At 41.0% G+C, this 144179-nt stretch overlaps 1 protein-coding gene across 2 annotated transcripts; it reads left to right on the top strand.

Annotated features, from left to right (window-relative positions):
* The first annotated feature begins 29005 nt into the window (after window positions 1–29005).
* NEK7 (NIMA related kinase 7) lies at window positions 29006–135225 on the top strand. 2 transcript variants are annotated; one of them, XM_033099615.1, is made up of 11 exons: window positions 29006–29286; window positions 37326–37491; window positions 63417–63500; window positions 75625–75765; window positions 85143–85205; window positions 86719–86829; window positions 100543–100651; window positions 101546–101653; window positions 116093–116187; window positions 120295–120408; window positions 133608–135225. In XM_033099615.1, exons 2-11 carry the CDS (start codon window positions 37465–37467, stop codon window positions 133716–133718), a joined length of 963 nt encoding a protein of 320 aa, XP_032955506.1. In that variant the 5' UTR covers window positions 29006–29286; window positions 37326–37464; the 3' UTR covers window positions 133719–135225. The 2 variants fall into 2 exon arrangements, with proteins under 2 accessions (XP_032955506.1, XP_032955507.1); XM_033099616.1 differs by lacking the exon at window positions 37326–37491.
* The last annotated feature ends 8954 nt before the right edge of the window (window positions 135226–144179 follow it).

Raw genomic sequence — 144179 nt, 5'->3', positions numbered from 1 at the left:
CTCAGCTCCTTCTTTTTTCCTTGTCCTTCATTTTCAAAGATAGAATGATATTAGAGATGGGAATGCAGTGGGATTATTTTTAGATGGTGGCTCTTTTGACTTTGTCTCTCCTTGGATATTCTGGGACCATCATCGCTGGCTGGGACCTGGTGGAAGCTTCGGAGAGCTCTTTGTGGTCAATCAGTCACCCAGTTGGCCCGAGGATGTGACACACACAGCACCAAAGACCCCAGCAGCACTTTGCTCCCTACCAGTCTTAGTGATCATCCCTCAAAATAGGCTTCGGTCTTCACCTCCGTTAGAACACACCTCTGCTTTTAATTTCAAAAAGACACACTTCCCTTTTAATCCTTGGGGACTAATCCATGGCAACTTTTGAACGAACTGACAGACTACACGAGAAACCATTCGAATGGCATGAGAAGAAATTAAGAGGAAATCAAGGAGAGCTGTAGATATTTAGAAGTCGTCCCATCCTCCAATCATCCCTGTCAGCTTCTGAAACCTTCCACAACCTGCTCTTGTGACTCTGCCACATACTGGATGGTCCCCAAATGAGTAAACAAAATGCTTCATCCCTGACCTGGATTTGGGAGTTAGGTTTTGCTTCAGGCCCTGGGACAAAACTGTCCAGGACACATTGACATCATTTCTATGGATCACTTAGGTAGTCGCAGTTGGTGTGGCTCTGCTTCTGGAATCAACTATTTTGGAACCTGAGTCCCTTTCTCCAAAGCGTGCCTCTAAACCTGAAAGCCTGCTGGGCCTCCTGACGAAGTTCTCTGATAGCAAACGCCCCCCTGTTTTCTGCATTGGACTACCAGTTACCATGGCACCCGTGTGTGGTGGGCAGAACAGTGGTCCCCAAAGATACCAAACCCTCAAACCTGTGACTATGCTGTTTCATGACAAAGGAGATTAAAGTTACAGATGGAGTTAAGGTTGACAATCACTTGACCTTCAAATAGGGAAATTATCCTGGGTTATCCAGACAAGCCCAGTGTAATTGCAAGAATCCTTAATTGTGGAAGAAGAAAGCAGAAATGTCATTGTCAGAGTAATATCAGAGTGACAAAGACGTGACTGGCCTCTGCTGGCTTTGAAGAGGGGGGAAGGAGGTTATGAGTTAAGGAATTCAGGCAGCCTCTAATGGGTGGCAAAGGCCAGGAAACAGATTCTTTCCTAAAGACTCCAGAAGGAACACACATCACGTTTCAGTTCAGTTAGACCCATTTTTGACTTTTGGTCTCTGGAAACGTAAGATAATAAATCTGTCTTGTTTTAAGCCACCAAATTTGTGATGACTTGTTATAGCAGCACTGCAAAACTGATAGATCTTGTATGCCCTTCCATCTCTCCAATTTGTTTACCCCCAGTGAACTGGTGATGTTGCTGAATCTTATTGATCTATTATTTGTTACTGTTATTGAAATGATGTCTGTGAGTAAATCTGGGTCACAGAAGTTTTCTCTGTCCTTTTAAGATTGACCTTTTCATGCCCATGCCACAATAGTGGGTCCTCAGAAGTCCAGCAAATGGAGCCTAAGAGTCAAGAACCCTAAGGGAATATAATCCTAAGGAAATACAATCAATAGAATTGGAATAACTCTGTATGCTGACAGATGGTGACCAGGCTTGTTGTGGTGATCATTTCATAAGCTATATAAATATCGGATCACTGTGATGTATACCTGAAACTAATATATTATATGTCAACTTCTTGAATAAAACAATAAAGACGCCTAGTCTGTGGATACACCCCTTGTCTAGGAACCTCATACCAATCCACTACAGGCGTGTCTCCTCAATAGGCGTCGGTAAGTGGAAAAATAATGCATTGAACACGCATTAGCATGGCAGGCAATATTTACTTTAGAATATTACATGTATTTTCTGGTTCACTTCATCTCACCTAAGTCTTCATGTTATAAGCCCATTTTCCCAGAGGTTTATGATCCTGAAGAAATTAATTATTAAATAAATTTAAGATGGAGTGAAGAATCAAATAAATCAATCATCCCGTGTCTTTGCCCAAACGTCATTTCTTCATGATGTATCCATCTTGCTCCTTTCTCCAGCACAATTCAGCACTATTTGGTTAAGAGACTGGTCAGGGATTCCAGATGACACTGGGACCGGGTGACACAGACAGAGCCTACGTGTGTGTCATGTGACAAAGGCTTGAGGGGATGTGAGGATTCAGCTGTCAACCTAAAGTGCTTCATAGAAATGAGGAGCCTTGTAGCCCCGCCCAACATCAGGGATTAATCATGAGAACCCCTCTTCTGGGCCCCAGAGGGAGTTGTGTTGTAAGAATGGGAACTGTGATTTCCTGGCTCAGGTCTGAGGTGTGTGAACCCTTCATTTATGGGGAGGAGAAAGTAGGCAGAGAAAATGTGCAGCGTAACTTCCCCTGGGACCTCGAGGCTGTGGTTCCCGACCAGTGTGCTGAGCTGGCGTCATGAAAGCCAGCCCACTGGTGGCTAGGAAAACTCGAATCTCTTTTGATACGTTCCAAGATGAAAATCCTATGTATATACCTTAAAGGAGCCCATAAAACAGTGTCCTTATTTTGGCCTTATAATTAAGTAATAATAGACGGGCTGCACTGTTTTACAAGGCAATATCCTAGTTCCTAAGTGGGTAAGAGACACAGACGCTTGCCAAAAATTGTAATTTATTCTGACAAGTACCCGCTCCCCCTACTCCCACCCCATTCTTGATGAGAGAAGCAGGTCTAGGCAGGCTCGGAAAGGGTTAAAACAAAGATACTTAAGCTCATATGGGGTTAAAAAAAGAAAAAGGAGCCGCATGGGCTGTTGACTAGAGCAAAGTTAAGCTGGAGTTGCCAGGAAGGCAGGCATGCATTCTGATGATTTTGAAGAGGATTTCAGGGCTAGGAAATGAAGGTTTTCTGGCTGTTGTCTCTTCCTGTGTGTACGAGACCAAGCAGAAGTTGTGGGATCCAGTCCTGGCAAACTGTGGGAGTCGTGGGAAGGTGCACCGTCTCACATACGGAAAAGTGAAATGTGTTTTCATTTTTTCCCCCATAAAAATAATTTTTAAAGTACGGTTAGGTTTCCAGACAGTTTTAAGAGCTAAAAGGCTTGGGGGCAGGAGCGGGGAGAGTCAGGAATGGTAGTAACATTTAAATGTGCAAAAAATTACCTTAATTTGGGTGACTTTCAGCAGTGGTATGTTTGATATCAATTTCTTTTCAGATCCATGGTTGAATTCTTAAAATATTAGTATTCTGCAGAGTCTGGATACAACTAAATGATAAAAGTAGATGTTTGAAAAGCATTTGTTTCCAGAAAATAGAGTCCCAAAGGCCCCCATTTTAGTAAACTTGACTTTAGAAGACCTGCCCTAGGCAATTAAACTATGTGACTTAACAGAACCCAGGAGTGGAGTGAGGCTGCCTTTTGCTGCACCATGAGAAAAAAGGCTTCCTGAACAGCTTGCTTTCTCTTATTCTAGTCTTGAAACTTATTCTTTGAGTATTATTCTGCATTAGAGATATGTGAAGTAAACTGATTCTCAAATGAGCTCAAATGCATGTAAAAGATAATGAACTCGCTGTTATTTACATCCTGGAAGGAGGGAAAAGGTCACACAAAAATGGAAGATATAGTGATCAGCTGGATTCATTCCTCGGCCCTTCAGAAAAGATGTCCATTTCCCAACAGCCTTTTCACTGCCAAAAAACCACAATCTGAAGTCATACACATTTTTCCCATTTCGGAAAAAAAAAAAAGTACATAACTGAAATGTTTCCAAAAGCAAAATATTGGATTGCACCTTTGAAAGTGGCTTTCGGAAAAGAGCATTGCTTCTAAGGCACCAATGATACGGAGAAAGAATCTAAAAATGTCACCTTATTTATGGTCTTCCAAATACCTGAAATGTCCCATTAGACTAAGGAAATGATGGACAGCTTATCAGATACCCAGACATCTCCCTAGAGTTCTTTATCAGTTTACCTACTGCGCATGACAAACACCCCCAAATATAGTCACTTAAAAGAGTAACCCTAGTTTCTCACAATGCTGTCGGTTAGCTGGTTTCGCCTGGACTCATTCATTCTACTCCATCCATTTTCAGTTCTCAGCTGCCATACTTGGGCCTCTTTTCCGGAGTTGTCTCTTGTCTTGGAAATCTCTAAGCCATGGCAGCCTACAGGAGCATGCCAGGAGGCTCAAGGCGGAAACCGCAAGGCCTTTTAAGATCTAGACTCTGGAATTTGGCAACATCCCTTCAGCCACATTCTATTGGTCATAGCAAGTCACAGATATAGCCCAGATTCAAGGGGGTGGAGAGATAAACTCCACCCCTGGACAAGACAAAGTCACAGGGCAAGGGGATGAGTATACTGGGATGGGAGGAATTTGTGTTCACCAGGTCAGGCTGCTATAACAAAATACCACAGACTGGGTGGCTTATAACCATTTCTCTGCAGGCTGAAAAGTCTAAGATGCAGGCGCTGGCAGATTTGGTGGCGGGTGAAGGCTTGCCTCCTAGATGCTGTTTTCCTGCTGTGTCCTCACATGCAGGCAGGGACAAGGGAACTTTCTCAGGCCTCTTTTCTTTTTTTCCTTTTTATAACATTTTTTTATTAGTTTCAGGTGCACAAAACAATGTAATAGTGAGACATTTATCATTCATGTCCCTCACACAGGGACAACCCCCCTCCCCCCATCCACTACCCTTCTGACATCACATACAGCCGTGACATTTCCACTGTCTCTATTCTTACTGCTGTACTCCACTTCTTGTAATTTATATATATATATATATATATATATATATATATATATATATATATAAATTTGTAGTTGACATTCATTATTGTTCAGCTTCAGCTTCAGGTGTACAGTGCAGTGATCAGGCTTCTACATCACCCTGAAGTGGTCTCCCTAACGGGACACGTGTCCATGGATATCCTACAAAATCTTTACAACATTATTGATTACATTCCCCCACATTGTCAGGCCTCTTTTGTAAGGGAACTAATCCCATTCATGAAGGCTCTGTCCTCATCACCTAATTATCTGCACAAGGCCCACCTCCCGGCATCACATTGGACATCCGAGTTTCAACACGTGAATTTTGGGGGGTGTCACAGACAGTAAGCTTATAGCAACCATGTACCACAGGTGATTCATAAGATTTGGCACTAAGGTCAGGCGTGCTGAGTGGACATCTTTTTTGACTCGACAGTGCTAATGGACTAGAGAACACCTTCACTGGGATTTTCCCACCAGTGCCCACTGATCTCATGGTTTTCTCGAAGACACAGTGGGGTGACGTGGAACTGCTTCCACACGAGCACTCGGGTCTGGATCCCCTCTGTCCCATTTTCCTGTCATAGCACAATAAAAAATGGCCACTGTGGTGCATAATGGAAGCTGTCCCCTGCAGGTGTGAGTGTGGAGTGGGGCGCAGGGCTGTGGTAAGTCCTATTACCCGAGGGCTGTGGGGTCCTGCTGCTCATGGTGCTTCTACTTGCAGAAAACCTGGGTTGAGAAGCTCCGAACTCCTGGATGTTGCTTGAGTCGCATCAGTATCTCAAGAGCAATAAGATTCAGACCAATGCCCTCCCCTGCATCCTCACGGGTTATCAGAAGCATAAAATAACACTAGGGAGAATTTGGCTGGGGTTGCCTTTTACCTCCCAAAGTCTAGAGCTGGGACCAGCACTGGTGGAATACCATGCCTTTTCTCTCAAATGACCAAAACTGTTTGTGGAAAGAAAATTGTCATCTCTCCATCTTACACCAAAATATTTACTATTTTGTGGTTTGTTACCTCAAGGTCCATCTGCAAGATTGCGGGGGCCTGATACAATAGATGGGTGTTCAACAATTACGGCCATGACCCCTGTGTTGCCTGGTACACACCCAACCCCAGAAAGAAGAAGCCAAGTACGTTGGAATGAAAGAGCAAAGAGTTGAGCATTATGAAGACATGTGGCCAACGCAGTGGAGTCCCAGTAATAATTTCTGTGAACTAAATGGTTACGTGCCGTGGCAAATAAAATCTCTTTTGCATGTTATTTTACCCATAGGACTTCTCTTTTCAGTTCCTATTTTAATACATTGTAAGAAGGTGGCCGGAAAAATATGTATGTTCACAGGTGAGTATGCCCTCCGAGAGAAGCTAAAGTTAGCCTGAGGAGCAATTCCAGAACCTTCCCTGTCATCCCAGGAATGCCATCCCCAGATGGCATTCCATGCTTTCACGTTCTTAGCACAACCTGGATTCTGCTGGCATTGACCCAGCTTGGAAACACAGTCCTTCACTAACACACATTGAAACAAAACAAAAACGACTCTTACTCATCATTTTTAAAGTTTAGAGATCTCACTAAAGTTGTGAAGATCTGGACATAAAAAAGAATGCAGTCTTTTCTTAGTCTGCTGTCTTCATTGTACTCTTTTCTTCTTTCTCATTTTCTTCCTCTACAAAAACCAAAAAGAAACAGACAAAACTATGCTCCTTGTCTTCTGTGGATCAGCTCCATGCACTTGGGAGACACCAGAGGTCTTAGAATCCCAAGTGATTTTATTAATCATTTTCCCAACAAAGATTTCTCACTGAAATAATACCCAGGTGGGCCAGTAAGCGAGTAATACCATCTCCATACTTAAGCATAATTTTATCCCAAGTTTCCACTGTATGAGCTGATGTCTGCGTTCTATTTTATTCATTGAGGTTTCTAATGGCCTTATATTAAAAGAAAATGATGCTAAAAATATTAAAATTGGGAATTATGTCCTGTTACAATGTAAAGTTATCATCCAACACGATGTGTGCGTGTGTTCAAACTCTGCCTTTCTTGCCCCGCTCCCCCAGCGAAACCTTCCTTCTCAGCCTCTGCACATGACCTGACTTCCGAAATCACAGATAAAACAGAGGTCAGGAAGCAGAAATTCCTAACCTTACTGCTCCTCCATCTAAAAACTTACTTATATTGGTACTCAATCTTCTGTCCAGCCTCAGAGGAAGGGGTGTCCTTACTCCTGCCCCCCTCTGTGGTTTGTTTCACCATTTCCCCCTCCTGACATTGTCAGCCTCTCTGTGTCAGCTGTCTCTTTTTCCTAACACTCATGCTTAACCCCACTCTGACCTTAGTTTTCTCTTTCTCTGGCCAAACTTCCTAGATGTCAGTTCATGGTCACTAATTACTGACTGCTGCTTTTGTGGCTGGCACCCCGTCTTCCTTCTTCTGATGATCAGTACCCGATTTTCCTCCCAAGAACCACTGCCTCCTGCCTCTTTGTGATTTAAGCCTATCTCACCAGTCCCTTGATGTCTGCAGGGAAATGCTGATGGAATCAGAGTTGGACATGTGACCCAAGTCAGGCCCATTAGGACCAATTAGACTCAACATTGGGCACGTTCGTCGAGTTACTGAGAAAGTAGGTTTTCTCTTCCAAGGGTTTGGAGCCTGGGAACACATTGCTGGAGCTACACAGGCTGTCTGCCAACACCAGGGGAGAGGCCACCAGGAGAAGGGAGCAAGCACGGAAGATGAGTGGAAAAATAGAGCGAAATAGCATCCTGGTGACATCATCTGCGCTGCTCAGTCCAGCGGTGACTAACGCCACAAAAACTCTTGGCTATTTGAATTACATGAGCCGATAGATAGCATTTTGCAGCAGTCATTTCAGTTGTATCATTTTGTCCATTATTTTCAAGCCCAAAAAAGTGTTTCGCGAGGCCCCTTACTGTTCGCAAGGTCTCACTTCTCACCCATTCCTCAGTTCGCTGTGATTGGCCTTCTAGCCTCTGCACGCCACTCAAGGCCTGTCACTAGGCACCCCTCCTCTTTGCCAGAAATTATGTCACTTGTCCTTTTTGGAGAATTTGAAAACATTGGCCAATCCCTCTTTTTTTTTTTTGGAAACTGCCTTATCCCTTGAATTTCTTCATTTTGCTCTTTATTGGTTTTCCTCCTGCCTCTCTGTATTTTCTTCTTCTTTCCTCAAATCTTAAATCTTATCACAACCAGAGTATCACCCTCTTCTTCCTCTCTAAGTCGACATCCTTTTCCTGTGTGATTTCATGAACAGTCAAGGTTTTAATTATCATTCATATTCCAATAGTTTCCAAGTTTTTGTGATTCTTAGACAAGGTAAACTTTGAGATCTACTGTGCTAATCTTGGTTCTCATAAATAAACAAACCATCCTACAATTTAATTGGATAACTGAGAAATCACATTGTCTAACCAGAATCTCCTGTCTTTCTGGGTAGTTTTCTCACTCATTCCCACTACAACTGATCTTGATATCATGAGGCCTCTCCCTTTGCATTCTTTCTCTTCGTGGGCTGTCTCCTGATTTCATTTCCCTCTCTGCATTTACTATACAGCAGGCCCTGTTCTAAGTCCTTTGCTATATTAACGCACTTAACCCCCTCACCACAACTTAATGAGCTCATTTTTTTTAAATTGCAGTATTTTGGGGTGACAACTGTTAGTAAAGTTACATAGGTTTCAGGTATACAATTTGGTAATACATCATCTATATAGCATATTGTGTGCTCACCACCCAGAGTCAGTTCTCCTTCCATCACCATATATTTGGATTCTCTTACCCTCATCTACCACCCTCCTCTCCACTTACCCTCTGGTAATCACTAAACTATTGTCTGTGTCTATGAATTTTTGTTTGTTTGTTTGTCTTGTTCCTTTGTTCTCAGTTTTCTATCCCACATATCAGTGAAATCATATGGTTCTCGACTTTTTCTGTCTGACTTATTTTCCTCACTTCTTTCCTGTTTCAGTTTAGAGTTCCTTTTTCCCCTGTGGACATTCTTTGCTTCCATCTGGCAATTCCCCCAACCCAGGATCCTCCCTCCAATGCTGTCATCCTGATCCATGATCACAGAGGAGGGATTAGTACACTGTGAGTTCACGGTCACCTGCCCTAATGGGCCCTGAACACCACGTTTCTGGAGTGGCATACGCTCTCTCATCTTCTAACGGGCTAGTTTAGACCCCAACCCCTTGCTTCCTGTCCGTGGAAAACTTGGACCTCCATGTTCCTATAAAATGGAAGCTCTCAGAAGAAGTCCACCTAAACCGCTCGCCACCAAATCTACAAAAACTTCTGCATCAGCACTCATGCTTCTTTCATTTACTCACATATGTAAAAAGTGTTTATACTCCTTACCAGGTGACCGGCTTCTGGTATACCGTTTCATGGAAGAGCTGGGTTCTACGCCTATGCCTAGTACACAATGTGAAAACTAACCGAGAAGTCACCAGGCTTCCCTGGTGACACATCTAGTTAGTGGTGGAGGCGCTAGCCAGACTCCGAGTCTGATCTCCTAACTGGTGGGTGGCCCCGCTGCCCCTCAGTGCCCCAGAAGCCCAGGGCAAAGGATGGGGACACCTGGCAGGTGAGATTCTGCCCAGAGCCCAGCCTCAATGAGAGCAGCTGCATTCTTATCTGTTTTATATATTGGATTGTGTCATAAGATTTCCTTCAAAGAGAAATAATAAAAGAAAAATATTTTATCTTCTTAACAAAGTGCGAGAAACCACTATCCCCCATTCCTCCTGGTCCCTTCATGAAAAGCCACATGCAGTCTGTTTCTCCTGACGACAGAGCTGAAGGTTAGAGACAGATGTGTAGACTCTGGCGAATCCATTTGCTTTCTTCTCTGGATGCTGAGAACCACATACCTGGTCACAGGAAACTTGCTTTGTCACTTTGGGAGCTTTGGACCAGATTCCAGCTCAGTAAGGATCTGATGGTGTATCGATCTGTATTCTTTCCTCTCTGGCCTTAACTACCCCTTCTATTTTTTCCTCTATATTGGTGCAGATGTTTTAATTTTGCATATGTTTTCAGTAAGTTGCTTTAGATCCTTTTTGGAGTTAGATTTGATGCAATCAGAGATGGTACATGTGAAACGTTTTAAAAACTATAACAGTTAATGTACAAACATAAGGAGATAAATACAAGACTTTTCGTCTTCTCAACAACTGCCTTACAGCCTTGCCATGTGTCTCAGATATGGTGAACTAAAGGTTTGGAGAATTAGACAGAATCCTGTAATTCCCCATCTGGACTTTTAGCAACACTCGAAGGCAGGACTTACAGGTAGGAAGGGGTTCAAGAAAAATTGACATTCCTCATTCTTTTAGGTGTTTAGGATGCTTGTTATTTTAAAAGCTTATTTACTACTCTCATATATAAAGAGCTTTATTTTGTGGATTGCCCTCCCCAAGCTTCATTTGATCTGCACACATAGTAAGTATTTCAGAGCAACCTGTACCTGTGTACAATTGACTACTTATAATTTTGGAAGGGCCATATACAGAATTATATGTTTACTTAAATCATACAGTCACACAGCTCCCTAAAAAAAAGTATGTAATAGTATTTTAGAAAACAACACACATGCACACACAAATTTAAAGAGGCATTCAATCAACTATCAAATATTTATTTGGTATAATAGGGTATTTAGTAATTTTGAACTAGGGACTAATGTGTCATCTTTAATTCTCTCTGCTGTATCTAATGGAGGATTGTCACCCAAAACTATATTCACATGGCTCAGTCTAGTTTCTTTTTTTTCTTTTTAAATAACAGTCAGTTGCTTTGAATGGCAAACAAACAAAAACCCTCCACATGATAATTTTACTAAAATGATGAAAATGATGGCTGATAGGTAGCCATGTTTATCAACCAACCAAAAGTATACGAAATAGTCACATCCAATGCCAATGACAGATGCTTCACATGTGAATGTCAAGTGTTTGTCTGCACAACAGGCACCAGTCTAGGCACTCAGGACCCAGTGATAATAAACACAGGTAAGGTTTCTATGACCCTATAAGCTGGGCTAGGATTTTGCTCAACCCCAAATGCAGTCCTGTTTTCGAAGGATGCATCCCATTTGAAAACGCGTACATATTTAAAGAATATATCCAGTCAGTATACCCGTGACAAGAAAATGCTGTTATTAAATATTAATAGTGTTATAGTATAACCCTTTCAATGACACGTGAGATACTTGAGTGATATTCATACTGAATAGTTCACTGCAGTGATCCACGTAGATCTTGAGAATTCCTTTGGTTATTCCTTTTTATTTGCACAAAGGCAGACTGGGTAGCTTATTGAAATCAATCTGTTTTAGAGAATAAATAAATTTTTAAAGAGAAAACACAGAAGGCTGTCTTTTTTTTTTTTTTTGACTGAAGCTTTCTTTTTAAATGATTTATAGCGATAAAGGAATATGTAGTCTTGTAAACTCTGGAGAGTTGAGGGATCAAGCAGGATATTAGTGCTATCACTATAAGCTAGCTGCAAAAAAAGGGAGGCATTGTTCCAAAAAATATTTTGGATGTCAGACGAGAGAGAGGGCATGTCCTTTAAATACAGGATAAAGAATGTAAGTATGAGTCAGCCACTTCTCTCTGAACAATAAGGTTTATTCCTTAGAAGTTTTGCTACTATACTTCATTTTCCTGATTTGACTTCATAGTCTATTCTCTTTTCAGTTTTTAGAACATATTCCCCAACAAAATAAATAATTAATCTAGAGATGAATTGTCAAAAGGGAATGTTATTTTAATGCAACATTAACATTTTGGTAATTAACATGGAAGTTAATGCATTTAGCAGATATAACAAGATTAGACTTGTAAATTTTAATTAAATTAATGGTTCATGATAGCTGTAGGAGCAGGCATTCTCTCTAGATTCTGAAAACATGTCTAATGTGATTACAAATACTAACTGGAGGAAAAAAGGATGGCACTGGCAATGGCTAGTCTTCATTTCTTAGAAAATCAGCTACTTGAAAGTCTTTTGAAATGAGGAAACTGGTAAGCAAATAGAAGTTTATAGAAAGGCTGAAACTAATATTCAAGGGACTGAATCAAAATGTACAAACTCTACTTGTAGGCTTCCCTGTCTCTAAGAAGCTACTTGAGATAATTCTAAGAAAAGCCATGAAGGTAGTTCACAATTTTAAACTAGGGACTAATGTGTCATCTTTAATACTCTTTGCTGTTTCTAATGGAGGGTTGTCACCAAAACAATACTCACATGACTCAGCCTAGTTTTTTTTTTTTTCTTTTTAAGACAAGAGTCAATTATTTTGAATGGCAAACAAACAAAAAAACCTCCACATAACAATTTTTCTGAAATGATGAAAATGGTGGCTGATAGTAGCCATGCTTATCAACCAACCAAAAGTATACATAATATTCACATCCAATGCCAACGATAGATGCTTCATATGTGGATGTCAAGAGTTTGTCTATTTATAAATGGAGGTCAAGATTCTTTTAATATTTTCCCAAGTGTCTTCATTTGCACTAAGGCCTAATTAAGGCTACTAATTCTAAACAATTCACTTAAGTACTGTACAGCTTCAATTTTAAGACATATCTTTTTTACTTACTAGAATGGAAGTTCCATAGCACTGGGCAAAAGTAGGAACACAATAAATGTTCCTTAAATGAAAGAATGCATTTCAGTTTAAATTAGAATATTACAAAATTTAATATTTTATAGAAATTTAAATTAGAAAAAAGTTGCAATTCATATCTACATTTAATGTTGATTATTACTTATATATTTTATACATTATATTCTACATACAATCAATATTGCCTTTTAGTTTCATTCCCCAAAGCTGTCTCAAAATCCATGGTGTCTTAGAGTAGGTGGTGGGCTGGAATGAAAACGTCGATAGTTAAATGTTTCCATCAAGTAGACATCCTGTTAAGAATTAACTGAGTCCTCCAAGTAGTAAATTACGGCTGCTATCCAAGCAGCTCTGAGTGAAAAATTTTCATGAATCTTCACCAAGAGTTCAAAATACAGAAGGCTCACTCGGGATAAGCTTTACATACCAGGGACTTTAGCTGCTGGCACTCCACCAAAGAAATCAGTCCCCATCAGAGCTCACTTGTCACTGTCACATTCCTCCGAGTGGAAGGCTTTGCGGTGCTAAAATCGTTCTCATCCTGTACTCAGAGCAGTGGTGTGGTCTGTGTGGCAGAAATTACAGATTAAACAGAGACCATTTTGCCTTCTTTTCACACTCACTTCTTGGCTGGGATTCCAGCCTCGGGGTAGACAGGCTAATTTGCAGAGCTAGTGAAAGACGGTAGCCCTGAGGTTTATTGTAGATTATAAATCTGATGGAATGCTGAGGATTAAAACTCGCTTTTCAATTGGTTACTCTAGTACTCTTTAAACTACTTTTTAAAAAAATGACGAGAACTACAAGCAGGACCGAGTCTGTTGGCAAGTGACCATTCAACTTCTCGCATTTCAACCCATAAAACATTGATTATGTAATATTTTCGTTATGAATTTTAAGCCACTTTCAATAATAAGTCACCCTTAGGTCAGGTCTTTTCTGGTAATTAGTCACTAACTAGGTCAGGAATCCAAATCTCATAAAATATTGTTAAGATGATTTTATGTTTTTATAATTTAGAAAGGTCAACCAGTGAAGTTAGGTAGGTCTCTGGTTTTTTTTTTTGTTTGTTTGTTTTTTGTTGTTTTTGTAATGGTGAATAAGAGTTTACATCTCAATATCACTTCTCATTTTACAAAACATAGACTCTTACTGTCATTAGGGGCAGAAAAATGCAATGACAAAGATTCACACATTTGAAAGCACAGTGAAGGTAAATAATACATTTACTGGTAAGCAGAATATTAAACCAAAACACAATCCATTGACCAAGTCCTTACAGACACAGTAATGTTTCCAGCCACCAATATTTAGGTCTCTTGTAATGTTAAAAGAGTGATAGCGATATATTAGTCTGGCAAATAGTTTTACCCTAGAGTTGCCAGATTTAGTAAATAAAATATGGATGCCTAGTTAAATTTAAATATTAGGTAAACAAAGAACAACTTTTTTTAGTGTAAGTATTGCATAAGACATACTTACACTAAAATATTATGTGCTGTTTTTCTGAAATTCAAATTTAACTGAGCATTCTGTATTTTTCTTGGCAACCTTACCTTCTTATCCAGATTTCGGCCTCTTCCCTCCCTACCTCCCAACATCTCCCACTTCCCCAAGGATTGTAGTTCAGGTGGAATGGCTGGTGGCAGGTGTGTGAGGTGTCCTCTGTGTGGAATCTCAACATCGCTCTCCCCAAACCTGGCCACACCACTGTTGACGCTTTACTGGGTTTGTCCCCTGTTACCATGGCTTTGAGGTCCTCTCTTCCCAGAGCTCCAGGAGTAAACCCCTCTGACACCCAGTTTCAGCATTTCAACCTCAGGGCAGAGGCAGTTCAGAGCCCCTCACCCCCAGGGGCGTTCCCCTCCCACCCATTCCTTCCTTTCTCCTTTATCTCCAGGTTCTGGCCCCTACTCTGAAGATCTCCATCATTTTTGTGGGTCAGTACATCCATCACCCCTCATCACTCACCTCACTCTGGGGCCTCATTGCCTTACTTTGAATTGGAAAACCTGGCTTATTCAGCTACTGTTTCTCACAGGACTTCAAAGATCTAGTTTAGCATTTGAAAAGCTGAATATTGAGATTTGCTTGTTGTTTTGTTGTCCCTTTTAATCTACCTTGAGGCAATGGTTGTCTAGTTGAATGGCTGGGAAAGTCACAAAGGGCAAAGAAAAGATAAAATTGACTATTGCACTTTTTCACTTTATTGTGTGGCCACTCTTAGCATGTCATTTTTGGGTAAACATGTTGCCCAAAACCTCTTCTGTAGTTTCAGATTGAACTCGTGGTCATATTTACAGGTTGTTCAATGAACTGAATGATCTTGTCATCCTTTCTAGTTCTCAGTTTTCTTCTTTATTTACAAAATAGAATATGTTGGGGGGAGAGTTTAATATTGTATACGGGGGCCATTATGTGTTAGGGAATGTGACGTTAATATCACATACGGTTCCTAATCTACAAAGAACGAAATGCAGGACAAGACATGCATTTGAAACACAATGAGGGAACGTAGGGTCTCCAAGGTCCTTTCTTATTATAAAGTGGGTGATTCTGTGTGCTGACGTGGTCACATTATGTTGGGAACAGATCACAGAATTTTGGAGTTTCAAGGACTCAGATTGCTTAGTTAGTCAAATCTCCTCCTTTCAAAACTGCACAGCTGTTATCCTCAATTAAGAGAGATGGTCAGGAAGTTTCAGAAATAGTTCCACGGTCCTTTACAAATGTGTAATTTTACACTTCGCACGCATCACACCATTTCACATTTATCTTGTCAGTGGAATTTGTTACCTTTTAGATGGGTAAGTCTAAGTCAAAGATATTCATTTATCTAAGATTGAATTTATCTCTCCTGAGGTTACTCACACTCACATAGATTTCCTTCTTAGCTCACAAAAATCTTATGTACCAATTTAAAACCCAAGACAGGAGCAGATGATTCTACGGTGAAAGTGTGTATCAATCATTGGTAAAGATGGAAAAAAATATGTACAATTTTATAAGTAATCAAAGAACTATAAATTAAGACAATAAGGTGATGCTTGTATTTGTTTTTTTCTTCCCACTGGCAAAGATGAAAACAACTAGGGTACTCCGCGTCGGTGGTAAATATGAGGGTGAATCAGAACAGCAAACCTTGCTCTAAAAATTGGCGCACTTCTCTGGTATTATCCTAATCCTGCTTCTCTTCTCCCCTCAGCAATAACATCCACCCTCCTGCTTCATTCATCATCTTTCCACCTATGTTTCAAAACTAACTACCATCTACATAATCAGACCTGTATAATCTACTGGCTGCTTGATACCACTTGAGTAATTCACAGTTACCTCCATCGTCAGAACACGTATATTCTACAATTTTCTTTTATACACCTTTTCTTCTGGGTGCTTTTTTTCCATGATGGTACATTTACAGCATTTACAAAACTATATCTCAATCTGTCCATTTTCTCTCTCCATTCCAATGCACGGTTACTGCCCTGGTCAGGCCATCGTCATAGATAGTAGGCTGGATTTTTGCACCCTTCCTTCCTGGTCTCCCTGTAGCCACGCTTGACCACTTTCAATCTATTTTTCCCTAATTAGCCAAAGTCATCTTTTAAAAATACGAAATTTAGCTCTTCCAAATATTAGCTCTATGACCTGAAGGGTCCATGGAAAGAAGTTTGAATTTTATTCCAAATGAAAAAAATATGTATAATTTTATAAGTAGTCCAAGAACTATGAATTAAGACAATAATAACTCGTGAGTCTCCTGCTTACAACCTTTCAGTGGCTTCTCTATGGCTGGAGTTCAAAATATGTACCTTGGCTGTTAAGTCACTCCACCCCTTGCCAGTGCCTTGTCTTCTGATGGCTGTCTCTGCAGCCATGTTGGATTTCTCAGTCACAGTGCTGGAGACTGTGATAGGCTCTCTCCTTGCAAGAGGGTCACACAGGTTTAAAACAGTGCTTATTTCCAGACTGTATGGTGTACGAGAAGCAGCCTGACATGGTGGGTGAGAAAGCAGGCTCAAGAGGCTGGATGCTGGGATTTGAAGTCTGGCTCTGTTCTTTTGTTTGCATGATCTTAGAAAGTTCTTATTGTCCCTTCTGTGAAATGGGGACAATAAGAATGCTTACCTCATATAGTTATTGTTGGGGGGGGGATGTCACATTCAAAAGAATGAGAATTACAAAGCATCAGACTAGAGATGCTAAAAAGGTCATCAAATAATGCCTTCAATATCTCAAAGGAAAATTATTTATAATCCATAGTCCTAAACCCAGAAATAAAATCAACTGACTATAAAGGCAAAATAAAAAACATCTTTTCAGACAGGCAAGGGTTTAGAAAATCACCTCCTATGTCACCTTTCTTAGGAATCCATTTGAGTATGTACTACTCAAAATGAGGAGATTAAACAAAAAGGGGAGGAGGATCGAAGAGACAGAGACTGTAAGAATTAGTGACTATAATAAAGGAAAGTAATGAAAGAAAGTCTGAAAACAGCTGTAGAGGAAGCTTAGACAGCAATTAATCTTGACTGGAGCAGATGGAGAACTTTGAGAAGTTCCTAAGGAAAAAATATAGAATCCAGAGATTTGATGGTATTCCTAGAATTAAGGTGTTGGACGATCTTAAGAATGAAATAAATGCTGACAATACAAGAAGGAAACAAAAGCACTGAGACCCTCCAGGATAAGTAAAAAAGGTATCAAGTAGAGTGATGCTCCACTAATTGGATTTGAAATCAACAAGACTTATGATTAAACCCTAAAGTTGAAGCTTCACTGATTTTTTTAACTTCTGGAATTAGTTGCAAACAAAGTGTATAAGATTTATTTAGGGTCATAGAACCCAATGTCAGCATTAAGCTTGATACTCTAAAAGTTCAAGTTTAGGTAGTTCAAGTTGGAAGGTAGAAGGTGGAGAGGAAAGCTTATGGGAAAGAGGAAGCCACCAGCATCCTCATCGTACAACATGAGGAATGAAAAGAGAACATCCCTGGTTGCTGGCCTTCATCAAGGGTGTTAGCTGCAAGCAATGGAAGGAAGATGACTTTGCAGAAAAGAGATCATTAAAATTGATTGGAAAGCTAATAATAAGAGTTTAGCTTCGGGAGAGCTAAAAAAAAAAAAAAACAAAATACAGTCTCAAGGCTGTTTCTGAGAGTAATTTTCAAAAGCAGTTTGCGGAACAGTCTGATGATAAATGTCCTCGGTGCTGTCCACTGAACTGCGTCTGCTGCCCAGCCAGTCACGGATCTGTGCCAGGAACTCGGTCATGCAATGCTGGGAATCCACTGCCACGGCCATTGTCACGGCCGTCAGCACACTCACACCAACGGGGGCTCCAGACGTGCCTGTTTCTTTTCCCTGCTGGGGAACGGGACCACAGGTTTGACCCTGGAGCTGCACCCGGCCAGTCGGAGGCTCTTCACCTCTCCCCTCTCCTTTGGAATGTGTGCTCCACCCACCTTCCCTGCTCCCAGAAACTGCCCCAAGGGTACAGCTCTGGGACAGCAATGTGTGTGAGACTGTCTGGACTGGGTACGTGACAGAGCCCAGGTCAGGCTTCCTGAGTATGTGACCGAATTCAGTTAAGATCTCTACGTAAACTTGTAATATTTGGAGTACCGAGATCTACTCATCTTGTGGACGCACAAGGCAAGCCTAGTAGGTAAGTGCCTTTGCATATTAGAACTGCCACCTACCAATCAGGAGTGGCCTACCTTTTGCTGTGGTCTCTGCCTGCCCTCCACGTACGGGGACCCATTTCAGATTATACCTGGGAAGCTCCCCAAGAGCATGCAACCCAACATTTCCTCTCATTGTTCATGTGTAACTTAGACTTTGAATAGGTACATCTAATTGGCAGAAACTAGGTCACATGATTTGATCGTAGATGCAAGGGAAATGGGACTTTGAGTTTGACTCTTACATTGGAGAGGAAGGAGTCCAACATTTTTTGTTTTTTCCCCCCAAATATGATATTCAAAATGCTGCTAAAGGTAGTGGCAGATGTCTACTATATCTATGGAACAATACATAAAAGTATATTATTTAAAGTTACGAGACTAATTTAAAGAGTCTAAATTTATTGCAGGATCATTTATGCATCTTTTTCTTACAGTCTGAATCCAGTTCACTAGAACATTCTGTTAGCTCTCCTTTCAAAATATATACAGAAAAGGACTCCTTCTTAATGCCTTTACTGCTTACATATTCCTCTATCCATGGCAGTGCCTGCTCTAAATCACAAAAATAGCTTCCCAGCTGGCCCCCTTGCTTCATTCTTTGTCCCTTTACAGAATATTTGAACTCAGCAGCCAGAGATTTCCTTTCAAGATGTAAGAAAGATCCTGTTATGTCCGTGCTCACAGCCCTGCAAAGACTTTGCAGATGGCTCAGAGTAGATGTCGAAGGCTTCCAAGAGCGTGCCAGCCCTTTCTGATCTGCAGCTCTCTCCCACCCCACTGTGACCTCATCTGCCGCTACTCTTGCCCTCACTGTTCTCACCACGGTGGTCGCTGGTCCTTCATGAAACTGGGGTGACCAGCTCCTTTGCACCTGATTTGGCCCTGAGCCTTGTTTTCCAGGCATCTGCATGGCCAACTCATACCTGACAGACCGCCCTGCCCTCAGGACTCCCAGCTCCACTCGCCCTTTCTGTTTTACCACTTCCCATGTTTTCTAGGGCTCTGATCACCTCTAACGTACTATTTTGTCACAAGAAAGGCAGGAATTTTGTTTCCTTGAGTAGCTGATCTATCCAGGCACCTAGAAAAGCTCCCTGGAATGGAAAAATAACATAAAATTAACTTCAATATTCCTTTGAGCAAAATACCTTGCCAAATTTACTTAATTTTATTATGACAACTTTAAGTAAAAAATGAATATGCATGTGCTCACCTCTTAGCTTTGTCTAATCCTATTCTGGTTTGCCTGCTGTGTGTCACAAATATGGCTGCAGATGACTCATGAGATGAGGGATTTGTCTTTGAAATATTGACAGATGATTCTACAAATGGCCCTTTCTCTGTGGGTGCACCCCTGGTGTCTCTCTTTGAGGGTCCAAATTTCCTCTTGTAAGGACTCCAGTCAGGTTGGATTGGCCCCACCCACACAGCCTTATTTTAACTTCATCACTCCTTTATAAAGGCCCTATCTCCAAACACAGTCACGTTCTGAGATGCTGGAAGGTAGAGCTTCGACATATGAAAGGGGGTCGGGGGAGGGTCACAATTCATCCCACAGCAGATGACACGCCAGTATTTCAGAATTTAAGGAACAGCTTTGCAAACAGCCTTCTCTACGCCCACCTCCCCACAAAACACCTACCCATCCCCTATTTATGCCACTTTAGTAGAAAAGAGTACCAATTGACCTTAGGAACTTGTATAGATAAACGTCTATAAACATTTCCAATGGTTAGCAGTGAGGTTTTCCTATGTGAATGAATGCCTTTCATCGATACTCAGATTTACAAAATAGATAATCCACCAGCACGTAGTTAGTCGGGCAAGAACTACTTTTCCACCCGATGGATGAAGAATTTCAGGAATGCTGACATAAATATTGGAGCTTTGGGACACACACAGGAGCTCAGGAGACCAGTGATGAAGACAGCTTGTTATCGCATTCCCTACCCAGGCTTTGGTGAGCTCGCTTGGCGGTCCTCCATTTAATGTCGTGAGACTTTTCAACGTGCCTTTTTAACAAAGAAAACTCAGGTAGAACGAGGTGCTGTCTTTCTTCGAAGCTAGATGAAGATGGTTATGGCCACTGATGGGAACTCTTTGGCATAAGGGAAAATTTTCCAATGTCAGGTTCAGTGGTCAACTTGATTAATTATCATAAATTCTGCTTATTCCAGTTCTCTTAGAGTTATACTTACACATTTCTCCGCCCTCCCCTCTTCCTTTTCCTCTCCCTCTTCCTCTCGCCTTTCCTTCTTTTGCCATTTTCTTGATAATTCAATAATTTAAAATCTAGTTATGGAATAGCGGAAGAAAACAGGAGAGCATGTTTTAAAAATTAAGTATTTTTTCCAATATTGATCTCTAAGTCCCAATCTGTCTCATTGAAAGACATCACAATAAATGTGTGAATCAGAGAGAATGCTCAGCAAGGAACTTTGAAATATATGAGAGCCTGAATTGTTTCAGTGCCCCCTTGGCACTCATTGATGGTGGCACAGTATTTCTGGCTATGACATAAAATGTAAAACAATCCTTTAATCACTTAAATATCTTCTGGTATTATTAAATTTTCATCACTTTACTTTGCTTTTTGGAGTCTCCCTCTTTAAAATACTAGCAGTATTATTCAGTTTTAAAAAAGAAAAAAATAATGAATAGAACTTTCTCAAGAGTTTTTATCCGGTGGGATCAGACCATTTCTGAACTTGAAATTCTCCTCCTGTGTTTCCCAGCACATCCAGCAGGATCTCTCCTAAAGGTGAAGTGACTAAGCTTCACCCCTGAAGGGTAAGGACAGGTGAGTGATGCTCCATCCACCTTCTAGTTCCTTAGCCACAAATGTCATCTTGCTGCTTTGTCTAAAGCTATTGCTCTGACAGCTTCAGATTGTCTAGTGCATCGCCGAGGAAGTTTCCTTGAATGATTGATAAATCTGCATAATTTGGGGGAAGCGGAAAGTGGTAATGTCGTAGAATTAATGGTTGTTCTAATTCTTTCTTCAGTGATACAGCATTTTACATGTGTTGCACAGAAGGAAGCTCTTATAACAAAATAGTTCATTTCGTAGGAGGTATATTTGTGTAGGAATACATGAAGCTTCGTATCATTCATCAGTGGTTGCCCTCAGTACTTTACAGTGAATTTTCAGTAAGTGTTGGTTGAATACATAGATGGAGTTAGATGGAAAGAAAGCCAGTTTAGGTATAGTTAGGAAAATCCAGGTTGTCAAGAGCGCTAATTCTCAGTTCTGGTGCTGCAATCAGACACATCGTGAACAGAGACTTCCAGATGTTCTAAGTCCATGGTACTCTTAGTGTAACAGTAATTTTTTATTATTTTTTTTTAACAGAGCCCCTTTTCAAAAACTGGAAAACAAAAACCTCCTAGCGGTTCAGTTCACCAAGCAGTCAAATCTCAACTACTTAGTATTTATGTCCTAACAACTTAGCCATTTGGGGAAAAAAAATTAACATGTATAATTAAAAAAAAATAAATGATATCTTGATTTATTTCATTCTCACATAATCCCCCTTATGCACTAATAGGCTGTGTCTGTCTGTTGGGCACCACAAGCTTCTCAATCCTCAGAGATAGGATGGACATACCAGTTTTCGGTTCTCCATTGATTTTTCTCATGATACTGCTTTCTAATGTCTGTAATCTCCCCAAACTCAGCTTCCCAAGGATATGGCGTCATCAAGGGGCTACCAGCCAATGTGATGCCCAAACGGTGAATGACCTCGAGCTAGGAGGTAGTTCTGACAAACGTTGAATATCACTGATTCCTTCAAATACTTAAAAGATTCCCATGAGTCCATGGTGGGGCTGTCACACACAGTGTGAGCAGCCATAGTTACAATACCGAGGGTGCCGATCATTTTCTTCAAAATAAGAGTGTATTCAACAGAAAAATATTAACAATTTTGTACCAATTACCACTCACTCATTGACTTGCTGCCACTTTGTTCTGTCGTTGGAAGGAAACGATGGATATAAGAACTGTCCATAGCCAACATACGATTAATCTACACCCCCTGTACCTGAGAAGGACAGCTACTGATGTATCATTAGTGCAGTTGCCAATTATGACTTAAGGCAGGTTTTGAATACAGGCAAAATTTATTTCACTATCTGGATATCATGTCTCTGCATGAAACCACTGAGTTGACATCTTTATAATGCCAGGTTTATGAGCTCCTGCATCCTTTCATGTGGAAGGGGGGAAAACAGATATAGCTGCACTAGGTGGGTCCTTTATATTCTTCAGATCCTACTTTAAGTGTCACCTCCTCCGAGAAGCCTTCCTGGACTACTTTCTTGTTATTACCTCTTAGAGTATCCTATCTCTAGTTCTCTTCAGACTGTCTGCTCATCCCCACAGAGTAGGCTTAATGTGTAACCCATTTACAAAAGCATATACGCTTTGACAGAGGTGTCAAGGATCAAAACACATGCAGGAACGAAGGGAATGAAAGCCTACTTATTCACTGCAAGATTCAGATTGAAAAATAAATGCAGTGACATGCACTAACGCTTATTAAGCTTACCACTCCAAAACTAAAAACTCATAGTTAATCCATGGTGGTGATTGAGAACAAAGCTCTGTGCCAAGGGAAATGAGAGTGTAGCAAGGACAAATTTGACTTCCACACTTTTCCGGAGCTGGACTACCAATTAGATAATAAATCAAGGTTACTGTCATTCATGTGAGCTGATAAGGTAAGCTGACGTGATTTTAGCTCATCTTCCTGCTTTGGGGCAGGTTGCATTGAAACCAGGCCGGAGAGATGAGCTAAATTCCATGTTAAAATTTGATTGGAGAAAGATATTTGATAGCCTGCCTTGCTAGGCTAGGAACGCTTTCTTAGAGTTAATTCTAGGCCACATGTTTTGTAAGTGTTTCATGTTTCATTTGAGGACACTTTATGACTATTTTTACCGGTCCATGAGCTGTGTCTCATCACAGGTGTGCAAATCTCTTCATATAACAGCTGGTGATCTCCATACATGCTAAGAAACAGATCAGGGGACTGTTTGGATTTTTGTATAGTTTATGTACACATGATTTTAACTAATCGTGAAACAGGAAAATATACACAATATCCACGAAAGGAATGAAAATATTAAATTCTGAAAATGATAAAAGTAAATGCCAGCCTTCTGGGCTTAAATCATCCACAGGAAAGATTCAGACAATGTGGTTTCTGACTGAATATAATCTTTCTGCATAATTAGGTTTCAAGACATAATAATCTCCTATAATACCACCTACCTAGATATTAGTAATAAAGATTTGGTTATCTACTAGCTACAGAAATGTATGTTAAAAATGTTATACAGGAAATTAAAACTAACCATCAACATGATTAATTTTCATGTTTATTTTTTCCAATCATCTCTAACTTATACTGTGATCTTTCTATTGTACATTTACAATTTCTATTGTATATTTACAATTCCTATTGTAAAATTCTAAACTATACTGAACTACTCAGAGAGGGGTTACAGAATGCAGACCTGATTAAACATTAATTTCACTTAGTTTAGAACATGAAGAAGTAATATTTTTATCATGGACTTGTCTTTAGAAAAAGGTGATTATTTTTATCTTTCAATTTGAGTCAGGAAAGGACAAATAAAAAACAAGACAGAATTTTAAGTAGTTATATACATTGGTTGCCCGAACTATACATATGTGTGTGTATATTTATATACTTTAAAATAATATTTCAAAGTTATTTACACTTAGATAACTGTAAAAATAATTTATATTTTAAAAATAGCAAGTATTTAATAATAATGGAAGTTATATAAAATAATGATATACTTATATAAATAATGTAAGAGTTCTGCAAATTAAATAAACCTGCTAGTTACATAGTGTTAAGTCACAATGATGTGACACCGTTGTCCAATTAGGACAGTTCCAGTTTCCGTGGGTGACATTTTACTGTTTGTCTTCTCCCATTCTTTCACAGAATGGCTTATCCCATAAGCCTACAGACAAATATTGACTTCCCTTCTCTAGAACTTGAATGGCTTATGAATTTAAAGGTTCCTGCCTGACTTTTAAGGATGGTCACTTCATCGAGTTTTTAGGCACACCTCTGATTTTTGTCCCCCAATTCTCAAGCTTTAGAAATGACACTGTTTTATTCCAGAAAGTGTGGCTGCAGATGCCCCGTACACTACATAATGCTACCTTTTGCACAGAAAAGCTGACATGACAGAGTGATTAAAGAAATACAGAGTCTCCATCATTTGAATTTTACCCAATGGTGAATTCAGTGGCAGAATTGTGGAGCACGCCCAGGCTGTCTGTGACTGACTAGGCTTCCTGTCATGAAGACAGAAGAGCCTGCCTTCAGTATTTCTTTGGGTTTGAGTGGTATGACTGCAAATCTGGTTTTACTCATCACATCCTGTATTTCCAAATAGGTTGAACATTAACAGTGCAATTGAACTGCTGAAGAAATAATTACAGAGGCATCTTAATGTGCACTTCTGCCAGTAAGTAGAATAGTGAGGAGAAAAAAAAAAGATTCTGAAGACTTGTATGTTTTAAGCACTCAAAACTTAAGTATGAGCAACGAGGGTTAGAAAGCTGAAAACAAAACTGAATGCAACTTTTCACCTCTCATGTTGACTGTCAGAGGTGTACTTTGGGATCTGCAGCCAAAGAGTAGAACCCTCTTTTAACTATGTGGAAATACTAAAAGCAAACAAACTTAGGCTTTTCCATTTTCTTTCCTACTTAGGAAAGAGATACTTGCTTCGGTTGCTCACACCTGAGTGGAGCTTGTGCACCCCAAGACTGAAGTGAGGAGCTCAGAAGAGAACTTGACAAATAAGGAGAGGTGGAGGGAGACAAAGTAGGAAGATCTCTAGGGAGTCGTCCCACTTGGTTTTGTGAGATCACAGGATCTTGGTAACAATATCCCCTTTTCAGAGTAGATGCATGCACACAGAATATTCCAGAGAAACCTGCACTTTTAAAAATTATCTTTGGAATTCGATTATTGTGTCATCACACTCTGTTAGGGTAAATAACTGAGAGGTGATCAGGAACCCACAGTGAAAATTCTACCATTGTTGAGGACAGTGTCTCCTGTGAAAAGGCCTCCCCATTTGGCTCCACATCAAGGATGGTGTGGACAAGTGTGCAAAGGGAAATAATTTCTGAGTATATTTCCTTCATTGCTTTGACTTACTGACCGTCATCACATAATGGCCCTCGGGCTTTTATACTGAGAGACAAAAAGCATAAATTCAGTTGGATTCTGTTCACCAAAGGAAATCATGATATAAACCTAAACTCCTAATTGTACTCTTTCTTTCCTGTGGTGCAACCAGTATAAAATATCGCATTTCCCTACATAAATATATATATAAAATATATATAAAATTAAAATGTCTCCCCAGTTTTATAACTGCTACAGAAATAGCCGGGGGACCATCAGGTTGCCACTATTTTTATCTGAGAACTGACTGTATTCTCAAAATACCATAATTAGATAACTGGGACATCGCAGAGTTATCTGTCTGTGATTTTGGATTCTAGGCATTTGGATGTAAGGATACAATTCAGGCTGATTTGACTGTTTTAATTAGAAGCTTACCTGCATGATGTCTTAACACAAGTAAAAAGTAGCTCTCTAATATTTTTCATGAGTGTTTTCAAAGCAAGAGAAAGAGTTCTTTCCTGAAGCTGCACAGTGACCACAGCCAGGGCCAGACGAAAGCGATCTCCCTTGAGTCATGTGCAGTCTGCACTTTCACTTCCTCCGTTTGGCCCAGTTTAGTCCAGACATTTCAACAGCTTGACTAACCCTCATCGTCATTTAGCTGCCAAAGTCTGTGGCCGCCAATATCACTGGTAGCTTTTGAAGTACACGTGTTGCCAGCACTATGTTTGAGTCAGGAAGGCGAGACCTTGCTGGTCTAACCCTCAGTGGCTAGGATCTTTTTCAAAGGAGAATTATTTTTAATATTACTTCATCATCCTGCATCAGGAAAAAAGTTTTCTGGCAAGCTTCTCTCTTTCCAGAGAAATTGCATTGACACTGAACCTGGTATGTAACATCTGGTCTGGGTTAGCCTGTGGATAAAAAACAGTATTGATAATCAGTACTACTTCTAATTTATATTTTTAATTGGATGGAGCCAGCAAACCTATATAAATAACAAAACACGATGACTTGGTGTAAACCGATAGTTTTTTAGCGTAATAACCATTTACAGCCGGGTTAATCTGATAGTGAATGGTAGGTATTGCATGGTAATTAGGTATGAACACTAAGTAGCTCATATAAGGGACTGTCATGAAGGTGTCTCGTGGAGCCAAACAAGCATTTTGGAGCAAGCTTGGTGGGGAGATGAAAAGCAAAGAGTTAAAGCTGGACTCTGCTCTAATGCTCCCTGGGACCAGAGGAGCCTGTTTTTCCATTAGCATTCGCTCCAGGCCAGGGGCCAGTGGCCAGGGACAGGACTCCCAATTTACCATATGGGTCAGTAACGAAGAGTCACAAAGAGAAAGTACAGTGGATTCTGTTCTGACAGTCTTCCCAACCTTTCAGGCAAGATAGTACTCTTTAGTTGTAACTTTGTGTCTTCCAAGGTGAAGAAATAGGACACATACAGGTGATTTCAACAGATTGGGCACCAGGGAGCCACTGGTAGGGTACTTCCTAGGCTGTCTGGGGTCACTAGGGGTTCTTGAGCTCATTTTGATCCATTTGCCTACCAGTCAGTGTTATAAATGATGTACGTTTTCCTTACACGTGAAATATCTGGTCCTCAGATGAATCTGAAGTTTATTCCAACTGGGCTGTTTTATCCATCATCTATCTACCTACATTTTCTAAAAGGTAGTGCAGTAGGACACCATGGCTTGTATATTAGGTTGAAATGTCTTCACCCTGGGAGTCCCTGGTGACTTTTCCTGCAAGGTGTGCCTGTGTCTGACTCAAGTGACATTGTTCTTATTTGACTGATGGCTTTTGATTTGCTGTGACTTGATAGAACGATTTAAATTGTTTAAATGCCAGCATCAATGGCTTCATCCTTGCCGCCTTTCTTATCCCACATCCAGTCCACCGGCAAATCTTGTTGGCTGTATCTTAGAAATATATCTGGAATCTGACCATGCATATCGCCTCCACTGTTAGCACAATGTCTAGTCATCAATATCTTTACCTGACCATTCGAATAGTCCCATGACTGTGCTAGGGTCTCCACAGTGCAGTGCATCCTCCCAACCTAAGTCTGATATGGTCACTACTCCAACGGCTTTCCATCTCATTCAGAATAAATGCGAAAAGTTACAAGGTTCTACGTTTACTCCTACCCGTACCCCCACCTCCTCTGCCAATGTCATCTGCCAGCACTTACCTATTGTTCACTGGATTTTAGCTACACTGACCTCTGACCTCTTGGCCATTCCTCAAAGAAGCCAAGCCCACCTCTGGTGGGGTCTTTGCATGTGCTGTAAATGCTCTACTCCTGGACACGTGGCTCATTTTCTCACTTCCTTCAGGTCTCTGTGCAAATGTCAGAGATGCTTTCCCAGATAAACATATTTCAAACAGCAGCCTCCCCGCCACGTCTCCCTGCCCTGCTTCATTTCTGTATGAGTCACCATCTGACATAGCATGTCTTTATAGGCTTATTATTTATTATTATTATCGCTTGTTCTAGTGCAATGGAAGCCCCAGGAGACTTTGTGTCTTGCTAACTTGTTGTACCTTCATGCATTGTGACTCACACATTGATTTAAAACTTCCTGAGCCACTGGAATCAACATCTCCTGAGATCTTGAATTATTTTTTTTCTAAGCATAAACTTCCCAAATCTTAGTTCCATAGCTTTAAAATTTTAAGTATTTGATCTATAATCTCCTCATTTTTGGCCGGAATCCCTTTGGTGTGGAGGTCAAACTAGTAAAAGACGTAGGAGTAGTAACTATTTAATGAGTACTTCTTACATGCCAGGCTCTTGTGCGGAAGCACTCTGCTTTATCTCATCTAATTCTAACCGCAGGCCTAAAGATAGGTATTTATTACTACTGTGTTCTCCTTTTATAAACAAAGATTCTGATACTTCGTAGAGGTGAAATAACTTGCGGCCAGGTCACAGAGTTAATAACCGTCGAGCTGAGATTAGAATCAAGGTGGGGTTGATTCCACACTGCCTCCTAGCTGTCTCCTGCAGTAATGCGTGTCCAGTTGAAGTAGGGAAGCGGTTAGAATCAAAGCATTCCCTTTACAGCGACTGTGCTAAGGTGCTGGGGTACGTTCGTATGTATTATAATATATGTAACCTCCTCCCTCTAGGATTCCAGGTACCAACCCAGAGGTTGTTCACCTTTCGGAAATGTCCCGAGAGCCACTGTTCCTCTAGGTTGGGACTCTTACTTTAAACGCAAGGTTCGCTCAGAGCCGAGGTGGTTTACCACCTAGGAAGAGAAGAATGGAGACGTCACCAATTCGGCGTACCGCTTGCAAGTGCGGGTATTGAAATATAAGGGAACAAAAAGCAAGTTCTCCAAAGGCGGCCGACCCCCGTCTCCGAGGGAAGTCGGCCCGAAGGAGGGGAATAGGGCTGGGGGGGCCAGAACGAAGCGCCCCGCGATGCTAGGCCGGATAGCAGGAAGCTACGTGCCGGGAGTTTCGGCCCCAGCGAGGGTCCCACCGCTCCGCAGGGAGCCGCGCGGACATCACCTGGGACCACCGAGGTGTCTGCCTGCCGCAGCTGCTGGACCGCCGCGCAAGGCTCGGGGGCGGTGAGGTGGGCGTGGCCGGCGGCGCGGAGGCGTGGCCGGCGGCCGCCCCGCCCTCTCCTCGGGGATGCCGGGATGTTTACACTCCTGACAGCCGCGTCCGCGAGAGGAGGAGCGGGAGCCTCGGGAGGATGGGCCGCCGCTAGCCTCGCACTCGGGACGCGCCCTCGCCGTGCGCAGGGTGGGTGGCCGCGCCTGCACCGTCCGCGGGGGCGGCGCGGCGCGAGGTTGGCGATCGGCTCCGGGCCTCGCAAGCCAGAGCCCCAGGCCCAGCGGGCCTTTCAGCGGCGATTCCTGGCCCGGCCGCCCGCCTGCCCCGGGCCCCTCGCGGGCAGGAGAACTGACAACTTCCAACTTCCCGGTGAGTCGCTGCGGGGTCGCGGCGCCGGGCCGAGCGGTGATCCTGCGGGAGCCGGGCGGGGGTGGGGATGCGTCGGGATCGCGCGGGCGGCCTCCGGGTCCCGCGGCCGGGGAGGTGGGGCGGGGCTCGCCGCGCTGGAGCCCGACGCTCCGGCCCTGGTCTTGGGCAGTGGCGGGAGCTTCACGCCTGGCACCGGCTCTGGCGGCGCCGGCCACGGTAACCAAGAAACTCCGCGGCCACGGCGCTGGCTGCAACAGGTCTTGGGTTTCAGGACCCGAGGAACTTGGGTGAAGTCCCGCCTCCCGCCGCTCGGCGGATGCTCATTGGCCGCGCGGGTTATTTATTGCTCACGGATTGGTTAGGCCCAGCTGTCGGCCGCCAGACTTGGAAGAGGAAAAGTTCAGTGGGAGAGAGTGGGTGGTGGGCAAGTGTCCAGTGGCTGGAGAAGTACCGGGAGGATGACCAGCCTGTTGGAGAACGAGCTTTAGTGGGACTCCGACAGGTTCAGGAAACGTCAGAGAGAGGGAGTGCAAGGCGAACACTGGTAGTGATGGTGGCCGTGGAAAAGAAAAACCGAAAACTGAGGCCGAAGCTAGAGAGACGGAGGGTAGCCCAGAGGAAAAAGGAGAAAATAGGGGGCCACGTTGCCCCGGGGCAGTGTCAGGAGATGAGCACGACGTAGAGGACGCTGCATCCAGGTCTCAAGGACTCCCGTTGCCTCTTCCCTTGTGCACTGGAGGCCTGGGACACGATGCATCCAACTGATGAATCGTGTTCTCGCAGAGCCGTCGTCCTCGTTAGGGGTCAAGACTAAACGCGCGCTTATGTCACAGTAAGATAAGCTCCCATCCTTGAGCAGTTCTGGTGACGGAACTGGAATTCAGACACGTGTTACAGGCACGAAATGATTTTCCTCCTGTGAGACTGGTGATCTGAAGGATGCCGCTGAACAGTCAGATGCCCCTAGCTGGCAGGCATGGCGTACTCCTCGTAATGAGAACCAGTGTTTCGAGGGCCTCTTCCGAGGAATTGTGAGTTTCCCAAAGTGTGCACACGCCCCGCAGGCGACAGCTGCGTGCCTTGTCAGGTTGCATTACAGAATCAAGTACAGAACGTGTGTGCAGTACGTCTGTTCAGAACAGGAGCTTGGGCGGCTGCAGGATCGGCCGAAGAGTGGCAGAGCACTTCCGCTCAGAGGGTTTTTAGGGTACTTCGGGGGCGACCGGACCAGCACTGAACTCGGTGACTCAGTGAAGGAGACATGCCGCTCGCTCACCATGTGGCAACTCTTGCTGAATGGACGCGCCGGAGTTTGGGTCATAACACTTGGTGATAGCACTTAAGACGGTTGACGTAAAACGTAGAGTCATTTCATTTTCCGAGGAAGTAGTCTTCCGCAGCCCTCGGGGAGATCCAGCCCACAGCTGGCTTCCCCCTAAGACCGCAGCATCCTCTGTTTGCCTCCTGGGATGGGAGTTCGCGGGGTGGGGGAGAGGAGATGGAGCTTAAAAACGTTTGCCTCTGGGAGGCGTCAAAGGGACAGAAACTGTAGGTGGGAGAAGAGCCGGTGAAATAAAAGGGCGAAGCCCCTCTGTGGAGGCAGGTTGTTTTCTCGCGGGCTGGGGAAGCGGGGGACCCGAGAGGTGCTGGCATGAGATTTCCGCTCCACCGGGGAGGCCCCGCCCTCGCAGCACTGACAGCCTCCGCAGCCAATGAGCGGCTAGGGTAGTGCGGTTCCCGCTTGGGAGGCGGTACTTCCGAGCCCCTCCGGGAGGCCGAGAGAGCTCCTGCTGGAGGCATGTCTGCGGGCGGTGGAGGAGGCTCCAGTTTCCTCTCACCCCTCGTGCTTGTCTCCTTTCATAGTTAAGCTGCACCTTCGACTCACGACTGCAACTGAAACTTTATAGTCGACAAGAAACGAAGTTGGTCAGCAAACTGAATACCACCTCTGTAACTGATCGGGATTTTGCGAAATGATCTGAAAACGGAAACCAAGAAATGTCAGAATCTAAATCGTTAAGCGTGTTCACAGTGACTTGGGAATCTTTCCGCAGTTAAAAATCTTTGTCAGCTTATAAAGACGGTAACTTGACAAATTCATTTTATGATCAGAATTCAGGTATAATTATTTTGATCATTTCTGTGGCACCCTCCATTCCCTTTCCCACTTGCACATTTTGCTGGTGGGACAATCTCAAGAGCTTTTCTCCGGCCCAGTAAAACAGCACTTACTCCGAGAATGAGGAAAGCACGTCTGGTATGATGGCTTCATACCAGTGGAGGAGCGGAGACTCGAGGCCAGTCTGATTAACATACCCGAGTAGTAAAAATCAGTGAATGTTTCAAATGACCAGAAGTGCAGTTATAGTTTTGTGCACAGGAAGTATTTAACCTACGCCCCTCCCGTCATCTTCTGGTGTTGTAATCGACAGTTTTGGGCTCTGATTTACTGCAAACATTTGTGTTCTTTTCAGCTACTGTGCATTTACAGAAATGTAGATTCTTTTTTTTTTTTTTTCCACTTAGGTATGTGGCCTGAAGTAGCATTAGAGACTTTTACAGGGTATCTAGAACCAAACACTATTTTCCTAGGAAGCAGATCTTATGTTTTAAAATGTGTCTCTAGTATTACTAATGTAGCCACCACTGAGGGCATCTGGACTGAGAGAATAGTGATTATCTAATGCGTTTTGGAAAAGAGGTTGCTTAATTAGATAAATAAGTTCCAAATTTCCTTTCAGGTTTTGCTTACTTTATTGTTTTAAAAATAGGTTTTGGTATTTTAAAAATGTACAGTGTAGCTTCAGCGGCACAAAGCATCACTGGTCCACATTCCTGGTTTCATTACAATGAAAATATTTGTCCTTTCAAGTATTTGCTCAAGAGTTAACGTGGGTAGGTATTTTAGTACATTATATATAAAACATGGTGGCAAACTTAGTGTAATACTTGAGGGTGTCTCGGAAATGACATGTATGATTAGTTTGCTCTGAATTACTTTCTCAGCAATGACTTTATCAGCATTTCTGTAAATATATAGCAAGAAATGTTTTTAAGAAACATAAGAAATGTTTTAAGAAACATTCTTTCATGATTTTGAATATTTCAATTTAATTCCTTCCTCATTTTTATAGGGGTATATGGGTGAATAACATTATATAATTGTAATCAAGTATATTTATTTGCAGGATATAATGGCAGTTGAGAATCTTCAAACATACATAAAACTAATGTAGAACCATTCACTCCAGGGTTATAAAACTTCTAAACTACTGATTCCTTTTTTTGGTGATTAATAGTTTGATTATCCCAGGGTATTACATATCTTCACAAAATATTTTGTTGGTCTAATGAAAAACACTTAGAAAATATATTTCATGGTTTTTAGTGAGCAGTGGAAACGAGAAGGACAGGTGGTGATAAAGCACTCCTTAATTTTTTTTTAGCAAGATAACTTCTTTTTTCAACCTTTGTCAAAGTAACAGCTCTGTCACACTATACATATTTTTTATAGTGAGCTTATACAATGAGCTATTTTGTAATAGCTATATAAAGAGTTAATTAGAACAGTGTATATGAATGGAACTTATTTAATTGGTCTATAAAATTTAGAAATATATGTTTTCTGTTATTTAATGGAAATAGATCTTGCCATTGGTCTTCAGTTGATAATCAGGACAAGTTAGTAGGTAAGGGCGACTTTTTCATTCCTGGTTGCTTTTGTATAGAAAAGGGGTTTGCACGCTTCTTTGTAAAGGGTCTTGTAGGAAAATATTAATACTTCGGGCCTTGTGAGCCACTGGTCTCTGCCAGAGCTGCTGCCACTGTAGCCATTCCCCACTCTCCATCCAACAGGTGGGTGTGGCTGTGTTCCAACGAAACTTTATTTATACACACAGGCTGGGGGCCCACCCCTGCTCTAGGAGATAATACCAAAAATCTAAATATGATCCTAGGCCATTGATGTTTGGGTTAATGAGGATTTTCCACATCAGTGTTTGATAGCCTGTTTTGGTCTTTAGACCCTGTTACAGTCCTCTGGTCTTTCCTGATCCCCTCAGAATAATGCCCAGTTAGTCATTCCCAAATTTTGTGTTTCATCTCATAGACTTCATAAATACATAAACCTCTTAGATTTGCCCTTTTGTAGATTTTGAGGGTTTCCCACTGGGGGATCCCACACCTGTCCTCTCTCCAGCTTCCTCCTTACTGAAACAACATGGAGTCTGATGTCAGTCATTTATCTTTGCTGATTGACTGATGATGACACTTTAATAGGAGCGCGTTTTGGTGTGTTTCTTTAGTAGTTTTCATTTTAAGCCAACTGCAGTGACGGCCTTTGTTAGGTTTAGAGGGAATTTCTGGCGTGAGCAAGAGGGTGGGCAAGATTTCTTTTCTTTTTCAGAAAAATTGACTTAGTGTTTTATAAAAGACTTTTTTTTCCAGTTAAAAAAAATACTACAAAGGGCCTGTGTTTATGGGGAGGGCCTCCAGTCAGGGCAGGCATACAAACCATCTTCTCTTCAGCTGCCCCTGCAGCTCCAGTATTACCATTTTCTGTTTACCATGGTGTGGGAAGACTAAGCCCCAGGTTTGTCTCCTGTTCGTGACTGTGCTGGAGTTACTTCACTTGTTCAGACCATGGTTGTCTCAGCTCCAGTAAGATTGCTTTGAGGAGTAAATGAAAACAATCTTTCTAAAAGTATGGCAGTAGGCCTCAGTAATTGTGAATTTCTGTCCACCTATTTTCTCTGTTCTTAGGACCTTTAGCGTGGGAAATGCATCCCCGTTCTGATGACTGGCCCCTTTGGCCACTCTGCTCTATCCAGCTTTGTCTGACAGGCTCCTACCAAGGTCTACAGCCACTTGAGTTCTCTGCTTCCCCTTTGCTGAGATTTCCATATGCAAATGTAATCGTTTCCACATTTGAGTTAGTGTTTTTCCTTTTGGGGCATTGCAGGCAGAGGCAGTAATCCTTAGTTCCTCAGGTAGGGAAACCCACAGAGGCTTGGGGGGCTATATTTTGGACAAGAAAACATCGGAGTTGCAAAAAGAGTCTTAAATATGGATTCCAAAATGCAAAATTAAAATATTCTTTCTAGTATGCTGTAATTCTGGCTTTTTATTATTTAAAATATTTCCTTATATACTCATGTTTACATGGCAAATTGTTCTAATTTTTGTTGTGGTTGTAACCATAACAAAGGCACATATCCTCTATTATGTTTGGGAAAATTGAATAAATATGTTTAATGAAAACTTGTTGTACTTCTAAAATGTGAGAAATTGCAAATCTTCCATTGCCCTTTATATCTAACTGCTGGACACTGTAGTAAAATAATGTGATATGTTTGCATACTGTCATAAAGACACCCAGAACTGTACAATAGATAATTTACATTAGGCAAATAGTATTTCTTTATTTCACAGATTATTTTTAGGCATGGCTTGTTATTCAACAAACACAGGTAAATTGAAAGATATGCAAGAATGATGCTTACTGATAGAATGATTTTACGGAAAGAAATTCATGTATTCTCAATTTCTCAACCTACAAATTCACTTCATTTGTTTTTTTCACAGTCTTTGGTATTAGAATGCACTTAAAATAGTATGGGGACAGGTGAGGTATTTGGTGAAAACTGACATTTTAAAAACATTTCCACCATCTAAAAATAACGTTTCAGTGTGGTTGGCAGGGAGTGTGGGCTTCCTGCAGTTTCCCAGTGCCAGGCCACAGAAGGAGAGCTGCCTCTTCGGTCCCTGATCAGAAAGCCTCCTGCCCCAACTGCGCAGCCACCGCCCTGGTCAGGACACAGCCATAGGAAGATGCCGTGTGGGGGACCCCACAGCCATGCCCTGAGTGCTCTGGACCCTGGCTTGTAATGCCTGTGTTACTCTCCTAGCGCTGCTCCAACACATGACTGCAAAGTGGGGGTCTTACAGCAACAGGAACATAATCTCTCACAGTTCTCGAAGGTCAGAAATCAGAAATCAAGTGTCCACAGGCCAACCGTGAAAGTTCTAGGGAGAATGTGTTCCGTGCCTTTCTCTTAGCTTCTGGGGTTGGCCATGGCCCTTGAGGTTCCTTCTCACTCTCATCTCTGCCTCTGTCACACGCTGTTCTTGCCGTGTGTCTGTCTGTGTCTCTCCTCCTCTTAGGAGGACATCAGTCATTCTGGATTAGGACCATCTAATGACCTCATATTTACCTCTGGTCACTCTTCCACTTAAAACTTCACAAGCAAATCTCTGCTTTTCCTTTCAGATCTTTACCATGCCACCGATTTTGGGATTTCTGATCTTTTTGTTCCGAACAGAACATTTTAAAGCTGTGCAGAGATTGTACCTAAGAGAGAAAGGCGCCCAAGTGACCCTGTGCACATGTCATCGCAGTGGGTCTGCTGTTGCTACCACAGAACAGCTGTTCCAAAGTCAACTTTTCCCTTCACCATTAGCTGGTGGTGTCCCTTCGGAGGCCTTAAGTGCATGATTCACTAAATCAGATACTTTCAGAATTGGAAAGAAACTCTGAACTGGCCTTTTCATTTTTTTGTGCGAATCAGCAGAAACCCAGGAAGTAAACTTGCTAACCCGCGTTCCCCTGGATTCCGAAACAGTCAGCATTGCCTGGCGTGCCACCTGTAACGTTCTTGCGAGCAGGCGCCGTGTTTTTGTCTCACTGCCCAGGAAGCAGCAGACCTTGTCTGTTCATGGTACACGCTCAGCTCAGCCCTGCTAGTAGAGTGATGGATGGCACTGTACCTCCTGCTTCCGTGCCAGGGCCGGGATTCAAGTTGGCAAATATGACACTTGAGTGCCCGATTGTGCAGGGGTGAAGCCTTCCTGTTGCCTCGAAAGGGAGGGTCGTTCCAGTGTGTTGCTGCCTCCTCACTATGAAACAAGATCAGGGAAGGAGCAGAAATTACCGTCATGGAGGTTCTCCTAGGAGGGAGGGCGGTGGGAGATAGGATAGTAGAGGCCAGAAAGTCATGCGTGGTCACAGGGTGGTCTGGGCAGGATTTCACAGGTACTACATGTGCCATTATGTTGCACACCGTGGTCCATAAGAGCCAGCTTTCATTGCGGTGTGTCACTCTGGTATGTTGAAAATAACTTACGTGCCCCCGTTACTTCCTGTGTATGTGCCTGAAATGTTCGGCGCCCCCACTGAGCAATTTCTCCCTCTGATTTCTTCTCTCAGTGATGCAGATATCTCAGTTGGCTCTGTTTCCTCTGCCTCTGTAGCCATGCCCCTCTGTTTGTGAAAATCATACCTTGCAAAGAGGAATGATTAGAAATGAATGGCACGAACCCTGAAGGACTTATTTCGTGATTCCTTGACATACTTATATCTACTTGTACGTTGACAATAATGTCCACAGATTTGTGTGGCTGTTCAAGACTATGTGATGACCTTTTTGCCTTCACCAGAGAGGCTGTGTTTTCACAGCATCTGTCCTGCTGTGGAGTTTCTCAAACTCCAGTCCTCAGAAAGCCTGTGTCAGATTCTGACTTGAAGGTATGAGCACTGGTACTTCAAAGCAAGCACCCCCGATGGTTTTTAGACACAGATTTGGGAAGCGACTGGTCTGTGATGGGAACCTGCCTTTGAAATGAGTAATACGGGTGATTCTAATACAGACGTCTCTCAGGCCACCTCGGGAAATGTCACAGGGTCTTTTAAACATACATTTTTTAATTTTAAAAATTACTGATTTATTTGTAAAGAGAATCCACTCCTACGGCTGCCATCATTGGTGCTTAGGAGTAGTTGAGGCCTGAGAATCAGCCTCTCTCAGCATTTGCAACCATGTGTCAGCTCAGATGCTGGCTAGGTGTTCTTGAAATCACTGTTACAAGTCCATTAAAAGAAATTAGATAAAGAAGTATAAGTATTTTATAAATAACGACTGAGTAATAACCAAAGAGAACGTCCCACTAGAACAAGTGAAAGAAAATAGCCCCTCTAAGTGTCACTCCTCACCCAGCAGTCTCGTTAGTGTGCCACGTATGTTGCATTTTTGGCTTTTCTGCAGTGTTTCTCTCAGCTGAATGTGAAAACTCACCACTCCCCTTCCCTCGATGGCTTGCAATCCCCTTGCCTGAGTTCTCCCGGCTGCTCTGTCGGCTCCCGGGCCTGGCTGCATCCAGCTTTTCCATCCTGTGTATCTGGCCATGTGGACCGTGTTCAAGACCATCATGGTGAGTAACCGGTTCCTTTTTCCATGACTGTCTGCTTTCCACTGATAACAGGTGCTGGTGCTCAGGTCCGCCCTGACTGCCCTCCTTAGATGCTGGCCTTTGCATCTAAGTTCCACTCTCTATTCCCAGAAGCCTACCTGCTCGTTTCAAAACTACTTTCTACCATGATTTCTTTTTTAAATTAACCTTTTTCTTAATTTGGAGTTTATCCATCACTCCAGGCTCTTGTTGTTTAACCATTCCTACCCCCACTTTTTTTTTTTTTTTAGTAAGAAGAGGCACTTGACAAAGGAGATTTTGAAGTCCTGGATGAAGTCCAGGTTCATTTTTGTATCTTTCAAATGCCAACCACGGGATCTGAGCTAAATTAATTAATTAATTCCATGGAACTCAGTGGAAGAGTTGTGTGTGTCCGGCCCAGAAGGGAGCATTGCTAGTGTGACGAGTGGTTCCAGGAATGACATGGTGGACAGAGGATGTGAGTTAGGAAACGCTGGGACCCTGTCCGGTGTGTGGTCCCTGACAGGGCAGTGTGGCCATTCCTGGGCTTTTTGTTGGCTTCTTGGGACACCATCCTCTGAATTTCAGTGTTTCCCTCGTAGGACACGAATGCCCATTTTCTTCCTTGTGAACTTTGTTGGGTATTTGCATACACCCTTCAAAGGACGATCCAGCTGATTGCACAGCATTTGAGGTTAAAGTTAGTTTCACGTCAAGGTCAGCTTCTCTGAACTTGGAAGGCATATTTGCCTGAAAGCAGAGGGACAGACCATTTGATCTCTGGAGATCTCCAGCAGCTGTAAGATGAATGGTTCTGTGAATCAATGTATTCACTTTACATTCCTTCTTTTTCCATTTGTTCCTTTGTTATTCTCCTCACTGTCCTACTGGATCCCACCAATTCACAGGTTAAAGAAAGAGAAATTTGGGGATTGAGGTAGGTAGCTGAAGGGCAGTAAAGAAATCATCTAAATAAGACGTAGCTTAATCTTTTAAAATATTTCAGTTTTTATGAATCGCAGAATATGGGAAGCACAGGAATGACCAAACCCAGACCGTATTGCCTGGCTCACCGTTGCTCGTGGCTCTGCTCTGGCCCCTTTGCTTTCAGCGGATCCCGACCTGCCTTCCTAGAGTCATGCTTTATACTCCCCTATAGTTCAGTCACCTCTGACCACTTACCAGTTTTTGGTAAATGCTGTTCCCTTCCTGGCTTCCCTGTTTTTATACTTTTCTGACTGCTTTTAATATCTGTTTTCTGCACTTCAACTCTTCAACCTCAGTGTATGGACATGGTCTCCATTCTTCAAGGCTCTGCTTAGATGTTATACAGAAAATGTAAGAGGTCTTTCCTTGGCTTCTTCAGGCCATTAGTACTTACCCTTCCTGTAGCTGTGCTTGTCTCAGCTTCCTTCCTGGAATATAAGCTTCTGGAAGGTGTGAATCATGTCCTGTACATCTTGGTGTTTCCTATGAGTCCATTCTTGTCAGAACTGGCCATTCAGGGAATGGCACATGACCGCATCCCAGCGACGCGACGCGGCAGGAGGTCTGGGCAGATCTCAGCAGTGAGAGAATGTCCAGGACAGTTGAGCAATGGGTTTCAGGCGAGTCTAGGATGCGTGCCAGGTGCAGGTCTCTGCAAGGCCCGTGGGAAGGACGTGCTGTGAGGGAGGTCGTGCATGTGACACAGGTGAAGGTCTGACATTCAGAGATCCAGTCTGAGAGTCTGCGGTTGGTAGCTGATGCCTGAATCTTACGTTCTGAAAGATCTTAGAGTGGGGGGGCGACGGGTATGCCCGGGGTACACCACACGTGAACTTGGGAATGGGGAGGAGGTGGAGTCAAGACAAGTTTGGTGATTAGGTGTAAATTCGAGGCTTGGGCAACAGGAACAGAGGGCTGAGTTCTTGGTTGGGACATGAGGTGAAAACAGGATGAGCAGTCTGATTAAATTGATTTGAAGCCGATTTATGAAACTGTTCGCTGACTATCCCTTATATTTTCCTTCCTGAGAGGCTGGCGCATTCCTAGTCCCTAGTTCAGTCAAGTGGTCTCGCTTTCTTTGCCCATAGAAGATGCTCACTATCCATTTGCCAAATTAATTCCATTTTGATGTTCTAATCCCTTCATGAAGAAAACATCACACTGAGTTACAAAAGGAAATGACTAGCTTAATCCTTGAAATTGTTCCCTTAACAATGACTAATTGTGAATTGATGGAAGATTTATCGTTTGTGGCCATTAAATGCTGACATAGAGAAAGGCTGTTCCACTTCAAAATAGATACATTTTATTTTGTATGTTTTCATTTTTGGATGTTTAAAAGAAGAATCCCAATGTCAATAATTTTCTTTTAAAACAATTAAAGTACTTGTAAAGGGCCTGTGCCAAATGGACCAAAGATAAAATGTATATTCATGAATTAATGAAGAAGCATATGGGAAATGAACCTGGAAAGGTACCAGAGATTGCATTTCGAAGGCCTTGAAGACTGTGCTGAGAAGACTGACCTGCTCTTCTCCTGTGAGATAACTGGGAAGAGTTCCTTGGACCTTGACGTTTTTCAATTTTGATTTTAATAACAATAAAAGCTGTAGTACTTTGACATCTCTTCATTTGTTTCTTAGTTAATGGCAGATCAGGAACCAGCATCAAAATAGAATCGAGATTATTATAAAGGGGACCTCAGGTAGATTTGTTAAAAAATGGATTAAGATAAACTTGGATTTATCTTAATCTTGTGATGAATGAAGAAAATCCAGACTTCAGTGATACTATAGTTTAAAATTACCAGAATCATCAATTATATCCTTCTGTTTTAGTGACCGTGAGACTATAGTCACTATTAACTAGATTCTCAACTTTTTGGGAATCCTTTTAAGTCTCGCATGTAAAGTTCTAGGCAGTGTCATCAGCATGTGACATTATGTTTGTCATTCCTGCTGTTAATTTAAAACAATAATCCTTGTTCTTTTAGTGTCTCCATAAAATTGTGGGTTCACATGGGAAGTGTGCCAGAGAACGCACATTTGTTTGCAGTATACCGTATATGTCTGTATGTGTTAAAAGATACCTGCACACAGCTTGGCGTGGTTTTTTGGTCTATGTGCAAAAAAACTCGAGAGGGGTGGCAAAGTGGTGAGTCGGGTTGAAATAATTTGGCGGGGTTTGGTGAGAAAGTTTGCTTAGCAGCTGCCTTGGTGAACTTTGCATAATCTATGCAAAGATCCAAGGACTAGCCCAGTTCTGTGATGTCAAGAATATAACAGCAATTGAATTTAGTTTCTCAGAGGTAAATTTAAAAAAATTAAATACAACCATGATTTACCTTGTAAGTAAGTGCACTGAAAAATCTTTTTATTAAAAGCTAGGCCCTTTTTGGGGTAACTATGAGTCGCTGGCTTTACATACTTGCTTTTTCCCTCCTTTCTTAAGTTTCTCTTAATTTTAATTTGCACTGGAAGTCTCTGCACAGTGGGAAGGAGATCAAGCCAAACCAGAGATCGGTTATTATTCCTCTTTCTTTTTCTGAGGGAAGGGAGTGGGCAGAAGGAGGGAGAAGGCAGAAGTAGTAACAGCAGGAAGGTGACTCATAGATGTGCTTTGTTAAGCGTTGATTAGGTCCTCCTAACCTCACCATTCACCCAGTGGACTCTGCTGTTCCCACTAACACGGGTCTCCAGAGTGTTGGGGGGGCCAGTGCAAAGCTCACCGGAAGGCTGGGCGCCGGAGGACTGGGTGGGAGTCCGTCACCACTGTGCTGGGCCTCCGTTTCCCTGCTGACTGCTTAGGAACAGCAAGATAAGGAATTGATAGGAAATCTTTTTAAACCGCTTCATGGTTTACTGTAAACTGTTATGTAAAGAAAAGAGGATTTGGGGAGTTCAGGAATAATTAGTGCATAGATCAGTGTCTATAATAGAGCAGGTGTGCAAAACAAACGAATAAACAGCATTAAGAAGCTTTTCTAATAAGAGTAACATGTAAAATCGTGTGCTAATTCAGAAAAACCCTGTTAATTTTTTCCTTTATTTTATTTAAATGAGAAATGTTTTTCTGATGATTTTTTTGTCAGTGAGCACTTGTTACAGACCAAAGGCTGTTCAACACATGACCTCACAATAAATAATTCATACTAATGAAAGCATTTCCATGTACTTGCCTGTATTCCATAGGGTCTTCTCAGCTTTGTTACGAGAGCATTCACTACTATGAATTAGTCAGTACTGTGAGGTCAGTGGAATGTTTTATAACCGGGTTTGGAAGATGGGTCCAAGCTGTGTGTCTTAGCACTTGATGTATGTCTGCCTTGCTCGGATGGTTCTAGTTTGTTTGCCATGATCTTTCTAGTGTTACAGCTGAGTGGTTGGCTTAGTAATCATGCTTTTCCCAGGCTTTAGTTTTTGTTATGTGAGTAACTGAATGACATGGCAGACACATAAGGGACATTTATTGTGTTGTCACAGCATCCTTGGCCCACAGTTAACCTAAAAAAATAGAAAGTCAATCAATAGCTTATTGGACAGACTTTGAAAGGGCTGAATAGGGATCACTCATCTTTTACATCTTCATGGGTAAATTCTTCTGTAAAGATAAACAGAAGGGGTAATGTTGCATCCATGTACCACTTAATACTTTGAGGAGTGTTAATACTTGATTCTCCAGCCGTTTGTTTACAGTAGGAAGCTCCCTGTATTTGTTACTCGGAGATAAGGATTTGGACCTCGCTCTGTTATCACAGATTGTGTGCTCATTGCAGGCTTCCCCTTGGAGGGGAGAAAGCTGAGGCGCAGAGGGTAGCTTGTCTTGACTCATTCAGAAGTCAACGCTCGTGTGAATGTCAACTACGACCAGATGGATGAACCGATGTTCTTTATAACTTCTCGTTTTCTAAATTCAACAAGTATTTATTGGACCTTAGCATGCACTGGAGGTAAAAACAAATGAGGATGAAACAGATTCTGCCCATAGGAGTGGTGGTTAGTGTAGTTAACGGTTAGGCCCTCAGATGGAGAGGGAACCAATTCATTAAAACACACAAGACCAATATTTAAAGGGTATTTTACAGACGACGACCTGAGTATGAAGCAAGGTTTCCCAGCAGATTAGCTGGGAAGGGTATTTCAGTAGGATGGCACTACCTGTGTCAGAGCCTGGCATGAAGTAGCCTGGCATTTGGAGGGAATGCAAATGATTCATTAAGGTCACAGTATAGGATTTATAAGGGGGAAGTGCTGGCAAGTGAGGAGCGAGGCTCAGAAAACCGTTTCATTCACTCGAGGGTTTTAAGGAGGAGTATGCCATAATTAGATTTGTATTTTAGACAGATCTTTATGGTGGTGTACAGAGGAGGAATTAAATTGTCAAAGTAAGGATCACAGCTAATAGCTTAGAATAGTAGCAAGAATCGTGAGGGTCTGGGATAAGTAAGGAGATGATTGGCAGGTCGAATTCATAGGAGGTGGGGACTTCTGTGGAGGTGAGGGAGGAAAAGGGACGGGTGTGACCTACGAACGCAGTGGGATGACGCGTGGCCATGCCATTCCCTGGAAAGGGTGTTCGAGATTTTAGACGTTTGTGGATTGGCTCTCAGAGAGGTCCAGCAGTGGTGGAAATCAGATAGATTCTGGAGCTACTAGGTGACTTCTGGTCCGGAAATCACCCATGCGTGTGGTAGACGCGTGCCTGGTGAAAATGCATGATTATCGGTTTACATAACCAAGGCAGCAGCCATTCAGCGAAACCTGAGCACGAAAATCAACAGCATTGCTTATAGATCATAGAGCAAAAGATGTATTTTGTGTGGAAATGAAAAAATCAGGTCAAATGTTTCCTTATTGTGCCCTTTCAAGTGGTGATTCACATTACTGGCTTGACTTCTTTCAAGCAGGTACTAGATTAAGTAGTAGTAAATGCATACAAAGCTCTTAACCAATAATTGATAAAAAGTAAGTCACTGGAACTAGTATCTTCACCCAAGCAATTGGAAGTGATCAAAGTGTTCTCTTTAGTATCATAAAATATCAGAAGTAAAGGAACATTTACTTCAGAGGTCTGCAAAGAACGAAACAGAGGGTTGTGGCTAAAAAAATGGTATATATAGCCAAACTATCATTCATGTGTGATGAAAATGGAATGATATATTTAGATTTTCAAGGGTTAGAGAAAATCTATCGCATGCGTGCCCTTTGGACAATTACTTGAAGGGGTACTATAGGAAAAAAGTCAAAATTAAGAGTTTGGGAAAGGGATAGCTTTGTACAAAAGCACTGGGAATAAGCCTTGAAACAAACTAAATGTAGAAGCAAGACTAAACAGTAATACCAGATTGGAAATAGTGCAGAATGACAGAAATAACTTAGAAAGATGGGCTCTCATTATAGAACCTGCAACCTCAGACTTCGGGGTGGGTGTTGGGGAAAGAGTCATGACGTGCTGCATCCTTGGTTGACCTGAACCGGATTGCGGATCATAAGATGGATTTCATTTTTCCTTTGATAATCAGCCAGAAACTGGAGGACTTAAATAATCTTGGAAGTCACCTTTAGTAGGATGTAAAACAGGATATATATTTGTTTTCTAAATAGCTGGGCAACATTAAAATATGTAAACATGGTCCATATGGCAAGAGATGAAAAAAATAAACAGCAAAGAAATGAAAAACAAGACTATGAAAGACAAGTACCAATACAACAATTCACAGTGTATTAAATTTCTCTTTTATAGACTGACTCAGTCTAAAAAATAATCCGAAACTATGTGCTACTTTCAAAAGATATGCTTAGAACAAATAAACCTAGAAAGGTTAGAAATAAAAAGGTAGGCCAAGATTTATAAGGAAAACACAACAGAAAAGATAGAAGAGTGACAATATAAATTCCAAAGTAGAATTTAATGAAGAAAAGCACTAAATAAGATAAAGAACAGTTTTTAAATTGACTAAAGGTGGAATAACTAATAGACCAACAACTGTGGAAGAACTGAGTTACAGGAATTGCTGTGACAACAGACTTCTAGCCTGGTTTTAAAATTTTTACTTTTTAAAATTAAATGAATGAGAATCTTCTAGTTCCTGCTCTTGAGTTAGTATATTCTTAATACTGAAAATGGGACCAGAGGAGAACATCGAGATCAAATATTGGCCAAGCTGTGTTCAATAGATACCAGAGTCTCCAAGATCCAGTGCCCTTGAGCGGATGAGGATCCCTGGGGAGTCTCGCCCCACTTTTGTAGGGTCATGTGACCATGGACCTCCCCCCCTCCGTCTGTCTGTCTGTCTGTCTGTCTCGTTCATGGAATACCAATTAACAACTTATGGGATTCTGCTGTTTTAAAGAGCAGAGTTTGGAAAACACGAATATTGGTGCACAAATCTGTCATCAAGTTAAGACTAATGGAACAAATAGTCCTTAATCACGACCAAGGAAGGTTTATCTAAGCATGTAAAGATAGTTTAATAGAAAAGATCTAGTTACACAGTTCTTGACCTCATTTGGTTCAGTAAGAAAACTTGTATGGTAAGCTTAGTAGAGCAGGAAAACATTGGATATCATTTAATACCTACCTCTCTTTTTAAAATAAAAAAACCTCCTAGAAAATTGGGAATATCATTTGATATGGAATATAGTCAATATCATAATTTATTGGAATTCCATAGAAATTTGTCTTTATTTCTTCCTACTGGCTATATTTTAATGAGTTGATTTTGTATAGTTTTTGGTCAGCCATTCTGATACAAGGCTTTGCATTTTAGGCATTCTATAGCTGTTTGTTAAATGAAAACATTATTTGGAAGCCTATCCTTCTGTAATTTTTAGATTAAAATGGATTTTAGAAAAAAATGATTTTTTTCTGTGTGTGTGTATATATATATATATATATATATTAAATTTAAAACACATGATTTTTTAGAACTGAAATAGGTACTCTTCAGGGTAGGCCTTCATGTTTGCGTTATTCATTTATCCAGCAAGCTTTGAATTCTTAAGATGAATTTAAATTTGGTCTAACAGTTCATTGACATGGAATTTTTAAAGATCTTGAACAGTGAAGGGGTATTATAAATACTATTGTAAATAAGGATTGTCCTGATTTTTTATGGCTGGATAATATTCCACTGTATGCAGGTACCACACTTTTTTATCCATTTGTCCATCAGTAGACACTTAGGTTGTTTCCATGTGTTGGCTATTGTAAATAATGCTGCTGTGAACATGGGGTGTAGATATCTTTTTGAGTTGGTGTTTTCATTTCCTTTGGATGTACAAGGTCTGACAATTAAGTTCATGAACTCATCCTAGAAAAAGTTCTGTATAACTCATTGCTGAATATCACTCAGTCGCCTTCAAAGTATTCCCCTTGGGAAGCTATACACCGACTCCAGCGCCTAGTCTACCCTTCAAAGCAATTTTGGAACTCTTTTTCTGGAATGGCCATCAGAGCTGTCATCATATTACCCTTGATGTCGTGAATGTTATCAAAATGTCTTCTTTTCAATATTTCCTTTATCTTCAGGTAAAGAACGAAGTCACTGGGGGCCAGATCAGGTGAGTATGGAGGGTGTTCCAATACAGTTATTTGTTTATGGGCTAAAACCTCCCTCATGGACAGTGCTGTGTGAGCTGGTGCATTGTCATGATGCAAGAGCCGTGAATTGTTGGCGAAAAGTTCAGGTCATTTAACTTTTTCACGCAGCCTTTACAGCACTTCCAAAGAGTAAACTTGGTTAGCTGTCCAGTTGGTACAAATGCACACTGGATAATCCCTGTGATATCAAAAGAAGTTAGCAACATCGTTGCAACAAGTTCACGAACTTAATTGTCAGACCTCTATGTCCAGAAGTGGGCTTGCTGGATCATAAGGTAGTTCTATTTTTAATTTTTGAGGAACTCCATACTGTTTTCCATAGAGCCTGCACCACGTTACATTCCCACAAACAGTGCACAAGGCTTCTCATTTCTCCACATCCTCCCCAACACTTGTTGTCTTTTTGGTGGTGGTCATTCTGACAGGTGTGAGATGATATCTCATTGTGGTTTCAATTTCTATTTGTGACAACAAGGATGAAGCTTGAGGGTGTTTCTGTTCAGTGAAATAAGTCAGACAGAGAAAGACAAATACTGTATGATCTCACTCACATGTGGAAATCTACGAAAACCCAAAAACCAAACTTACAGAAAAACAGATCAGGCCTGTGGTTACCTGAAGGGGAAGGTGGGGGAGGGGGAATTGGAGGAAGATGGTCAGAAGGTAGAAACTTCCAGTTACAAGAGAACTACTGCCGGTGGGAGTGGACTGGGCCACCAGTGAGTGTAGGTAACGTGGCCGTGCGATATCCGGGAAATGGTGAAGAGAGTAAATCTGAAGTGTTCTCCTCACACGGAGAATTTTTTTCTCTCTTCTGTTTTCTTCTTTTTGTGGTATCTATGTGAGCTGATGGATGTCAATTGGACTATTATAATCATGCACAATAGATGTAAATCAAACCATCATGCTGTGTGCCTTAACCTCATACAGTGAGGTGTGTCAGTTATATCTCAATAAAATTGGAAAAAAAGGATTATCCTGGCCAGAAGTATTATCCTTGGTAAAGCAAGATGCATAAGGAGGACTCCTACAATGGCAGAAGTGTTCATGTGGGAAAACCAGGATTTTGGGACCTGAGGCTGGCTCAGAACTCTAGGATGCAGTTGGGTTTTGAGCTAAACACAATTTGTCTGTGGTCTTGAGGACTCCCTTACAGCCCATGAAAACATAGCCTTGAACTGTGGCTTGACAGAGCTTGAGAAAATTTTGTTCATATGCAGATTTCTGCAATCCTTCAATTTCCAGGAAGAGGCTACAGTTACACAGGGTTTGGCGAGGGAGAGAGAGAGAGAGAGACTGAAAGACTGAAAGACTGTCAGTAAACACATACAAAGTAGACTGGGCTTAACACTGATTTGTAGGAGCCAGGAAACCTGAGTTCTATTCTTTTCTCCTGTGTAATTTTGGATAAGTCATATAACTTGTCTTGAGTTTTCTCATCTGTAATCTGGGAAATTATTTCCCACTCACTCCACTGTGATGTTTTGAGAAGATACCTGTGGAAACTTGAAGATGTCAGTAAAGCATGTTGGTAGTCATTTTGGTGGAAGCTCTCATATGACATAGAATTTGGAAACCCTAAAAATCATGGCAATAGGGCAACCTGTAGATCTTTTCTCCCTTTTCTTTTGGGTTTTCAGTTAAAAATTAGGCATGAAGTTTTACTAATATTTAAAAGCCTTTGTATTACAGAGAGAAAATTAGTAATGCACTTGTCATAATTAAAAACCAGTATTTATGTTGCTAACATTTTGTTATTCTAATTTATTCTGAATGAACACTGAAACCTGTTGTTTTAACTGTATAGCTATATGAAAATATGACAAAAGAGGTTGGAATGAGGTTTCTTTTCTTTGTAACAGTTTGCTTGTGGAACGGGCAGGCTTTTCCTCACTTGACAGATGGTACAGGAAAGGCATTGAGAAAGCCAGTGGATTTCCTGAGCTTACATTTGCTGGACGGTGACAGAGCTAGGGTTAGAATTCATCTTTTTTATTGTTTCTTAACACATTCCCCCCCCACACACACTTTGGGTATAGATTTTCTTGCTAATAATTATTACCCTGTAATTATCATAATCTTTTAGGAGGATAGTCAAGTGATGTGTGACTTTCACTTATTGAATTGAAGAATGACAATGAGAACCCACATGGAGAATTTTCAATATATAGGACATATAATTTTTTCTTTGAGAAAACAAATTTTCAGGCTTATTAAATAAATTAATGTTCATGTAGTCATTTACTAAAAATAAAAGTGTGAATAAGTAATGGGCTTATAGCTCACACGTTTTTCAATGTTGCTTTATAATAGGAAAAACTGTATAAAACACTTCATGAAATGATGCTCTAAATATGCATTCATAAAATGATTTATTTTCTTAAATAAATAAGAGAAATATCTGTGTGGGAACGGTTAAAAGGGGATAAGTTAAGAAACGGAGAAGATCACCTATTTTATATAGTTTTCCCATGAACTTGAAAAACTTCCCATAATGAATGGTTGAGATAAATTCTTTGATGAGATAAAGAATTATAAATTGGAATGTTAGAGCGTCGTGCTATCAAATAGTCTGGGAAACAACAAACCCAGAAACGTTAACTTAGTTTTTTTGTGCAGGCCACTGTATACTTGGCATGTCATTCTAAGCGAATGAAAGCCTTTTCCTTCTTGGCGTGTTAGGTTTCAAAGACTTGGTTGGTCATTGACAGTTTTGTAGTAGTGCTTGCTCTCTTCCGTGAAGACTGTCTTAAAGAGATGTCTTAAGACTTCACAAGGCATCACTACTCTTGAAGCTCCGTTCTGGGGTGGTAACTAATCTCTAGCACCCACCGTCCCTTGTTCGGAGCTGCTCCACTTGAATCAAAATGTCAGTAAACTCTGAATTTACACAGCATGCCTTATTTATTTATTTCAGAACAAATTAGAATCAAGTGGACTTTGGAGATCACGTCATCCTGTACTCAAATTTGGTATTTGATGTAACTGAGGCTCAGAGAGGTCAGTCAGATGTTACAAAGAATGTTCTTGGTAAAGTGGGTTAAGACTTGTATCCTCTGTCGTACTCCAGTGCTTTTCCCCAATATAATTTGTGTTTGTGCGAATCTCCTCAATAACAGTGATAAGATTACCCAAGAAGTAAATAGCAACAACAACAAAAAAGTTCAAAGCATGTAGGGTTGTATGGCTTAGAATTTGTCAGCGTCATGTGGAAGAAGTGATTATTTGAGAAATCCCACCTGGATGGGGGATGAATCTGCAAACCGAACCTTAGCACTTAACGGCACCAAGCAAACCAATTCCTAAAAAATGAAATGCGGAAGGGTAAGTGCTTGAATTGCAGTAGAGACCTCATTAAACTTTGTCAAATAATGAAATAGCATTTGTTAGGACATTGAGTTTTGTTTAAAAAAAAAAAGATAAAAAGTGTAATTTTAAACTATGTCTTTATATGTTTGCCATATTAACAAACCAAGTATGGGTAGATATTCCTTAGTTTCACCTCTGTTTGATGGAAACAAAGGAGTGAAATAATCAAAAGATAGGCAATGGGGAGAAGTCAGTGGCAGGGTGTCAGAATAATCACTTCTACATAGTTGACTATAATAAACATTTTGGACGTGAAATGGTAAATCCCGGGGGAATGAGAGGTGCGCATAATCTGATGGTCTGCGTGTAGTTAGCGAGGTGTCTAGGACGTACGTTAATGGCTTCACCATTCTTTTGTCTAATCATATGTTAAATACGTAGGTTTATTTGGCCTCTGCTTCTAAGTGGACAAGGTCGTTTTAATCTCTTAGGCTTTGAATTGGAGAGAGACAATGGATGTGAATTAATTGTGTGTGTGTGCATGTGTGTGTGTGTGTGTGTGTGTGTGTGTGTGTGTGAGAGAGAGAGAGAGAGAGAGAGAGAGAGAGAGAGAGAGATTGATGGATTGATTGGAGAGTATGCCTGCTTTCTTTTACAGCCTAAGATTATGATCATGAAGTAAGACGTGAGCTTAGTTTCCTGGTTGCTGTTCTTGCTGCCATTATAATAATAAAATAGAACCCAGCGATAACGTCCAGTCGTTCATTGTATTAATACCTCGTGAAGGCGAACTGTGGAAAAAGGCCTGTGCTGGATCTGATGGGAGCATCAGAGGAATGTTCTCGGGCCTTTCCATGCAGGACTTCCTAATTCGGCTGATGGTGTCAGCCGAACTGACCATGTGAGCAGAGCCCTTAGAGCCTCCAGAGTGACCCGCGTCACCACATGCCACAGCATGGGCGACTGCCGGAGCTTCAAAGCGGGGGAGGTCTCCTGGTTTGAATGGGCTCCATGAATGTCCCACAGGAGCCAAGGGATCTGTGCTGGGCTTTGAGGGGAAGCCACCACGGTACGTGAAATTAGGATTTCCAAAGCTCAGAAACGGGCCAGCTTGGCAAAGCTAGTGGGCCGTGCGGGTCTGATTCATTCTCCTGATAGCTGCCAAAGTGGTGTTTGTAAACCGAGGAACTAACTCTGTGACCCCCTCCCTGTGTGAGAAGCAGTGTTCAGAGGCCGCGTGGAATAGCTGCCTGCCACTGGAGACTTCTCCTGACTTTCCTTTGGTTGTTGGTGCCTCTGGCAGAAGCTTTGGAATACCTCCTCACTAAGAGGCTATGAGCACTGTTGTGGAGGGTACATTTGTTCATCTTTTTCTGCTTTGACCTGCCTGCTTCAAGGAAGGAATTCAGTACATTTCTGTGGGATGAATAGGGGCCTGAGATTCCAGGCTAAGGAATCTGGGCTTGGTCCTAATGACAGTGGAGGACAATTAGAACCTTTTAGACAGAAGAATGATACAGTGGAAGCTCCGTCAGGATGGTTCATTTAATTCCAGTGAATTGATTCCTACGCTGCTAGCCTTATAAACATGATACTCTGAAGTACTTCTGACTTACAGTAAATAAACTCTGATCGTTCATGGTGCTCCAAACACCTGTCTGTGCTAGTCGGTTGGTGGAACCAAGGTTCAAGTACTGGTGCTTTTTTTGCTCTACATTAGCATTTATAGTTAGTTTTAAACCACTGTTTCTGAAGTTCAGTAAGACCAAGCAGGATTAGGTAGGCTTTATTTTGTCATCCATTCAGCAAATATTTGAGTGCTTCCTATGTGCCTATTGTGATAGAAGCATTGAGGACACAATGGTAACAGGACAAACAGCATATGTGATTCCAGGAAGCATTTTGAACGGTCTCATCGCATTGAGAACTCTAGAGTGGTTCAAAATCATGTGAAGAAAATGTGCAAACAACTGTTTTCCTTTCCTCCATTCTGTTTTCTCCTACAGGACATCACAGGTGGCCATGTAGGACTTCCTCGGACATTGTGTGAATTGGTGGTATCTGGACCATTTAGCAATTTGATGCCCAGTTAACAACGAGTGTCTTTAAAATGGTTATAAGGAGATGCCCACATGGCAGACTTTAGTTTTTAAGAAATATATTGGTGCTTAGTATTCATTGTTTATTCACAATACACTAGTTCTAGCAGTATGCAAGGTTTTGACTTTATTCATTGGGCAGTTTTCACAAATGGTAAATACATTGTAAATGCATGTGTATGACATTTCTCTTAGGCATCAGAGTTCTTTATACGAGTTTATGGCTTTATGACTAAGTGCCACTTTGTGCACCAGTTGTACTGAAGTTACACTGTGTCGTCTTGATCACCAGCTATAGAGAGTGCTTAAGGTCTGAGGATGGTTAATGGTGGCGAGGTTCTCTCGATGAGGTCACACGGGGACATTTGGGGCCCCCCAGGCATTATTATTACTAATGTAAAATGCCTAAAATATTATAAGAATGGATATTTTTCAACTCACACACGTAATAGTATAGCAATAGCTCACATTTGAGTTGTGTGTTCAGATTTAATAAAGTGCTTTCATAATTATGTCATTGAGTCATCTTGACCACCCTGAAGTAAGTCAGGAGGTGTCGTCATCTCCGTTTCGCACAGAAATGAAACTGATGCCGAGAGAGGGTACCATAGGACGCGTGGCAGGTCCTGTGTGTCAGTGGTGGAACCAGATCTTGGACCCGTGTCTGTCGGCTCCATGTTTTCTTTTTCTTATCCTGAACTACGTGTGCTTGAGTGAGGAGAAAATAATGATTAATAGATGATGAATAATGTTTGTAGACCAGTAGATATTTCAGTAAAATTATTACTCTCTTGAGGCTTCTTTCCAAATCCTAAGTTAACAGTATGCTTAGGAAATACATCACTGTTAAAATTTAGTTCAGTTCATATGTGGCTTATTACACATTTTGAATGTAAGTCTGAATTAAGATTTTTATGGGTGTTAATGCCATATAGGAAGAAAGTTAAAAAAAATGTCCTTTTGTTATTTTTGGTTAATTATGTAGTAAGTCCCTGATTACTACATCTTATAATTTGATTATATTTAAAGCACAGTTTAAAGAAAAAACAGGTATTTGCATCTTTTAAAGAGATGTAAGGTTCGTGCTCTTAAGTAGAATGAACAGCCGTTAGGATACTGCTGAGGAGGAGGTCACAGCAGTCGGGCTGATGCGGGGTCAGACTTTCCATTATTAATCCTCCTTTGAGTTTTTGTAACTTTCAGTTGAACATTCTTTCCAGGGAACAATTTGTATATAGATTTCTAGGCTGGGAACGAATATCTCACGACCCACTTACAGTTCTCTTTAAACATTCAGATTAAAGTTAAGGGCTTTTAAGATGAAGGCAAATTTAATGTTTCAAAATATTTACTCTTTTGGGACCAACAAGTTAAAATTATTTGGTTCATTCCTTCTGGGGCTGCAGTATTTTTAGTATTATACTTAGAATAGCCACTAAGCTTGGATGATAAACTTTAAAAAATTATAAAATGTAACTCCTCAGTTCAACAGCATTTAATCAATTTTAAGAACTTGTTAGAATGAAGACAGAATTTATATTCTAGCTGATTTAAAAGTTAAACTTAACTTCAGGTTTCGATGATTAAAAAAAGGGGGAATTATTATTTTATATTTAATTATTTGATTTGTATGCTGTAGAAACCAGTGTTAATTTAAGAATCCAACACTGTATTAGTCAACCCTGACAAATACAGAACCAGTAAGACACACACACACACACATGCACACACACAGACATTTGTTTGAAGCAGCTGGCTGACATGCTTGTGGAGGCGTGGGAGTCCCCAGGTCTACCATCTGCAAGCTGGACACCCAAGAAAGTTGGGGGGTGCTGGAGTTACACTCTGAGGCCAGAGGCTCAAGAACCAGGAGGAACAGTGTTGTGAGTCCAGTCCAGGGCAGGAGAAAGCCCGCGTTGCAGCTCAGCAATTGGACAGCAGAGAGTGGATTTTTCTCCGTCCACCTTTTTGTTTTGTCCAGGCCCTCTAAGGACTGGGGGACGCCCACCCACATTGGGAAGGCTGACTGCTGAACTCTGTCCATTCAAGTGCTAAGCTCATCCGGACTCATCCGGAAACACCCACAGACACTCAGAAATGACCTTTACCCAAATATCTGGGCACCCCATGACCCAGCCAACTTGACATTTAAAATGAACCATTCCAAACACTATGAATAACTCTTTCCTATACTTTTAGTCCTATTATTTCCCAAGTTGTTTGTATTATACTTGAAACAAATGAAACGGATAAAAATGTTCGATGAAAATGTTGCTTTACCATTAAGTTTCTTTTTCCTGCCGATGTATAAAAAATATCCAGAGATTCGTCTCCCCCTGCCATGCCACCAATCCCCCAATACTATCAGAGTTGCCATCAAAATCAACTATGACAATCTGTAATTTAGTCCATTTTGGGGTAGTCATCTGGGAACATGTGGCCAGTTTTCACAACAAGTTGCAACAAGTATAACAGACTCTTAGCGAGGCCTGGAAATGTCAACATACTTCCATCTTCCTAAAAATATGCCCTGTTTTCTCACAAATTGACAAGCAAGCCAACCCGACTGTCAGAGTAGTGGAGTTTTTCTGCTAGTATTTTTCTCTAATGCTTTTAGATGACTTAAGCTTTAACAAAATGCATATTTATTGAGGATGCTGTTTAATGAACAGCTAGAATTAAAATACAGTTTTTTCTGCTGGGTATATCACCTTTTGCCATGATCACGTGCAGGCTGGTCTATTCAGGTGTGTGTGATCACGCAGCGTGTCCACCCAGACAGACCCCGCTGCTTGACGCTCTCGGGACCCCCGTATTGTCTCCCCAGTACTGGACGTGTGCTTGAGCCTCTGCTTTGCTTTCCATCCCGGTGGCAGCTGCCTTTTCTGTGGTTTTTCGGGTTATTTTTGTTGCTAGACTGACTGGGTGCCCTCCCTCCAGTTTGTACTTAACTCGTGTTGCGATGTTGAGATCCATAGAATTTCAGATAGTGGTTCTTGTGCTGTTTGATGTCTGGGGCATGTTTCATTGTGTATAATTTCATTGGTGGACGTTTTGGTGGAAGAGGGTGTATTTGTGTGCGTTTTGTGGTGAGGAGGGAATAACATAAGTGTAAGTAATGAGTCCACCAGGATTTAGTATGTAGGAAACACCTAAATTTTTAAGGTAGCCAGGAGAGCCACAGAACAGTTCAGCCTTACTTTGGTATACGTTTAATAGGCCTGTATTCTGTTTTATCTGATTGATTCATTTTATTAATTTCATTGGAAAAACCAGGAGTATATAGTGGAAACAGGCAAGCTCCGAGTTTAGAAGAGAGGGTTTTATAGATAACAAGGGCCAGTGTTTCTCAGGTCTCAGATTTTCACTGTGCCAAAATGGGCCAAACAGTACTTCAGATCAAGGGGGTGGTAGGCTATGGCCTATGGGCCAAATGTGGCCACTGCCTGTTTTTGTAAAGAACGTGTTATTGAAACACAGCCACTCCTCTTCCTGTATATATCGTCTGTGGTGCTTTGCCACCGCAGTTGAGTAGCTGTGACAGAGATTGTATGGCCAGGGAAGCTTAAAACATCTCTCTGGTGCCTTACGGAAAACGTTTGCTGCTCCCTGCTTATCAGATGGAGTGATTCAGGTCCTTTTGTCCACTCCATCATTGGTATTCTAAGGAATTGACGATAGATAAAATGGTACATCTTTTCACTCTTCTCTCTTGTTCTTACTTAATTTTTCAAGGTGCTTTTCTGCCCGCATCTTCTCTCTGGAATGTCACCCTGTTGATCGTCTGTGGGAGAATGTAGGCGACACGGAGACACTCAGGGTTTCTGCAGCAGGGTGTTGAGGCAGCAGCGAGGGTGGGAGGTGTGCTTTCCCACACAGTGACCAGAACAAGAAGCCCTTGAAGGTCACATTCGAGCTTAGTTCAGCACGTAGCACACACCGAGACTGGTTGGCACAGACTCTGATTCAATGCCACGAGCTCCGGGAGCCCTTTGTTCAGAAAGGCTTTTAATGAACTGTGTGGCAATCACCAAGACCACTGGAGTTTGAAGTTAGCACCAAACCAACATTTCATGTGTGAAGACAGGTTATTACAATCATTCATTTCAGGGCATCCAGTCTGCTGACTCTTTTTGGCTGTCCCTAAAAAGTCAGAGGTACTTCAGCCACGTCTGTTTCCAAACCCGAAATAACTTAGACGCGGCCTCAGCAGCACCCGAGCTTCGCATTAGTTACACTGGCTTAGGATGGAAATGTTCACAGGCATCAATCACCACGTTCAAGTTTTACTGCCGCGTAGGTGTTGTCAGGAATATGAAAAAAATGTGCCCCGGTCTTTGTTCCCAAGGAGCACTGGAGAGGGCGGCCTGGCACTCCCATCGCTTCAGCAATCCCCTGTCAATCACGGGGCGACTGCTGAAATCCAGTGTGCAAACTCATTAGTTTGGAAGGTGTTATTTTTGGGCTGGAAGTAGATGCCTGCAGCGCCTCTGCAGTGCTGTGTGCACAGCCTCCCAGGCAGGAGCGGTCTTCAGCTTCCAGGTTCTTCTCCCGTTTCCACCACGCTGGGCTTCCCAGCAGTCATTGCAGCCGCCGAGCGGCTGCACCTTCCCGAAGCCCCTCCCCCTGTGCACGGGGCCTCCTGGTCCGGGATGGGAGGGCTCAGGAAAAGAGAAAAATCTGTTGGGAAAAGCCTCCCTGCCACATCTTTTTCAGTCTAGAATTGTCGTGTTTGAATTGTAAGTGCCTTCGGAAGACAAAAACATTTAATACGAAGTGTTCATGAAATCTCACGTGGCCTTTTTAACCATTTGTCCCCACTGCCAATAATTTCTAAAGTCTGTTTGATCTCTGTGATTGGAATTATTCTACAACATTGAAGGAGTTTGAAATAGATGATATATCACATCCCCTTAGATTCAGAAATGTCTCAATCGGATGTGAGTGTCAGAATGTCACACATTGTGTTTGCTTAGGGCCAGTCCTCCCACCCTGGAGCTTGGAATGATCATCTTGGAGCATCGGTTACACTTGAAGACTTGTTTTTGGGAAAATGTTTTGTATAATGAAGAGAATGAAAACGTGTTCTCATCTTTTAAAAGAAACAGTAGACTTTGAATGAATTTGTCCCGCACCTGGACTCGCTCCTGGTTCCAGCCCCAGGTCTTCATGCTCATGGAAGCAGTGCCCACATGCTTAGAACTCTGTTTCCGTAGCGTTTCCTCCAGGAGAAGCAAGGATTTCTGTTGGTGCAGACATTGCTGTTTTCCATGCTGTGTTATAACGGGTTTAGAGGGAAGGAGAGGAAAGAGTACAATTTGGAGGACTTGTAAGGGCCTTGTACTATTAGCTTATTTTACCGTACAGTATAGGATTTGGGATTTGCTAAAACAAACACAAATTTATCCTGTATAATGCTTTTAAAGATATCCACATTTTGGCATTTTTGAGTTCTAATAACATGACCTACTGGCTTTTGTAACTCAAACTATGTTAAAAAGTGTAACTTTAGCCTCAGAATTAAGTCCCGGAATTTAATAAGGCAAAACCAAAATATTAATAGAAAGTTTGTATTAAGCAAATTCACTGGGAAGTGCGTTATAGTAAAAGCCACTACACTGATTTCAGGAAGTCTGTAGATGTGAGAGATGATTCATGGCTGATGTGTGCTCATGTTGATTTTGGGTCCATGGCCCCATGATTAATCTAAGGATTCTGTTCCATCTGCTACAAAGCCTTTGCATCGATGTACATTAAGGTGGAGGGTAAAACTGAACCAGCAGGTGTCAGCAAGAACCATTATAAAAATGTTAGTTGTGATTAGCACAACCTTTAGTTTGTTACTTTTCAGTGATACTTCCATGTAAAACAACTTGAAAATGATATTTCAGTGGACATCCGCATTCTAGTGTAGAATCCTTCTTTCTCAATATGTATCAGTGCTAACGGGAAATGATCAATGTTTTAGAGAATACGTCTGAAGTATAGCAACAGCTCTAAAAAGATTTAGTTCAAAGAAAAAGATGTTTGCCAAGTGCTGTGAAATTTTCTTCCTTTCAGTGTCTTGAAAAAAATTCCACATAAATTATCCCATATCAAAAAAGCTTGTATTTAACAGTTTAAAGATTTCTCTGTTTATCCGTGTTCTGCTGTTTTCAATATTCCATTCCTGTTGACTAGTTATGAACCATATACATATTGTAGGAATCCGTAAACATCTGTCCTCATGGGCTTAATTTTCCCCTGAAAATATGGCATTTACATTCTTTCAGCATACAGTGAGCTCTTTTATTATATTTTAGACCTATTCTAATTCATTGAATAGGCAGAGGAAAGTAATGTCTAATGTCTAGTTTTCTACAAAATTAAAAGGTTCATTACATGTCTCAGGTTACCAAAACTTTTATTAGAAAGCTTATCTCTTTATTTCCTTCCCTCTCACTTGCTGACTTGACAAAACTACAAACCCCATAGGCAAATATGACATCCAGTTTTGTGATTATCAGAGTAATAAACAAGAAAAGAATGACTAGGGAGCACATCACTGAGACCTCAGGGAAGGTGTGTGGGATGCAGGACGATCTGAGGTACTTGCATTTTCTTAGTTCTTGTCATACCAAACAATGACCCATTCTATATGCATCTCTAACTTATTAAAATCTAACCTTCCTCAGCAATCCCATTCCTCGGTATTTACTCCAGTGAAATGAGAACTTGAACCTGTATGTAAACATTTAGAGTGGTCATAGAATTGCCCAAACTGGAAACGATGCAAGTGTTGTTCCATGGGAGAGTGGGTAGGCAAAGTGGTACATCCATACACGGATGCTTAAAAGCCCCTACTTTAGGTTTATCGGTGTTTCCTTATGCTTAAGTTCAGGGCCTGCTATTTAGGCAGGAATATCACAGGAGTGTTTTCTTCTTAAGTGGGTCGTGTCTGGAGACACATGATTTCTATTTAACTTTGATCTTTTGGCCAAGGTGATGTCTGCTATGTTCTCTACTGTAAAATTACTTTCCCTTTGTTAATAATAAATACGTTTTACATGTGTGGGGAGACACTTTGAGACACAGTAAATAACTTGTTCCACTAGTTTAGGATCCATTGGTGATTCTTGCCTGAATCAGTGATTTCCCTGAAGACTGGCAAATAGTAATTTTTAAAATTCCATCATGCTTTCTTTATTAGATGACTGTCTTGTAAGGAATAACTTCCCCGTTTTCCCCTGTTTATTAATTTATATCTTTATGGACTCATGGGTTCCTACTTTATTCAATGGCTTATAATGTTACTCTCAGTGATTGCAGGTGTGTCCAGTGGGACTGCTCCAAGCTGGAGCCATGCCTGTCACATGTCCACATTTTCTTTGTCCAGTGCCATTTTTTCTGCCACAGCACGATGCTTCAGGCTCAGCTTGTACCTCCCCAGCCCTAGCCCCGTAGTTCACAATCTCTCCAAAGAGCCCTGACTCATGTAGGTGGAAAATGGCATTTAGAAACCAAGATTGAATGCTAGATGAGTTTAATGATTTTTCACTATAAACACTGAACTTGTAGTGCTCTAGAAACATCCATCATTCTCTTCAAAGAGCTGATAGTTATCTTGGTAGCTCTTAAAAGCTTACTCATAATGACACAGAAATGTATGAATGAACTATTGAAGCTGGGAACTTCTGCTTAATTTTCTTTGCCTGGTTTGATATGGAAATCTTGCTTGATTATGGGAAATACTGGATGACTCAGTCAGTTAAATGGAGACGAGAGGGTGAGGTCAGAAATATTCCTGTTGAATGGTGACTTTGGGGCCAAGAAAAATATTAGTTCTGGATCTGAGTATTTCGACTCTGCCAAGTATCAGTCACCCTAAAATTTCCATGGTATCCTTTCAGTTTTGAGGTGTCGCATGTACATAGTATTAAGCCAGTGACTTTCTTTTGGATGAGAGCAGTATTGCTATTTTAATACGGCCGATCCTCTTTACTGTTATTCATAAGTTGTAGCTATTTTGGTCAATGAGATACATCTTATTAATATTTTCTCATAGAACATTTAAATGTTACATGTAACTAGAGGTTTTACAAATAACCTTGATGATTGAAGGGCAAGTTTATTTCAAGAGAAGGAAACTATTAAATAAGTTTGAACTAGTATACTTCAACTCTATAGAATTCTAAAAACTCAAGAAAAGAAAAACTTCCAAAACTGTTTATCTGAAATCTCTCTTCAGATTGGTATGCATGTAGTTTCATATTTGAGATTTCATATTATGTCAAGAATTGGTTATAGAGAAACTGGATAGCAGGATGGAATTATTATATGTTAGGAAATAAAGTGTTTTTAAATCAATAGAATCTATACATACCCTTTGTTAGTCAAATTGGATTTATTCTAAGCTTTAAATTAAATTAGAAGTTGAATTTGAAAGATTGTAAGATTGACTGGCCTTTATGTCTCTACCATTAAGTAATTTTTGTTGTATGATGAAGGAAGTATTTTTCTTTAAGCATTTTTTAATATTAACTATAACTTAAAATGTTTTCTGTCTAATGGATATATATATATATATATAGATATAATTTTTTTTTGACAAAAATCAGGATCACAAAGAAAATGTACCAAGTGATTTTCTTACAAATATATATTTAAGCCTCAGTTTTTTTACTCTACTATGTAAATTTTAATGTGATATTTTATAATTGACAAAGAATCAGGTTAGTGTTGAAATGTATATTGGTTTATTTTAAATCAGTGTCTGCAAAAAATACTAAACTTTTAAAGGTGAATTTCACTGAGAATATGTATAGCATAGAATAAAGCTTATTTTGATTGAGATGTTGTCTAAGCTGAACATATTAACAGTGGTTGTTCAAATAATATTTAGGAAAAAGTATACACTCATGATTTAATTTGCTTATAATTACTTCAGGGTGTCTAAAGTAAATTTTCATTACTTTAGAAAGTTTATAAATTTATTAAAATATGGGAACTAGGAAAGGTGGAAAGTATATAAAGGTATGGTTCTGTGATGTTATTTCAGTGTTCAAAATAAGATGGTTATCTATTGTAGTGTCACTGAAGACTATTATTTATTATTTATGGTATATACAATATATTGTGTTTTACTTAATAATTTTTTTTACCAGGATCATATGAATATTGAAAATTTAGCCCACTGACAGACACAGTTTCTTAAAACTAAATAGTTTTTTCATTGAGTTAGCTTTTATATCTGAAATTCAGATTCCTAATTTTATAGTTTTATATTCTGCAAAATATTTGGCTAGCAACAAGAGTAGGGGAAGATAGTTTCACTTTAATGTGTGCTGAATTTGTGAATATATATGAAAATGTTTGTAGTGTTTGAACGATTTGGGAGGACTGGAACATGTTTTAAGAGAACTGTTTCAAACACATCCAAAAGCTTTCACTAATAAACAGCTAATTGGTATGACAATTACAAGACAACGTTTTGAACTCCTCTCCTTCCCCAAGGATTCTACTTGGCAAGTGTTGGCTGTTTTAAACTTTATATATGAAGCCTTACCCCTGATAACTCACCTTTAGGTTTCCTGCCTCTTCCTTATTCTTGCCCTTCCTGACACCCAGCCTGCTATGATTTCTCCTCTCATCTAGTGTGGAGGTGCCACCACCGTGTCCTGTGTCCCGAAAGCTAGAGATGACTGTTACAGTCATCTTTAACTCCTGCTTTTCTGTCACCAGCCATATCCAATCAGTTACAAGTCCTAAAAGCTTAAGCGTGAGCAACTCTGAAGTCTGTCCGCTAGTCCCCGTTCCCGTTCATTTTTCGTTCCTGCAGCAGATGTTTAGTGCCAGGTGCTGGCCCGGAAATCAGCAGGGGCTGAAGACAAGGTGTTGCCTTCACAGTACTTGCACGGTAGCAGAGGAGATACACAATGAGCAAATAACAAAATAAACAAGTAGAAACTGTTACCATTGCTCGTTAGAAACAAGAGTGATCAAGTGAAAGATGACCGAGCAGTACTGTGGAGAGGGGGTTAGTGCAGCCTTGATTTTAAGCCAGGCATTCAGGGATCCTGGGCCAAGAGGACAGAAGTGCAAAGGTCCTGACGCCGGCAGGAGCTTAGACTTCCAGAGCCGAAGGGGGTTCAGTGAGAGAGACTGGGGTGAGTTGAGGTGGGAGGGGTGGGCCAGGGATTATCTACAGGGACCCACGGTTCTGGGCAGGGAGTTGGGATTTCAGTCTCAGAGCGCTCAGCATGTGGTAGGTGGATCTGTGTTTTTAAAATATCACTGTGAAGAGAATGGTGTAAAAAGAGAGACCAATTTGTAGGTCCCTGGTGGCGGTGAAGTGACACCTTGTTTTAGGTTGTATTAATGGTGAGGGAGGAACAAGGACAAAGTTGAGATATATTTTGGAAACAGAACAAATGGCACTTACTGATGTGTTGGATATGGGAACAGGGAGATGAGGGAACGGGAGGAATACAGGATGAATTTTGGGTTTCTGACAAGACCAGCTCTTCTGAAAGTGTGGTCTGTAGACTTCTGGATGGTGGGGTAGGGGCTCGTGGGGTTCTTGATACTCTTCGGTGTGGTCTGCAAGGTCAGAACGATTTTTGGAATAATACTAAGACGTTATTTGTAAAACCACTGATGCCTTAGCTTGAAGCAGTGCAGTGACACCACACTGTACTAGTCTTTGTTTCTTTTGCTGTTACACAATTGTAATAAATACAAAACAGTGACTTTCATTTTAAAATGTCCTTGATGAAGCAGTAAAAGAGTAGTATTTCTATCAAATCTTGACCTTTGAGTGCCTGTCTCCTAATACGTATGGTGAAATGGGAGGTACTGCTAATTATATTTGTAGATATGCCTCAGTGTAGTGCAGTGTTTTTATATCTATCTATATCTATATCTATATCTATATCTATATCTATATCTATATATATGGAGAGAGAGAGAGAGAGAGAGAGAGAGAGAGAGAGAGAGGCAGTAGAGGTGTCACAGTTGTACTTTAGAGCAGGGGGACCACCCCAAATAGCCTAGGGAATCAGGCTTCAATGAAAACGTTGTGTTATGTCACATTCCTGGTGTAATCTTGCTGCCACGCTGTGTTATCAATAGCTAAAAATAATAAATAAAAACTACATCAGGAAAAACAAAAAAGAGCCGAGGAACACTTGGCGTTGCGTGGAGTTAGCACAGAAGCAGGTCCTGCAGGTCAAGGGCCCCGTCTCGTTTACGGTCAGTTCTTGATTCCTGTGAGGGCTGTGTCTGGTCTCCAGCCTGTGTTTACGGAATTAATGGACTGAATGTTTCATAATCACAAGCAAAGCGTGTATAAAATAGTAAGTACCCACCTATGAGGACTGCCCTTTTAAGTTTAAACCTGGAAGTCCCGGTGAACATGATAGTTGGACATAGAGAACGAAAGTGCTACCATTTGTAAGCTGTGAAGATGGGCTGCATGTTAAGGGTGTAGACGTGGAGCATAGTTATCTGGGGTGCAGACTGTCAAGCATAGCTATAGCGGTGTAGACCGTCGAGTGTGGTTACAGGGGTGTAGACCGTCGAGCGTGGTTATCGGGGTGTAGACCATCGAGCGTGGTTATCAGAAGTGTAACATGGTCATTTCCTTCTCACAGTGGGGAGGGGAGGGGAACCTCTTGGATCAGTAGGTACCTCTTGGATCAGTAGGTACAATGGAGAAGAGAGAAGTGCATCTCGGGAAATAAGTTGCTGACATACACTGCTTTGGAGAGTGGAGATGGCTGAGCCGGGCAGTAGTTGCACAGCTGAACAGAGCTTGGGTGGAGCAAATGGCCGATCTGAGAGGATGCGCTCCCTTCACACCCTTTTGAGCATGAGGTACATCTCTACGTGGAGAACAACGTGACTTGGTAGCGACCACACTACTTACGTGTCACCTTCCCATTTTTGCAGAGTTCTAACGTTCCTGCTCCTCAGACAATGGATGAACAGTCACAGGGGATGCAAGGGCAACCTGTTCCTGAGTTCCAGCCACAGGTAAGTGGTTCTCACGTGCTCATGCCGACTAAGTGTATGTGCCTGTGTTTAATATGTGTATTGCAGCCCCTTTACGAAATAGAGTAACCAACGGGCTACGTGTGAATGTCCAAGCTTCAGTCAGAATCGTTTATATTTTCAGACCATATTTTAGAATACTTAGTCCTCATGTCCAAACTTGAAAAGGGGGCAGCTTTAGCTTTTCCTGTTCTTGGCCTGACCTGTCGGCTTTGAATGCTAGTAGCAGGCTCAGAGAGAAAAACCAAAGGTGAGGCCATGCCCAGGTGGGGGGTGCCTGTGTGTTTCGTCCCTGTCCTTGCTTTGGCCATGGGATCCTGGGTTGTCCACACCTGTCTCACATCAATGCCACCCCTCACTCTCTCTGACTAGTAAGTAGTATGTTTCTCTGTTATGCAGTTGCTTGTTTTTTGTAACGTAAAGTGAAGTAAAACGAATGTCTCAGTAAAAAGTGAACACGCACTATTGAAATTCAGTATGTAGCATCCAGCGTTCCTACGGATGCCTGCGCTCAGGTCCGTGTGTACTGACACGTTTCAAATAAAGGCGGGGCAGCTCCTGGTTTCGTTATCCTTTACGAAGGCCGCATTTCTCAGCCTGCTGTTCAGAGGTGTCCTACACTGTGTCTCGGTGTTTCTCTGCTGACCTCTCTCACTGGGCTGAGATAGCAGTTCTGAAATTGTTGCAAGACTCGATAGGTGCAGGCAGGTAGGTTTAGGAGACTTGGGTGGACAGCTACCTGTATGGCGGGGTCTTTCTCAGAGCTCCTCTGATACTCCTGTGCACTTTGAATGCCCACAAAGAGGCCATTGGTTGTAGTGTTTTCCAAACTTACTGGATTGTGGGACCCTTTCTTTTTTTCTTTTTTAAAGCACATCTATTGACTCCTCCCAGGGCGAGTGTCTGTGAAGCACAGTTCAGAAAACACTGCCCACCAATAAACCATGTCTTCTGCCTCTGGGACTCTGTTCACCGTGCATCTTCTTCTCCTCCATCTTCCTCTCCAGTGTTTGAAATCCTGCCCACCTTCAGAGCCCATCTAAAAGGCCGTCTTTACCTCGAAGCTTTCCCCGATTTCCTGAATGTAGCGTCTTGTCCTGGAAACCTGATGGTGCATTCCTTGTGTGTCTCTCCCAGTATTTCCCACATCTTTGTGTCGTTTCCTGTGGACATTCTCCTGATCTGTCCTGTTGGGTGAAGAAGAAGGCCCCAGGCGAGTGCGGCCCCTCATGGGGAGTAGTGGAAACCAAGCAGGGACCCCTTCAGATGGACACGTGTCAGTCAGCCCTGGGCTGCTTCCTTTGTCATGCCCACCTGAATTCTCGCTTAGAGTAAGGCCAACATTTTAATTTCAGGATGGTTCTTGGTGGTTTTAAATGTATTCCATCTGTTGTGTTATGGTCCTAAATGATCAAGATTAGAGTAAGGAGCGTGTATCATTTAGATATAAACATATCTTGTGCAAGTTTTACACATATACACAAACACTGTTGTTTCATATTGTTTCTAGCAAAGACAGTAAAAGAAGCACCTCTAAAAATTAGGTGTTTGTATTATCATTTTGAAAGTCACAGTTTTGAACAGCCCTAAGTTTCAAAGGGAAAAAAAAAAAAAGGACTTTATTTTTTGTCTCCTCCTGGCTCACCCACCAGGAAAGGTCGGGTGGCAGTGGGAGGCAGAAATGAAAGTAATCATTTTCCTATGAGACACTGAGCTACCACACAGCATAAATTTCAAGGTTATGTACGTGGTTCTGCATCTCTTGTCAGGCTGTTCCTTTCCTGTATGCCTCCTGTTGCTGCTCCTGTGTGGGTGGGCGTGGGTCCCTGCTGGAAATAGGCAGGTGTCACCCCGGGGCTGCCCGTGGCCAGTCGGGGAAGGGAGGGGATCTACCCCTCTCTCTTCACACTGATGGTGTGAGACAGTGAAAGAAAGATTACCTGACAAGAGCTTATGGGCGTTATCGCTTATTAAGTCTTTGAAAAATGTTTCTGCCCTCAGTTGCAGTATTTTAAAAGGCTGGGAAAGGACAGCCCCTGCTCAGGGGTTGACAACCTTCTTTTGTTTTGTTCCTCAACACTGGCCCGAGGAACGCAGGCGACATGGCAACAGATGGTTAGCTGAGTGACTTCTTTCACGTCTGTGAGGCTAACATCAGCATGGACGTCAGCAGAAAACCAAGGCAGTCAGCCTTCTGAGTGCTGCAGACCCATTCTGTTACAACGATGAGTGATGTATATTCTTGGCGTAGCTTTCCTGGTTTTTGTTCCGAGATGAGTACTCTGAGCCCGTAATGCATAATACGTGGCCTCATTTTTATAAGTTTTAGAATGTGAGATTTATGTATCTTTATTAATGTTTCTTTGCATTACTGTCATTCTCTTGAACTTACGGATAATTTTTTCTATCAACTTCTCTTTCCTTCTTACCCCCTTCCCTCCTTTCTTTCCCTCCTACTAAAGCCTACAAGGACTGAAAGGGTATTTTGACTAGATTTTCATCCTATATATCTCATTGCTTTAGGACTCTTGTTTATGGAACAATGGATTTAGCTTAGTACTATTTTTTTAAATATAGACTATATAAAAGATGGTGACAGAAATAATAAAATACTTCCTTTTTACTCTGAGACTAATTTTAAGCAATGGATGTTTACAACTAACATTTTGTGAGTATTTTGCCCTGTGCTCATCGAGGGAAGAGGACTATAGGTGCATTCACTGTTTTATCATAAAGTAAAATACGAAACAGTTATAATCAGACTGCAATTCGAAGTCTTTCTGGGAGTGGATAGAGGAAGGCTTAATTTTATTGTACTAATCATCAGGTATTAGGTCATACTTACTATTTGTAAATTTGAAGGTATCTGGTGTAACACTTTGACTACCCGTGAACGAGAGAAAGCGTCCCAGGTCCACAGGTAGAAAAATAGCCATTCCTGCTCTTTACAGCTTGGAAGGTATGGGGGTCTTGGCTTGGAGTCTTCCGACCCACCAGTAAGGAGGCTGGCAGCCCCCCTGCAGCCACGGTGAAGTGAGAGAGGAGAGAGGAGACGGCAGGTGGTTCCCCAGGTGCTCTGTGGGCCAGCGCACACGGCCCCGTGGACGCGCTGGAGGGGGAGGGTTTAGACCTGAAGCCACGTCACCTTCCCCTCCCTTCAGCTTTTCTTACAGAACTTTCTTTATGAAGGAAGGGTCATCATTCAGCTGGCTTCTTTCGCTAAATTGATTTTGCTGAGGTGCTTGTCATGCAGCATTGAGGAGAGCTTCTATTTTTGGAAGTCTTTATAGAAATATAGATGCAATGGTCTCCTTCTAAAGACTTACGTTACTGAGTAACTGTATTGACAGAGGTACAGGAGCGTGCGCAGCAGCCATTTGGGGGAAGAAGACTTTTGCGTAGTTCACATTCACGAGCGTGACCCTCAAGCGGACCTGCAGCCGCCCAGCAGTTCTGTGCGCGGTCCCTTCACTCTCTGCTCGCCTGGGGGCGATTCATCCGTTTTCTCCTCAAACCCCCAGCTGTTGCATTGAGGCCTCTGCCACCCGAGTGAGCACTTGACCTTCCTTAGAGCCGTTATCTTCTGGCCTCTTCACCACCCTAACCTTAGCTGAAAGCTAAACATCCATAAAACAATTATTGACCAAAGTTAGAAATTTTGGTATTTCTGTCCCCGGCCACATTTATATAGAATACATTTAATTATGCATCCTTTTCCCCGCTTGACTGGATCTCATTCAGTATAGGAGAACAAGGGGATGGAGGAGAAGTTTCTAGAAGAGTTATGATGGGGTGTCCAGCAGAGGATGAGGGGAGAACCTGGAATAGTTCAAGTCAACACTAACCCCGAGAAGCCGAAAGCGGGGAGACTGAGCAGTGCCTGGGAGCAGTGCCCGGAGTGAGTGTGCACAGCAGGGGAAGGCGGAGGTGGCCCTGGGGACAGCAGCACGTGTGCAGGTGCGTGTGCTTCATCATGTTTGCAGCGTGAGCCCTGAGGTCCGGTTGCCAGGGTGAGTTCTCAGACTCCCCACGCGCAGCTGTGGACGGAGCGCGAGTTTCTACACATCCACGAGCCTCCCTCTTCTCAGTGAACGCGGAGAATGGTAGTTTTAGCTTAGAGAGTTGATAGGGAGGTTTGGTGTGGTGCGTGGCGTGGTCAGCATGCTTCGGGTGACGGGGACGACAACAGTGACAGTGACAGATCCCCCCAATGACTGGCCTGGTCCACAGGTCTATCTGCCCGTGGCTCGCTTCCCCGTCACACTGTGTCCTGTATTACACTTGCATGACCTACGTCCTGCCACAATAGCTTCTCCTTTCGTCTTGTTTTGTCCCAGTAAATGGCATCACTGTCCATCCAGGTGCTCAAGCCGACAAACTGATGTCTCTGTCCATCGCTGCGCGCGTCCTGGGGCAGTCCTCAGGGCCACCTGCTCGTTCCCCTGCCTGCAGGTGCTGGACTCCTAGGTCAAGCCCGGTGCCGTGTCCAGCCTGCTCCAGTCTTGCTTCACTCACCTGCTCTCAGGTCTTTGTCCAGGGGCATCGTGAGCCATGCGAGAAGGTGCACTGGGTCCCTGTGCAGTGCTCCTTGCTCCTGCTGGCCCAGCACCGTGTGATTTTGTCACGCTTGTCCCTAGGACCTCACTCCTTACCATATCCCCTGTCCCCGTACTCTAGCTGGCGTCCTTTGTGCTGTTCCCTGAGCACACCAGGCTCATTCTGTTTTTCAGACGCTTTCTCCAGATGTTCTTTCTGCTCTTTGCTTCTGGTCTTTTAATCTCACCGTAAATGTCACTTCCTCAGCAAGGTCATCCTTAATGACCCAATCTAAAATAACCAGCCAGTCATCTTCCTGCATAGTACTTAAGGTGCAGAATAGTACTAGGTGCTGTTAGGGATTTGTTCATTGTCTTTTTATTATGTATTTGTTTGTTTAACCCCCTCCCCTGTTAATATTTGTGGAATAAATGTTCGAACACCTCTTGCCTCTGTTTCTCCCTGTCTCTGTGTTTCTCAGGAAGAGGCTTTTTCTTGCCATATTTAATTTTACCAGGTGGTGCTGCTGGAGCTCGTGGGGGATAGGGCAGATGGGAGTCTTTGTCATTAGTTAACTATTCTGCTCATGATAAGCTGGGAAGATAACCAATATTATTGGTTACATAATTTGGGTATAGTAATTATTATGCTGGGTAGTGTAACTAATGATGATTAAATGATACAAATACCAGGGTCTTATAAATGTTTAACTAGATAATTGGTTATATTTAGTCACTCATTTTTCTTTTGCTACAGTGAATTTCCTCTTCATTTGAGTAAAAAGACAGTTATAATGATTAATGGCATATTGTTCAAACTGGTGTAAATCTCTGACACTTAGTATCTTTAGGAATACGTTACTTTTGAACTAGTTCAATACATTTTAGGGAGATAATTTTTCAAATAGGAAGAAGCATGAATCATTGCTGGCACATGCGGTGTTGTGTGTGTGTGTGTGCTTTGTTTTTTCAAATTGTTCAAAAAACAATGAAAATGTTTTTTCGTTTTCAAAGTGAGGTTTGTGTAAAATAATATATGACAGCGTTGTGTTAGATATTATCAAAAGGATATTCCAGTCTGTGTAGTTTGCAGATGACTAACATCTTTTCCAAGATGATAGGATGAGCTTTATTGCTAACTAAAACTGAAGGGCATTTTGAAGTTTTGTTACTTTTAAATTTTGGAGAAATTCAACAATATTAATATAAAATATAAAGTAATTAGTTTGCATAATTGGTAACATGAAAATCACAAGTAAGAGATAAATTTGCAATAGCAATGAAAACCTTATGAATGATACTAAATATTGCAATTAATACTGGCTTGTACATTAGATCATTGGTAACAATACCTCTAGGAATTATCAGCACATCATTTTCTCCCTGGGGAGTCTGTCGAGTCCATGCTGTGGCTCTTTTAATTTCCCCAGAGAGAATCATCATCATAATGGTATCCTGAATTATCTTACTGCTTAAATGTCCTTAGCTTCAAATTTAAAGCAAATTAATTTAGTCCTAGGAAATTATTAATTGGTTAAAGAGTCTGCACCTGTGAGAAGAAGAGCCAGTGGCACAGCAGAATGAATTTTATTTTAAAAGGAAAAGTATTTATGTGAAGGAAGCAGTAAACACAGACTGACATGTGGAAGTTAATTCCCATTCGTTAGCCAGCTCTGGTGTTGTGTGATTAGAGTGGGTTCAGATCAACACGAGATTCGTTAATAAGGACCCAGAACGCTCAGGGTGCTGTGTAGGGCTTCGTTCACGCTAAGGGATCGTTTCTGAGTTGTCATCTGTAATTTTGAGTATTTACGTTTCTGAGATTTCAGAATGCTTTTATAATATAACCTCTGAGTGTATAGATTCAGATATCTCAAGAGGCTAAACATAATGATTTACTACAAAAATGGAGTATGAATGCTTCCAAAATCAGTTCTAATTTTGCCTTTTAAAGAGTTGGGCGTGTCTCATAGTTAGTAATTACGAAGTAAACTAACATTAAAAAACAACCTGTAGGCTTATGTTATCCATGTTAATTAGTTATATTTTAAGACTTCTTCTAAAAATGAATCTGTTTGAAAATACTGACATGGAGTATGTAGTCTTTGTTTAGTCATTTTAGAAGCTGCTGTGTGCTGAATTCACCACGCCCTTGCTCAGCGCTCTTTTGTCACGGAGACCAAGCAGTTTCAAAGTCCTCGGGTTTACGGGCTTCTCTTTAGTTTGCCTGCAACCTTAAACTTGAAGCGTGTTCCAACCAGATAACCCGGTTGCCACCCAACATGATTTTATGTTAAATGCCTCCCCCCGCCCCATAATTATTAAAAGGACGTTAGGCAGAATAACTATAGTTAGATATACTGCATTGTCACCGAAGTAGCCCATTACCCAAGGGGTTAGGCTGTCTCCATTCATGAATCAGGAAGTCAGTCCACACGATAAGTGGGGACTCCCAGTTGGAGGCAGAGCCCAGGGCTGGGTGGTATTAAAACTCCTAGTAAGTAGGCCATTGGCTTCGGGGAAGTCTAGCAGCAGACAGGCAAACTCCAGTTGTGACCCAGAGAAAGCGGGACCAGGCAAGAAAATTGAGGTAGAGACTAAAGAATTTTCATCTGGAAAACTGAGGTCATTCAATGAGGCTCACCAGACACGAGAGACCTACTGTGAGAGTGAGTTGGTGGAAAGGTGTGACTGCTGGCTCTCTTGGGGGTGGAAAGCCCTAAATGACATGGACACTGGTCATGTGCTCGGCTCTGTCCTAGGTGCTTATTTGTAACTTCACTCGGACACAGGTCATTGGGCAGGCCCGTGGCACAGAAGTAGGAAACGAGGCTTGGGAAGCTTGCCCAGTTCAGAACGGCACTGAGCGTCGGAACTGGCTTTGAGCCAGCCGACTGAGTCCAGAACCGGGCACTGTGGGACCTCATTGAGCTCTCCGGTGACACCATGCCGAGGTCAGGCACTGGGGCGACACTGGAACAGTGACCAGTGCTTCCGGTGTCCCTCAGGGTCAGTGGGTCACTACCAGTCTCCTTTAATGGGGGTTCAAGGGAATTGGGTTTTGCGCTGGGAAGCTGATAGAGGCAGAGGCCTGGCCTCTCTGCTGAGGTCTGGAGTCTTCCCCGCTGCACTGCTCTGCTTCCCGGCCTGGTCACGGTCATGCCCGTCCGTGGTCACGGTCATGCACGTGTACTTAAAGCTTTCTACGTTCAGGAAGGTCTTCCACTGACATTCACTTACTCAGTAAATATTTATTGCTAAATAAGTAAACAACTTCATGGCATCTGGATACAAAGATAAAACTCGGTTTCTGCCTTTGAGAAACTCAGTGTGTGGAGGGAGAAGTACATATGTGTACACAAGTAACCGAAGTCCAGGGAGACCCAGAGCCTAGCTCGGTGCCCGAGTTGCTATACCTGTTTTTGGAGCTGTGTGGCGGCTGCCAGCTCGTCGGGGAGCAGAAGCAGGAGGCGGGAAAGCTGCCTGAGGGAGCTGCAGAGCCGACCTCTGAGCCTCCAGGTGGAATGCCGGTTTGCCAGGTGTGGAGGGCGAAGCTATTCGGGAGGCGTGGGGACCAGCCAGTGCCTTGCGTGGTAAGGCCAAAGAGCGTGGGGCACTGGGGGAGCGAAAGGTGTGGCTGGCGGGTGAGGCCCACGGCCAGGCGTAGAGGTGACTAAGAGCCCTGTCACAGGTAAGGCCCCACTGTCCTTATTTGTAGTGGGAGAAACAGAGCAGCCGTCTTTTACTGTGTGAACGTTGGAGATCCACAGGTGATTCATAGCCAATCCAAAGCCATTTTGTGCAGCTCAGGGAAATACCTGGTCATGAAGGGACTGCAGGTGACCGAGACCCAGTTTATCCACCGAATTGAGAACGGGGAAAAGGCAGATTTCATTTGGTTTGTATTTCATACTGATTTGAATCTCATTATTTTGCTGAGTGATTTTATTCCCAGTATAGCTCAAATGCTAAACGAAAAAAATAGGGGGAATTGGACATTATTCAAAAAAGAGAATATAGCTCTTTCCTAAAAATAGTTCTTCTGTTGAGTGGGCACGCGTCTGATGATGCCGTCTTTTTGTTTAAAGCACCTACTGCAGTGCTACCTACGGTGGGATACAACACATGAGAATGAGGTATGGCATCCAATCCAGTCGCCCAGAATCACTGCCAGGTGTGTGTAGTACCTGTCTGATGGTCTCCTACAGGAGACCTCCTCCTACACAAGCTTGTTTGTATACAAATTGCAGTGTAGCAAAGAGACCCACGGGTTGTTAGACATGTGCAGCTACGCTCCTTCTCATGTCAGCTCTCCACGTCTACACTGGGTGACAGGACATGGGAGCAGATGAGACAAGCTGTCACTCACCCACACTGTCCTTTGAAGAAATGCCATGGGGGGAGAAAGGTTCGGCAAATGGGCTGTGAAGTTTACATACAGTGCCCACTGTTAAACAGATTACGTCTAATGAAGTGTCTAATGCTCAGGCCATATCAGCCTAATCCTTGGTGGCAGTTCATCCCTCAACTGCCAAAAAACACCGCCCTCTGGCCCTCTCTCGCCACTCTGGCCGCCGAGCACAGGGAAGTGCCCGGTCTTAATAAACCAAGACAGTGTGTGATCTGACATGCAAATGTAGGTCATTGCATATGTAAATGTGTGATTACAGCCCTGAATGCCAAAACACATTAGTGAGACTTTGCTCTCAGCATGCGGCTGTCTGCCTGCCTTAGCGGTTCACGCTGATATTTGTCAGTTATTGCGCAGACAGAAGATGGAATTCCCAGTCACATTTAGGGGATATGGACTGGGGGGGTCGTGTTCCTGCAGATGGAGCTGTGTTGTACTGCTGAGACGGACACGTTTGCTTCAGGAGAAAGAACGGTCTGTACCCAGATCGGAGAGGAAAGGGTTCTGTTTCTCAGATACTGCAGATGAGACTCGTGTGTCAGTACTTTTTTAAAAAAAGCTTTCTTAGAAGAGCATAGGCAATTAACAAAATCTCTTTCAATGAAACTTTTATTTAAAGTTAAGAAACAGATTACAAAAAGAACTCTTAAAATGAGTAATAGCATGGCAAGCTGTCTCCCTTCACTTGATAATTTTATTTTTCTTTTTCTTATAGTATACACATACTTTCATTTTCATTTCATTTTTAGCATGCTTTTCTAGTCCCAGTTTTTTTTTTTTTCCCATTAAAAAGACGACATTGAAAATCTCTGGATCATCAGGTAGGGTTCCATAGTGCTGGGTCGTCATGGAGGTGACTCTTTAGTAACCATGGCAGCAGAGCAAAGACTGTCCTGGGGGTCAGGAGGACCAGGTTTGGTTTGATTGCATCTACTACAGAATGTCAAGAGCATTGACTTAGATGGCGTATAAAGTCCTGACACATAGGACCTGTTGAGCCGGAGGCGCCAAAATGGAGCTTTCTGTTGTTGTAGTAGTTGTTTCTGGTACTCGTTAATAGGTACTTACGGGCTTATGCTTATTAAATGAATTTGTGACATTTCTTGTATTCTGGTTATTTCACATGTCTTCAAGGGAGAATGGCATTTTTTCTTGTCCGTATTTGGATTTCCAGAGGAAAGAAAAGCAATGTACAATAACAGAAATTATTGCCCCTTTTTTCTCTTTTTGAGAAACACTGTATGTGAATCACAGTGCAACTTTAGAAGAATTTTGCAGAGTTTTCGGTAGCATGATAGATGTATTGAAATTAGCAAGATAAAATGTATGAGGGGTTAATATAAAGTACTGCCCGTATGTAGCCTTCTGCATGAGTGATGGGGTCACCTGAAACCAGGCCTGTTTGAAGGGCTAAGAGCTCAGGTTGGATTTGATGTTTATGAACCAGTGCTGTTTGATTGCACTGTTAGGTGTTTAGTGTTCAGCCTCCTTAGACAGTGCACTAGTCAGGCCCAGGAGAATGTCCCGTTTCTTCCATGTTGGTGCGGAGAGGGGAGAAGGTCGGGAAGGATACGAGCAGAGCGCTTAGTGGTCTGGAGAGAGTCTTTATCGATAACCCAGGCGTCTTGAAAAGGCCCATGCATGTTTAGCCAGAAAAAAAAAAGTTATAAACTAGAGTATTTTATCATCTTTTCTATAGGTGCAGATGCTACAAATAGATTGAGTGTCGTGAGGAGCTTAACAGGCAGTATTCCTTGGGTGTATGTTGTAACCTCAGCAACACAGTGTCTGACTGGAGTGGGTGTTCGTTAGCATTTACCCTGTGACTGAGTGAATGAATAAGTGAGTCCATGAACAGAAGAACGGGGACGATGAATAACATAGCGAAGGCACTGCCTGGCTTTTGGCTCCCTTCTCCATATGCTAGAATTTTCTCTCACGGCACAGCGAAGAGCCTCTTCCACGTGCTTGGGTAAGCTCTTTTGAGCAGGAAACACTTCTGATTCATCTCTTTCTCTAGCAGCTCTTACAAGTGCCTGGAACATAATAAGGACTAAAAAGTGTTAGTTAAAAAAAAAATAACTTTTTCCATTAACAACAAAAAAATATTGTTTAAAAAAGTAATTATGTACTAAGTGGAAGAAACCAATCTGAAAAGGCTGCATCCTGCATGATTCCAACTATGACCTTCTGGAAAAGGCAAAACGAGACAAAAAGATGAGTGGTCGCCAGGGGTTGGGGGGAAGGGAGTGATGAACAGGCCGAGAGCACAGAGGCTGCCTAGGGCAGTGAAATGACTCGTTACGACACTATAATGACAGATAACGGATCATTATACATTTGTCCAAACCCACAGAATGCACAGCACCGAGAGTCACCCTAATGTCACTGTGGACTCTGGGTGACGATGACGTGTCGATTTGGGCTCATCAGTGGTGACAAAAGTACCACTGCTGGGGCTGTTGGTAACGGGCGGCTGTGCGTGTGAGGAGGGCAGGGGGTATGTGGGAAATTTCTGTACTTCCCACTCTTGCTGTGAACCTGAAACTTCTCAAACAAAATAAACTTTTTTTTTTTTTTTTTTTTTAAAGTAATGATGTGGCAGTTAAGTCCCTGCCCCTGGAAATGTGCTTTGTAGAAGTTAGATAACTGTCAGGAAGCGCACAGGTATTCATGCATTAGCTGGCAGGTTGGACAAAATGAATATATATATTTATTTATTCCACTTCAACTCAGAAGTACTTTGAAAAAGAAAAGAATTATCAAAGAAGTACTCGCTTGCCCAGGACGTGTTTGTTTGCTGTGAACTAAGACAACTTATAGAGTTCCTATCCAAAATTTCAAAATCCTTCTCATCCCCTGACATTTCATATCCCTCTTCTTTGACTGAGTTCTTTCTTTTTAGCCCTTTCTATCTCATACACTGTATGTGTGTGTTTTCACATTTACCTTGTCTATTATTTTTCTTCCCCACCAGAATACAAGTTCTTTGAGTGCAGGACCGTCTGTAGCTCGCTGGCTGGAACAGGGGCCAGTAACTATTTGTTGAATGAATGGGTGTCTGCAAGCTTCCCATAGTTCTCACCTACTTATGTGAAAACAAGCGAAGGTTGCGTGTATATTATGTGACTGAAAATTTTCTGACTTTTTTTAATTACAGAAGGCCTTGCGACCAGATATGGGCTATAATACATTAGCCAACTTCCGAATAGAAAAGAAAATCGGTCGCGGGCAATTTAGTGAAGTTTATAGAGCGGCCTGTCTCTTGGATGGAGTACCAGTAGCTTTAAAAAAAGTGCAGGTAAGATGATTTCCATTCTATAAATCACTGTAACGTCATACTGTGTGAATAACAAATAGGGAAAAGTATGTCCTGATAGATCGGGAATTGACCGTCCTACGCTGGGAATTCTGGAAAGGAATAATGACTGTACTTTAAAAGCTCAAATTGAGGATAATACACAGTGGAAATTAATTTTCAGTTTTACTGTTGCCTCTACGCTTTAAAATTTTAGATGGTTTTGTTCACCCTGATTCAGTAATGACTGAAATGATCCTAGAAAAGCTTCTGCAACTCTAGATTATGAGGCATGGCTCCTAACTGGACCTGTAACGAGATGTCGTATCCTTAGCTGGAGCTGCAGCTGGAGGCATCACGGTAGGAGATTAACAAGTAGCAGTGAAGGTCAGGGTGAGGCATGAAATTAATACAGAGACCACACTGGCAACAAACGAAAGGAAAACTGAAGCAGATCAAATTAGGGGCCTGATGTCGTATTTCAAATCTCCATGTTGCATCTGTGTCATTTTACAATCAGTCGTGGTCTCCAATCCCGGCTCTTGTCTGTTTTCCTGGATTCTTTCCTGGATTCTTATTTAGCATGTCCACCCCCACCCTGGCCCGCAGTGCTCTCTGGCCAGAGCCCTGGAAGTTTCTTCACCCTCAGAAGCCCAGAAACTCTAATTCACTTGCCCTCTGGTCAAGAAGACACGTGTCTCTCTGCCTCTGAGTATGTTTGACCTTGTACAGTTGTTCTCGTGTCTTTCGGGTGGTTGCTGTTCACACTTGCCCATAACCTGCCCACTTCCCCCTGCAGCCTGACACCTTTTTTGTGTGGAAATCTGTGAAACCCAGGTTTCCTTTTTTTTTTTTTTTTTTTTTTTTGGTTTTAACTTTTTAGAGGATCAGTATACTTTCAACAGCCATTACAGAGATGAACAGTTTCACTTACATTTTTAAGGAAATAGTAAATATTTATGAGAGATTTTATAGGGAATATATGTTAGATAAAAAGAATAATAGAGACACCTCATATCTTCCACTCAGCTTAAGAAATAAAACATTAAAGATAATTTTGACCCACGTCTGCCACTCCCTTCCCTCAGAGGTAACTGTGTCCTAAATTTTATCATTCCTTTGCTTTCTGTACAGTGTTCCCCACATCTGTATGCATTTCTAAATAAGTCTATTTGCTTGTGCATTGTTTGAACTTTATATAGATGTCGTCCCATGATCCTTTGCGCTGCTGTGTAGTTCTCAGTGGTTCTCTTCCCGGTTGCGTGCTGTTCAGGTTGTTCAGTGTTTGCTGTTTGAACAACACCTCCGTGATGCCCACATGTCTCTTACCTGGTGCAGACATCTGCCGAAGGATCTGGGATGAGACACATTAGAACCACCATCCAGATGCTCAGCTTCATCTTCCAGGCCCTTCGTTACTTTGTCCTACACCATCAGGCTCCACTTTTTCAAGGCCTTTGAAAACCTGAGCTCTGGTGGCTTTCCTGCAGGTCTGCCTGGGACCTATATGTGGGAAGCAGGTGTGGGTACTGAACGCAGGTTCCTTCTCTGAACTCTTAAGGGCTCTGAGCCCGCAGCATATGGCTCTGACCAGTCTCTCTGAGATCAACCCACAGCCTCATGTTCATGGTCCATTCGCCAAAGCGAAGACGGTGCCTTAACTGATGGGCCAGTTTTGAAATTCCGGGTGCCAGCTTTGCTTCTGTCTCTCCCTGCCTCCCTTTGCTGCACCCCCCGTCCTTCTGTTCACGGATTCTCTCCACCGGTTCATGATCACAGTGTGCAAGCCTTCGGGAATTGAAGAGAAACAAAGTAACAGGACTCATGGGACCCCACAGAAGTGGAGCAAAGACACCTCCAGTCAGAGGTGGGTGCTCTGATGGGAGCACGGGGTGAAGGGCAGGTAGGCATGGTCTTCACAGGGGATGTGAGCTGGTCTCAGAACCTCAGTTCTTTGCGTTGGAAGGTTGTCAATTGTTTTGATCTGGTACATGTAATTCCTTGTATTGTACTCAGCTCATTGATTAGAGCTAGAATTGGAATTGGTTTTTATTTTATCAATCTTATGACATGGTGTGAAGAGGTGCAACAGTTGAGGTCAACAAAGACTTGGCGACGAGAAGGCAGTGACCGTGGTGTGGTGTTGGAGGCAGGCCGGGTCGGGGAGGTGAGGAGTCCATCCTTGGGACCGCAGGAAGAAGCGGACCCAGGTTTAGAAGACGACCAGGTAAAGGCCTGGGCCGCGGGACAGACTTGGCTGTACTGAGAACAGGTCACCGTGACCTCACTGTGCGAGTGGAGTGATGGGAGAAGTCGCGTGGGGTCACAGAGCGAGGTGGGCCCAGCTTTGTGGAGCTTTGCTTAGGCCATGAAGAGAGGTGGTCAGTCACTGGTATGTTACCTGGTGTTATAAGGGTCATGGCTCGCCATGGAAGGAGTTCCCGCGGGTCTGCTAACATCTGGCCTGTGTTTTTAGAGATTGCGCAGACCGCTCTGCAGGAAATGGATTCACCCTGTTCAGTACACAGCACGAATAAGGCCAAACATTATGAATTGAAAAATGTTCAGCTGCTAAGTAAATAATGTGATTGGCTAAAAATGACAAAATATGAGATTTTTAAATTGCTATAAACATTAGAGCTAAAAGAATGCAGAGAAGCAAAGTGATGTCACAGCTGTCACGGAGGAGGCAGGTGCACGAGGCGGTGCGTCCGACCTGCTTTCCAGGTGGCTCTTCAGTCACTGCGGTAATGAGCTCGCCCTTCCCGACAGCCCCACTTTCTCACAGCCCTCTCCAGCATGAGATGCTTCTTCTTTCCCAACTTGGGGTACGGTAGAGTCTCTTCTGTAGGGCAGGCCTTGCTCTGCCATTCAGCCCTCATCCTACACCCTCCGTCCCTCACTCCTCCATCTCTGAGGCCAGTGCCATCCAGCTCAGTGTCGTTCCCGCCATGGTTTCCGCCATTGTCCCCACCCGCCACTCCTCAGCGCTGTTTAGAAATACGCTTTGGGCCCCTTGCTGTCATCTTCCCTCAACGCCGTCCCGGGCACCATGTTGCTGTTCCTGAGACCAGGGCTCATGGCCTCTCACTTACGCCAGGGCACTGCCCCCTAGGTCCACCACATGTCGTGGCTTACCCTGCATCTCTTCCGTGGCACACGCCCCAGGACCTGCTCTCACTACCATTCCGGGTTCTCTCCCACTCCCTCCTTCCCAGGAAACTCGTTCTTTGACTTCATCCTGACTGCACGCGCGTATCCCTTTTTTGCAGACCTCATATTAAGATCTGATTTAAGGGTTAACTTTCTTGGGCCCTTGTCAGCTGTTGGAGTGATGTGAACGCTTCGCCTTTAGAATCTGCTCCCGTCCTACTGTTCCCCAATCACGGCGTGTTTGGGGAACACTGTGCATTTCTTCATTTCTCTGTCCCACGGACCCTGTTCTGTGTCCCACAGCACAGACAGGCCACGTGATTTCTGGGAGTTCTGCTTACCTTTCTTTAGAAATGCGCCCTGTCACACTTGGCTGTATTTTAACTACAGTGTAAGAAACCCCCACATCAGTGGATTTATGATTACGATGTTGTCCACAGTGGACGTTAAACATTACTATTCTGAAGCCTCAGCCACAGCCCTTGTATATCCATGCTCAGCCGAAAATGTCATCTCCTGTGTGACAGGGACACTCTGCTGTGTGACGATTGCACAGCCATCCTAATGCATCTTCTCGTAACTCTCCCTGTGCCCTGGATGAAATCCTTCTCTTCTTCCTCCTTGCAGACTCTCGCCAGCTGCCCCGTTTTGTCCCCGTCAGCTGCCTTCTCTGCCTGTAATAGCAGCAGTTGGCTTTCTTACTGACATCTCTGTAGAGTCTGCTGTTCTTAAAACTTCCTCTCCTTTTGCTGTGCTTATGCCGTCTTGGTTCTCCTACCCCTCAGGTTCACCTTTCTGCTCCCTTCTCTTTTCTCTCTCTTTCCCTCTCTCTCCCTCTCTGTCTCTCTCTCTCTCTCTCTCTCCCTCCCTCCCTCTCTCTCTCTCTCTCTCTCTCTCTCTCTCTCTCTCGCTCTCTCGCTCTCTCGCTCTCTCGCTCTCTCTCCTCCTCCACACACTTAAGATTGTTTGCTGCTCCCCCACCCTCATCCTTACTCGCACATCCCACTGTACTAAGTAGGTGGCTTCCAGCTCCTAAAATCTGAACAGAAGATCAATTTTTTGCGATCGTTTTTAGAGGCTTTTTAATGTTAAGGAAACCTACGGGGCATGGTTTTTACTGATGGACTAGACATGCTGTACCCTAGACTGTTGAGTTACAAACTGTCCCCGGGGAAACAAAGGTTCTAAGAGTCATAGAATAATTAGTGATCCAAACAGGTTTCACGTGCCACACCATCATTTGTCAGGACCTCCAGGAATCCGCAAGAAAGAAATTTTCCTTGCAGTTCAGACATGTTGATGCATTAAGAGAGAAGGGCCAACAGCAGCAGCGTCCCAGGCCGGGCTGCGACAGGGGCCGGCGGCCTCTCTTGCACGCACCTTGCTCAGGTTCTGTCCCGCCCCACCTGCCCCCACCCACCGCCTCCACCCTGCGGAGTGCCTGTGTATTCAGCAGGGAAGGGCTGGCGGGATTTGGAAATGGTCTTGTTCGGTGAGTGTAATTTGTATGTAGACCGGCCTCAGCCCTATGCGGTGGAGTTTAGCCGTACCCACCTTCTGCCCCTTCACGTAAGAGCCGTTCTCTGAGGGAGTCTCTGTCTACCAGCGGGTAGGAGACCAGAAAGGTGCAGGCAGGTACCACAGCTGCTCCCTCTCCCCACAACCTCTGGGACGTCTGGCAGCCATGGGGTGGGACTAGAGACCTGGAAGCTGTGCTGGCGCCAGGGCCAAGAGGGACAAGGACACGGGCGCACAGAGGCGTAGACCAGGGTGACATCGGGACAGAAGGCTGAGGCCTTGTCACCAGGACGCAGGGACAGGCTGCTTGCTTCCTGTAAAGCTGGGGACGCCCGGAAATACTTGGTTACGACGTGCATCTGTGCAGGTTTATCTACCGTGAGATACACCTGGTTCCTTGGACTCTCCTGCATGTATTTAAAGGGCTTTCTTAGCAAACTGACATATGTCTGTTCACGCACATTTCTGTTAAGATACTTGGAGGCCTCTTTTCCCTCTTAAAGATATGTAGCTTTAGTAATCATGAGTAATTTTGGCAAAATTTGAAGATGACAAAAGAACACTTTTTCAGCGATTCAGAGAATAGCAAGAACTTGTCAGCCGGGACTTGTCTAAACACTGCTAATAATTTTGCTATTTCCAAGTATAAAATAACTTGAAAAAAACCTCAAAGAAACTTTGGTAGAGCCAAAAAAGATGCCTTCTGAAGATAAGGTTGTAAATATTTTATGAAAAATATTTTTACAAAATCCAGATTCTTTTTTGCCCGTATGTGTTGCCTTTTCTTGCTCAGGAAATCAGACAGCTTTGAGTCTGTCTGGGAATGATTTAATCTCAAGGTTCAGTTGTTATTTCTGTCTTGACTTGCTGGCTAAGAGAAAATGATACTTCTGAATTTCCAATTAAATGTTTTGGGTTCAGAATTTAGTTCTGCCTTAAATATGCCAGCAGTACTTACTTCTCTTAGTGTTTGAGGAGTGATGTGATATTTTTGAGAATCCAGTTAAAAATAAAGGTTAATTTGATATTCTAAATTAGTTTAAGTTGAATTAAAGAGTGACATTTCTGTGTAGTATGCTTCTAGCTTGGTATTTTGTGTCTAGTTAGGGTTTCCTAAAGCTCTCATACACATCTTACTGTCATCTCACTCACTGTCTTTTGTTTTTAAGAATTTTTTCCATCATAGAGACATTGATTACGGGGGGATTACATGTCTCCAGGTTTGTGATTTTCTTCATTTTAATCATGAGTACCAGAGTTATCCTTTCTCTGTCTCCTGAAAACAAGAAAATGTTTTCAGGAATTCCTTCAAGGTCTAAGACACTTGCAGTTTTGTGCCGCCCGCTCTTCTGAGATGATCCACGTCCTTTCTGGCTAGTTCTTCCCGAGAGCGGCATCCGCTTTCATGATTTGGCAAAAATGAGGGATTTCTCTTGCCATCTTCATTTTTAAGCATCAGTAGTGTGTGTGTTTCCTGTAATTAACATCAAGTCCAAAGTTTTCTGTTTACATCAACATTTGTTTTTATTATTTCATGTGTTACATAGTAACAACATCGTTTTTCTGGCATCATTTGGGGCCTTGGGGGAACCAGTAGCTTTTCTATGTGAAATTGCTCAATATGAAGCTTATACTTTCAAGTAATGAACTTTTGGTTTTCCTTTTCTGTGAGGTTCCTTACAGAAAACTGTAATACACTTTCCCACATCTATAAATCAAGTGTGGGAGCCCCTGGCCGCCATACTGCTCCCGCTGGAGGTTCTCCCCTCGCTTCGTACCAGCAGCTCTCACACATTGTGTGTGAATTTTCCGTGTTCCGTCTGCATTCTGCATCTGATGGTACATTCCGAGGACTGCAAGCTGGTTTACTTATTTTATCTAGAATAAAATCGAATAAGTTGGCATGCAACATGGTTTTGTGAAAGAAAGCAAGAACGTGAACAAGTTAACCTTCTTATGTTAATCTGTGTGTAGAATAAAACAGATATCTTGGAGAGGATTGCTGTGTGTAAGGTTTTCCCTTCCATGCATTGTGTCACCCTGTGTTTTAATACAGGGAGTTGTTTTTTTTTTTAAACCCCTGCTATTAGTGTCCATTATTATCTAATAGACTCTCTCACTTTCCCAAAGTTTGATATATACGAGGCTTGACAATTGCAACAAAATTTCTTACTTGATATTTTATATAAACTTTGTGACAGTGACTTGCCACTCATAGGCCTTTCTTTGTTTTATTTTGCTTGTTTCATTTTCATTCTATTCCATTCTGTCTGTCCTGAAATCATAGTAGTTAACACAATTCACTATGGCTAAAGTGGTTAGAATTACTACTAATGGAGCAAAGAGAAGCTATTTCTAATACATGCATTGGTGTACACATTTCCTTTTTTGTTATTTGAATAAGTGCGAGGAACTCTGATACCATCAGTTTCTCTCTCTTTTTGTAAACCATTGACTAGGACACAAGTGTATGAGTATATTTTTTCAAATCTTAACAATATTCAGTGCTTAGCTGTTTCACATTAAAACTTGAAAAACATAAACTTGATATTTGCAGTTTTCATTAGAAACAGTACAATCAAAATAAAATTGAAGACTGTAAAATAGAGAAAGTATTTTTCTGTAATGTTACATGAAAAAGCATCTACTGTTTTATATACTGTTGTAACTTTTCACTTTGTCGGAGACATACTTTTGTGCAAGAAATGGAAGGGAGTGAGCAAAAACTCAAATTCTTTAAGGAAATAAGTTTATGGATTCTGTTTTTGTTTTAAAATTTTATGTTTTTCTTCATTGATTTTTTTTTAATTAAGGAAAAATTAGAACCACATGCATATTTAGTGGTTAAGAGTGCTATAGAGCCAAATTGCCTCATATGAACTGTCCTCCTGCCCGCGTCTTCTGTATTTACTTTAGGCTTTAGATATGAATACCTGTATTGCTACTGGCAGAATTCTGTACTTCTTCAAGGTTTAGCTTTCACGTTATACCTTCCCTACGTGAAGAATCCCTTTTCAGTTGACCACCTGAAAAGTGTCTAAAATGTGGTTACTTTTCAGACACCACATTTTGCACACGCATGCATTTTAGAACTTACCGTGTTTCCCCAAAAATAAGACCTAGCCAGACCATCAGCTCTAATACATCTTTTGGAGCAAAAAGTAATACAAGATGCAGTCTTATTTTACTATAACATAAGACCGGGCCTAATATAATATAATATAATGCAATATAATAATAAATATAATGTAATACCCAGCCTTATGATAAGTTTTGCTCCCAAAGACGCATTGGAGCTGATGATCTTGCTAGGTCTTATTTTCGGGGAACAGGGTACTAGTCAGTTGTGTATGTGTTAGACTTCGCAACAGCCTGGGCCATTGGGGAAAACACAGACTCTGGAGCTGGAGCGTCCTGGGTTCCAGTCGTGGTTCTGTCACTTTCTAGTGTTACGACCGTCGCATATGTTTAACCTCTGTGAGCCTCCATCCTCCTGTCTGAATTGGAGCCATTATTACCTACCTTATGAGAACATGATGAGGATCGCAGCAGTATTTGCAAGGAGGCGATGCCCTCTGGTCGGTGTTCCGGAATTGCTTCTCGACTTGACAAGGCTGGGATCACGCCGCTCCTGTCAGGTTGCACACCACCTGTTCCTGGAACATCTGGATTGGCTGGTTGTCTCCGTCGGGAAGCCTTGATCGTACTGATGACCAGAATGTTGTTCAAATTGTTTTCTCACGTCACTGGGGTTTCCATCAGCTTGTAGTATTGACTTATCCAGATAGTTTCTGTAATATTTAGGATCTTGCTTTTTATTTATTGTCTGCTTTGCACACACTTAGGACATTGAAAGATTTCTTTGTTTTCAGGGACATGTGAAATAGCCCTTTGATTGTGTTATTTATTTTTATGTTTTTCACATTACACCAGTATTTCTCAGCCTTTTCTTCATTATCGTCTCCCAAGGAGCCTTTTGAGACATTTTTTCCTAATTACCCATCCCCCATGAAATTTTAATTCCACAGATATAGTATGGCTGTTTATGTATTGTATGTGTGTCTGTGCTTTACACTTAAAAAAGAGATTTTTGTCACTCCTCTCTCCAAAGAACCAATTTTCACCTCCTTGGAGTGATAGCACCCCATTAAGAATTCAGGCATTACACTTTTTAGACATGATTTGATCATGCAGATTAGTGGTTCCGAGCGTGGGGTATAGTTGGTTAACTCTGAGAATGACTTCTGGCCGCTCCATTAGTTAGCTGTGTGAACTCTGGTCAATTTCTTAAGCTTTCTAAACCTGCTTGTCTTCGTCTGTAAAATGGGATTACTAATATTATTGCACCTTAAGGATTAAATGAGAATTAAATGAGATAATTCATGAAGTATGGTTAGCACGTATTAATTGTTCAATATATATTATATATTATTTTATTGTATTAATGATCACAACTTCCATTCTGTCCACTTGGACTTAAGACTTGAAATATCTAGCTGTTTTCTTTTCCCGTTTTTACTACTGACTGCCTTTGGAGGGAAAATGGGAGCTCTGGTGGTAACATGAAATAAAATACTTACAGATCTCTACAGCTCCTAAAAGCTAATCAGAAAGAACGTTTTCAGTGTGTGTATACTTATATACAGAATATCATAATGCTTGAACTATAAATTATTATTTTATTAAATAATTCTGGATTCTATTTTTAGATATTTGATTTAATGGATGCCAAAGCCCGTGCTGATTGTATCAAAGAAATAGATCTCCTTAAGGTAAATAACCAGTGAACTATTGACTATTTTGAACATAACCAAATATGTTGATAAAAGTAATTTATTAAAATATTACACTTAACAAGCAAAAAGATGCTTAAGACTTAACTTATCTCACTCTTATTTCAACTATATAAGTTTGAATCTTAGTATATTGAAGAATAGAGTTACCTTTTGGATTCATTGTATATAACTTAATTGGAACATTTGGTAGGATTAGCTTTCTTTTTTGCCCCCATTTCAAACTATGAAATAGATAAAATGGGTATAAAACATTGAAGAAATATTTTCTTGACCATCCCAATTAAGACATATTCTTAAAGGTTAAATAATATAAATGCCCATTAGTAATTATTTCAAGATGTGACATATGGAGAATGTGGACTCCAAATGGCCCTCATGTTTTTAAATAGTATTTCTGAATCATTTTTCCAGATTTAGAAAGGGTGATGTGAAGCCTATGTCAGAATTAGTTTTTCAGTTTCTCATCCACCCGAAGAATGTGACTGAAATTTCAGTTACCTCTGTGCTGCTTTTATTCTTGTAAAATTTCTTTTGAGGAATGCTGTGGCTTCTTACATTTTTAACTTGTAGATAGAACCTGGGTGTTCTTTGTACCATCCACTTTTTTGTTTGTGCCTAAAATGATTCAGATTGATCCAAACAGATAAGAGTAAGTTTAAAATGAGAGATGCTTTTATACTATTCTATTAGTTGTAGTTACTTCCTGGGACATGGAGTAAGTACTTTGAAAATATACATAATCTTTGTTGGGGAAAAACTTCTAAGTTGGAAGAAGAGAAAAAACTCGTGTATATCCTCTCTGGGATAATTCTTGAATAATTTTCTTTGAGAAACTATTTGTCTAATGTTAATTTGTTTAAAGATTGAACCAAAAGATTGTACAAAAAGATCTTGACTGTGTGTAGACCGATTCATGTATTTCTATATGGTGAATCAGCCCCCATAGATAAATAAGTCCCATATATTTATATTATTTGACGTAAAAGTAATTTGTAGATACAGTATATACAGTATAATAGATGCCAGTTTTTGTTTGTTTGCTTAATCACTGGCTGTAGTTATACTAGGATCAGCCCTAACTTCAAAGTAGGAGTAAAAATGAATGCTTTATTTACCAATTAGTGTCCTGAAATAACAGTTCTGATTTTGAAAGATATAATTTTTAGCAAGTGATGATTTAATTCTGTCATTCATTAAATGCATATTTATTGGAGTAGAAATACTTTAAAAAATTTTAAGTACATAATTTATTATTTCTCATAAAGGATATTAAAATAAAATTAATTGATATCTAGTTTTACATTTAATAATTACAATACTTGTTTCAAAATTCACTATGTTGAAGCAAAGTACACTGTCATGTTAATATTTCTGTAACTTAAAAATGAAACATAGTAACTAAGTTTATTCTTAAATTACAGAACTGTAAGTGACTCTTGGGAATTTACAATAAGAAAAGTTTCTGATTCCTGTTTTTTTTTTTCCTTAGCAACTGAACCATCCAAATGTAATTAAATATTATGCATCATTCATTGAAGATAATGAACTAAACATAGTTTTGGAATTAGCAGATGCTGGTGATCTCTCCAGAATGATAAAGGTAAGGTTTAAAAACACCTAAAGATTTCTTTTTTCTAATAGAGTTGTCTAATACACATACAGGCATATCAGATACTTTAAATTAAAGACCTCAGTGCAATGCTTAACCTAGGGTGGGTATATAATAAATGGTAGGCAGTAGTGATGGTTATGATTCTAAAGCTGGCATAGCTGGTGAAGTTCAAGCTAGTCGACTTAGATGTGTGAATGCTCGAAACTAACTTGGAAATAGACCAAGAGACTTGTCTTCTATGAGCTAAAGTTAAAATCTTGCAGCTGGAGTCCTCTGAGCAGACCAGCCTTAATCCTGTATCTCTGGACATCTGGCGAAGGGGGACAGAAAGGGATTCTAGAGCAGGCTGACCTGTTTCTGGGAGGGATTCATCGAAGAAGAAAGTGGCTTTGCATTCAGACCTGGCACATCAAACCTGATTCATCCACTTCACAGTTACTTCACTTTCTTTGCTAAAGGCATATTAATTGGGTTTAAGTTCAGCTGCAAGTTATAGAAACCCCAAATAGCAGTAGCCTAAAAACTACTTGTCCTTGGGTAAGTTACTTCTGTTTGCTGCATTTTCTCAGGATCAGAATAATAGTAGAATGTACCTCATAGGTACATGATTAATTGGTAATTATTAAGAGCTTAGAACAGTGCCTCTCATGTAGTAAGGATGTGTGTAATACAGTGGAAGTTACTGCTGTATTATTGTTATTTATATATCTGCGTTACATAAAATTCTGGGGCCAATATGGCAGTTCTGATCTATCGAATTCTCAGAGACCAAGCCTATTTACAGCTGACCAGTCATCATCCCGGCATGAAGGGACAAAAGGTACTTGCCAGCTGTATGTTAAGGCACATTACTGGAGGTTGCCACACAGTGTTTCCAGTTTCATCCCAAAGGCCGGAATTGAGTCATGAATGTATCTAGCCGCAAGGGAGGCTGGAATATATCATCTTCTTTTGGCTGGTCACGTGCCCAGCTAAACTTCTGCTCTGGGAGAGGAGTTGAACAGTGTGGAAATCAACGAAGAGAAGCAAACTAGAAAATCAAAGGCTATTTATTCTGAGCTGGTGTAGCAGGGTGTCAGCTACTGTCACTAACGCTCTGGCAGAGAGACTAGGCAGAGGAATGGGAAATCCGTGCAGAGGAAACAAGGGACAGCGTCATGTGTGCCCTGATTGGAGGCTGTCGGCGTGGAGAAGCCGGGGGTGACCTCATTACAGGTGGGGCATCTTATGTGATTGGCTAGAGATGCATCTCTGGCTTTCTCTGCTTGGTCCTGAGTTGGAAGTGGGGCCACAAATTAGGGAAGCTGTCAGTTTTTCATCAGGCCCTAGCCATTTGGGGCGGATTGTTACCCAAGCGATTGCCTAGCTTCCTGGATCGTCCCTGGAGGGAGTGACTGGCTTCCGACAAGCCTGACACAGCCGACTGGGTTGTTGGTTATAGATAAAAGGTTGGTTTTCTGCTCAGGTTGCTGAAGTTTGTGGTTCAAAGTTCTACTTTTATATGTGGTCTGGCCATTGTCTGTGTGTATATTCAGCCCCTCAGAGAGCTGGGAGCACAGCTCGTAATCTCTGCTACCTGGAGGTATTGGGAGGAGTTAAAAACAATGTTAGGTGCTTGGTCTGCGTTCTCCTACTCAGTCTTCACAAGGATTCTCAGAGCTGCATCTGACACCTAGGGAAGAGAAGTGTCGTTCCTAGCAAATAGAAGAACTGGCACTTGAAATTAGGTTTGGCTGACGCAGGAGTCCCTGTGTCTTCCTGTAGTAGCCCTTAGAGCTTTTGGTGTCACAGAACTCCTCAGGAAGAGCAGGTGAAAACCCTTGACCTCTCCCTGAGAAATGCCGGTGCACACAGCTTGCGTTCATTCCCTGCAAAGGCTTCCCAGGTTTCCTGAGCAAGGCCTTGGCAGGCACTGGCAACGAGTCCCCGCTCTCCAGTCTGAGCCCAGCCACTGGAACTGCCATGCCACTTAACTTCCCCCAGGCGCAGCTTCCTCATCTGTCAGGTGAACACAGTTTGGAGATTGCTTTCTAAGTTATAAAAGCACTACAGACAAGGAAGGTGATATCTTATTATCACAGAATGCTATCAAGCTGACTGTTTAAATCCCATGGATAGCGTGACTCACTTCTAATCGGTTATCTGATTTTCTGTTGTAGGGACTTCCCATTACTTGCACAAACAGCTAATCACCAACAAAATATGTCTTTGAAAATTAATGAACAATAAAAATTTATAGTCTGAATTTTAAAAAGAAATGCAAATACACAAATGCAGAATTTTGCAAAACAGCTGCCTATCGATGAGACATGGAAAGACAAACACAGTCCTTACAAAAGAGACAACTATGGTAAAATTCTGTGCTTAAACCTTTAGGTACAAGTGTTATTTAATTATAGTGGGAAGGAAAGAGGGCGAATCCGTGTTGGGCAAATATGCCTGAAGGCAGGTAAAAGGAACAGATAAGTGCAGTTACAAAGTCTTGCCCCCAATGGAAAGACCGATGATTTGCGGTATGATCGTCTTCTAGAGTTTTCGCCCTTGTCCAAACTGGTTTTCTTCCTTTGCTGCCCCTACTGTGCATGGACCTGTGAGCCCATGTCATTTACCTTGGAAGGTTCTCCTGTCCCTTCACCACTAGAGAAGTAATGCGCCACCAGAGCGCCTCACAGAAGCCCTGTCGCCTCCATCTTCAGCACGTTGACACTTCTCAGGCCAGTGGGAAGGAAGAATCTGTCAGAGCACTCTTCCATTTACTGTGCCGATGAATCAGCAACCTAGCTTAAGTGGGTCTTACATCAGGGAAATCCTGTATCAGCTGACCCAGTGGGTACAGTGAGATGGATTGAGGGCCACGGAATCTGTTTGGTAATGACTGGTCCCTTACCGTTACAGAATTGATAACTGGACTCTTACAACAGCCTGGGGCTTCTGGCTACAACCGGAAGGTACCTCTCATGTAAAAGACTAGGAAGCTTCTTTAAACAATAAAAGGTGCCAGCTGATTCCTACTAAGTTATAAGCTGATGGGCAACTTAATGCACTGTGGTGGTTCTGGGCTGGTTCTCCGCAGAGGAGGAGTAACAAGGAGGGGGGCTACTGTGTAAGCCTTTAAGGATCCCGGGTCTCACTCCGGTACCATCGGCGTGCCTCGTCAGCGGGCGAGGCAGCCAGCGCAGGCTTCCCAGATCCCTTGGAGCTCTTCCAAGGCCTGAAAGGCATAACTCCAACCTGTGCATCTTAGAATCGTCTCAGTGTAACGGTCACTACAGAAACTTACACCAAGGTCCATAATGAAGTTTGAAGCAGTTTCACATGAGGAAAACGTCTTCATATCTTGGTCATACTTGCGTGATGATACTTTCGACCTGACCAGGGATCTAACCGTATTGAAGGAGAATGACTGAATGGCTTAGGAGGTGTCTCCTGGGTCTTCCTCCGCTAGAATTCACCTTACTGTGAATTGATGCGTGTTACTAGTTAGTACACGTAGCATGGCTTTTCTCTCCACTTGACTTGCTAAGCTTAGTGTTTATCTCGTTTATTTTTAAATATAAAATGAAGCCCCTTTGGTCTTGCATTAGCTTTCTCTAGTGAAGACTCTCACCGTTGCATCCCTACCTTCCCACCTCTCAGATCACCCCTGACTTCTATGTGCACGAGACTTTTCTAACTTTATTTTGTGTCTTTACACACACACACGCATCCATACACACACACACACACAAATATGAACTGATAAATGTATTCTTTCTCAGACACATCGCGGTGTATTTAATTAGTGCTTGACAGTTGGACTGTTTCCATTGTTTTAAATTCTTACAGAGAAAACTCAAGTACAAAACCTGGTATCTATCAATACAACAATATCATACATATCCTAATAAATCAATAAATACTTAGATTTCTATAAATAATATTTGAGTAATAGGGTACGGTATTTGAAATCATAACAGATAGTGCCAAATTACTCTCTAAAATAGTTATACCAATTTGTAGCTTTTAAAAAAAATTGCTCTTTAATGTATTCATTTATTGGATATTTACTGTGTGCCAGATACATGGTTTGTGAACTCATTGTGCAGTGGGAGCGAGAGGCCTTTAGCTAGTACTCACAGGGAACTGTGTAACTGCAGTTGTAATAAGTTGATAAAGGAGCACTACGGGTTATCATGGGAGTTTGTAACAGGACAGCCGAGTCCAGCTTGGGGACCTCTGATGGCCATGGAAGCGCCTGAAGCTATGGTGCTACACGGCCTTGGTTTAGTACTTAATGTTAATGACTGAGCTACAGCTGCCCTGTCTGTGAAACTAGGTTAATAATACCTGTCTAAAGTGTTATTATGAGGGCTAACGAATATGTTTATTTTTATAGACATACGTACAAATCCGTGCACACACGCACGGCTCTCTGGGCCTGTCTGACGATGCCACCTGTCCGATGGGCCTGTAAGTTTTCTTTTTTTATCCCACACAGCCCTCTGATCATCACGTCCCCCTTCTCCGTGCAGCTTCCTGCCTCAGGGCGTTTGTGGGTGCACTTCCGTCACCTCCATGCTCTTCTCCCCACTCTTGGTTGAGTTTTTGTCTGTTCATCCTTCGGTTCTCCACTCAGGCATCACTTTCTCAAGGCTGTTTCCTGTGACCCATACACTGTTTTATGCTATTAATACTCTAGGAATACTCTTCTTTCATACCACTTAGTAATTCAGCCAGTTAGTCAAATAACCATATTTTTATGTGTGTTTGCTTGATTAATGTCTGCGTTTCCCACTTGACTTAACACTCCTGAGGACGGGACCGTGTCCGCTTTGCTCACCAGGCTACCTTCAGTTTCTCGGGAGGTACCTGGCCCATAGTAGTAGCTCAATAAACATGTGGTGCCTGTATGTGTGACAGGTGAGGGGCTTACGTCTGTTACACATCGCTGTGTGAGGGGCCAGTAGGTGGGCCTGGGTGGCTGTGTAAGAACCAGCAGTTCCCTGCTGCCTCAGGCTCCACTCTCCTGGGGTTGTGCAGACGCCGGCGGGTGAGCTGCGTGAGAAGACAGTGAGCGTGCTCACGTAAGAAGGGTTTTTCTTTTTGACCCTAAGAAATCCTGTAATTGTTTTCTAAACACTCTTGTTTGTGCCGTCCCCTGATCTTTATAAAAGAGACTACATCAGGAAAAACTCATAGGAACTTCTCGTATGAAGGAACGTGACAGGGACTTAATGCTTTAGTAAGGACAGCAGTAGATGCTTGAGTGGTAAGTAATGGGACTCATGTCTTTATGGTGAGAGATGCGGAGAATCAGTGTACAGCAGTATATCCGCGGTCTCACGTCTTCAGCTTAATTGGGAGAGAAGTGGAACTAGAGCTCCTGGTCTGAGTTCCAGAAATGAGCCTCTGGATAGCGTTTCATCAAAGATTTTTACAAGTAAATAATTAATGGGTTTAGAGCAGGCTGACAAATATAATTACGTGATTTACAGTTGAAATATTCAGTATTTCTCTAATTAGTGACAAAGGACTACCTGAGGCTGTGGTCAGATGAAATACTTCCCAGATGAGTTTTAGGATAAAAGCAAATCCAGAATTTCTCATCATATATTTCTTTATCATCAGTAGTCAGAATTTGAAAGGAAAATAGACTCTTACAAAACACTTAGATTTCAGCTTAACACGTTGTGATATCTGCGCTGAACCTTCTTTCTTGTACCCTGAATTGGACCAACACGCGCCCCATTTTGTAGTATGCCTTCTCCACACTGTTCATGTTGCTCCTCTACTGCCAAGAAACATGTGGTGATGGGACTTAGTGTAGGGGAGATGAGAGACGATCTCGGAAACGAAAAAAGGAGAGCTTCTTTCAGCTTGTCATTAGCAATATTGCTAAAATACATTTTAGATCTTCGTAGCCCATTTTGCCAAAATATAGTTTATTCGTTGAAATATTTAAAATTTCTGTATTTCTGACTGCCTATTAGAAGTTCAGTTTGAGACAGAAGGACATAAGTGCGTATATATAACAAATTTTAAAAAACGTATATTTTGCTACAAGATGAGTAAAACAAAATATAACCCAATGTTATACATCTCTTGAGGGGAAACGCAAAAGTTTGTTATATTCCAGAAGATTCTCATAGCACACCACACTGGCTAAGAAGGTAGTATCACTCTTACAAATGTTTTTTAGTGAAATATACAATACAAATAATTTAAATGGATATCCATTTTGTGCCAAGAGTGTGGCACCATTCCAAAATATTAGTTAAGTCTAGCTCTTCCTCTTAATCCGGTCCAGCTCTATTGAGATAGAATTGACATACATCACTGTATATGAAGTAAGCAGCATAATGGTTTGACTTACATATATCGCAAAATGATTACTGCAATAAATTTAGTTAGCATCCATCATCTCATGTGTGTACACTAAAAGAAAAAGCAAAAGAGGAAAAAAAAAGTGCTTTTCCTTCTGATGAAGGCTCTCAGGATTTACTGTCTCGACAACTTCCCTGCATTCACACAGTGGTGTTAGCTGTAGTCACTGTGGTCCCTGACACTCCAGAACTTACTTATGTGATGACTAGAGGTTTGTCCCTTCCACCACCTTCCTCCAATCTCCCTCCCCACCCCCCACTCTGGTAAGCACCTGCCTGATCTCTTTCTCTGAGTCTGTGTATGTGTGTGGGTTTTTTGCTTATTTGTTTGGCGTTTGGGGATCCCACATAGAAGTAAGAGCTGGTCTTTCTCTGTCTGACTTACTTCACTGATTGGTGAACATGTGGTCCTATCCATGCCAAAAGGTGCTAAAAATTTGGTTCTGTGCAAACGTCCGTGGAGACACTGGGTCCACGCCTTTTAAAAGGTCCTTGATATTTAAATCCTACTCTTCTGTAAGATTCAGATCCCCACCCATGGATCTTACCCCACGTGCCGTGACCCACTCGGCTACTGAGGCGAGAGGGTTATTATTGGCAGTATTGCCACAGCAGAATTATTGGACAATAAGACATGACGGCTTGTTTTATGTATAGATCCTGTAAACCAAAAGTATAAATACATGTTGTGACCTATTTGAACGCAGGGATGTTTGCCAAGTGTGGATGCTTGACGGAAGCAGTTATCAAGGTGCCAGCTGGGGCTGTGCCCTTGCCTGATGTTTAGGGTTTTCTTCCATGTTCACTGTTGCTGGGAAATTTCAGTTCCTTGTGGTTGGATTACTGTAGTCCCAGCTGTCTTCCTGGTTGTCAGCTGGGGCACCTGCAGGTCCTAGAAGCCATCCCTGTCCCCTGCCCCATGGCCCTCTGCACGTGCTAGTAGTTTGCTTCCTGAAGGCCCGCAGGGGCGTCTCTGACTTCTTTGACGGGCTCCCCGATCACATCAGGCCCACCCAGGGCAGGCTCCCTTCTGCTGGCGTGGGGCTTTACTGACGTCTGCGACATCCCTCCTTTCATGTAAGATACCGCAATAGGGGGTGATAGTTTGTCATGTGCACAGTGCAGCTCTCGCTCAAAGGGAAGGCGTTGGTCCCCCAGCACTGGGGGCATGGGGGTGAGGTTTGAGAATTCTGCTCACCACAACTTGGGTGACTTAGCTAAAATAGCAACAGTGTTTGGAGACAATTATGATCTTCAAATATGATAACTTATAAATCCTGTTCACGTTCTCAGGGTGGTGTTTTTTTACATTTGCAGATACATTTTTATTTGTGCTCATCAAATTTAGAGGCCGTACTGGAAATAAAATCACTTTGAAATGTCTTTTACTCTTGACCTTTGGATCCTTAAAACAATAAACTCTTCCCAGCAGTAGCATGTGTCTTCGATAACTCTGATTTGCAGTTTACCCAGATACTTACACTGTCTCTTTCAGCATCTGTTATACAGTGGGCAGCCCAGCCAATTGTGAGCTGCCAGGGACTCCAGATGCGGCCTGGGGCCCGCAGGTCGTCTGGATAAGGCTGTCGCCTACCTTATATAGCACCGTAAGGTTGCAAACTGCACTGTACAGAGCTGACTGTTGTATACATAGGTACCTACACATCATGCATATACACCTGTGTGTGTGTGTCCACATAGATTTATGTCTGCATATGGTGTGTATGTATAGGTGTGTTAGACGGACTTATTTTTATAGATGCAGTGTTACTGACAAATACCACTTGGGTTTTCTTTGATGCTTAAGTAGTTTGATAATGAGGTAATACAGAACTTAGGGATTTTAACAAATTGGAAATTATGCACTGTAATGACCATTATGTAATTCTGTGAGCCTAACTAAAAGGTGATGTGTGTCTGCAACTGCGTTTACTTGGGAAAAATTAGAAGCTCATTTTCAAGGAACTTTTTGCTTCTTACAGTGAAGGTGATATTGATCCAAAGCTGCCTTTAAAAATCATGAACCACCCTGAGCTACACCAATACCGGTAGCAGCAGACAAGAAAGAGAAGAGATACAGACTCCTGTCCCATTTTCTTTCATTTATATTTCTACCGAGAGACTTTTACTGTCTCATTATTGTTCTGCTGTATTTTTCTTGTTGATTAAGAATATTGAAATACCTTTCCAACTCTCTTACTGCTGTCTGGTATAACATAACCAGAACGAACTCATTACAGAGGCTCGTGTTCCCATTTATCTCTAGTACTCTGATGCCGGAGAGGAAATATCATAAGCATTGCCAAATATTTTCTCTATCATTTTAGTAATATGGAAGCTTCTCCTTAGAAGTGTCCCTGTGGCGGCCATGCAGGGTCATTCCTTGTAGTAATTCTGATATTTTCATACATTCTTTATTGATTTTTACATATATCCTGTTTCCTTTACATTGATATACTAGTGTTCAGAACATGTTTTTTGGGGAAGAACTTTGTGACTTTATAGGAGCTTATTTTTCTTGTTTGCTAAATAATTTAATGATTTTTTTTTTCAAGGCTTAATTGCTCAGAAAGACTCTTTACCTGTTTCACATTTTCTACCGTAAGATGAAATATATTTTTGGCTTCCATGTATAATTTTTACAAATTTAACTTTGGAGGATGAATAGATTACATTGATATTCTATAACATTATATTTGAGAAACAGCTGAATACTCTTAGCAGAGTTCCGACATTACAAGAAAGAAAAAAGACTAGTAGAGCTTGGATGGGATGTATTTTATCAAAGTAAATAAAATGAGATGCCCATGATAAGTGTTTTCAGTGATCTCATGGCTGCCAGGCCATGCCACTTGGCATCTTCTGCAATGACTGAAGATATCTGAGTTTTATTCGGTTCCAAGAGTGAAAATACTCACATTCTGCAAATTAGTATCACATACCAAAATTTTACTTGAGACGTAACTATTTTCTATGTTTGTATAATTCCCAGAATTGTGAATAGCAAATGTTTGTGCAGCTTAGTCTGTTGAGAACCCCTTCTACCTCCAAAGAAAAATGTTTCCATAGAAAGATTAATATAATAAAAATCACACTTAGAATTACCACTTACGTTTTCAGAAGCACCCTATCTTTTCTGTCACCCAGTCTCTGTGCATGTAATTCTTTAAAATAACCACTGCAAAATACAATCATATAAAAATGTATTATAATTACAGAGAATGTTTGTCTGGGAACGTAGCATTTCTGATGGTAAATGTTTGACCTAATTATAAATTTATAACAGAAATCTAACTACCTGTCGTCTCATGGGAAAACCATTTATAGTATTAACTGGACCAGTGGGGATCTGTGAGGTATAATTTTTTATTAGCTGGAGATTTGAAGGATAGGACATACCAATATAATATTATATTTAAGTGTGAGCATGTGCCAAGCAGGCATTTATTATTTGTTTTATTTGTAACTGAGGTTGTAGAACCATAGATTATATTTTAGAGATGGGGCGGACCACATAGATATCTCCAAACGCTCTGTTTAATATAGTGAGGAAACTGAGTCCCTGCCAGCTGAAGTGGCTTGTTCAGGGTCACACAGCCAGTCCCGTCAAGCCCCAGAATCAGCTCCATTAGTAAAAGGTGAATATGGTGCATGTTAGTGGCACATTAAACATTGGGCAACACTCCCAAGCATGAAATACTTCCTTATAAATTACTGCCTCTTGTTACATACCTGGAAGAGGTGGAGGACAACTAGTGCCTGTAATTTTGTTCTCTTATGACTTCACTTTTTCTCATTATTTCATTATCATTCTTTCTAATCTTCTTCAAGAATGCCTTGCATTACAAGGATCACATTTGTTGCTTTTTGTTTTTGTTTTCACCAGAGCAGGATGCTAAGTATATAGGTCCCAGTACCAGTTGCATAATTGCGGGTCTCTGGTTAAAAACATTACTGAGAATTTCAAGATGACAAGAGTGCAGCATTAAATTAAGGGCAAGGCCCAGCGTGACAGCACTGGATGTGTTTTGTGAAGCTGGCCCGATGGTTCCAGATGCTCTGTCCAAAACTCTCTTCTTCAAAGGTTACCGTACCAAACTGGGCTCAAAGAGTTTGATGCATCATGAATATTATATATATATATATATATATATATATATATATATATATATATATATATATATATATATATATATTTTATAAAACAGGAATATAGTTTTCTGTCCTTTCTCTGTGGATAAGTTTATTCTGGGTAATACTTGAAGCTTTCCCCAAGATTTCTTGAGGAGGAATGCTAGGTTGTAAAACTTAAAAATAAGTAATGTATGTTGTGCTTGGAGGTGTGGTATCTAGAGAGCACGAACCAGGTGATCCATCTGCGCCCGTAAAATGGTGCTTAGGTATTCAGTGTCAGCCGTACAACTGGATTTGGTCTTGGGCATTTAATTTATAGATGGATGTCTGATGATTAAAAGCAAAGTGTGACTATTTTGCCAAAATCTTATTTAAATAATTTGTTTAAATAATGTTGATGGAAGATAGAAAATATGTTTTTTAAAATAAACAGTATTTGAGGCTCTGCATAGAGAAGAATAGCCTACTTAAAAAAAAAAAAAGAAAAAGAAGACTAAATAAAAATTATGTCCAAGTGATCAGGTATACCTGAGTACTAATTTCTACCTTTTCATTAAATTTTAGATATTTTATTTGAGGATATAAAAACATTACAGTTCTATTTCATAGCATAAATATAGTGAAAGTGCCATATCACATAATATTTTTCACATAAATCTTTATTGATACTAACCTTTAAAAAATTTGGTGGCATTATTTGCTTAACTAAAAATTTACCACATGACAAATACATGTACATTTTTTATTTCTGTATGTTGGCATTAGATTTTTTTCCTAATCTAGAGCTCGATATATATCACTGTCCTTTTTCAGAGAAATATAGGATTTATGAATAGTAATGCTATTTGACTAAAGAATTAAGTTTTAAAAGATAACACACACACATTAGAATAAATTTCAAGAAAAGGTTGTTTTTTTTTTAATACTTTGGCATTTTGGAAGTTACTGCTTTGTAGTGCTAATATAAATTTTACCAGTATAAAAAGAATTCAAATTATCATTGCCTTTTTTGTGTTAATCCTCTTTTTTTTTTTAGAGATAGCCAACAGTGCCACCATCAGAACAGACAGGCTTTTCTCATCATAACTATTGGTTTTCTCAAAAAAAAAAAAAAAAATACCCACACTTAAGGAATGGTTGAAAACACATATGTTTAAACAGATACATAACAAAAAATTGATACAATGATACAGCCTTGCTTTATTTTAATGATCAGATCAGACTCATAAAATTATTCTTAAAAAATCAGTTACTAATTTGGATGCTTATGTTTCACCAAGTCATTCTGTCTAGACAACAGTATATTGATAACAGGTTATTGTCATCCTGTTAAATGTGTTGTTCAAAGACAAAATCCCAAGGAAGAAAATGAAAACATGAAATAATCAGACCATCTTGGTCTGATAACAGCTTCCCGAATGTGCATTTCAAGGGCGATTTTTTTTCATTCTGCCTTTTCCTATATGTATATCACTTATTTTTTAAATAACGGGACTTTAAGAGTAAGCTGCCAAATTAATATAATTATGATGATTTTGGAATCTGTATTAAAGCATAAAATTTTTCTTTCATGCTCTGATACTTACATGATGCGGTATATTTATTTTTGAATGAAAAGAAACCTGGTCCCCATCTTCCCGTTGACATCAAACAGTCTTCTGATATGCTAATCCAGCATCTCACCGAGCACATAGACAGGCCTTATTTAGACTCATTCCCAGTCTGAAAGAAAATTATGTGTGTAGAACTGATTTTGCAGCATTGCCCCTCAGAATGAAAACTGATGTCACGGTCTGCAATGAAATATACTTAATACCGAAACGTGATATGGGAGGTTTTTAACATTTTAGTAACACTCTGATTTGCTTTTTAATTACCTGGTCATGTAATTGCCATTTGTTTTGGGCTACTGATGCACTAGCCATTGAAATTGCTAGTAAGTTCATTTCCACAGTATGTGTTATAATAAAGATTAACCTAAAGGTATTAGTTTTTCCTTAAAACTAACTTAGACTTTGGTATATTGAGTGCATATGAGATGGTAGGTATAATCTTTTGCTAAATGTGAAGTTGGGATATCAGCGGGCTTCCTGGTATTGTTTTTTATTTCAGCCTGCCCTCAACAGTTCACAGGGGTAAACATTGACAGATACTTGTTTTGGAATTATCTGAAGGACGGTTTCTCTATATTCAGTAACAACAAATCAAAATCAGTTAAACTTATCAAACTGTCAAGTTTCTAGATAAAATGCATTAAAGTACATATGAGGGTATGTGTATATAATTGTTGATATCTGTTACTAACTTTATAGCTTAAAAAAGCGCTCAGAAAATCTTGTGAAAACTTGTTTAAATACAATACTTCCTGTTGGTGTTTTATAAACATTGTTAAATAGGAAACCAATTGCATTTTTGGTTTTGAAAAAGAATTTTTATGTAGTGAATCTTTCTGAATCTTATGAAACTAAGAACTTTGTTCTTGAATGAGCATATTGCTAGGATACTTTTCTAGCAAATGCAGAGGAGAAGAATGGACATGTTGCCGTTATTCTAATGGTTGTTCTCTTAAGCAGGATGGCCTACTGTCTCCCAGCTACCCCATTGGCGCTCAGCTTTTGCCTGGCCTTCCTGTAATGTTTTCTTCTGCGAAGTTTAGTTTCATTCATTCAGAGCAGAGTGCAAGTGTGGCTCTTAACTTACAATAGAAATATTTATGAAAACTTTGTACTTAAATCCATTTATTTTAACTTTTAGAAAGTTATGTGATATTTCAAATCCCTAAGGTGGTTCAATATTTATTTTTAAGGAATTCTATAGTGAAACCTGTGTTGGGAGAAGAATTGTCTTTTAATGAACATAATTACCTTCAGGTTTCTAGACTTTTGTTTTCTGGCTTTTCCTAAAATGAAATTTTCCTGAAATGAAATGATTTTATATAAATGTCCATTTTTTGAAATAGTTGGACATCGCAACGATGTAGTACTATAAGGGCCTGCGCTAACTTTAGATACAATAGGGAGAAATTTAAGCTGTGAGATCAGAGAAAGTTTGTGGAATTGTTTCAGTATGGGAAATCATAGTCTTTTTAGTTGGTAATAGGGAGATAAAACTAGGCATTTTTCTGACTTAGGGCTTTTTGCTTGTCAGATTCTAGTCTTAAGGTATTTTTAGTTCTTATAATCCTTATTTTTAATTTTTTATACAGCACTTTAAGAAGCAAAAGAGGCTAATTCCTGAAAGAACCGTTTGGAAGTACTTTGTCCAGCTGTGCAGTGCCTTGGAACACATGCATTCTCGACGGGTCATGCACAGAGGTAAGGACTTCCCGAGCTGTGGTCGGTGAGGGTCGCTTCAGCGATGGCTTTGGCCCGTAAGACCACACACACGCCTCCCAACCCTTGCATCCTATCGTGCTTTCTCAGGTACTTGTTTCCGAAGCATAGTTTTACTGGGAGGATGAGGCTTTAGGTAAAGCCCTACTCTTGGCTTTAACTAAGAATGAGAATTAGTTGTTTTTCTGCTTAACTCTTCTGAGCTTCTTGCTGATTTAGTTGGTAAAGAAAAGAAATAGATGCAGGAAAGCAATTGAATATGCATGAGGAAGAGCTTTGCTGTTTTTTTTTTTTTTTAAATGAACAGTATATATTATGGCTTCTCAGATTTTTAATTTTCAGCATTTACTCTTATTGTGTTCTTGATTTTCTGTCAAATGTGTGGCATAACGTGTGAAGGTTGCATTACTAAGGAATTGATCCCTTGATTTGGGGGCGTGAAAAATAATATTTCAGCAGTTAAGATTGCTGAGGTCATCTGAGTAAATGATTATATGTATATAGAGTTATGATTTTATATTTTATGTAAATATATCAATAAATCACTGTTTAGTAAGATGTTTTATTTAAAATTGATATAAAAAGGGCACAGATTTAGTTTGTGCTTTGAATTTCACAAGAGTTTATTTGGAAATGGAAAACACAATGTTTTAAATGCACATTATTAGTGATCTTTATTATGCTGCTTGATGATTATCAGAGGACTGAGAACATAGAAATATTAGGATACATAAAAATTACTCAGAGTAATTGGTTCAAAATTCAAACTTTCATTTTTAAGATACATGTTCAATTCTGCCATGAAAAGTGGTTTTTAACCCCTTGAAATGCCTGTGCTGACATGCTCTTTCTCCTGATGCCTTCATTTATTCACAGATATAAAACCAGCGAATGTATTCATCACAGCCACTGGGGTGGTAAAGCTCGGAGATCTCGGGCTGGGACGGTTTTTCAGTTCCAAAACCACAGCTGCACATTCCTTAGGTAAGAGACAAAATGGAAGTCCGTTCTGTTATCTCCCCGTCCTGTCCACCGTGGTTAGCAATGCAAGGGATCACCGTGGTTACCAGTCATATCCTAAATGATATGCTAGCTCTTACATCCTAAATAAAAGTATTTGTAAAATGTCATCAGGTCCTGAGCAGGTATCACAACTCTCTACTAGGGGTCACGTGTCCATTCACATGACACTTGGGCACTTCCGTTCATTTGTCATCAGGCAGGTACTTGGTAAAAGGAAATGCTAATGAACAAACGCAGTTTTACTGTTGCCATGGAATCCCCCTTTTATTTTACATTTAATAATGTTAAGATAATATGATGAATACACCATATCTAAGAAGAAGACTTGCCTTGACCGTTTAAAAATACTATGGTAGTTTGTAAATGTTCATTAAAATATCATATGTGGCAGTGATTACTGCAGAGTGGAAAACCTAAATATGATCTATGGCTAATGAGGAAAATGTTTCCCTAAATGATAAAGTAGAAGATGTCTATAGCTGATATATTCTAGAACTAACAATATTCCAGTGTCCTTTATGCCTAAAATAGAACTGAATGTCGCGATTACAACATTATATTGATGGAAAGTGGTCTAGGTTAGAAACAATAGAAATTACTAAGAAGAAGTAATTTTTATATTGAATAACTTAAAGGGAGTGAAAGAGTTTCTCTAAAAACTCTTCAAATCATATTTCTCCTTGTAAATGTTAAGACTTAGACAAAAATGGAGAAACCAGAATAAAGTAAGAAATAAAATAAAAATAAGTTGCCTTTAACTTCATGGTGCCCTATCTTTGGTGTCATAATTTCATTAAAAACTATTGATTTTTTTTTTAGATAAAATGGTTTTTAAATGTGAAATAAAATATTCACATTTATTTCAAATGGCTGGATGAGGAATAAGTGAGTTACATTAAATATCCAAGTAGTAAAACCAGCGTCTGAATTGGTTGACTTGACTTTTACAAATTTTTCTGGCTTTGTTTCTAAGGTTCTGTGTGGCCCTGAACCTGTCATTTAATTTTTCTGTATCTAGAGCAGTATGTGGCACAGAAGTAGGCACCCAGTCAGTATTTGCTGAATGACAGAATATTGGATCCTAATTTAAGGAGTGATGGAAAGATAATATGTTCCCTTTTCACGGTTTCAATTTTGTCAGGCACATCAAGAAAATAAAATTCCAATTGATGCTGAGTAATACTGGTTTTTGTTGGTTTGTTTAAATTGAAAGCCTACTGTATTCCAAGCACTGTGTAGGAGCTTAGGATACAATTAATACCGTTTTGTTTTTCTTTTTTTTTAACCTTACATTTATTTTCCCAAAGCTTTACATTTCTTTTCCATAAGAAACACACAAATTTGCATAGCACTTTAATAAAGTTTTATTTGGAAGTTACAACTCTTATGGCGCAAATGGTGGAGTTTTGTGAAGAAAACCTTAGGTTATCCAGACTAGTCTTTACATTTATCACTAGTGAAGACAATGTGTTTTCACTTTGTTACCCACCTGAATGGAATGTCTTAACAGCATTCTGTCATTAAGTTACTGAGAAATGCTAGCGTACGACCACACACACACACACACACACACACACACACACACACACACCCTACACATACCCATGCTCACACACACATGTGTGTGTTGTTAAAACGCTACTTTGCAGACTGGTGCTCCAATCATGCCATAGTCACTTGGCCCTCTGGATCCCCCATATTCTCTGAAACCCTGCTCTCAACAGTTTTGGAAATGGACTTCAGCTTGTCTGCCACTGCCGTGTGCAAAGGCTCTCAGTAGGATTTATAAAGATGTGTGCATTTCCCAGTTTGGGGATATGTCAGTCCAAGTGTTCTTATATAGAGAAGAAATTTTAATAGATTTAATAATTCATTCAGAACTCCCGATAGCAGGTTTTGTCTAAATCAGTTCACTTTCATGTAGTTGTGTGTGTGTGTGTGTGTGTGTGTGTGTGTGTGTGTGTGTTGTATAATAAATGAGGATGTACGTAATGACAGAAGATTCTAAGACACCTGTGTACAGTCAGTGAGCAAGTAGCAATGAGACATGTCTTTCATGAATGACTCAATAGAAAGAGAATTTCCTTCACAATTTTCGTATTCCATATTATTCATATCCTTAAAATAAGAAAATTAATTTTATTCCTGCGTGCCCTCTCTCCGAAGTGAAGATTTTGATAGTTTTAAAGTAAAATTCACTAAGCAAAGTATAACACACATCAAGAATTAAAGTTTGAACTCTGGACTACCAGGGCTATTTGGACCCAACTAGAAACCCTATTTAGAAGGATCAGGCAAATTCTTTGCTAACAAAAAATATGTATAGATAACAAGGATAGAAATCCTGACACAGACTTGTTTGTTGATAAGTTCATCCTAATTATTACTGTTAAAAATTTATTACCCTTGTATGTTATTGTCACTTATTTGCAAGAGCAAATTTAGAAGATTGCTTTTAAGAGTAGATTCCAAAAAAGCCATTGAAAATGTGTCCACTTACACAAATTAATTTTGGTTACAGAAAATATGATGGAACTCAGGTTTTATTGTTTGTTGATTGGTTTGCTGATTTCCTGAGGATAAAATCTTTAGGGTGTGATTTATCCATTGAGCAGGTTTAAATTTTAGTCAAACTACAAGTAAATCCGATCTGTATGGAGTTGAGAAAGGAAAATCTGAATAAGTTTTCTTTAAATGGTGTCTATCCTGGAGCCAAATTTTACTTAACTTTGTAAAGAAGATGTTTTTAGGAAGTTAATTCCAAAAGACAAAAAATATATAGGATTTAGAAACTTCTAATTGTAATTATGTATTTGTGCTTTCCTTTACGCAGAATACATTTTGTTGTTCAAAAATCACATAAAGGATACTGTTTTCACTAATAGGGACACACACTCTAACAACTTTTTATGTTTATCAGTCCTGAGGAGAGTGGCAAGGATTTGAATTGTTCAGTTGTCTGTTCACTTTGCATCTCTTACTTGTATCGCTTGATTCCATGAGAACAAATCAGCATGCAATAAAATCTCTCTCACATTTTCTTTCTTTTTTTTTTTTTCAAGTTTAGTGGCGTGACAATTGTTAGTAAAATTACATAGATTTCAGGTGTACAATTCTGTATTACATCATCTATAAATCCCATTGTGTGTTCACCACCCACAGTCAGTTCTCCTTCCATCACCATATATTTGATCCCCCTTACCCTCATCTCACACCCCCCACCCCCCTTTACCCTCTGGTAACCACTAAACTATTGTCTGTGTCTATGAGTTCTTGTTTCTCATTTGTTTGCCTTGTTCTTTTGTTGTTTTTGGTTTATATACCACATATCAGTGAAATCATATGGTTCTCTGCTTTTTCTGTCTGACGTATTTCGCTTAGCATTATGCTCTCAAGATCCAGGTGACCACGTTTCCAGTTTTCAAAAAATTAAAAGTATGAATAGAGTAATTTCTGAGTCTGGAGTTAAAAATTACAAATACTAAATGAAATGTCGCTGGATGCTGAAACCATGTTCAGATCCTCAGCACTGAAAGCAAATCTCGGGGGCCTTCCGTTTTCCTTCTCCTCTGTCCTCTCCCACCACGTGCTTTGAATCCCAGGGCCCTTACTCTCTCTTCCTTCATCCATACTCACGTTTAGGTTTGGAAATCACCTGCCTGTGTCCCTTACTACTGTCAGGTCAGTTCCGTATATGCCTCGAAAACATGGTCTGACTTCGTTCCTTCCTCCCTATGCTGGTTCCCTGCTGCATGGAAGCCCCTGGCTCGGCGGCTGGGTCCTCTGGCGTTGGGTGTCCTCCACCTTGTCCATCTGACCTGTGACCCCACCTTCCTACCTCCTAATGTGCCAGCCGTGTTGTCCTCTCGCTTTGTTCCCATCATGAGAAATAGGAGCATGATGTAAGGAGAGAACGGAGGACGTGCCCGCTGTTCTGTAGAACCTCGGTCTCGCCATGTGCTGACTTCCTAAGGCTCAGCTTCCGAATCTATGATAACAGAGAGGGTAGGAACCACCCCTGTTGTGTCCTAACTCTAACCAGCCCCTGCCCCAGTGAATGTAAAAGTGTTCTGGACGCTGGTCCACTGTGCTGCTCCAGTCGCTATGTTAACGTGATGGTGATGGTGAAGAGGTTTGCTTCCTTTTCTCTGCAGATACCAGAAAGGTAGCCTGAACAAGACAAGTCATTGTGTTTATGGATCTTACCTTGTGGTGGGAGGAAACAAACAACAGAACAAAACAGAAATCAGGTGACTTGTTGGCCAGTGACAGTGACTCTCGGGGGAGTATTTTAGAAAGGGCGGGGTTGGACAGGCCTCTGTGAGGAGGTGATGGTAACCTCTGCGCCGAGATTACAAGGATGCTCACAAGCCCGCCGTGCGTGGCCCTGGGGAGCCAGGGCTCCGGCCACTGAAGAGCAGTTCGTGCGAAGGGCAGATGCAGGCAGACCGGAAAGAAAGGGTCTCGGCCAGAGGTGGGGAGAGCTCACGCTTTATTCCAAGTGCAGTGGGAGCTTTTGCAAGGTTGCAATCAGGAGAGCAACGTGGTCTGATTTGAATGGAGGCGGCAGCCATGAGCCTCGTCATCTTTGGGATGACCACGCCCAGTGCTGTCTGCCGTTGTCACATTCTCTGCCCTGGTCTCTGGCTTCCTTTGCTCTCAGAGTGCCTCTGGGTGGGTACTACCCAGCCCTGAGCAGAGCTCAGCCATGTGAGCTCATGAGCCTGTACAACAGAAGGTTTATCACTGCCTGTCATCTCTCATCTAGATGGTTCCTTGGTTTTTGTCCCCCTCCCCTTTTGTACATGAATTTATTATGTTAAGTCAGGTCTTCATTTAGTGCTTTTGTATTGGGGTGTGGCCAGGGAGACTACTTGTAGGATTGTACACGTCCCAGTGGGTTTTGCCCTGCTTTCTTTCCTATTGTTTGTCAACCTTACAGATGTACCAGATGTTAGAAAATGTGTTATGTGTGGTCTGTATCTCTGCCTTTTGTGGTAAGAAACATGTCTCCCTTGAATCAAGCTTCCTGACGGTCGAGCTCAGTGGCTTTCACAGTTCGTGACAGTGAGCCCAGCAACATTGTGACCCTGTGGGCAGCAACCGGTAACTGAACCCCAAGTTTCAGGCAGCCGTGTCTGCTGCTATGCCTGCAGTGCCTTCTGATGCGGTCTGCTCTGTTTCATTTAATTTTACCCAAAACAATGGTGGTTGCAATCTGCTGAATTGATTTCACAACTTCCTTATCGGTTCTGCCCTGCAGTCTGGAAAGCATCTTCAGTGTTTACAGTACTTTCATACTGTTCTTTTACTTCACGACAGATCCGCAGTTTTCTCCCTCCTTTTCCACATGCTCTTGACTTGCTGTCTGGTCAGTTCAGTCAGTCAGACCTAAATTAGTCATTTCCTGGGTTCCCTGTGCTTCCGGAGCTGGGCAAAAACATACGTGCATGTTCCGTTCAGTCTGCAAATCATTCAGCTTCCCCCATTACTTAGAGATACACGTGGGTGTGGAGAGGAGCTGTTCCCATTCCAGAATACGGAAACAGAAGCAGAGAGGTAACCGGGCCCTGCAGCTGGAGGTCATGCGTGGGCTTGTGGTTTCTGAGGCCGGAGCCCTGGCTGCACCAGCGTTCTCACCAACGGGGCACAAGGGTTCCTTTCTCTCCACGTCCTTGCCAACACTTCTTTCTTTCTTTCTCTTTTTTTTTTTTTTGGTCTTTTTGATGACAGCCGTCCTGACAGGTGTGAGGTGGTAGCTCCTTGTGGTTTGATCTGCAATTCCCTGATGATGAGTGAAGCTGAGCATCTTTCCATGTGCTTGTTGGCCATCTGTATGTCCTCTTTGGAGAAATATCTATTCAGGTCCCCGACCATTTTTTATTTCATTTTATGCATTCGTTACATGTTTTGGATATTAACCCCTTATCAGAGAAATCATTTGTGAGTATTTTCTCCCATTCAGTAGGTTAGCTTTTCATTTTGTTGATGGTTTCCTTTCCTGTGCAAGAGCTTTTCAGTTTGATATAGTCCCATTTCTTTATTTTTGCTTTTGTTGCTCTTGCCTGAGGAGACAGATTCAAAGAATATTGCTAGGACCATTGTCAGAAAGCTTACTGCCTGTTTTCTTCCACGAGTTTTATGGTTTCAGGTCTTACATTCAAGTCTTTGATCCATTTTGACTTTATTCTTGTATATGGTGTAAGAAAGCGGTCGAGATGAATTCTTTTGCATGTAGCTGTCCAGTTTTTCCCCAACACTGTTCATTGAAGAGACTGTCTTCCCCACAGTGTATTCTTGCCTCCTTTGTTGTGGATTAATTGACCCTATGCATAGGCTATTTCTGGATTCTATTCTGTTCCATCGAAGTATGGGCCTGTTTTTGTGCCGGTGCCATACTGGCTTTGTAATACCATTAGGTCCTTGAATAATGTCATTTCGTTGTAACGTTGATGAAATGCCATAGGAACTTAACTCTTGTTTATATCAATCAGCCTGTGGTAAATTGGTTTCGTTCTATGTTTTGCTTAAAATCCCAGAACCTGTTGAAAATATTAATTGAGGACTTTCTATCCTTTGAATTAGGGAGCGTGGTGCCTCCAGCTTTGTTCTTCTTTCTCAAGATCGCTTTGACTACTTGGGGTCTTCCGTGGTTCCATACAAGTTTTAGGATTGTTACAGTTCTGTGAAGATTGCCTTTGCTATTTTGATAGGAATTGCATTGAATCTGTAGATTGCTTTGGGTAATATAGTCCTTTTGACAATATTTAGTCTTCTACTCCATGAGCACAGGGTATCCTTCCTTTCATTTGTGTTGGCTTCAGTTTTTTCCATCAGTGTCTTCTACTTTTCAGAGTATACGTCTTTCACTTCCTTGCTTATATGGATTCCTAGGTATTTTATTCTTTTGGATGCACTTGGAAATGGGATTGTTTTCTTAATTTTTCTTTCTGATATTTAGTTATTATTAGTATATAGAAATGCAGTAAAGTTCTATATATTAATTTTGTATCCTGCAAATTTAATGAATTCATGTTAGTTCTAGTAAGTTTTTGGTAGAGTCTGCAGGGTTTTCTCTATATAGTATCATGTCACCTGCAATAAGTGACAGTTTTACTCTTTCTTTCCAATTTGGATGTCTTTTATATTTTTTTCTTTTCTGATTGCTGTGACTAGGACTTCTAATACTGTGAATAAAAAGTGGCGAAAGTGGGCATCCTTTTCTTGTTCCTGATATTAGAGGAAAAGTTGTCAATTTTTATCATTGAGTATGATGTTAGCTGTGGGTTTGTCATATACGGCCTTTATTATGCTGAGTTATGTTTCCTTTATACCCACTTTGTTGAGTTTTTGTCATAAATGGTGTTGTTTTGTCAAATGCTTTTTTTGCATCCATTGAGATAATTACATGACTTTTATCCTTTGTTTTGTTAATGTAATGTATCAAGTTGATTGATTTGCAGATGTTAAAACATCCTTGTCACCCTGGAATAAATGTCATTTAGTATGGCTATGATTTTTTAATGTATTTTTGAATTCGATTTTTAAAAAATATTTTGTTGAGGATTATTGCATCTATGTTCTTCAGGGAGAGTGGCCTGTATATTATTATTATTATTTTTAAGTGTCTTTGTCTGGTTTTGGTATCAGGGTAATGCTGGCCTCATAGACTGAGTTTGCAAGTGTGCATTTATCTCTAATTTTTTGTAATAGCTTGAGGACAGTTATTAACTCTGTACGGTTCAGTAGAATTCACCTGTGAAGCCATCTGGACCTGCTCTGTTATTTGTTGGCAGTTTTTTTGATTATTGATTCAATTTCATTACTATTCAGATTTTCTAGTACTTCATGACTCAGTCTTGGAAGATTTTGTGTTGCTAAGAATTTATCCATTTCTTCTAGACTGTCCAATTTGTTGGAGTATAATTATTCACTGTAATCCTTTGTATTTCGGTGGTATCGGTTGTAATTTCTCCTCTCATTTCTGATTTGATTTATTTGGGTCCTCTTTTTCTTGACAAGTCTGGCTAAAGGTTTATTGATTTTGTTTTTGTTTTTTAAAGACCAGCTCTTAGTTTCTTCGACCTTTTCTATTTTTGTGTCTCTATTTTATTTATTTCTGCTCTGATCTTTATAATTGCCTTTCTTCTACCTACTCCAGGCCTTGTTTGTTCTTTCTTTGTCTAGTTCCTTTAGATTTCTTACTTGAGATTTCTCTTGTTTCTTGAGGTAGATCTGTATTGCTCTAACTTCCCTTTTAGAACTGCTTTTGCTATGTCCCAAAGATTTTGCAATGTTGTGTTTCTGTTTTCATTTGTCTCAAGGTGTATTTTGATTTCCTTTTTGAGGTCTGCATTGACCCATTGGTTGTTTAATAGCATATTGTTTAGTCTCCACGTATTTATGTTACTTCCAATTTTCTTCTTGTAATTGATTTCTAGTTTCATACCACTGTCGTTGGTGAAGATGCTTGATATGATTTCAGTCTTTTTAAACCTGTTGAGAATTGTTTTGTTTCCTACCATGTGCTCTATCCTGGAGAATATTTCACGTGGACTTGAAAAGGATGTGTATTCTGATGCTTTGGGATGGAATGTTCCATATATATCAGTGAAGTCTATCTGGTCTATTGCGTTGTTCATTGCCACTGTTTCCTTATTGTTTTTCTGTCTGAATGATCTATCCATTGATGTAAGTGGGGTATTAAAGTCCCTTACTATTGTTGTATTCCTGTTTGTTGCCCCTTTTATTTCTGTTAATATTTGCTGTTTAGATTTAGGACCTCCTACGTTGGCTACACACGTACTTACAAATGTTACGTCCTCTCGTTGGATGGACCCCGTCATTGCGTTGTGATAGACGTTTATTTACAACATCGCACTTGGCATAATACAGATTTTGTAAACAAGTCCTTGTCTATCATTATTGTTAGTTTATTAGCAGTTCTATTTTTTAAATAAAAAATGCATTTAATTTTCAAGAGACTTCTCTTCTTAGTACCAGTCCTACTTCTGAGTGGCTTACGCCATCATAGCCTAGAATATAGGAGGAAATACAAAGTGACTTTAACAGAACTTAATTAGAAACGTTAATCTGCTATAAAATCTTACCACATATATAATCCAAAGGTGTAAATAAGTAATTGAGGGGTAGTTATCTGCTATTATGGCAAATCTATTTGCACCGAAATTGCCATTTGTTGTATATAAGGAAGTATTTCCTGTTGGCTGCTTGCTCTAGTGAAAGGGAAAAAACAGAAAAACGAATGAGAACAGTTAGATTAATAATGTTCCAATGTGGCGTTTTACTTGCTCTGATAGTGCCCCCAGAAGAGGAAAGATGGAGAATTTTCTTTTTGCATGTACAGGTGTGAATTTGGTTATTGTATGTGTTGTACTTGCTGAAAATAGAATTGATTTTTTAAAACAGCTAACTAGAATGCTCTAATACTGATCCGTGTGCTAAACAAATCCTTAACACTCCTTGCTGGTATGTGTGTGGGGTTCTGTTGTTGTTGCTGAAGGATTAACTCCTCCCTGCCTTTCACAATGAGACAAAGCCTTCTCCGATTTTGTGATGCTGCCAGCAGAGTAAATGCATGACCATCGTTCAAACCAGTATCAGAATTTTCACACTGGAGTCTCCTGAGTGTACAATTCATGTTCCCCACACTATTTCCAAGTGCGATATAGCCTCTGATTTCAACTTGGAAAATTAGTGTTCTTGAAGCAGGCATTAAAACAGTTTCATTTTGGGTGCCAAGTGCCACCTGTGGTCACATGCTTACTTCCCCACACCTTCCCCAGCACCTCTCTGTGGCTCTTTCTTCAGCGGTCAACATGGTTTGGAGCTGCAAAGGGAGCATATGTTCAGGCTATGCTGTAGGTTCTTTCCCCACTTCATTTTTCACTTGCAGCCCTTTCTTGACTTAAACAGTTGCTCTGGGAAGAAGCTATTATCTGGTTTTAAACTGTGCACATTTAACCCTCCACCTGCACAACAAGTATTTATTAAAAACAATCGGAGTAGGTGCAGGACAGCCTAATTTTCACGGGTGGTCCATTGAACCCCATCAAAACCAGACCCGAATTCCTGACTTTTCATGCTCTAACTTTTAGGAGATTTCTCTGCTGCTTAATTTGGAAAGGTATAGACTTTTTCCAGTCACATTTTACAATGGTCAGTTTTCATGAAATAACTGTTTAAATGCAAGAGCCAGAACTACTTGAGGTGAATTCCAGGTCCACACTTTACTGTTTTGTGATCATTCCAAATTACCTGACCTCCCAGTGCCTCCTCTGTAAAAAAACGGTAATAGTCGTAACATCTCGTGAAGCTATCCCATAATATTCCCCACGTCACTAGCCCGTGAGCCCAGGAGGTCGAGGACTCATCCTGTTCATGCCTGGCTCCAGCATCTAACACAGTGGGGTGTCATTGAGTAGAGGCCTGATAAGCGTTGGTTAGAAGCTCAGCAAGGTAATCACTCAGTGCCTGGAACAAAGCGCCAATAACAGTAACATTTTCTGGGTTTTTCCCCCTCGGCATTAGTGAAAGCTCTTCAATATTATCAGTTACACTTAAAAGATGACCAATTTCATTTCATAAATGCCTTTTGCAGAAGAAATATTGATCTACCACTCAGCCATTCTGTATTGACCCCAGGTAATACTCCTTCAATTAAATAAGTATGGCCTCTCCCAGTTAGGTCTGCCAGCGTCATTTCCAGGCTGACTCGAGTTTGAAGGAAAGGATGAGAATTAATCCCTAGTCCCTGAGTTGAGTATATCTTCTTTTTAATCAAACCAAGGTATAAGATGACTCGCGTCCTTTTAATTTTCCCAACAAGGAATGTTAAAAGCTTTCTTTTCTTCAGTTTGCTCTTATTCAAGAGAAAGAAGCAACATTTCTAAACTGAATTTCCTTGTTTGTACTCTCTGACTTAAAACACATCATTCAACCATCCTAGGTAATAGTTTGAAAAAGGAATATATTACTTTTTTCCATTCCACTTTCCATATGGATTTTTCTAGAGTTTTTATGAATGCTGTAGAATTTTAGAGCAAAAGGGGTCTCAGAAAGCATCTCTTTTTTTTCATCCCTGCTTCTCACAGATGAGAAAAAGGGATAAAAAGAGAAGTTGAGGCTAGTTAGTTAGTGGCAAAGCTGAAATGTGAACAGATTTCTGACCTTTGATTGATTTTTGCCCTGCCTCTCTTGTTTAAAAAAACAGCGTACAAAAAAATAGCAACCCCAATCTAACCACATAAAAAGACCTTCAGTGGTTCTGTTTTTTTCTCATTCAAATGTTTGCAGAAATTTCAGTGCTAAATTTTAAGCTAAACTGTTGAGAAAATTCTATATGTAACTTGTAAACTTTTCTCATATACTAGAATAAGTCAATTCAATGACACTTTTTTATATTTGAATGACTGTCTAGAATTTTCCGTTGTTAGCAGTTTTCCTTTAATATTAGCCTTTCTCCGTTTCTATGATGTTCTCATCGATTTCTGACTTTTACTCATGTCAGGAGGTTAAAATGACACAGGTGTCTGCTATGGTGAAATACGTCCCCATTTTACCTACAACCGTAAATTCTCACGACATTGGTGGATCTGCTTCGCGCACTCTCCATGCTCCTCAGTCCAGAGTGGTTTGTGTGATCGTTTTAATGTCTAATCACATCACTCCACAACTCGCCCTTTTCATGTACAGCTGTTAAAAGAAGTCTCAACATTCTGGAAGCCATAGTAATTAATAGACACAGTTGTCATGGATTTCAGAAAGGGTTTTTAGCAAATAAATATACTGAATTCATTAAGTTAGAAATGTGGGAAACGCATCACTGCATTTGAGTGCCTTTCAGGTTTTCCTGAGTATTTAAACTTTTCGGCTGCTCTGCTAGGTGGAGGTAAGGGTGAGCTGTGTGTGTGTGTGTGTGTGTGTGTGTGTGTGTGTGTGTGTGTGTGTGTCTCAGTTTCCCTGCCAGCGTCAGAAAGCGCAGGTGCCCTTTAGAGAGCGTGTGAAACGGAGGTAGTGGGACCTCCCTCTTCTGCCTGTGCTCAGCAGTTAATTGTGAATTTATCTGACGAATAATGGTAGTGCAGAGTACAAACTTTCTCCTCTTACTTCTTATATAATGACTCTTTTGGAAATGTGCCATCAAAGAAGTCTGTGGCACACTTAAGTTTACACTTTAATGTAGAGTCACGATGCAGGTAAACATGCATATTCAGTATAAAGACTCTTGTTACTTCCAACAGGAACAACAATCAGTGCCTAAGGAACTTTTTGACACGAGCTCCAGCACCTCACTGGCATAGGCTTTTTCCTACATTCATTCATTTTTCTTTTTTCCATTTTAGGTTTAGTTTAGTGGAAATCCTAATCATTCTTTTTCTCTCTGTGAGTTCAGTTTCTGTTGCAGTGAAGGTGTTACGCTGGGGCTAATCCCTGTAAAGTGCTAGCATTTGTTCTTCTTTTTCCCTGTCATCAATCTTTCACACTCGTGTCAAACCCCTAACGTGCCCCAGCTTTCCCAGAGCTCCTGGTTAAAATCACCCTTGCTGTTGGTCAGCTCTGACCCTTGAAGCCTCAGTGTTCCGGGCGCCCCTTGTGGATTCTGGAAGCCTCTCTGCTCATCCCTCACTGCCAGCCCCGAGCTTTATGCCGGAGCCAGAAGCCTGCGCTCAGCCCGGTTAAGGGCCGCATACCTGCCACCCTTCCCGGGATGCAGGCAGTGTGTCAGTATTTCCAATAATCCAAGTCGGTTGTGCACACTACAGCTGAATGGGTGGAACCCTCAAAGCCAGATAGCCTTTGGTTTTACCCAATAACAAGACCAGTTCTTTAAACCCAGCTATTTCTAAAAGTTTCCTGGCTTTTCTGACCCAGACAGAAATCGGCAAATTTGCTGGTTTGTCTTCAGAGTAAATGCTGCCATTCAATAACTTATTTCTTAAACTTTGTCTCGTTTATTTCGTACCCGGAGAGTTTGTATTTTATTTAAATTTCTCTTCTGTTTGCATATTCTTTTCACTTTTCTTCACCTTCGTAAATCCTTGCTTTCATCCATTCTGACCAGGACTATGCGTTGTTAGTAAAAACGGATTCCCGTACAGATAGGGTTTCTTGTGAATGCATGGTTCTGATGTTTCCACTATAGCATGCAGTTTCCGCACATGACTACTAGGTTGGAACTTTATTTCTTTGGAAAACCGACTCCTGCCTTTGAGGACGATGCTGTGCTTGTTGCTGTGACTCTTCTTGTGGCTCCTAAACACCCGTGTTCAGTGTCGGGAGTTAGAGTCTTGTTAAAATTGACAGTGAATATCCGGGGCGTTCTTGAAAATTAACAGAAAAAGGAGAATGTCCTTCCTTTTTTTTCTGTGAGTAGCAGTGTATTTTTGGTAGCTCTTGCTTCAAGCAATTAGAATCCCTAAATGTTGTTCTCAAACTTTGATTTTCTATTTGGCAGAAAAGCCTTAGGCTCATGATGGTGAAATAGCTATCTAAGTTTGAAATTTAATTATATTCACTTTGACAGTCACTTAAATGTTTTTGCTTTTCAAAATAGGAAGCCTTTGTTTATTTTTAAGTGTTTAATACATATTTATTATATTAGCATTTATTATGTTAGTGTTTTCTAAAGCGGTCATAAGGAAGAGAAGAAAGTATTAGCACATCAAACAAACAAACAAAACCAAAAATCGTCCAGAGAATCCCATCTCTAAGATGGTCTCAGTAGGAGTAATCATTTAGATATTGTTTCAGCGATGTCAGCGACCTTTCACATGTTATTTTATAAACTTTGACGTACACAAATCTGTTATATTCTTTCTAAAGTAGGAGTAAGTAAAGTAGTGAAACTTATTGATTGCACAGTTTTGAATTTTAAGAGCTGCACTGTGTCCTAAGGGATCTTTCTATAAAAGTTAGTGTAATTTATTTATGCATAGTCTACTAAGTTGTTAGGTATTACTATTTATACTTAAATCAGTTATTATCTTATGGTGCTTACTTCTTTGGGATATGCAGTCATATTCTTTTTAGATAAAGAAGTGGAGTCAACGTGAGTCACTTAACTAGGTTTCCTTGTTAGAATGCCCTTCATTGCTCTTTAGTTATGTCCCCTCCGCTCTCCCTGGCTCCATCAAAAGGCAATAAATTGAGACTTGAGCCACCGCCCCCTTTTTAGTTGGAAAAGATGTTAATGAGCTGTTTGAGAGTCAGGAAGTAAAGAGGAAATTTTAAAGTTTTGAGTATTCTGAAAAACAGTTTTCTGATTGTAATGAATTATTCCGGGGACATTTTTAATCCAGAAATTTGCATGTAATTCCTTACCTCAGCTGCATCTTCATGTTTATGCTCCTCTGGTTTGACTTGGTTTGTTCTTTGCAGTGGGTACACCTTATTACATGTCTCCAGAGAGAATACATGAAAATGGGTACAACTTCAAATCTGACATCTGGTCTCTTGGCTGTCTACTGTATGAGGTAGGTAATGTTGATAATTCCATGTATGGATGTATTTCTACTCACTGTGCTACATTTCCCTTATTATAGTATACACATATGTTGTCCTAGGTGATGGTTAAAAATTAATGTTTTAAATATTAAGAGTTAATTCTATGGCTTAGTAACTGCTTTAATAGTGGAATTTAGTACCTGTACATTCTTACACATTTACTTCCTTTGATATATTTTTACAGTGTTTCCTTTTGATGAGAATTTTATTTTAAAGATGTTTTTATTGTTAATATAATCTGTTTCAGCATATCTTATTTATAAAAATGTATATTTGAACATCTCTGAAAAAGCTTTCTTATCCACGCATTGTAGGAGAGGTATAACGGAAAGGGTTTAAAACATGAAGCACAGTAAATCTCTTTATCACTTTTTTTTCACTTTACGTAGAATAATTGGACTTTAAGGATAGTATGCAAACAGACGTTTCTTCTGGGTTATCACTTGATTTCAATTCCATGAATAACAGTTTGTACTGGTCAAACTCAGTGACATACTCTCTTCTGTTATGCTGCTGAGAATTTCTCAAAGGGAGATAAAATTGTGTAGGTAGATCCTCAGGCAAACATTGCAAGGCAGTAATTTCGATGGATAGAGGAAAGCATAATATCAGCCCATTTATACCCCTGTGATAAAATAATGGCATCAACGAGGATCTGAAGCTAGTGACTTCGGTCATTTTTATTAAATTAAATTGAATGGTAATCTTCCTAGAAATAACAGGCTTTGAGTCAAAGCTGTTAATTTAAAATTAGTCTATACCTAAGTCACTCCTTCAGTGAAATAAAATGAAGGAAAATATTACACGGGATCATCTCCCCATTTTAATGTACACAAAGGAAATCTATGTGGGTATAGCAGCCGTTGTATTTCTAACCCTGTATTTTGTGTCTCTAAGCCTCTTAACTTAAATGAAATGTGTAATGAGTCCCTCTGTTTTAATTGTTCCACCAATACTTGAAAGTGAAGCATAAGAAGTTTTTTTTAAAATGTGTATCATGATCTTTGTTATTTTGCTGATTGCAGATTCAAATTTCCAAAATTTAAGAGATTATTTATTTTGCATTTATTTATTTTGTTCTCTTTACTAAAGTGACTAACGACTACTTAAATGCAAAGGATTTTTAAATGTTCTTAAATTATATCCCTAGGATAATTTTTATTATGAAAAATGATGAATTAATGATGTAACAAAATATGTTTTTATATATGCACATGAGATTAAAAGAGTTATTTCTGCTCACTTTATTATATTCTGTTACAATTTGATACAATGTTGAAAAGAACTGATTTGATTGTATTAAGTTACTGTAATGTTTAAAAGTCACTTTGCACATTTTAAAATATTTTATACTTGTTTAGGCGACTAACTTTAGGTTCCTTCAGACCCTAGTCTAATATTATCAAAGCAACATTTTCCTTTTCCACACCTAAAAGGAAATAGCAAATTGGATTCCGCAAATAGATGAAATTGAGCAATGAAAAGGAGAAAGTTTGGTCGAGGTAATAAGTGTTTTTTGGGAAGTTTGCATGATTTTTCTAGGGCCAGCAGACTCATGTCAAAACTGACCTAATTCTTCCCATTCTGAATTCACCTCTGAGAGGCAGTGTCCCTTTTTTATGTGTGCTGAAAATGATCACCAAAATAAAAATGATTTCTTTGGACACTCCTACATCCATGAGTTATATGTGTTGTGGATGATTTGGAATTCAGGTATTTATCATGTGAACATTAGTTTTCATTTCAGTGTATTTTCTCAACTCCTGCATACAAGTCATTTGGAAGAACTAGAATTTTTCTAAAGATTCAACTTACTTTTATGTTATTATCTCTTTCCAGTTCTGTTTTAATATGATGTTGCTAGAAATACCCAGAGTAATTTAGCTTTAGAAAACTGGTCATAAGATTGCATATTTATATTGTGTCCCACTAAGAATTTACAATGAAGGAGTCGGGAGCCTTTTTTGAAAATGTATTTGAAACTCAGAGAATTAGACTTTCAAATATTCTTGAAACCTCAAAAAAAAAAAAAAAAAAGCAAAACAAAACAAAAAAAGCCCTAGCAGTACAGTTTTAATTGATATGCAACAAAGTAGGCTTTACTAATTAAAACCAAGATGCTGTGCTTTTGCTACATGGACCTTTACATGGAAAAGTAGGTTTTACACATTTCCTTTATTGTTCAGCTCAGCAATTGCGTCCTTCCAGGGTTGTAGGTTGGTGGCTTACAGTTCAAAAAAAAAGAGAGCTGCCACCAGCCCTGAAGACAGACAGTGGGCTTTCGTCCCTCCGACATCCTCAGAATACTAATCAGGAAAGTCAGACCCTGGAGGTCAGAGAGCAAGTCAATCATTCCAGCCATCGCCTCAGTGTGGAGGATCAAATTAGCCTGAAAAATTCAGCTGCTGGGAGGAGAGCGCGAGCAGCTGTCAGGGGCGGCATCGAGATGCACTAATGAACCAGATGAATAGTGCAAAAGCTGGAAAATAAAAACAGGACAGTTGACATTTTTCATCTGTCAAAGCAGGAGATGCATGAAAATATACTATTCCTGTTTAACTCCTTAGGGGACTTTCAGATTTTTTTTTTTTTTAACACTGTACAATTGAGACAAAAGTCCCGTAATGAACTCCTAGCGTATGATCATGAATATGTGGACACTCGCTCTGGGGCTTCACAGTTTACATATACAGTATGTTCGTTAAGACAGCTTTTTAATATTCTCTTGTATCGTAAAGTGAGTGCCCTTGCATTTTGAACAAAAATCGTGATTACGATTGTAGTTCCTCTTTTAGAAATTTCTTCTCCAAAGGAGTGTTTGCTGTTTATGGACATTCATATTGGTTTTTTTTTTTTTTTTTTTTTTACTCTTCCCTCTTCGTGTGGAACACGAATCCCTAAGGTGATTTTTCTCTAGGTTTCCGTAGGCTCTGGATAAACGGCAGTAGGGAAGCACATGTGCACCTCCTCCGCGTTACGGCTCTGAAGGAGTTAAAGTCTGTCTGGAGCGCCAGAAGACAGATGAGAGCCATTTTCAGCTTGTCCTGTCCTCACTGACGCTCACTGAGTAGCACAGCATGGACGAGCGTGTTTCACACACACTCTGCCTGTCTGGGGACTGTACACATTGTCCTTCCAAAATCAAGCTTATTAGCTCATGGAGAAAAGGGTGACTGACTTGGGGGCAGCCGCACACGCGTGTTGTATTCTTGCTGCTGCGGTTCAGAGATTTAGAAGGTTTGGAATAGGATGCGAACACTTGGAATTGAATTTTTAGTTCGTAACCCTGCTTACCACACTACTTGCTTGCACTTTAACTGTCAAGTTAGAACCTTGTCTGAAAATAAATTTAAATTCCATAATGTCTTTTTTAGAGTTGTTCAGTCTGTGAGGCATTTTTTTTCTCCTGCGTAAATATCTCACGTGGATGGCTTGAAGTAGCTGCTATCACTTACAGAGCTTTTGAGCGTAGTTAGTGGTTTTTGAGACGTTGTCAAAAGAAAAAAGTTCTAATCATTGTAAACTACTTGAATACCAGTTACAACATTCAGATTGAGAAGACTTTTTTTCCCTACAGAAACTATTAATGTGGGATAAAACGCTGTGCATTCTGTTCCCTAAACCATTGCTAGATTATAATTCAATTTTAACTTTAGTTTTACATTTTTTGTTATATTTTGGCCATTACATGTGTGATATATACCATCACTGCCTGTTTCGTCCTGAGATAAACTAGTTGCTTTTATGGCATTATAGTTATAAAGAGCTTTAAGTTGCTTTATGTTCTTTTTCTTAACATTGTTTTATATTTTGTACGCAATAGGTAAAATAAATACATGCTAACTATTTCTTCCTGTTAGGGAATTTTAAATGTTGAAAACAATAACCAAAAATTGAAGTAAGATGTTTAGAACTCACTAAATAATTGTCCGAAAAGGGTGTTGGTAAGAATGAAAGGCCCAGGTCGCTGTATTTAAAGTGTCTGCAGTCGTTTTCTAGCCCTGTGTAACGTGCTGGATGAGATCGCCTTCGAAGTGATCAGTAACTATATCGGTTTCCTTGGGAGCATTTTACAGATGGCTGCGTTGCAGAGTCCTTTCTACGGTGACAAAATGAACCTGTACTCGCTGTGTAAGAAGATAGAGCAGTGTGATTACCCACCTCTTCCTTCAGATCACTACTCAGAAGAAGTAAGTCGTTTTACACCGCGTGTTCGTCCAGTGTTCATTTGGCTAACACTTGGCATTTTATTAAGAAATTGTCCTTTATCCCAAAATATGGATGACACATACAGGTGGCAGAAGTACCCTTTGCATTGTTTTCAGTCTCGTGGAGACTTGCTGTTTAGAGTTGACACTGCAGTTCTTAATATGGGTTGGGATACATCACACAGTGAGGGGTACAGATGTGGCCGTTTCTAGGAGTGAGAAGAGCCAGGCTGACCTCACAGCGCTGGGAACGCAGCCGAGGGCAGAATGAACGCCCCACCCCAGGCTCTGGGACATTGGCGTCGGGAACCCCCTCCCCACAGTCTCAGAGCAACAGACAATTAGAACTTTCATTGTGGGCAGAACGCCCTCCCGTTCACGTTTTTCCAGGAATGGAAATAAACACGCCTTCGCCGCAGGTCTGGGCCTCGCGCTCAGTCCCAACCTCCCTCCCTCACAGCCTGTCCCACCGCCCCGCTGGTGCCGTCATGCCATCGGGAGGCGTTTGGGGTTGTCACTGTAGACGTGTGACAGAGCATTGTGGCCAGAAGACTTTACCAAGGTCTGAGTCTGAATCCTGGCTCGCTAGGGTAACCTGTTGACATGGGTTGTTTTGGCTGTCCCCAACCTCCAGTGTTCATTGCACAAAACCTCTCCCACGTTAGCCTGATACATCAGGGTTTGCTAATGTTTAAGGAGCTATGCAGAATAGCAGGGTCTTGAGTTAACTAAATGTGTTCTCACGACTCTCTTTGGAAAGCTCCTTGGACATCTACCTAGAGAAAGCACTGTCTTCAGTCAGGACGTCTCACCTTCTCATGAGCAACAGAGAGTTCCCCACCCCCACCCCCTCAAGGAAAAGGAGCAAAGGAGAAATCGAAAACGATTATAACGTTCACTTATTAGGTAGTCTTGCCACTCTTTGTATTGTGAAATGAATAGCATTTGCTTTTAGTTTTATATAAGGAAAATTTTGTCAGTGTAACTTGAATAATAAATATCGCTAAAGGATTTTTACCATATGTAAAGCATTTGGGGTCCTAGAATGTTCTAAGTACCTTTTTTCCCTAGTAGTTTTGATACTGATAATCAGTGATGCCTGCCTTTTCGTTTCATAGCATTTGTATTCTGGTAATTAGAAAAAACTCTTACCAGGCAGTGGTGATAATTTAGAAGTATTATTTTATTTGACGTTAATGCTATTAGGTTAGCCATTTTTAATTACTATTTTGGGTATAGCATATAAATATGGCATTTCACAAAACCAACTTCAGAACTCCAGGCCTGAAATACAGTACGGTGTGAACAATAATGCAAAATGACCGCGAGAATGTCAGGGTCCGTCCTTTGTTGTGTCATTCATGCTGTCTCCTTTTTTCCACGAGGCGCATGAATATTTCACATATCTGCATCCTCATCCGCTATTCTTCTTGACTAATTTTCAGACTGTCTGAATTTGCATTTCACATGGTAGCTGATTAGGAGACGCGAGCAGCAGTGAAGCCTCAGCAGGCGGTTGCCATGGTGACCTTCAGCAGGATTTTAATGATGCTACCACTGGTGGTTCGTTGAAGTCGGCCTGCCTGCAGGGTCACTTCACCGCGGCTAAGTGTGAACTTGGCTGCGCGGCTTCTCAGCCAAGGGGCACATATCAAAGTCTGGCCCAGATAGAAGGTCTTCGAGTTGGGAGAGGAAAATAGATTCCACCTTTTTACTTCCCTCCATATAGTTTCCAGTTTCGAAAAGAAATATAAAGCAAAACATGTTATATGGGGTTCTTTCCAAAAAAAGTCAGTATGATTCCTTCTCTTGGTAAAATCTTGTGCCATGAAAAAATAGAAAGCTGTAATATCTAGGTAAACATGGAAACTAAGTTTTACTAAAGAAATGAGATACAGAAATGCAGACTGATGATGTTACTTTAATCCGTTCAGTTATGTAGAAAAGTTCTCAGAACAAGCGCTTTGAAGTGCAGATGTGCTAATAAACATTTTCTCTCTGTAAGTCAGAACTCTGTTTGCAAAATAACTACTCAGAATTTATGATAGCAAAAAACCCAGACAGATTTGATGCCGCCATCTTAATGGTATCTTAAACATTTCTTTATAGAGTAGGCTTTTTAGATCTTTCAGAAGTCCAAATTGCCATTTAATTTTCAGCGTGGCAAAATATAGGAAACAGTGACCAGGGAAGTATAAAGTTTTGAAACCGCACTTTTAATCAAAACAACCGGTGCATTAAGTGTCAGTCTTATAGCTAAAACAGTAACAGCAGCTGTAACTTCCCTAACTACCACTGCGGGTTCTACTAGACGGTCCTGCATGTTTTTGTAAGCAGTGTGTCCTCCTTCTGAAACACCCCTGCCCCTGTTCTTTACCTTGGGAACTCATTCTCTTTAAAACAAAGCTTGCACATTGTCTTCTGCGCTGTTACCCTACCCCTCTCTTTCCTTGCCCGTACCCTCCATGGGCAGGACCCTACATCAGAACTGTTTCTTTGCTCCCCTCCGGACTGTGGCTCCTGCTCTGAGAAGTGTATCTCCAGGGCCTGGCACATTCCGAAGGGTCAGTGATTGATTGACTGACTGATTGATTGATTGATTGAGGGAGTGAGGGAAGGAAAGAGTGAGATTAAAGTGAGAAAAAGAATACATGAACCAATATGTGACAATTGAATGAGTGAGAAAAACTTCTCCAAAGAACTTTCTATCTGGTAATTCAGAAAATTACTGAAACCATAGGCCAGACAATAAGGTAATACTCTTTTCTTGATATTACTTGCTACATGATTTTTTTTTCATTCTTATAAGCAAGTGACATTATTTCTGGAATATCAGTGTTCATTTATTGGGAAATAAGACAAATGGATTATTTCCCCTCAGTTTCAGTATTTAATTTCTTTGCGAGACCTTGTTCACTAAATTATCTCATGAAACTCTAAGTTAAAAAAATAGTGAATAGTTGCATTGACAATTATTCAGAAAATATAGTGTCACACTGTACTGAGTTAGTTCTTTTTAACCAACATATTTTATTAAAAATTGGAGCATTAACATCATGCAGTTATAGAGTTTTGTCTTGTTCAATACTTTTTATTTATTTTTAAAAATTCATAGTTTAAATAGAGAAGACACAAGAAACGTTGAGTAGAATTGTGCCTCAATGGTTACTTGTAACCGATTTCTCTTCATTTTAGGTTTGAGCAGATAGGTTTGGAAGCAAGTTCTGAAAAGTTGAGTAAAAGGTTTGCAGATGAAAGTGGAAAATGGAAATGAGTAGGGAAGATAAGGGTGATATTGGTTTGAGAAAGCAGAGTAGGGAGAAATTAAATTGAAGATTTGAAAACAGTGCTTTGAATCAAAAAGAAATGTAAATGCCTATAAAACATTAGTAAGATGATTAGAACCTTGTAATGAAGTGGACATATTATTACACCGTAGCAGTGCTTGTTGCTCGGAACTGGTTGCTATGGTAGCTGTCTATCTGTTTAGTAGCAATTTGAAGTTTATTGTAAATAAGAAAGTCTTGTAGGACACAGTGTTTGTGGTTATCTTCCAATTATGTTTTTGAAAACTTTCTAATTCCCTAGGTCTTATTCTTTTTAAAGGCAAAGAAACCAAAATACAATTTTGGAAGTGGAATTATTAAGCCAGTAATCAGATTTCACATCATTTAATTCCTCCGTTGTTGTACATTAAATTTCTGTTTGTGTCGTGGCTTTATACCTCCAGCCCACAGATAGAAAAGTATCTGTTTTTAGTAAAAATCAATTAATGGGACTACTTCTCAAGTATACAATTACCCTTTAAAATATCAACCTAAAAGATTGTGATCCAATCAAGAACTGATGGAGAGTGAATGAAATCTCAAAAACTTTCACCTCATAAATGAGAAAAAAATTTTAACCTCTTTTCCATTATTTTTGTTTTCCTTTCTTAGACAACGCCACCAATGTCCCCCTCTCCCCCTCCTTTTTTTCTAAGTTTAGGAATGGAAGGCAACTGGGGGAGGGAGTTCTCCTGCCTTCCCGCCTTCCCAGCAATAGGTAGTTGTTCAGTGGGCCAGTCTGGTGATGTTTTTCTGAAGACAAGAAAAGTATTGATTTTTTTCAGAGTATTTAAAATATAAGGATTCAAAAGCACAGTGCTTTTTCTATGCTTGATTCTATATGAATAATAAAATAATAAATTTTAATTGAAATAAACTGATTTCAGATATTTATAGGTTATTGTACAGTATAAATATATTTCCATGGCTTTAAATAAAATTGGAATACTGAATTGTTTTCAACTTTGGAAATCATTTTTTGTAATCCATATGGGAACTGTCCTGTTACAGAGACAGGGCTGTGGCGTTGTCCCCATTTTACATATGAGCAGATAGAGACCGGAAGTGGCAGAGCCAATCCCCACTGCAGGTGCCTGCACCTGCTGGGATCCCAGTGCTGGAGCCACCAGCTCACAGCCGGCAGCCAGCCCTCAGGCAGTGTGTGAGGGGTGTCCCGACTCCCCCCGTGGACTCGTCAGTTCTTGTCTTTCTCTCCTCTGTTCTTACCCTCTCACCCACCACGTTTCCTAGAGGGCACCACATTCAAGGGCAGTGGCACGCTCAGGCGCTTGCGCAGAACGCCCTCTGCCCAGTGATACTTAACCCGGAGGCTGGGCCACTGAAAGGAAAGAATGAGGAATCGTGTGTAGGAGGGTAGGAAGTATTGCTCCGTACGAGGCTAGTCAAGACGACTGCATGTGTCTCAAGTAAGATGGCAGGTGTGTGGGTCCATGAGACGCCAAACAAAAAATGTTGTCGTTCGCTATAACTTTGCTGATACTTTATTTTCCAAAAGGTTGCTCTTAAGGAAAGGAAAATACTAAATGAAAGCTTTAAAAATGATGACTGACTTTTTAACCTAACATTTATAAATACTTTATATTTATATTTAAATTAAGAATATCCTGAAAGAAGCTTTTTAAGAAAGTTGAGTCAGTAACAAAACACATGACCTTTATTTTGGTTCATAAAAGAGCTGCTTTATGTAAATAAGGAAAAACAAGATGAAAAGTGTCAGGTACAGACTATTTTTGCATATTTGAAGTTAAACTAAGTTTACAAAACTTTTTTATTCGTTTGAGCAGTCTCAATAATTCTGTTTTATATTTGCTAAATTCATTTGTAATAAAACTACATAAATTCCCTGGCGTTGTTTCAGGAAATTAACCAATGTTATTTAAATTGGTGCTGGAAGATTCTTCCTAATACACTGTGCCTAGAATATTTAAACAAGGGACATTATACTATATTATCTGGCACATGTTATGTTTGGAGATAAATCTGTTTTCGCAAATATCTCTATAGTCCTTATAATTATGTAATCCAATGCTAAGTGAGGTGAGACTACTTTAAAATGTAGAAAGATGTATAATAATATTAAACATAATATATAACTTGAGCCATTGTTTATTAAAATTAGCTTGACATTGAGTATTTTCTCAAATACTGTTAACAGCATTTAGTTTTCCTTCCTAAAATGGTATTAGTAAGTTTCATGTTCTCATCCTTTATATCCATTTTACCCCTTTACCTAAACTTGCCACGTAAGATTTGAATGTTCCACTTAAGCTTTGAGTTTTCCATTTTTGTTTAAAAAATACATTTAAGTGGGCCCTTTGTTCACTTATGCTTCTGAAGTGACACTGGGGACTTGCTCCTTAAGGACACGAATCCAGAACGGTACCCTATATTTCACATATCCTGTGGGATCCTATAAAACTGTGCAACTTTCTGTAAGACTTCCCAGTTTTCAAGAAACGCTGAATGATCTTCAGTTGGGAATGTAGACATTACATTACCGTATCTCTGTGTAAGCTTGCTTTCTTTTCCCCGTTCCCTCTATCCCCAAGTCAATCACTAGTGACAGTTTGGTGTACAAGTTGGATACGCCTAATCATTTTGTGTAAATATCTAAAGCTCCAAAATACCGTGTGCTTTAATGTGTGAGACCCACTTTGGGGTGCCCACATGTGTCCTTGAGTACATGGGAACTGGGCATGTCTGCAAGGCTGACAGCACGTAATTGGTCTCGGAGGGATTAGGACGGGGGTGAAAAAGAAACAGCACCAATAGCACCGGTCTTTATTATTCTCCTGGGAATTGGCTTAGTGACCTGAAGCGATGCAGCACAGAGAGCCCTGTTGTTACCTGCCCGGGACTGAACTTGATAGTTAGTGATTGGGCGATCGTCCTGACAACGGGACTGTTAGCTCGCTCTTCTTTTTAGTGTTTTTGGTACCAAACTTAATGCTTTGACATTTCTTTAGAAGTGCATAGATCAAAATATATTAGTGTTTTTCTACTTTATTGACAACAACTGTTCATTAATTTCTATATGACTTATGATTTCATAATCCTTTGGAAATGCTATAAAGAATTCATTTTACTTTTATGTGCTGTGATTTTTTTCCCCCCATTTAGATGTTTTTAAGTTTTCCTTCAGCATCTGAATTAAACAGTTATTTTCTTTGGTTTTGTAAAGGCTTTTACATATTTAGACCTTTATTTTTGCCTTATTTTTAATTTGTTTTATAAAATAATTTTGCACAAAGTGCATGTTTTTACAAAAGTGTAAAAAGTAAGACAAACTAAACAAATATTTTGAGATAACATAAACCACTAACTGTCTCTATGCACTCCTGTTTATTTTTATTGATGTAATATCTACTGATTTTGGAATTATTTCTACAATTTAAAGTAATAAATGGAAGGCTAATTCTCTCAATTCAAACACACATTTTTTGAGCCAGTGATTACCTAATGATATTATTAGAAATTGAAGCCTGACATATAGAAGTATATATAAAATTCTTACAGTTATTATATGACTTTTTTTTAACATTGTTAATAATATATTACTGAGAATTGACACAAAGTATTGGATAAATAAGGATTTTTAAAGTAATTTCCTTTATTCCAGAGGTTAATAGGCACTTTAAAATATATATATAAAATTAGCATTGAGAGATTGCTAAGATAATTATTTCATTTTGATTAATGTCTGCCTTAGAAAACTTAGAGGCATTTTTTATGATTCATCGTGTCACTATGTAAGTTTAGAATGCGGTATAAAAATTGTGAAAATCCAACTATATTTTATTTGTTTGGAGGGAGTTACTGTCACTTTAATTAATGACTCAGATTGGAAATAACGTTAAAGTTGTCATTCTACTCATAATATTAATGTGAACATTTTTTGGTCGTCGTTTAAGTGTATCTCAATGGAGAAAGTGGGTGTTATCTCACTGTGAGTTTTGCAGAGCCTAGAGAAGATTTTGTGCTCTGGTTTTTGATCAGAGTTGGCCTATCAATTACGAGGGCAGAGACTGGAGGAGCCAGTGTCGGAGCTGACATTCTTTTGAGAATCAGCCGAACCCCTGTGTTTGCCTATCTGGAAGGTCACCAGCGTGATGCAGAGTGGCCGTGATGGAGCCTGTAGACCCAGGTGGGATTCTCCTTGGGCAGTGTAATGCTCCACCTTTAACCTGGGCTTCAAGCTGGGTGCTGCTGTTCACATCGAGGCTGTGGGAATGTTACTCCTCTGTGAAGGTGGCCTCGTCATGCCACCCCATTGAGTGGCCTGAAGACTAATGGAGGTTTCATGAAAAACATAGAATGGTGCCTGATTGACAGTGAGAACTCAGTAGATATCAGCTGTAGGAAGCTCTTTCTGTCTGTCCTGGAAATAGCATTGAGCCGAAGTCCTCCAGTTACCTTACAGAGCAGAAAGCTGTGCCTTTGGACCTGAAGGTGTTTGGGGGATTGTATTCCTGTGGTCCGCTGGAAACAGAAAAATCTAAGTAGCGTGGCCTCTGGATGTGTCCATAGCTGCTGAAAGTAACCAAATGAATCAACAGTTGTGTGCGGTTATCTAACAGCTTGAAAACAGGAGACTGTCTGGCAAAGGTCGGAGTTCTTTTCTTCCTTAATTAATGACTTTTAAACCCTTTCTACTATCTCGTACTGTTCTTCCTGTGTTCTAATAAGTAGGTGACTATTTTGTCCTCTTATTCATTATCTCAGGGGCACAAATAACTCTGCCATCTAAAAGGGATGCTGTATTTTGCATACATAAAAAGAGGAAGAGATGAGAGGTGACCTTATTTATGTAACTTAAATTGTTAACTAGTATGACAGCCTATTCAGGGATCCATATTAATTTGCATTTTTTAATCAAATTATTAAAGTTAAAGGCATAAAACGTGGTCCATAGCTGTTTGTAACATAAAAGCAAGTTGCTTGTTGTGATTTTTAAACCCCTTATTTGCCTAAAGACCATTGCAACTGATTTTTCCCCCACTAGGTTAATAGGTCTATTCAATGTATCTTTAGAACAACCAATAGTTATCGCATATTTATCAAGGAAAACTACACCAAATTAAGTATTCAGGCCTATGTAAATCTCCCATTATGTATTTAAATCCACCTTCTATCAAAAAGGAGTTGAGATAATTTATAACAAAAAACAGGACTTACAGGTTATTAAAATGGGAATAGAAATGCAAGTTCAGAACCAAGGACAGGGGGTGTAACGATCCCTATCCTGCCCGCCCCAGAGCCGCTGTGGTCGAGCTGCTCCCTGGCTGTTACTTGCTTCCTTTCTGTCACGTCTCTAAGGGAAGGTGTCTCCGTTCTCAAGGAGCAAGGATGCCAGTCCTCAGAGAAGAGGACGTTTTCTCCTCCTAAGTTATGGTAGAAATAGCTCATATAAGGACCTGTGAGTAATGCACCAGGCGGTGTCGTCCACAGCAATTACACAAGTCCCTAAGTGGTGTTTGGTAGAAGCCAAAAGCAAGCATTAAAGGTGTTTGGAAGGTGAATTGGTGGTGGGATAAGCCGGCGTGCTCTGAGGGTGCAGCCCCTGTGGCCTCATTTAATTAAAGGGTAGAACTTCGATTGTCTGAAGTTGGAAAGATGATTTTTGTCTATTCCAGGGGTCCTTAAAGTTTCATTCTCTTAGCATGAGGTTGATCAGAGCTATGCACACACCTTTCAGTGCTCTTCGAACATTCAAATCTCTGAATATTCAATACACCGCCATGTATTCTTTGATAAGGATATGCAATGATGGATTCTGCACTGCTGTTTTGCTTAAGGGAAAAACAAACAGCAAGTCAGGGTGACAACCTTGATCCGGTGGCCTCTACCCACTGTGCTCATTGGGCAGAAGTCAGACCAGCTCTGAGTACCTGAATAAAGCACCTGAGCGGTTCCTTTCTCCACCCTCTGTTGATGCCTCAGAACTGGTATTTCCTGTCCATACGTAGGAACTCATCTCTTTTGACTGGAATTCAGATCATACCTTAAACCAAGTGACATCCCTTTGTAGTGGTGATGGTTTGAAATTGAACCACTCAGTAAGTGTTATGAAAAGTCATCATGCATGCAGAGCTGTATTAGGCATCGTGAGGAATTCAACGCAAGAGACCAAGTAGGTAGAAGTAAGTGTGCTCTCAGCAGTGGGAGTGGACAAAGGCCTGCCTTAAAGTCAGATGACTTGGGTTCCAATCCAGTTTTTAATTGGTTCTTATTTTCTTCATCTATAAATTAAGATTTTTGTGGGAGATTACAACACTTTAAAAGTAAATATGAAAAATAAAAGGATATAGGAGATTTTGTGAAATATTAAATTCTATATAAATACGGGTTTTTTAAAAATTCAGAATCACACGCACCCTTAAGCAAGACTAAATTAACACATGCATGTGTGAGAGATCCACACAACTGAATTATGTTCCATACAGGTTACAACTTTCACGAGCCATCTCCTTTATCTTCATAATCTAGACGTAGGTAGAGTCACAGAAATTGTTTCTACAATTCAGTCATCTAGGTATAGATACAGAATTAAACCCAAAATTCAGGAATTCAAACTTCTACCCAAATGTCAATGTCAGTATCTCAACCTCGGTACCTTCAAAGCTCAGTGTCCCTCTTGCCCTGGAGGCCACTCCTCCTCTGTGAGTGGCCACACCTCCTTTCACATGCCCTGATGGAAACCTCCCTGCTCAGTACTTCTTGCCTGAAATCTTTGAGGAGCGTGATGGGGATTCCGGCTGGCAGTGCTCTTTTTGCTCTATCTTCGACTTTTCCGAGAAAACACGTGCTGATCTGCCCCTCATGGCTTCAGCACTGGCGTCCTGTGGCCCATGTGTAGACTTTAACCCCCTTTCTACGTCTTCCTGTCACTCGGCCTCCGTTGACCGGTCCACCCCATCGCTCCCCAGTCGTTCACAAGTACTGGCCAGCATTGTCGCACACTCATGGTGTTTGGCCCAGCACCTTTGTTCATCCTGTCACCTCTGCTTAGGATCTGCCCTCCCCTTGAGTCTGTTAGAATTATGTGCATGCTTCAGCCCTCAGCTCAGGTGCCACGGCCACAAAACCTTCTGTTTTTCCCTAACCCAGAAGTTACACCTTCACTCTCTCATTCATTCAACATGCCGGTGAGTACTTACTGTTCACCCAGCCTCCAGGTCTCTATCTTAACAGGGGAACACTGGTGTTAAATGAAGTACCATAGAGTGTGATCAGGGCTCTAATAAAAGTGTGTGCGGGATACGATGCAGTCCAGTGGGGGAATACTAAGGTCTCCATGGCGGGAGGCTGGTCAGGAAGGCTTGAGGGAGGAGAAGGGAGCAGGTGACAGAAGGGCCAGGAGGAAGGAGAGGCAGGAAGAATGGTGGCCTGGGGGCCGGCAGGAAGGTGGGTGAGTGGTCCTCCCGGCTCCCAGCCTGGAGCCCCACCCCAGGGCCTTTGTGTGCAAACCCCTCATCCGAGTTGTCCTGTGTCCTCGGATGCCAGCAGTGTCCCTTCAGAGTAATCTTCTAGAAATGCCGGTGTGCCAGTGGGTGGGAGTCACTGCCAGGGCGTGTTTTCATTTGATAGGGTTTTATTTTCTTGTTTTATTAATTTCTTTATTATATATCAAAGTGTAGGAAAAATTACCGACGGATTATTAGATTCCTAAGTATGTAGTGAGGTGTGCAAGTTTTATATCTTATATCCGCGTGTGTACTGTGATACTCATGTATAATTCCTCTGGAAGAGAAAAACCTCTCCACCAGATCAGCTGCGTATCTGATGGGCGACCGAGCCACACCGGTGGGGGAAGGAAGCAGACACTGTGCGTGCTGGCTCTGTGCACAGTAGGGCTTCTGTGCACCTGGGTCCCTCCCCAGGTTCTCTGGGTGGGAGCAGGGGCAGCTGCTCACTCTCCACTTTCCTTTCTCCTTCGCTTCCCACCTTGGTCCTCATCTTTTACGTTGGGGCAGCCAGAGAATCACCATCTCCCCCAGCGAAGCTTGCACCCATCTATCTTTTATCTGGGGCACCTCTCCTTGTGGCAGCAGAGCCTCAGGGCCAGTATTTGCTGCAATGGGTTGGAAATGCCACCCTACTCTGAGGTATGAGGTGGGAAATGCAAGGTTTCTGGACCAGCTTGAAGGATGCGGCAGTTTTATTGAGTCAAAAAATTGCTACTGCATCTACTCGTGCTTTAGTTAGATATAATGAAGTTTGCCCCACAGTTTTCTTTTCCTGTCATCCTTTGTGCTTCTTTTATCATTTTTATCCCTAAACAAAGTATCTGACAACTAGATGACCTGCCAGAGCACAGGATCTTTTTAAGTATCAGAATCATTATAATGCTTTTCCTGTGTTTTCTGTGCTCCATATAATTGGATGTGTTTGTTTTTATTTTAATGGGTAAAATGCCAACCTCTTTCCAATGTAAATCTCACTTGATCACCATAATAAAATTCCTTGTGTATCGCTGTCCCCTTTAAGGAGTTTGAAAGGAATTTAAATGGAAATCTGCAGCCCCTCTCAGTGGGGCATCATTACCACCCACCCTGTTGAACCTACAGATGTAGAGTTGACTCATTAAACTTCATTCTGGTAGAATCAGAAGTTTAAGGGATTTGAACCTGAAGAACCCTCACAGGTCACCTGCTCTAACCTCCCTACTGAAGGATAGAAATAAACCTCCACCGACACCAACTTACCTACCTGCGGGCTCAGGCTCCAAAGTGCCCTCAGCCAGCCTGGTATCCCCCTCACTGTCCCTTCTGGTGAGCTCCTTACTCTCCTTTCGGGGTGACATTTCTAACTGCCATTCGCCTTCTCCACTGCCCAATTCACAGATCAGCTCACAAATTCTATCACCACTGCTGTTTCCTCTAGTTGAACATTTTTATGTTGGTGTTAGTGAGTGTGAAGAAATTATAGTAATTTGATGATTTAAGTGCTAATACACTGTCCAGAAAGAGTTAATGCAAGTTTTCAGAAGATCTGAATTATTCCCAAGACAGACTTAGAAAGCAAAAAATGTGGGTCTTTCTTCTGATTAGGCTGATGAGCTGTGAAAGACATGTGGTGCTGTGAAGACACATAGCTCCATAAACTTGGGGCAGTTAGAGTTGAGAATGAAAGCCCATATTCTTCTCCTCCAGGGCCAGATAGAGAGTATTTTCTTACTCCGGTGAGGTGTGCTTTTCTCCTGTGATGTAAACAAGTAAACCTCAGCCACCTGATCTGTAAGGGCAGGACATCAGTACTGATAGAGCTGAGGGTTAGTAAAGTACTGCTCATAACTTACCTGCCTTTACTTTGTTAGTCTTCGGTTAGAAGAATGCTTTTCCTTTAACACAAAATGGATAAAGACGATACGCATAATGGTTCCTGCTGATTGTATAGGATAGCCGTCTACTCTCACTGCCTCACATCAACTGAGATGTATAGTAAACTCATTATGAACATTTAAACTTGCAACCAAGGCTAATGCGGTGATTTCTAGATTAAACCAAACGTGTAAAATCTCTGCCGTTCGTTTGGAGCCGTACAGTTAAAAACCTTTTGTCTTTAGCAACTGCTCTCTTCTCATTAAACTCCTCTGAAAAATCGCAAGGTCATTTTGAAGCCTCTGATTGTGGAAGATAACCTCTTGTTACTGTTTATACTCACGGATGTGCTTCTAGAACATTCAGCTAATTGTGGAATGGTGGAGAGCAGTCAGTCCCTGATCTCTGGCCGAATGAATATTTAGTCAGAAAAATGTGCTTTCCTCGGGACGCCAGGGCTGGTCAATAAGTGGCCGAGCTGGTCCCCAGCCTGTCGTGTTTTCTGTCTCTGCAGCTGCGACAGCTGGTCAACATGTGCATCAACCCAGACCCAGAGAAGCGGCCGGATGTCACCTATGTGTACGACGTCGCCAAGAGGATGCACGCAAGCGCTGCCAGCAACTGAGCGTGGAGACGGTCACCGAGATAATTTAAAGTATTTTTGTGCAAATCATACCTCCCTGTTTTGGTCTGGGTGTTAAGATTAGTGTTTCAGAGCTCCTGTGCTTTGAATCCTTAACCAGTTTTCATATAAGCTTCATTTTGTACCAATTTAAGTCACCTTCTTGCAAAGCCCCAAGTGACTTTGTAACAATCAAACTGTGTGGTAGGAGACTGAATGGAACATGATGGGTTTTACTGGCTGAAGATTTTTGGAATTATGGAGAGTTTTCTGGGGCTAAATTACATTCAGATCGACCCTTAGTGCCAAACACTGAAGGTGCAGTTGGCACTCAGCCCAGACCCACCCCCAACCCAGCCTGAGCAAAAGTGTCTGAACCTGTGGCGGTTGGTTTTCCCGTCGTGTGTGGACATTGGAGAGGAACACAGTTGGGAGCTTCCGAGATTATTTTATTGTTACAGGTTTGAAGTATGTGTTTTAGTTCTTAGCATTGTAGCTTTCAAATATAATTCTTAAGATAAATGTCGACATAAACTATTTGAGAAACATTGAAAATTCTTAGCTTATACATTCAAAATGCAACTATTAAATGTGAAAAGATTTGGGGACACAATGTGAGTCAGACACTGAAGAGTTTTCCGCTTTATTTTGTTTTCTTTTCATATCTTTGGTATTCTCTTTGCATTAAAATGGTATAAATGAATCCATTTAAAAAGTGGTTAAGGATTTGTTTGGCTGGTGTGATAATAATCTTGAAGGTTGCACGTTGCCCAAAGCTCTTATTGTGTTTTCATTATTGTTTGTACATTTGAAAAACAGTCTTTAAATAATCTTGCAGTACTATATTTCAATTTCTTTATGAATTTAAATGCTCTACTCATAATTATACATTAGAGTGTAAGCATATATTTTTATTCATAGATTTTGTTGAAGTTCTGATTGGTCCCCTTCAGAAATTTTTTTTATGTTCTTCCAATTACTTTCTTATTTATATTCTCTGTGCATTTTATCCATTAATGTTTCAGATTTTCTGACAGCATAATACCATGAAAAGGTATTGGGTATACCAGCACTCTTCCTGGATTGAAAACTTTTTTTTAAACTTGGTGAAATTCGGGCCCCTTGTGTACATGTACTGTGTCTTGTTGGAGAGGAAGAAGGGATGTGTGTTTTACTGTGCTTGTGAATGTTGAGACAGTTTCAATTCAGTTGACAAGGTTGTAATTTTAGAATATGTTTAAGGAAATGAAAACTGGCCATTACCACAGCCAGAATTTTTATGAGATTAGCATTTCTGTTGGGAAGCTTTTAAGCAAAGTACTGTATTCATGCATGAAGATGACAGAGATGGTAACGCTTCATTTAGTGTAAGGAAGTGGGAAGAGTTCAGTAAATGCCGTTGTGGAGATGTTTTCCTGGACACCCCCATGGTCGTGGTGAACAGAACTGTGAGGCCAGAGGGCCCAGTGGCAGTCAACATTAAAGGGCACCATCCACCATGTAACCCTGGGGTCCATAACCTGCCAACGTGACGACCTCACCTTCAGAGAACACCTACCTTTAGCTGGTATTACTGCTGGTTTTGTTTTTCATGTAAGTATTTTTCTTACAATCATTTGAATACATCCAAGTCATTTGTAAACTTTAAAAATGTATAAAGGGCAAAAGTGTAAACTGGTCCTTTCCCCAGATTTAGTCACTTACGGCATTTAAATAGGTTATGGTACCTGAAGGGTAATTTATCTTGGGATAGGCAGGGAAAGTCTGGCTGGCCCTTCACCTGAGGGCCGGATGCACCGTTTTTCCAGATCCTCGTGGCGTCCGACATTCATACTGACCATCCAGGTTTGTCTCCAGAACCAGGAGGAGAATGGCTTTTGTTGCCCGTTAGTGTCACATTCATTGTAATGTCATGAACTTGACTGAGATGAAGTGTTCTCCAGTTGGAACAGATACCCTTTTTCTTGCAATCTTTAAAAATACGTGGATCTAAAATGTATTAGCTTACCCCTTGTGGTGAACTATAAGCAAAGGTTCACCTTTTCTTTTCAGTGACTCTTATCTGCTAGAAGGAAATAACTGGGAAGAATTTAATGATCAGGGAAATCCATTATGATTTTCTACATGTGGAAACTTTTGGTTTTGGCTATTGTATCTTTTTTTAACTAAGTGTTTATATTTTCCCGGAAGAAACCACTGTGTAAAAAGCAAATTTTAATTTTGAATGATATCATTTCAAAGAATTATGAAGATGATGAGAAGTTTTAATTTTTATAATCACCTATAAAGTGTTCCCTTTATATTTGTTTATAAGTAAATTTTGTATTGATTAAGTAAAACATTTACATTGATTTAAGGAACAGTAAAGTGAAAGGTACATCTGATTCTAAACCTGACTGAGACTTGGTACCCATTCCCCAGGGGAGAGTGTGGTGTGACTGGTTTGTAGGCTGAGGTTTAGGAATGGTGGGTGAAGGGTAACCCTGGATAAACAAAGTGCTCAAGAGTGTGCAATGGTTGTAAATTGACTAAGAATTATGGCCGTCTCATGAATGCTCTACCAGTCTACATAGTTACCTGTTACAAAACACCTTTCTTGCATCAATATACTTCAGGTGTTGCTGTTAACATTTACATGATATTTATTTTAACCGAAATGTTATTCATATTAAATGTTTTTTTCTCTAAAATGAATGTATTATGTGTATAACCCACAAACGCATAATTATCCTATGCCTCATATTTCAATAGTACTGTAATACGGACTTCTTTTGTGAAATACTCTTATTTTGTTATGCTTCAAATACACATACTAAAAGTATTCTGTTGTTAGCTTTGAAAATTGTATAATATCCTAATATAAATAAAAATATAAAATTGAGTACAATAACATTTTTATGTATCTGTGATTTTTTCCTCCCTAAAATCTACTGTTGTTTATTTCACTGACTGTCACTTCCGGAAACAGTTCTTATTCATTTCCATAATGTTATTTTGGAGAAGCTTAAGAATTGAAACAATCAAGGGTGATAACGGAGCTCTGACAGACCCTAAGAAGTGGTTTTTTAAATATGCAGTAAACTAGGCATATCTTCACACAAGTTCCTCTTCTCTGCAGCACGTCATTTTCTGTCTATGAATGAGAAAAGTTCTCTAAAATTATAAAGTGTAAAATTTGGGCAATGGATTAAATTCCTGTCACTGGAGTGTGCTGCTAACAGTGTCACCGACAGGCCGAGTGTCCTTGTCACATAATAAGTGAAGACCGCTCCTGGGTCTGGAAACGATGAGGCCAGATGGTCTTACTGCGCTAAATCCCTCCAGGCTGGTGGTGGAGTGATGGGTGTAGCCTACTCATCAAGACCACATTCCAAATGGATTGGGGGAAGAGAAGCTCATTTGTAACTGTGACTTACATGAAAGGACCTTTATTTAGTCTGACTGTGCGCATGTGCGTGCGAGATTGTAAGTTTTAGGCACGAGATAGTGTTGGACTTGTTAGAGTTTTATTTAGAAAGTATGTTTGTTAATTTGAAACGTCACTACCAGGCATATATGTTGAAATGTATTATTAATTGGGGAAGCTATAGTTACCACCGATGCAAACCATCACTGTTGTAATGAAAGAGTCTGCCATTATGTAATGTCTGCTTTCCATGCAAAGTTCCAAGCTCCCGGGGACAAAGGTAATGCCTGTGTTGGTTGTTACTACATTCTAAGTACTTAGCAGAGTGCCTGGAACATAGTAAGTACCCAATAAACACTTATCGATGAATGTTTACGTACATGAACTCATCTATTTCCTATGAGAGATGTCACTGCCCCTATTTAGCCGATGAGGAGACTGAGGCCCAGATAGGCAAACGGGTTTTCCCAAGGTCACTGAGAGTCAGATTTTATTCCAGTTCTGCTCCGAGACTCATGCCATCATCTGTTGACTGTAGAGGAACCATCCGAGAAAATCCAGAATTGCATCAAAGAGCTGAAATGTAGCTAAGTGAAGACATTTGTTTTGTTCTGTATCATCCCGCTGTCAGTTGTGGTTTGCTGGGAGCGACGCCCCGCCGGAGTAAAGGGAGGAGAGCCTGCTCAGCAGGTGTGTGGATGCAGCACTTGAGTGATGACTGACCCGAGGTGGGGACACAGTGGCTTTCTCACCTGCCAGCAGTGCTGGGGACAGAAGAACGCCCAGGAAGACACCTCGGCAGCATCCGTGAAGACCTCTGTTATCGGTGATCAAAGGGACGGAAAATGCCGCGTATTGTGTTCAGTTTGTGTTCACTGGGGACATTCTGAGGGCAGGTATGCCACTTGGACACAGTCCCCACATTTGCTTTTGTAAATTGTCATAATGGCTTCCGAAATCGCTGTTAACGTTATCCACATTTTTAACCCCGTTAGGCAGAGTAAGCCCTTGTGGACTTGCTCAAGGTCACACAGCCTGGAAGTGGTGGGAGCCCATCATTTGTCCATTCTGTACTCAAATTGTGCATGGAAATTGAACGCATGAAAAGATATTAGGCCGACAAGGAACAAAAAGGGATTTTGGAAAGAATGTGGAGATGTCGACAAAATTCAAGGGAAGTGGTTCATTTAAAAGAATAGTGACTCTAAATGACTTACAATCTGGATGGCCATCGATTTGAATTCACGTTCTCTCCACTAAGATTGTACAGACGGGGAGGAGTCTCTGCTGTTGTACCTATTCCAACAGGGTTGCAAAGCTGGTCAGGTCAGCTTTGGGGATTTGTCAGGCGTCTAGTGAAGGATCGATCTCTCCTAATGCTTAAGAACCAGCGTGATGCATTTGTTATCAGACAAAGTGGACCGTGATAGAGAAATCGGAAAATAGGCGGGATGCTATAGATGTGATCTGAATCCCTTAACTTCAGCCTGCATTGTGTTTATGTTTCAGAGAGATTGTGCCTTACTTTTGATAACGTCTAGAAACAGATCTTCAGAGGGCCGGAAGTGCCTCATAATTTTACTTGCCAGCACAAAGGTAGTTCAAGGAAATTCAAGTAAATTTCAGCCTGATGTGCGTACTTGAGCTACATCTGTCACTTCCATTTTCCTTTTAACTCGCCAGTGTATACTGCCAGGTACCGCATTTGGGGAGGTGCCCTGTTGAGGCTCCCCCATAGTAACGAGGCAATAATGGATAAATTGGGTGTAAATCACATCAGTGGGGGTTTCTCCTGCTTCTATTGATTTGTCAAAACACTTGATCAGGAGAAGCACAAATGAAAACGGCCCCTTTCTGCCTGGTAGTGAGACCGCGTGCTTTTGGGTGGGTGTTTGCCTACAAGCCCGAGTCCCTTGACTCTAAAGCTCCCTGACCGGTCTGGCTGGGCTTCTGTGAGCTGGACCCCGGGCGCGACCTCATTCTATCCCGTTTGACTGCTCTGGGCGCTGCTGTCTTCCAGGCAAGGATGTCAAGCTGGCTCCTATGTACTCAAAACTCAGGTTTATATCTTTGTGCCAGCAAGTGAAGCAATTATTTTGTCTTCCAATAGATTCTGCTTCCTGCGCGTTGGCACCGCGCTGCCCACTGTTGTCAGCGAGGCGCGACACTGGTGTGAGGGTCGTTAGGCGGCGCCGACCATAGTCCGCAGCCCCTGCCCCTCACTGCTCTCCGGGGATAGCCAGTCACAGGGAACGACCCTCTTGCCTGGTGTTTGCAGAGGCAGAGAGCAGTTTGATTTCCATCGCCAACCTGTCCACTGTCTGGGTAAATCAAATTTCAATTTCCTAAGGGCAGAAAGAACATGTAGCCTGCGTGTGTGCGTGTGTGTGCATCGTACTCTGAGATCTGGTGATTCCATAGGTTAAACCACAGGAATTCACGTGGTAATTTAAAAATGAGGAATTCAGAAAGTATTCACTCTTTAGAAGTGGGTTTAGTATTTTTTTTTTACCTACCACGATTCCCTGAAATCTAGGATTACACATCTAATGCCAGCCATGTACAATGAGCAAGCTTAAATTTGACCCAGGTAATTACAGAAAACGGTTCCCTTTTTGTGTATTTGGCGGCAAAGTGTGGAGAAGGATCTCTTTCTTAACTGGTGTACCTGTTACATCATGAATCTCGGATGCTTCTTTCTTTCAATAAAGCTTCATCTAAGTGCCGTTTTCCCCAAACGTGTGCTCACTGTGAGACTCCAGAAATGAGTACAAATCGAGACCTGAATCTTTTTGCAATATATCTAGTACACCGAGGTTGAAAACGGTAGTGCTATGCCAGCTTACCTTGGGCTTTGTACATTCTCCTTTCTCCTAAATACCTCATCTGCTCAAATAAGCCGGTGACGTTTTCTCCTTCGTGTTTCACAGGCATACCACAGCTGAACTGCAGAAATCTGTCAGCTCTGCTTCTTCCGCGGGCTCTCTCTGCTGCGTGTCTTTAGAGACTCGATCTAGTTCCGAATTTTATATGATGATACTCTCCATTTCCAGGATATATTCCAATTTAAAAGAATCGAAAGAGTCTTTAATAACATTCCTTTTAAAACACTCGGCACAAGTCACTGTTCAAAACCCTTGTCTTTATGTGTCAGAAATAAACCCCAAAGTCACTCTGGTTCTAGAAGGAATAGAAATGATATATAATTCAGCAATTCCTTTACGAATCCCTCTTCGTCTCCCGCACCTTGCCCCTCTCTGGGCAGCAAGCATTTGTAAGTCAACTTATAAAAATAACGTTTAACATTTTCTGTGTCATCGCACATCTTGCATGCCAGGTATTTTGGTCATCCAACTATTTCATGACAAGAGATTAAACTTTACATCTTTCTCTCTCTGTATCTATTATTTGTAGGTTTTTAAATATCCTCATTCTTGATTATATATATGTATATATAATATATAAATATATGTATTTACATATAATGTATATTATTATAAATCTAATACACACACCCTCAGGTGTTCATTAAGATTTTTATCATTTTTAAGTCATTATACATGGCTGTCTATAAAATGATTTGGAAGAGTGGCCAGCAGAATAACAAGATTTTTCTAGAAATTAGCAGTTCTTTTTTTTCTCAATTACAGTTGACGTTCAGTATTATTTGGTATTAGTTTCAGATATATTAAGGTGTTGTTTACATTCTGGCTATGAAGATGAGTTCAGCCATCACAATGAAAGGTCACTGTGCTACCTGACTGACCGACAGGTTACAAGTGAACCCTGAGAAAACCGCCCCATGCCTTGCTAACGGAAGCCGTTTTCTTCACCACGTCAATAAGAAGTACGACCATGAACTACAAAGTGACTTCTTGCCTCCAAAGATATTTTTCTGTTATCTTAGTTTACATGAATCACTCACTACTAGTCATTACTTAGGCTGGTGTTTCTCAACCGAGGAGATTTTGCCCCCTAGAGGACGCTGGCAATATCTGGAGACATTTTCGATTGTCAAAACTAGGAGCTGGGGTGAAGGGGGAGGAGGTATTACCGGCGTCAAGTGGGCCAAGGCCAGAGATGCCGTAAGTATTACAGTGCGTAGGGCGGCCCTCAGCGGTAATTGTCCAGCCCCAAGGTCGGTGTCCAGGTTGAGAAATCCTCGTGGACCCTGGAAGGCGATCACAGATGGTGGAAACTGAGAACCAAGTTGAATTCTTACATGAGGAGTGGATCTGTAGACATTATCAGTGTGAGATCTATTGATTATATCATGCAGAATAGTCATCCTTGAGAAAAACATTGTCCTTTGTTTTATTAAGTTCAGAAAGAAGGCACATTTCCTTATTTATCTTCACGTAAATTGGGATGCATTTCTCCAAGGAGGCATGCTTGAGAATGCGGATCTTCAGCAAACAAATAAACAAACAAACAAAAAACAGTTAAATGAAAAAATAATTAGAAAAAAAATAGAAAAAAAAAGAAGGAAAAAAAATAGTTATTGCAATGTTTTTGTCTTCCTAGCTAAGCCAATTGGATAAGCAGTAGTAGCTCTGTCCATTTGTAACTTACCATTCATTCCTGTGAGGTATTGGTGACAATCAAAAAAGAAGGTATTTTTATTTCTCAGGAAATGGTATGCATTTTAATATTTTTACAGTAAATTCAAATCCAAAATTAATCTTGATGTCAAATAATGAAAGATGTGCTTCGTGTCTTAAGATGTGTGTGACCTAAACTCAACTAGTCCATGTTCTATAAGTATTTGTGTAGTTATATTTCTCTATACCGATTCATGAATAACCAGTTTACTAAACTAGACATAAATCTTGGCAGCCGCCTGTATTTAATTCCACATGTCACTTATTCCTGTTACTTTTGGCGGTTTTTTATTAAGCAGTGTTATAGAATTGTTTGCCATTTTTAAAATTAGTTTTTACTACTTTGTCTCAGTAGTAAAAGGTTCTGAAGTTACTTACACAAATACATTATATTTTTTTCAAGAACACATTTTGAATGTAGGAAAGTTGATTCAAAAATAGCCTATGCTTATGATTCACAGTATGGTGTGCAGAGTTAATAGAGAGACATAGCAGAAGTGCCTTAAGGTTCCCTGTCTGTCTGTCTGTCTGTCTGTCTAGCTAGCCCGCTCGCTAGCTAATCATTTCTCTGTCAAATACTTATTTGTACTACAGATTTCAGCTGGTTTAGAACCCTGCAAATACTAGACTGTATTAGGATGCCCCTTAGGGCAGGAATTAGGTCTACTTTGTACACTGTTACAGCTTTATCATTTAGCTTGATGCTGGTCCGAGTGGATGCTATAAATATTTGTATTATTGCCCTTACAGCAAATTACCTGAAACACAGTGGCGTAAGTAATACCAGTGTATTATTATCTTCCAGTCCTGCAGATCAGAAGTCCCCCGTGAGTCTCATCCATCTAAAATCAAGGTCGCAGCAGGGCTGTGTTCCTTCTGAAGGTCTAGGGGAGAACCAGATCACTTCCTTTCCTGCTTCTACTGGCTGCTTGCACTCTGGTCTGTGATTGCTTCCTCCCTTTCTAGAGCCAGCCCTGGGGAGCGGATCCCTCGTCACACTGCCATCTGTCTGAAGCTGGGCAAAGTTCTCTGCTTTTAAGGACTCATGTGATTAGACTGGGCCACCTGGATAATCCAAGAAAATCTCCACATCTCAAAGTCCTTGATCTCTGCCAAGCCTCTTTTTGTTATGTAGAACGACATATCCACAGGTTGCAGCTATCCATGTGTGGACATCTCTGAAAACCTCCTGCAATGTTTATTAAATGCAAAAGACCCCTGGGACTGTCTTCATGCTCAGTGTGAGTCCTGGGAGCCAGGGGAAAGAGGGCAGAGCAAAGGAGAAAGGGCTGAGGGAGCTGGGGATGGGTGGGTCCTGGCCAAACTTCCTCTTCCTGAGCGGGAGGACTGCCAGCTTGGCAACCCTGTTCTAGAACATACTTTCTGTGTTCTATGATCATCACAACTTGCACATGTTATTTGCGGTTCACAAACATGTACTATACAGCATCCCATTTGATTCTTCTCAGAGTCTTATGACGTAGATATCAATATCTTCCTTTTAAAAATGAGGAAAAGCTGACTGAGATGAAGTTAACTTTTTTCCCAGGCTGCTCAGTTGGGAATACTAGAATTAGGCTCTGAACTCAGATCCCGAGACTTCATTTATGGCTCATAGGCACCCTGGCATCTCTTTACTGGTGAATACAGACCCATTGAGTTGAAAATTTAGTCATTATACTCTGCAAACCAGCCCCTTAAACACTGGGAAAGGGATGTCCTCTTTTCCTCTTCTCTTAATCAAATTCCCATTCGGAGAGTCATTGTCAATTAGACCAGTCACACCTCTTGGGTCACTGCCATGCTTCTCCTCCAAATGAGGCTCGAGTCTTCCACAGTCTTTGCCATGGAGTCAAAACTGGCCCATACTGCACTTTGAAGGATTATGACAGAGAACTAGATGTGATCCACCTTTGGGGATGAGCTTGATTTGTAAACGATTGATGCATATTACTCCCATCTTTAGACTGCCATCCGGTTTCAACCCAGGGTTTTTTGTCTTTCTAAGTCTTAATATTCCCATCTTATAGTGGTACAATTTCATTGTATCTTCGTGTAATTACCCTGAGGATTTCCTTACCTGCGTTTCTGACTCTGGCACTCTACCATGCTTCAGTCACTGAGAATTTTCTTCTCCAACTCGCTCCCTCCCTCTCTGGATTTGCTCCTTCGGCAGCTAGAATGAGGGCGCTCTCTTCCATCATTTCACCTAAAGCATTGATGAGCTTCTAATTCCCACTGGTCCTGGGAAGGAGTCGGATTCAGCAGCAGTGTGTCCTGATTGATGCTAAACGATTTATACCTGTTTAGATGCAGCTTTGCAGCCAAGAGCTCGCGTTACAGGTTCCTAGAAGGAGCCGTGTGTTCTGGGACAATTTTCCGTTTTAAAAGGGAAAATCCTCACAACCAAAGGTTTGCTAAATCTCCTGCAATGCAGAATGAAATGTAAGGAGACTA

This window comes from Rhinolophus ferrumequinum, chromosome 27, assembly GCF_004115265.2.
Source record: "Rhinolophus ferrumequinum isolate MPI-CBG mRhiFer1 chromosome 27, mRhiFer1_v1.p, whole genome shotgun sequence".
Taxonomy (NCBI): Eukaryota; Metazoa; Chordata; class Mammalia; order Chiroptera; family Rhinolophidae; genus Rhinolophus; species Rhinolophus ferrumequinum.
The sequence above is the reverse complement of the archived record's forward strand: the minus strand, read 5'-3'. Positions and strand labels throughout refer to the sequence as shown.

Coding starts and splice junctions, on each gene's coding strand:
- NEK7 (XM_033099615.1), top strand. CDS start 37,465: ATGTGGACCGTGTTCAAGACCATCATG. Junction 37,492..63,416: donor CCGTGTTCAAGACCATCATG/GTGAGTAACCGG, acceptor CCATTTTTGCAG/AGTTCTAACGTTCCTGCTCC. Junction 116,188..120,294: donor TTGGCTGTCTACTGTATGAG/GTAGGTAATGTT, acceptor AGCATTTTACAG/ATGGCTGCGTTGCAGAGTCC.